At 51.3% G+C, this 142,529-nt stretch overlaps 2 protein-coding genes across 2 annotated transcripts; one reads left to right on the top strand and one right to left on the bottom strand.

Annotated features, from left to right (window-relative positions):
* Positions 1-18,865: 18,865 nt before the first annotated feature.
* Positions 18,866-96,101, top strand: ZNF710 (zinc finger protein 710). The gene is made up of 7 exons (XM_038767610.1): positions 18,866-18,888; positions 41,603-41,794; positions 77,917-78,252; positions 78,304-79,350; positions 83,867-84,058; positions 87,358-87,532; positions 94,291-96,101. Exons 3-7 carry the CDS (start codon positions 77,944-77,946, stop codon positions 94,461-94,463), a joined length of 1,896 nt encoding a protein of 631 aa, XP_038623538.1. The 5' UTR covers positions 18,866-18,888; positions 41,603-41,794; positions 77,917-77,943; the 3' UTR covers positions 94,464-96,101.
* A 2,513-nt stretch (positions 96,102-98,614) lies between these two features.
* On the bottom strand, positions 98,615-116,416 carry IDH2 (isocitrate dehydrogenase (NADP(+)) 2). Its single transcript, XM_038767380.1, has 11 exons — positions 116,241-116,416; positions 107,741-107,832; positions 106,529-106,694; positions 105,664-105,824; positions 105,428-105,571; positions 105,009-105,145; positions 104,634-104,785; positions 102,338-102,450; positions 101,972-102,069; positions 99,372-99,464; positions 98,615-99,061 (listed from the first exon to the last, which is right to left on the bottom strand). The coding sequence occupies exons 1-11, from the start codon at positions 116,377-116,379 to the stop codon at positions 98,974-98,976; spliced, it is 1,383 nt and encodes a 460-aa protein (XP_038623308.1). The 5' UTR covers positions 116,380-116,416; the 3' UTR covers positions 98,615-98,973.
* Positions 116,417-142,529: the final 26,113 nt, after the last annotated feature.

A 142,529-nucleotide genomic window follows, 5' to 3' on the forward strand; every position in this document is an offset into this window, starting at 1 on the left:
GTCTGCTGTGTGACCTTGGGCAAGTCACTTCATTTCTCTGTGCCTCAGTTCTTTAATCTGCAAAATGGGGATTAAGATTGTGAGCCCCATAAGGGTCAGGGAATGTGTCCAACATGATTAGCTTGGATCTACCCCAGAGCTTAGAACAGTGTCTGGCACATAGAAAACGCTTAACAAATGTCATTTTAAAAAAGGGTGCCTAGCTGGCTAGCCTTCACTAGTCAAATGCCGTTGGCACCTTGTGCCTTTACCTACTCAACTGAAAGGACCAGGCCCCCTGACTGAAGGGTCTCTCCTCACGCTTCACTTGGGCCACATGCGAACACTAACAGAAGCTGAAAGTTCTGTAGGGGTCCCTCTCTGACAAACATTATTGTTAGTACTGCTAACACTTCTCAGCAATTACATTGTGCAAAGCACTGTTCTAAGCCCCAGGAGTGCCAAGAAAATCACATTCAGTCCTGCTCCCCTTGTCTCCAGGGGACTCAAATGCCAAGTGGGGGAGGGCAGACATGGATGCAACACAATAAAATACAAAAACAACAGAAGCAAGCTTAAATTCACTAATTGAAATTCACTCATTCATTCAGTCATATTTATTGAGTGCTTACTGTGTGCAGAAATCATTCAGTGGTATTTATTGAGCACCCACCGTGTACAGAGCACTGTACTAAGCCCTTGGGAGAGTTTCGTACTCTTTCAAGGGGTTAATAGTCACACAGTTGGTAGTCACATTCCCTGCCCACAAGGAGATTTTAGAGTCCAGAGGGAGACAGACATTAAAATAAATTATGGGTATGCACATAATTGCTGTGGGGTTGAGGGTGAAGTGAATATCAAGTCTTAGAGGATAAAGACTCAAGAGCATAGAAGAGAGAGGTAGGAGGGGAAAAGTAGAGGTAGTAGGGTAGTAGGAGAAATTAAATACAGCTTAATTGGAAAGGCTTCTTGGAGGAGATAAGATTTTAATAAGGCTTTGAAAGTGGAGAGAGTGGTGGTCTGCCATATATGAAGAGAAAGGGAACGCTGGGCCAGAGGGAGGATGTGAGTGAGGGGTCAGCGGCAAGATAGATGAGACCAAGGTACAGTAAGAAGGTTGGTGTTAGAGGTGCGAAGTGCGCGGACTGGGTTGTAGTGGGAAATCAGTGTGGTAAGATAGGATGGGGAGAGCCAAATATAGAGAGCTCTAAAACCGGATGGTGAGGAGTTTCTATTTGATGCGGAGGTGGATGAGCGACCACTGGAGCTTCTTGAGGAATGGGGAGATGTGGACTTGCAGCAGCGTGAAGTACGGACAGGAATGGCGAGAGACGGGAGGCAGGGAGGTCAGGGAAGAGGCCGATGCAGTAGTCAAGGCAGAGTAGGATGAGTGCTTGGATCAGCACAGTTGCAATTTGGATGGAGATGAAGCGGGGATTTTAGTGATATTGTGAAGGTAAAACTAACAAGATTTGGTGACAGATTGAATATGTGGGCTGAATGAGAGAGATGAGTCGAGTATAATGTCGAGGTTATGGGTTTGTGAGATAGGGAGGGAAGTGGCGTTGTCAACAGTGATGGCAGAGACTGGGGAGCACAGGGTTTGGGTGGAAAGATGAGCTCTGTTTTGAGCATGTTTGGTTTGAGGTGTCAGCAAGGACATTCAAATAGAGAAGTCCTGAAGGCAGGAGGAAATACAAGACTGCAAAGAAGGAGGAAGGTCAGGTCTGGAAAGGGAGATTTGGGAATCATATGTGTAAAATTATTTACTATTCAAAATAAAAATGTGTAGCTTAGCCAAACCTGGGAGGGGAGGTTTGGGAACAACAGTCTTTGGTTACAAACCACCTCAACCATCCCAGCATTCTCAACAGTGGGCACACAGAGTTGGTGCCCTCTATGCCCAGGAGGCTCTCAACCCCCAGAAGCTCCCAGGATCCCGGTGGTATGAGGGCTTCAGATTCGGGTTTGGTGCTTTTTTTAACGGTATCTTTAAGTACTTACTATGTGCCAGGCACTGTACTAAGCCCTGGGGTCGACACAAGTTAATTAGGTTGGACACAGTCCATGTCCCAGATGGGGTTCACAGTCTTAATTCCCATTTTACACATGAGGCAACTGTGGCACAGAGAAGTTAAGTGACTCACCCAAGGTCACGCAGCAGACACACGCTGTTCCTGGCTTCCCTGGAATAAGGAGTGTCTCTGTTTGTTTTTTATGGTATTTGTTAAGCGCTTACTATGTGCCAGGCACTGTACTAAGCACTGTGTCGATACAAGCTAATTAGGTTAGATGCAGTCCATGGCCCACATGGGGCTCACAGTTCTAATCCCTGTTTTGCAGATGAGGTAACTGAGGCACAGGGAAGAAAAGAAACCCACCCGAGGTCACCTGGCAGACAAGTGTGGAGGCAGGATTAGAACCCAGGACCTTCTGACTCCTAGGCCTGTGCTCCATCTACTAGGCCACTCCGTTTCTCAAGAGTTGATTGACAGCAAGACAGCTCAGTGTCCAGCTGACTGTGGGCAGGGAATGTGTTTGTTATATTGTCATACCCTGCTCTCTCAAGTGCTTAATACAGTGCTCTGCACACAGAAAGCACTCAATAAATATGATTGATTGATTGATATTTCCACAAATAATGCAATTGTATCGATCCTCTGCCACTGCTGCCGCTGAAGTCGTAATTCGTCTCCAGGTTGTGCTGGGCCAAGGCCGCCATAGCCTTCCAGTAGGTGACACAGGGGTCCTGGGGATGGGGCCCACTTCCCTGTGAAAGGGTGACCTTCAGCTGGGCTGAGTGGTCCCCTTTCCCCAAGGTCACAGACGGCAAGGGTCCCAGCCCAGCCAGCCTCTTGCTACTTTCTGCCGGTCCCCCTATAACCAGCTCCCTTTTGCACTAGGCCCCTTCCTGTTGGTCTTCCCAAAGCCACTCCCACTGTTTTCCTCAGGCAGAACATGAGCAGATTCCCCTCCCCTAATGCCAAGAGCCTGTTTTAATAACGGCCTGTTAATCCCCCTGAGCAGGGTTAGAAAGGGGAGCACCCTGAATGATTAAAATGCCACGGGGCTCAGCTGGGCTCCCCCCCGCCCCCACTCCCAGGATGCAGCATCATCCTCAGAAAAGCAGCAATGGAACAGTCGGAGTTTAAGGAAAGAAGAGCTTCCTTTTTTCTCTAGGGATGCTGGGAAGATGTACTGCAATTGTGGTGTTTGCTAAACTACAGTCGTCTGGACCGTAAGCTCATTGTGGGCAGGGAATATATCTGTTTATTGCTGTGTTGCTTTCTCCCAAGCACTTAGTACAGTGCTCTGTGCACATTAAGTGCTTAATAAATAATAATAATGGCATTTATTAAACACTTACTATGTGCAAAGCACTGTTCTAAGCACTGGGGAAGTCACAAGGTGATCAGGTTGTCCCACGGGGGGCTCACAGTCTTAATCCCCATTTTTCAGATGAGGTAACTGAGGCACAGAGAAGTTAAGTGACTTGCCCAAAGTCACACAGCTGACAGTTGGTGGAGCCAGGATTTGAACCCATGACCTCTGACTCCAAAGCCCAGTCTCTTTCCACTGAGCCATGCTGCTTCTCTTGAATGAATAAGCACTTTCCAGGTGCCGATTATTGTGCTAAATGCTGGGGTAGCCACAAGATGATTTGACTGGACCCAGTCATTATTATTAGATTATTATTAGCAGTCTCACTGTGGGGCAGTGACAGAGACTTGGGGAAATTTGGGGAAAAAATTTCTGGGATTCTGCTTCTGACACAAAGTACCACCTGAGGTGTTTCTTAGGGCTGAACTGGCAGCGGAAAACTTCCTACCCAACATGGGCAGGGAGGATCTCAGTGACTAACCGAGGCTGCCCCCCTGGCCACTGCTTGGGCAGAGAGCAGTGGCACTATGCAGGGATTGTGTTTACCAACTCTGTCATATTGTACTCCCCGACATGCTCAGTATGGTGCTCTGCACACTGTAAAAGCTCAAGTCAGAGCGAGGGTGCAGTGTGGCTCAGTGGAAAGAGCCCGGGCTTGGGATTCAGAGGTCATGGGTTCTAGTCCCGACTTCGCTGCTTGTCAGCTGTGTCACTTTGGGCAAGTCACTTCACTTCTCTGGGCCTCAGTTACCTCCTCTGTAAAATGGGGATGAAGACTGTGAGCCCCACTTGGGACAACCTGATTACTTTGTATCTACCCCAGCGTTTAGGACCGTGCTTGGCACACAGTAAGCACTTAACAAATACCAACATTAATACAATTATTATTAATAATAAATACCATCGATTGATTAATTACTTGATATGCGACAGCCATTATGGCCACAAATGGGTTTGCTTCGTAAAATCACTTCAGGTATTGTGCAATCTGTCCGCCAACTCGCTATGGCATGTGCCACTCTGGCAGAAATATGACTGGGAGGGACAGTAGAGCATGAGTTGGACTGTGCAAACCACCTTCACTCTCATCAATTCCTTCACTGAGGCTTGTCCGTCATTATGATGGGGAACTGTACCCAATAATGTTAACTACGACAATGACAATAAGTTAGAAACTTAGAGCAGCGTGGTCTAGTGAATAGAGTGTAGGCCTGGAAGTCAGAAGGACCTGGGTTCTAATCCTGACTCCACCACTTGTCTTCAGTGTGGCCTTGGGCAAGTCACTTCACTTCTCTGTGCCTTCTTTCACTCATGTGCAAAATGGGGATTCAATCCCTTTTCTGCCTCCTACTTAGACTGCAAGCCCCATGGGGGGACTTGATTAGCTCTATCTTCCCCAGAGCTTAGCACAATTCTTGGCACACAGTTAGTGATTAACAAATAACGTAATTACTGTAGCTCCTCCAGGTAATGTCATGTAATAGCTAAAGGTAGAAGGGAGGAAGACAAGGAGCAAGAGAAGGAGGAAGATGATGAGGAGGACGAGTAGAATGATAAGCAGGGGAAGGAGAGGGGAAGGAGAAGAAGAAGTAATAGTATTTATTGAGCCTCCATTGAGTGCAACACACTGTACTAAGCACTTCGTAAATACGTCCGATCGGTAAAAGAGGCCATGGGAGAGTGTCCAGAGAGTTTTTCTTCTTGAACGGGACAAAGCCTCCGTCAGAAGACTTTCATCCAATCTAGTTCTGGGTCCTCTTGCTTATTAATAAAGAAGACAACGCTAATGATGTCAGTGGCAGGTATTTCTTCCGATCCAACTCTTTTTCCACCTCCAACGGTAACCACCCCTACCACGAGCCGGCCGCTGGCTGCTGGATCGCGGGTCTTGATGAAATTACGGGAGGGGACTCATGGCCAGCACAAGCCAAGGGTTGCTGGGTGAACTTGGGCAAGTCACTCCACTTTCCTGTGCCTCAGTTACTGCATGTGTAAAATGGGGATTAAGACTGTGAGCCCCATATGGGACGTGGACTGTGTCCAACCTGATTATCTTCTATTTACCCCAGTGCTTACTACAGTGCCCGGCACATAGTAAGAACTAAACAATACCATTTTTAAAAAGGGCATTTTGGTGGGCGCACGGGGATTCCTTTTGGGAAAAGGGAAGGTAGTGGAAATCTTGGAGCGCCTCCCTTCTGTCCAGAGAACCAGAGGTTCTCCTCCCTCCCTGGAGAAAATACAACTGGAGGTCAGGGTCAGAGCCCCCTTTTTCCTCTCCTCCTCCCCATCCCCATCCCCCCCCGCCCTACCTCCTTCCCCTCCCCACAGCACCTGTATATATGTTTGTACGGATTTATTAGTCTATTTATTTTACTTGTACATATTTACTATTCTATTTATTTTGTTAATGATGTGGATCTAGCTTTACTTCTATTTATTCTGATGACTTGTCACCTGTCCACATGTTCTGTTTTGTTGTCTGTCTCCCCTTTCTAGACTGTGAGCCCGTTGTTGGGTAGGGACCGTCTCTTTATGTGGCCGATTTTTACTTCCCAAGTGCTTAGTACAGTGCTCTGCACACAGTAAGCACTCAATAAATACGACTGAATGAATGAATGAATGTGAGTCTCCCAATCAGAGCATGGTTCCCTCTGTAGCCAGAGAGGAAGCCCCTGAGGCAGAAAGAGCCTGGAGGGGAAAGGGAGATGTTCTAACATCTCCCAACAATCACTCTTCCCCTCTTCAAAGCCCTACTGAAGGCTCACCTCCTCCAAGAGGCCTTCCCAGACCAAGCCCTCCTTTTCCTCAGCTCCCTCTCCCTTCCAGTCACCTCGACTCGCTCTCTTTGCTCTTCCTCCCTCTTCCCACCCCACAGCACTTATGTATATATGTATTTATCTGTAATTCTATTTATAATAATAATGATGGCATTTATTAAGTGCTTACCATGTGAAAAACGCTGCTCTAAGCACTGGGAAGGTTACAAGGTGATCAGGTTGTCCCACGGGGGGGCTCACAGTCTTAATCCCCATTTTACAGATGAGGTTACTGAGGCACAGAGAAGTTAAGTGACTTGCCCAAAGTCACACAGCTGACAATTGGCAGAGCCGGGATTTAAACCCATGACCTCTGACCCCAAAGCCGTGCTCTTTTCCACTGAGCTACGCTGCTTCTCATTCTTCTCTTTATTTATATTGATTTCTGTTTACTTGTTTTGATGTGTATATCTCTTTAATTCTATTTACTTACATTGATGCTTGTTTACTTGTTTTGATGTCTGTCTTCCCCTTCTAGGCTCTAAGCCTGGTGTGGGCAGGGATTGTCTCTATTAATTGCTGAATTGTACTTTCCAAGTGCTTAGCACACGGTAAATGCTCAATAAATACAATTGAATGAATGAATGAATAACAGCTTGTGGCCGGTAGGGCCTTCTAAGGGCTGTTGGTTCGTTCATTCATTCATTCATTCAATCCTATTTATTGAGCACTTACTGTGTGCAGAGCACTGTATTAAGTACTTGGGAAGTACAAATTGGCCACATATAGAGACGATCCCTACCCAACAATGGGCTCACAGTCTAGAAGGGGGAGACAGACTTTTAGACTGTGAGCCCACTGTTGGGTAGGGACTCTCTACATATGTTGCCAAATTGTACTTCCCAAGCGCTTAGTACAGTGCTCTGCACATAGTAAGCGCTCAATAAATACGATTGATGATGACAGACAACAGGACAAAACAAGTTGGTTTGGGGCAGCTTCCAACTTTGGCCCAGTAATAATAATAATAATATATGCTAAGTGCTTACTATGTGTCAAACACTGTTCTAAGCACTGGAGAAAATACTGGAGAAAATACAAATACAAAATCAGGTCAGACACAGTCCCTGTCCCACGCAGGGCTCACATTCCAAGTAAGGTAGAGTGCAGGGATTGAATCCTCATTTTACAGATGAGGAAACTGAGGGACAGAGAAGCTAAGTGGCTTGTCCAAGGTCACACAAAAGACAACTGGTGGAGCCAGGATTGGAATCCAGGCACTCTGACTTCCATTCATTCATTCATTCATTCATTCATTCAATCGTATTTATTGAGCACTTACTGTGTGCAGAGCACTGTACTAAGCGCTTGGGAAGTACAAGTTGGCAACACAAAGAGACAGTCCCTACCCAACAACAGGCCCACAGTCTAGAAGGGGGAGACAGACAACAAAACAAAACATATGGACAGGTGTCAAGTCGTCAGAACAAATAGAATTAGAGCTAAATGCACATCATTAACAAAATAAATAGAATAGTAAATATGTACAAGTAAAACAAATAGAGTAATAAATCTGTACAAACATATATACAGGTGCTGTGGGGAAGGGTTCTGATGGTTTTGACACCTGTCTACATATTTTGTTTTGTTGTCTGTCTCCCCCTTCTAGACTGTGAGCCCGTTGTTGGGTAGGGACCGTCTCTATATGTTGCCGACTTGTACTTCCCAAGCGCTTAGTACAGTGCTAGGCCTGTGCACTTTCCACTATCCATGCTGCTCTTCCTTTCCCCCACACCACCCCCTCCCCCGGCCATAGGTGGAGAGGGGAGCGGACAGGGAGAGCAGGGTTTAAGGAAAAGGGAAAAGAGGAAAGGTGAGCAAGAAGAGAAAACATCAGAGACTCTTTTTTCTCTCCTCCCCCACCCATTCTTCAGCTCCCCTTACAAAGATGCTTAGGGTCTGGCAGGCATCCTGGGATTGGGGATTTCCCTTTAATTCCTCTTAATCAATGCCAGTGGGGGACTATGCACAGCATGATTTAGATAAACCATAAGAGAGATGGTAGAAGAACTTGAGGGCAGCCCTAGAGCCAGTCAGGCGGAAAAGAAACCACAGTCCCTAGGGAGAAAATGGGAATAATTCAGAGGGGAAAGGTGTTTTCTTCTCTTTTCAAAATTTCTGGACCAAAAGGCAGTTTTGGGGACGCCAGGGAAAGAAACCTGGAAGAGAGTGGGACAGACCGCAGATGAGAAGAGTGGAGGGAAGTGAAGTGGTGAGGCCTAGTGGATAGAGCACAGGCTGGGGGGGTCAGATGGATCTGTGTTCTAATCCCCACTCTGCCACTTCTGTGGCCTTTAGCAAGTCACTTCACTTCTCTATGCTTCATTTCCCTCCTCTTGTAAAATGGGGGATTAATGCTACGAGCCTCATGTGGGACAACGAATGTGTCCAATCTGATTAGCTTGTATCTACCCCAGCACTTAATACAGTGCCTGGCACATAGTAAGCAGTGTGGCTCAGTGGAAAGAACACAGGCTTTGAAGTCAGAGGTCATGGGTTCAAATCCCGGTTCCACCAACTGTCAGCTGTGTGACTTTGGGCAAGTCACTTAACTTCTTTGTGCCTCAGTTACCTCATCTGCAAAATGGGGATTAAAACTGTGAGGCCCCCCCTCCCCCGTGGGACAACCTGATCACCTTGTAACCTCCCCAGCACTTAGAGCAGTGCTTTGCCCATAGTAAGCGCTTAACAAATACCATTATTATTATTATTATTATTATTATTATCATCATTATAGTAAGTGCTTAATAAATACTATACACTAATAAATAGTAAATTAAAAAAATGTAGGTGTAAGCTGCCTTGATGGATGAGAGGGGGATGTGCACGCGTGTGTGTGTGGGTGTGTTTGGCCAAAACAGTTTGCCCTTTGTCTAAGAAGAAGAGGAGGAGCCCAGCAACGCACGTTTCAGGAGGAACAGGGGAGTCAGCTGGAAACTGATGACTCAATAATCTTGGGAGGAGACTAGCAAAAGACTTGGAAACTGTGACCTGTAATGGTCTCTCCTAGATCCTAATCCTCCTTGATCTGTTAGCCTCCTTAGACCTCATGGACACTCCCTGCTGCTGGTCACCAAGTCAGTTCTCTCCAGGTTCTCCCCACCTCTGGCCGTTCTCTCTTTCCCAAGGCAAGAAGCCAGTTCCTCTTCCATCTCTTACTCCCTAACTGGGGGGGTGTCCCTCGAGGCTCTGTTGTGGTTCCCCTGACCATCTGACTTGACCCTCATTCTTTCAAAATGCTCCACTGTGACTTCAGCTACCTCCTCAGTGCAGATCAATCCATCCATCAATTGATCGATAAATGTCACATATTGAGCGCTTACTGTGTGTGGAGCGCTTGGGAAAGTACAATACCCCAGAGTTGGTAAACATGTTCTGTGCCCACATCGAACAGCATGGTCTAGTGGCTAGAGCACGGGCCTGGGAGTCAGAAGGACCTGGGTTCTAATCCTGGCTCTGCCACATAATAATAATAATAATAATAATAATAATAATAATAATAGCATTTATTAAGTTCTTATTATGTGCAAAGCACTGTTCTAAGTGCTGGGGAGGTTGCAAGGTGATCAAGTCATCCCACAGGAGGCTCACAATCTTAATCCCCCATTTTACAGATGAGGTAACTGAGGCACAGAGAAGTGAAGTGACTTGCCCAAAGTCACACAGCTGACAAATGGCAGAGCCAGGATTTGAACCCATGACCTCTGATTCCAAAGCCCGGGCTCTTTCCACTGAGCCTCGATGTCTGCTGTGTGACCTTGGACAAGTCACTTCACTTCTCCATGTCTCAGTTCCCTCATCTGCAAAATGTGGATTAAGACTTTGAGCCCCATGTGGAATATGGACTGTGTCCAACCTGATTAGCTTGTATCTAACCCATTGCTTAGCACAGTGCCTGGCACACAGTTAGCTCTTAACTGCCATTAAAAAAAAACTGGAAAACAAATGAGCTTATAGTCTAGAGGGGGAAACAGACATTAGTATAAATAAATAATTTAAAATTATGTGCATAGATTCGGTGGGCGGAGGGTGGAGTGAATACCAAATGCCCAAAGGGTGAAGATTGTACTTCCCAAGCACTTAGTAAAGTGCTTTGCACACAGTAAGCACTCAATAAATACGATTGAATGAATGAATCCAAATGTACAAATGATGCAGAAGGGAGAGGGAGTAGATGATTCAATCAATCAGTCGATCAGTAGTGCTGTGCAGATGACTCCCAGGTCTTTCGCATTTACCCTGACCTCTCTCACATTTCCTCTTTTCTAAAGGACATCTCCTTATGGATGCCCCTCTGGCACCTTATGGTCAACATGTATAAATTAAGCGCCTCATCTTCTCTCCCTGATCCTCTCCTCCACCTAACTTTCCCATCCTGGTTAACCATGCCACTATCCTCCTTGTCCCTGAAGTCCACAATCTTGGCATTAGCCTTGACTCCTGTATCTGTTTCATGTCTGACTTTTCATCAGTCACTAAATCATGATGGTATTTCTCCACCACATCACCCAGATCTGGCCCAAAGTCTTCATCAAAATGGCCATGATCCCAGTCCAGATAATAATTGTAATAATGGTATTTGTTAAGCACTTACCATGTGCAAAGCACTGTTCTAAGCACTTGGGGGATACAAGGTAATCAGATTGTCCCACGTGGGGCTCACAGTCTTAATCCCCATTTTACAGATGAGGGAACTGAGGCCCAGAGAAGTTAAGTGGCTTGCCCAAGGTCACACAACTGACAAGGGGCAGAGCCAGAATTCGAACCCATGACCTCTAACTTCCAAGCCTGTGCTGTTTCCACTGAGCCATGTTGCTTCTCCAATAATAATAACAATAATATTTATTAAATGCTTACTATATGTCATTTAACTTCTCTCGGCCTCAGTCCACTCATCTGCAAAACCTGTTCTCTCTCCTACTTGGACTGTGAGTCCCATGTGGGGCCTGATGATCTTGTATCTATCCCAGCACTTAGTACAGTGTTTGGCACATAGCAAGTGCTTAACAAATACCACAATTATTATTAATATTGCTATTATTATCTTTGTTATTATATAATTGATTAATCAGTGGTATTTATTGAGTACTTACTTTAAGCAGAGCACTGTATGTGAGCACCATGCTCTGCACACAGTAAGTGCTCAATAAATACAATCGAATGAATGAACGAATGAACAGGAACTGTGTCCAAAATTATTGTCTTGTATCTACCCCGTCACTTAATACAGTGCTTAACACAGAGTAAGCACTTAACACATACCACAATTATTATTATCATCATCATTATCATTCATTATCATTATCATTGTTATTATAATGGTTATGGTTATTGGGAAACTACAGTACAGTAGGGTTGGTAGACACAATTCCTGCCCACAAGGAGCTTACAGACTATAAAAGGAGTTTAAAGTCACTACTATTACTACCATAGAAACAGTGTACCTTTGAGAGAAGCAGCGTGGATTAGTGGAAAGAACCCGGGCTTGGGAGTCAGAGGACGTGGGTTCTAATCCTGACTCTGCCACTTGCCTGCTGTATGACCTTGGGCAAGTCACATAATAATAATAATGGCATTTATTAAGCACTTACTATGTGCAAAGCACTGTTCTATGCACTGGGGAGGATACAAGGTAATCAGGTTGTCCCACGGGGGGCTCACAGTCTTAACCCCCATTTTACAGATGAGGGAACTGAGGCACAGAGAAGTGAAGTGACTTGCCCAAAGTCACACAGCTGACAATTGGTGGAGCCGGGATTTGAACCTATGACGTCTGACTCCAAAGCCCGGGCTCTTTCCACTAAGCCAAGCTGCTTCTCACTTAAGCCACTTAACTTCTCTGTGCCTCAGTTCCCTCCTCTGTACAATGGGAATTAAGATTGTGAGCCCTAGTGTGCTTCTAGACTGTGAGCCCGTTGTTGGGTAGGGACCGTCTCTACATGTTGCAGATTTCTACTTCCCAAGTGCTTAGTACAGTGCTCTACACACAGTAAGCACACAATAAATACAATTGAATGAATGAATGTGGGACAACCTGATTACCTTGTATCTCACCCAGTGTTTAGAACAGTGACTGGCACATAGTAAGCGCTTACCAAATACCACCATTATTACTATTATTATTAATCCTGGCTCCTCCACTTGTCTGCTGAATGACCTTAGGCAAGTCACTTAACTTCTCTGTGCTTCAGTTCCCTCATCTGTAAAATGGGGAGTAAGACTGTGGGCCCCACGTGGGACAACCTGATTAACCTGTATCTACCCCAGCACTTAGAACAGTGCTTGGCACATAGTAAGTGCTTAACAAATACCATAATTATTATTATTATTACTACCACCAGAGGGGATGAGGGCAGATGAGGGAGGTTGGCCTAGAAGAAAAAAGCATGAGTGTGGGAATTGGGAAGCTTGGGTTCTAGTCCCTGCTCTGCTATCGGTCCTCTGAGTGACCATGAGGACCTCTGGGCCTCAAGTCCCTCATCTGTAAAATGGAAATATTATGAGTTAAAATGAAATCATTGATGTGAATACGCTTTGGGTAAATGACAGTGATACTGAGAATGGGTAAGTGAGAAGCAGTGTGCCCTGAGTGGATAGAGCATGGGCCTAGGAGTCAAAAGGCTTCCTGATCTCATCCCAGCTCCACCACTTGTCTGCTGTGTGACCTTGGGCAAGTCACTTCCCTTCTCTGGGTCTCAGTTAACTCATCTGTAAAATGGGGATGAAGACTGTGAGCCCCTTGTGGGACATGGACTGGATCAAACAAAAACTCCTCGCTATTGGCTTCAAAGCTCTCCATCACCTTGCTCCTTCTTACCTCTCTTCTCTCCTTCCACATTCCAGCCCGCGCTCTCCAGTCCTCTGGTGCTAACCTTCTCACTGTGCCTCAATCTCGCCCATCCCGCCGTCGACCCCTGGCCCACGTCCTACCTCTGGCCTGGAATGCCCTCCCTCCTCAAATCCACCAAACAATCACTTTTCCTCCCTTCAAAGCCCTACTGAAGGCTCACCTCCTCCCAAGAGGCTTTCCCAGACTAAGCCCCCCTTCTGCTCCCCCTCCCTTCTGCATCACCTTGACTGGCAGTTTATCAATTTATATTGATGCCTGTTTATTCGTTTTGGTGCGTATATACCTATAATTCTATTTATTTATACTGACGCCTGTTTACTTGTTTTGATGACTCTCCCCCCTTCTAGACTGTAAGCCCAGTGTGGGAAGGGATTGTCTCTCTTTTTTCCTGAACTGTACTTTCCAAGTGCTTAGTACAGTGCTCTGCACACAGTAAATGTTCAATAAATAAGATTGAATGAATGGGTCCAACTTGATTAGCTTGTATCTATCCCAGTGCCTTAGAACAGTGCCTGGCATATAGTCAACACTTAACAAATACCATTAAATATATAAATTCAAAGGGCTTTCCCAGCTATCCTAATAATAATAATAATAATAATGGTATTTTTCAAGTGTTGACTATGAGCCAGGCACTGTACCAAGCGATAGGGTAGATCTGAGCCAATGAGGGGCTTGCATGCCTGCTGGTTTCTAACTTTGGCCCTGCTGCTGCTTTCTGTCCCTCACCCCCTGTCCCCACTCTCCCGGCCCACAGGTGGCCACATCTGAGTGCCCACTTCTCTTCCCATCAGCAATAGAAAGGAGGAGAAACCAGGACTATAGTGCTCTGCACACAGTAAGCGCTCAATAAATACGATGCCTGATTGATTGATTAGGGTGTGTGGAGACAAGGAAGGGGGAGGAGAACTCTACTGATTCAGGATTGGTGGTCCCAGAAGGGTAAATGAAGAGATCAGGAAGCCATATGCCAGGCTAGCAGCTGCAGGGCCAGAACTTAAATAGCTAAAAATTGGATTTTCACTGTAAAAACATGAAGACAAGTATGGGAGAGAATGCTACGTTCCAGTCACCAACTGAATAGTTGGCAGTGACTTGCTGCTGGTTTGGGCATAGGAGCTGCCCTCTTCCCAATGCCGTTAGCTGACAGTTGCTTTAGAAGTGGTTTGGAATAATAATCAGTGAATCAATCAATGGGGTTTTTTGAGCACTGACTGTGTGCAGGCCACTGTACTGAGATCCATCACTTGCCCGCTTTGTGACCTCGGGAAAGTCACTTAACTTCTCTGTGCTTTAGTTACTTCATCTGTAAATTGGAGATTAAGACGATGGGACAGACTGGTGTCCAACCTGATTAGCCTGTACCTAACCCAGAGCTTAATACAGTGCCTGGCACATAGTAAGTACTTAACAAATTCCGCAATTGCTATTATTATTGTTATTGCAGTAGAGTTGGTAGATTTGATCCCTGCTCACGAGGAGGTTACAGTTTAATTGTGGTGTTAAAGCTCTTACTGTATGCTTGACACATAATTCAGGATCCAAGATAATCAGGTTAAGTGGCAGTTCCTGACCCACCTGTGGCTCACAGTCCAAGCAGGAGGGAGAATGAGTATTGAATCCCCATTTGGCAGATGAGGAAATTGAAGCACAGAGAAAGGAAGTGACTGCCCAAGGTCACACAGCAGGAAAGTGGCAGAGTTAGGATTAGACACAGGTCTTCTTACTCCCAAGCTTGGGCTCTTTCCACTAGACCAGACTTCTTGACAGCCTTATTAAAATCCCTTCTCCTCTAAGAGGCCTTCCCCAACTAAGCCCTCATTTCCCCTACTTCCTCTCCCTCTCCCTCTGCATTGCCCTTGTGCTTGGATCTGTGCCCTTCAATAATAATAATAATAATGATAATAATAATAATAATATTTGTTAAGCGCTTACTATGTGCAAAGCACTGTTCTAAGAGCTTGGGAGGTTACAAGGTAATCAGGTTGTTCCACAGGGGGCTCACAGTTTGAATCCCCATTTTACAGATGAGGTAACTGAGGCACAGAGAAGTGACTTGCCCAAAGTCATGCAGCTGGCAGTCGGAGGAGCAGGATTTGAACCCATGACCTCTGACTCCAAAGCCCGTGCTCTTTCCACTGAGCCACGCTGCTTCCTTTAATCACTTGATATTCACCCCACCCTCAGCCTCATGGAACTTATGTCCACATCCATAATTTATTTTAAATGTGTCTCCCCTTCCCCTCCCTTGTGGGCAGGGAATATGTCTATTCACTGTTGTGCTGAACTTTCCCAAGTGCTTGGCACAGTGGTTTGCACACAATAAGCTCTCAATAAATACTATTGATTGGTTGATTGATTATTGAGAGGACAGAGTACAGGGGCAAGAGCGTTGGGATATTTTGGAATTGACAAGCCACGTGACACTGTCCCGCCCTGCTCTCTCCCACAAACCCAGCAGCATGACTCTACCGGAAAGAGCCCGGGCCTGGGAGTCAGAGGACCTGGGTTGGAATCCCGGATCGGCCACTTGCTTGCTGTGTGACCTCAGGCAAGTCACTTCACTTGTCTGTGCGCCTCAGTTTCATCAACTGTAAAATGGGGATTCAATTCCTGTTCTCCCTCCCTCTTACACTGGGAGCCCCATGTGGGACAGGGCCTCTGTCTGACTGGATTATCACAGATCTACTCCAGCGCTTAACTTAGCACAGGGCTTGACATACAGTAAGCAATTAATAAATACTCTCAAACCCTTCCTGGCAAGAAAATTGTGGACTTGGGATGACCACTCCCCACAAGCCCTCTCTGCTCTCAGGGCAAGAGAACAAACCACTCATAGGGGTAGGCAAAAGTGGTGGTGGAACACCCCCAGAGGAGACTGTAGCTTACCCTGAAAGAGCAGAGACAATGCGTGAGAGGGAAGGGGAGTTGTTAAGTACTTACTATATTGCTGGCACTAGGGACTAGAGGAGATGCAAAATGATCAGGTTGGACTCAGTCCATTTCCCACATGGGGCTCACAGTCTTAATCCCTATTTTACAGATGAGATTAATGAGGCCTGAGGAAGTGAGGCAAATTGTCCAAGGTCACACGCCAGACAAGTGGCAAAACCAAGATCAGAGCCCGGGTCCTCTGACTCCCAGGCCAGTGGTCTTTCCACTAGGCCATGCTGCTTCTTGTTATGTATTTACTATGTGCCAATCAATCAATCAATCACATTTATTGAGCACTTACTGTGTGTGAAGCACTGTACTGAGTGTTTGGGAGAGGACACTGTAACAGAGCCGGTAGACGTGTGCCCTGTCCACAACAAGTTTACAGTCTAGAGGGGACCACCATACGAAGCGCTGGGGTAGATGCAAGATAATCAGGTTGGATACAGTCCCTGTCTCTCATGGGGCTCACAGTCTAAGTCTGACTTCTAAAAATAATAATTGTGCTCTTCGTTAAGGGCTTGCTATTCATTCATTCATTTATTCAATCATATTTATTGAGTGCTTACTGTGTGCAAAGCACTGTACCAAATGCTTGGAAAGTAGAATTCAGCAACAGATAGAGATAATCCTTACCCAATGGGCTCACAGTCTAGAAAGGGGAAACAGACCACAAAACAAGACAGGTAGACAGGTATCAATAGCATCAAAATAGAGAAAAAGAATTTTATATATATATATATATATAATCATAGACTGTGAGCCCACTGTTGGGTAGGGACTGTCTCTATACGTTGCCAACTTGTAATTCCCAAGTGCTTAGTACAGTGCTCTGCACACAGTAAGTGCTCAATAAATACAATTGATTGATTGATTGATCATTAATAAAATAAACAGAATAATAAATATGGACAAATAGACACAAGTGTTGTGGGGTGGGGAAGGGGGTAGGGGCAAGGGGGAGGGGAGGAAGAGCAGAGGAAAAGGGGGGCTCAGTCTGGGAAGACCTCCAATAGTATCTGTTAAGCGCTTACTTTGTGCCAAGCCCTGTTCTAAGCACTGGGGTAGATACAAAATAATCAGGTTGGTCCCATGTGGGGCTCACAGTCTTAATCCCTATTTTACAGATGAGGTAATGGAGGCCCAGAGAAGTGAAGTAACTTGCCCAAAGTCACACAGCTGGCAAGTGGCGGAGGTGGGATTAGAACCCACGATCTGACTCCCGAGCCTGTGCTCCTTCCATTAAGCCATGTTGCTTCCACAACGTGTTCTAAGCAAGTTAATCAGTTTAGATTCAGTGCCTGTCCCACATGGGGCTCACAGTCTGAGACGCCTGTTTGAAAGTTTAGGGTCTTCTCTCCCTCCCAGAGGTCTCTATGACCCAGGGGTAACCTCTCATCATCCACAGTCAAGGGGTTTTTGAAGAGCAGCCCAGACCCTTGGACTCTTGAGTCTTTTGGAGGCTGTGAGGTCGGAGGTGTCAGCCCCCACCTCCCCGCCAGCCAAGGCCCATCTCAGGGCCCTGAGCTTAAAGGATGGATCCATCTGCTGTCAGATGGGACAGTGGAGGAGGGCGAGTTGGGGAGCAGAGCCTGAGGGGAGCCAGGCCCCCTCCTCTGATGGGCATCCCGGCCCCACGTTCCTCCCGTCCCATGCCGGACGAACGAGACAGCAGCACACCCTGGACAGGCTGTTTCAGGGACTAATTAGGGCCTGCTCCACTCTCTCAAGTGTATTTTTAAAGCACCATGTGTTTTTTGCTGCTTGGTGTATTTTCACTCCAAGCCAAAACACCCTGCACAGTCTCCACTTCCCCGTCTGTGCCGGGCCTGAGGGTTCTTCATTTCCCCCTGAATCCCCTTTTCAGAAGGAGCACTGAATCACACACACCCCAGCCACACACACATACACAGACACACACACACTGCCACCAAAGTACAGATTCCCTTTGGAGAGGGACCTCTCATCTCCCTCCCTCCGAAGGACCCCAGAGACTCTGCTCCTCTCCTCTCCAGGCCACCTCTTCTGCTCCCCCTCAGTATGGACAGGGTGCAGGAGGCTGCTGCTCTTGGGTCCCCCTCCCCCCAACCCTTCTCCACTTCGGGCTCCTTCTAGAAAACCCTCCTCTCCCTCCCCCTGCTTTGTTCCCCTTTTCTGTTCTGATGTTTAAAAAAAAAAAAGAAGAAAAGAAAGAAGAAAAAAAGGCGTGACTTGATTTTCAAATGAAACTCCCACAGCAAACAAAACCCTTTTAAAGAAAAGGGGGAAGAGAAGGGAAAAAACAGAGGGGCAGAGGCAGAGAGAAAGAGGGAGAGAGAGAGACACAGAGAGAGAGAAAGAATAGTCCCTTCAGGCTTTCAATTAGAGTAGGAGAGTTGAACAGAGAGAAAGAAAGGAAAAATCCTGGGTGGGAGACGAAAGAAAACTTGGTCTGGCAGAGAAGGGGGGGGGGGTGCTGGGTAGAGGGGGGAAGGAAGTGAGAAAACAAAAGAGAGATAAAAAAAGGAGCTGCTTTTCTGTCTCTCTCTTCCTCTCTTTCTCTCCGGGTTAGGAGGAGCTGTTTTGCATCTCTTCACGTCAGCTCTGCCTCATTCCCTTCTTCCTTCCTGCTGTAGAGAGACAGACAGAGAGAGGGAAGGAGAGAGAGGGAGGGGGGGAAGTGGAAAGAGAGGGGGAGGAGGGAATCGGAGGAAAAAGAAAGGGAGAGACGGAGGGGGAAAGAGAAAGGGAGAGAGGGAGGGGGGGAAAGAAGGAGGGAGAGAGATAAAGGGAGAGAGGGAAGGGGCAGGCAGCTGGGAGATTGGAGCTGGTGGTGAGAGCAGCAGCAGCAGCAGCAGCAACAGAGGGGCGGGAGGGCATAACCGGGGGATCGGCCCCCTGCCACCCCCCAGCCCCTTCCTGAACGGCAGCTCCTGGATCCCTCGGGTGAGTTGTTCAACCTGGGGGCGGAGGAGGGAGATGGGGAGGAGAGGGGGGCTGCGGGGCTGGGGAGGGGGGCTGCGGGGGAGCGGAGGGAAAGCGGGCGGCTCGGCCCGCCCCCGGCTCGGGGAGCAGCACCGCGCCGGAGCCCGGATCCGGGGCTGCAAACATGTCGCCGAGACACAGACACAGACACACACACACACACACACACACACACAGAGAGAGAGAAAGAGAGAGGGAGAGAGGGAGAAGGAGAGATGGCGTCGGGAAGGGAGGAGAGAGGGAGGGAGAGGGGGAAGGGAAGGAGGAGGAGGAGGACGGAGAGAAGAGGCAGCCCCCCGCAGCCCCCCGCACGTGGGCGGCCCGCACACTTGGCTCCGGCTATCGATCCGGGGCTGGAAGTTTGTGTCCCTTCTCCCCCCGTTTCCCGTGCCTGGTCACAAACTTTATTCTCCGTGTGTGTGCGTGTTTGCGTGTCTTCTCCCTCTTCCTCCTCCTCCTCCTCAGCGCTGCCGCTGGCCGCGGTGAGAGTTGGCGCTGAGCCGGGGGAGGAGGGGCTGTCGCCGGGGGGCCGAGGGGAGGACCCGCCCCCCCCCCCAGCCTAGTGCCCGCCGGGAGATCGGGGGGCCCCGTCGCCCCCGTTTGCCCGGTTGGGTTCCGGGCAGAGGGCACTGACCTGTTGCAAAGGTCCCCCGGGCTCAGCAGGGCGGGGAGGGGGGATTTAGACCGGGCCAGGGGGGCTTCGACCCATCGGACAGGTAGGGCACAGGGGACAGTGTTTTAGGCCGAGACAGGGGGGCTTCAACAGTGCCCATCGGACAGGTAGGGCACAGGGGGCAGTGTATTAGACAGGGCCAGGCGGGCTCCACCTTGTCCATAGGGCAGGTGGGGAACAGGGGGCAGTGTTTTAGACCGGGCCAGGGGGGCTCCACGGTGCCCATCGGACAGGTGAGGCACGGTGCTTGGGGAGGTTTTAGACCAGATAGGCCCCGGGGGTGGGGGGCGATGGACTGTGGTCCTGGGGGGCTTGAGGGTGGACGGGGGGAGAAGCTCTGAAAGCCTGCACTTGCCTGTTGAAACTCCCGACTCGTTATCGAGTGTGTGTGTGTGTGTGTTTGTGTGTGTGTGTGTTTTTCAATTTGCCTTTTAAGATGACTTTTATGGTGGCTGGAAGAGTGCTTCCCCGTAGTCAGATGAGTAGTTTGGGAAGATTTAAGAGGCTTCGTTGGTTTTAACTAATGCAGCGGACCAGTAATTAATTTAAATACATCTGTAAAGTCCTGAAATGGCAAGGCTCGCCAAGGGGATGTGTGGGTGGGGGGTGGGCCGGACCGTGGAAAGAGATGGTGAGTCGGGGGTCCTGAGGGGCCGTTCTCGGGGCGCCGTGGGGCGGGGAGTACCCAGACGCGCCGTTATTTGCGTTTAAAATGAAAATTCCTCTCCGGAGGGGAATGAATGCCCTCCCAGGCCCCGGCCGGCTGGATTGATGAAATCGCAGCCTCCCCTGACCAGTGGCCGGGGAAAGGTTGCTCTCTGCTTTCGGAGACCTTCGCCCGGCCCCAGTCCCTGTGTGCTTTAAATAAATAAAAGTGAAGTTTATGATGTGGCCCACAGACACGTTTTCCGGAGCCATGGGGACTCCTTGCCATTAGAAACTTGAGGAAAGGTGGGGAAAGAGCCTTAGCCACAGGCCGGGGATAATATCCTGGTAATTATCCTCGTCAGAGCCCTTGGGCTCATTCAGTCTGGCTATCACCGACTTGACCTACTCTTTACTTTGCTCATTCCAAATAAATGTCCACTATTTCTGAGTGCCTCCTCTGTCTTCCACCTCCTCCTCCCACTTATACTTCTCCTCCTCTCCTCCTTTCCCCCTTCCTCCTCTTTCTCTTCCTCCTTTTCCTCCTCCCCCTCCTCCTTCTCTCTCCTCCTCTTCCTCCTCTTTCTCCACGCCTCTTCTTTTTCTTCCTCATTTTCCTCCCCCTTCCTCTTCTTCTTCCTCCTTTTTCTCCTCCACCTTCTCCCTCTGCTCTTCCTCCTCCTCTTATCCTCCTCCCCCTCTTCCTCCCTCTTCATTCTCTTCCTCCTTCCCTTCCTCCTCCTCTTGCTCCTCCTTCTCCCCTGCTTCCTTGTCTTCCTTCTCCTCCCCCACCCCTTCTCATCCTTCTCCCCTCTTCCTCCTTCTTCCTCCCCTCCATCCAACCCACTGCTTTTGATCCACCCTTGCCTTGGGAAGCCACTTACAAAATCTGTTCCAGGCTCCTATTTAGAAGAAGGTTAGTAACTGACTTTGGAGAGCGGGCTATTCTAAGACCGAGGGGCCGGAAGACATACTGTCATCTTTGGACGGTGCGGGGAGGGAACTAGGCTCTGGGAGTTGGGCTCTAGGTTGGCCGCCTCCTCCTCGACTCTGAGAGGAGGCCCGATTTTGCCTCTCCCTCCCACTTCAGGCACAGAGGAGGACTGCTGGAAAAGACCCCAGGGACCTCTAAGGAGAGTTTTGTACAATTTCATTTGGATTCTTTACACTTTTCTGATACTTTACACTGTTTCTGATATCGGTAATTTATTTTAATGTCGGCCTCCTCCATCGACTGGAAGCTCCTTCTGGGCAGGGATCGCCTCTACCAACTCTATTGTACTGTAATAATAATACTAATTATGATATTTGTTAAGCGCTTACTATTTGCCAAACACTGTTCTAAGCACTGGGGTGGATACAAGGTTATTGCTAAGGTTGTCCGACATGGGGCTCACAGTCTTAATCCCTGGTTTACAGATGAGGTAACTGAGGCACAGAGAAGTTAAGTAACTCGCCCAAAGTCACACAGCTGACAATTGGCAGAGCCGGGATCAGAACCCACGACCTCTGGCTCCCAGGCCCGTGCTCTTTCCAGTAGGCCACACTGCTTCTCTGTACTCTTCCCAAGCACTTGGTACAACACTGTGCACACAGTAAGCGCTCAATAAATACCTGATTGATCGATTGGAAATGGTACAGGGTGGGAGAGGGTACTGGGACTTGGGATCCCAGTTTGGGGGCCGGAAGTTGCCCTGGGGATGCTGGGATATTTGGGATATCTGGGAATCATACCCTCCCTCACTCTGGGCAAAGGCAATGTGGCATGTGGCCGCTTCACCGTCAACCCTTGCTCTTCTCTCTAAGAAGCCACGGGGAGTTTGTCCTGCCTAGGGATGGGCCAGCAGAAGAAGGGGAGCCCTAAGCAAAAGTGTCTCCACTGTCCCCCAGAAGGGTCCTTAGACAGGTGCTACTTCTACCCCTTAACTCACGGGGTGGCCATGGATACAAGGAGCAGATGATATTCTGTGAAGGAGGACAAAAAGGAAGTTTTATCAAGAGTCAAGGATCAGGAGCAATCAATCAATTAATGGTATTTGCGCATAGCACTATACTAAGCACTTGGGAGAGGTCAGTACAATAGAGTTGCTACACATGTTCCCAGGATCAGGATCAACAGGACTGAGTGTCTACTGTGTGCTAAGCACTGTCTTAAATGCCTGCTATGTGCAAAGCACTGAACTGAGCTCCTACTGTGTGTGGAGCACTGTACTGAGCCCCTACTCAGTGGCAAGCACTGTCATAAATGGCTCATGTGTGCAAGTACTGTACTGAGTGCCTACTATATGCAGAACACTGCACTTCCTAAACTCCTGTGTGCAGAGCATTCTACTACTACTACTGCTAATAATAATAATAAATATGGTATTTTTAACCACCCACTATGTGCCAAGCACTGTACAGAGAGCCCTTGGGAGAGTATAACGTCATCAGGTCCCACATGGGGCTCACAGTCTAAATAGGAGGGAGCACAAGATTTAATCCCCATTTTACAGATGAGGGAACTGAGGTGCGGAAAAGTGAAGTGACTTGTCCAAGTTCACACAGCAATGAAGTGTGACAGAGCCGGGATTTAGAACCCAGGTCCTTCTGACTCGGAGGCCCGTGTTCCCACTCAATGCCAGGCACTGTCCTAAATGGCTTGTATGTGCAAGAAGTGAACTGAGTGCCTGCTGTATGCAGAACAGTACACTTCCTAAACTCCTGTGTGCAGAGCAGTGTACTGAGCCCTTACTATCTAGCATAGCTAGGGGTGAAAGCACAGCACCAGGAGTACGGAAGACCCCGCTTCTTTCATTCATTCATTCATTCATTCATTCATTCATTCAATCAATCAATCGTATTTATTGAGTGCTTACTGTGTGCAGAGCACTGTACTAAGAGCTTGGGAAGTACAAGTCAGCAACATATAGAGACGGTCCCTACCCAGCAACGGGCTCACAGTCTAGAAGGGGGAGACAGACAAGGAAACAAAACAGGTGTCAAGTCGTCAGAACAGAGTTAAAGCTAAGTGCACATCATTAACAAAATAAATAGACTAGTAAATATGTACAAGTAAAATAAATAAAGTAATAAGTCTGTACAAACATATATACAGGTGTTGTGGGGAGGGGAAGGAGATAGGGTGGGGGGGGATGGGGAGGAGGAGAGGAAAAATGGGGCTCAGTCTGGGAAGGCCTCTTGGAGCAGGTGAGCTCTCAGTAGGGCTTTGAAGGGAGGAAGAGAGCTAGCTTGGTGGATGTGTGGAGGGAGGGCATTCCAGGCCAGAGGGAGGACGTGGGCTGGGGGTCGACGGTGGGACAGGGCTTCGGAGTGGTCTCTCTGGTAGAGCAGGAGCTAAAGAAGGTTTGGATTTGTAGTATGACAATTCTGTCCTGAAGTAGTGATCCCGTACCCCTCCCAAACACAACTGCTCCTCTGGAAGCTCCTCAAGGACAGGGATTGTGTCTCACCAACTCCATGGAATTGTACTCTCCCGAGGGCTCCCAGTACAGTGGCCTGCACGCAGTAAGTGATCAATAAATACCACTGATCGATTAACCACTCCTACTCTGCTGCCACTACTCTTTTCCTGTTGCCCCTCCTCTGGGGAGGGAAATGAGGTATTTTTTTGGTTCTTGGTTTTTGCTTTTCCCCCACTTCTCGCAAGAAAGTTGAAAAGGCTCCACCCCAGCCCTTATTAGTCTACTTTGAGTGTCCTACTCAGTGTTGATTTCTCAGTTGAGGGAGGGCACTGGTTGTTCTCTGCTATGGAGTAGGAATAGTAGGAAGAGAAGTTTATTTAGCTCCTCTTTTTTTAATGGTATTTGTTTAGTACTTACTATGTGCCAGGCATTGTAGGAAGCACTGGGGTAGATACAAGTTAAATAGTTTGGACACAGTCTCTGTCCCACATGGTGCTCACGGTCTTAATCCCCATTTTACAGATAAGGAAACTGAGGCACAGAGAAGTGAAGTGACTTGCCCAAGGTCACACAGCAAACAAGTGACAGAGCCAGGATTAGAACCCACATCCTTCTGACTCCCAGGCCTGTGCTGTATTCCACTAGGCCACATTCCGTCTCTTCTGGGCAAAACATTGGGAAAAAAATTTGCGGGTGAAATTTAACCATGGGTCTAGCAGCTATTCTGTTCGGCAGTCAATCAATCAGTGGTATTTATTGAGCACTTACTGTGCGCAGCACACTGTACTAAGCGTTTGAGAGAGTACAATAGAACAATATACCAGACACATTTCCTGCCCACAATGAGCTTATAGTCTAGAGGCTGTAGGAGTCTAGAGGCATATAGGCATAGACCGCACCTGTGCTCCTCATCAGCCATTTTGAAAAGCAGGACCCCCATTGTCTACTGGGGGTCCGGGAGTGAGTGGATGCCACCAAGATGGCGCAAGCCCTCTCCCCTACTGCAAAAGAAAAAAAAAAATCCAAGCCCCTGTCTGGACACTTCCTTTGGGCCAGACACCGAACTGTGCATGGGGGGAACATTCAGAAGAAGATGAGACTTTCCTTGAGGAACTGAGAACCTAAACGAGAAGCAGCCTGGCCTAGGGGGAAGAACATGGCCCTTGGGGTCAGAAGACCTGGGTTCTAGCCCCAGCTCTGCCTCTCGCCCGCTGTGTGGCCTTGGGCGAATCTCTCTATTTCAATCAGTTGCATTTATTGAGTGCTTACTGGATGCCGAGCTCTTTCCTAAGTGCCTGGGAGAGTGCAGTATGACTGAGTCGGAAAACACATTCCCTACCCACAAGGAGCTTAACTTCTCTTTGACCTCAGTTTCCTCATCCTTAAAATTGGGATTAAAAATCTTTTCACCCTCCCTCTTAGACTGAACTTCAAGTAGGACAGGAACTAACCCAGTGTTCTGCATATAATAAGCACTTAATGGATCAATCAGTTGTATTTATTGAACGTTTACTCTGTGCAGAGCATTGTACTAAGCATTTGGGAGCGTACAATATGACAGAATTATGGTATCTAGATCCTTGGGCCCATGAATTGAACCAAATAAAGCAATTACAAATAAACAAGCAGGTAAAGGTGGGAGGACTGAAGTGGCTGATGGGATAGCAGGACACCGAGGAAGGGAGATTGGGTAGTGACTCAATTTTAAGCAAGGTTCCAGATGGACAAGAATATCCAACTCTATGTGAGGGACTACTGTCGGCCCATCTCCAAAGGAGTCTTTTATACTTGATCCCTGCCTTGAGCCCCCAAAAAGACTGTGACTTGGCAATTGGGGGGGGGTCAGTCAGTCAATCAATCATATTTATCGAGCGCTTACTGTGTACAGAGCACCGTATAAGCGCTTGGGAGAGTACAAAAGAACAGAGTTGGTGGACAAGTTCCCTGCCCATAAGGAACTTACATTAATTTAAGGGAAACGTTTTGGGAAGCAGGAGGGAGATTTCATGTAATACCTTTTCAGCAGAGAAAACAGGGATGTGGTTGGGAGTTTTACCTTCTTGAAGCAGGAGAAAATCAGCTGGGTCATAGTGTCCTGATGATGATGATGATGGTATTTGTTAAGTGCTTACTATGTGCAGAGCACTGTTCTAAGCACTGGGGAAGTTACAAGGTGATCAGGTTGTTCCATGTGGGGCTCACAGTCTTAATCCCCATTTTGCAGATGAGGTAACTGAGGCACAGAGAAGTTAAGTGACTTGCCCAAAGTCACAAAACTGACAGTTGGCGGAGCCGGGATTTGAACCCATGACCTCTGACTCCAAAGCCCGGGCTCTTTCCACTGAGCCACGCTGCTTCATGAATCCTAGAATGCCGGAAGAGGTAAGAGGCAGCGTGCTCTAGCAGAAAGGACTTAGGGAACAGTGTGGCCTAACGGATAGAGCACAGGCTTGTGAGTTGGGAGACCTGGGTTCTAATTCTGACTCTGGTTCTTGTCTGCTTTGTGTGACCTCGGGCAAATACCAAATCTCCCCATCCCATCCCCAACCCCATCCCTTCTCCCTGCCTCCCCAGCCTCCCCCTTCCCATCCCCACTCCATCCCCCCCCTTCCCCCGAGGCCTGCCCCACTCTCATCTCCATCCATTGCCCCCCACCCTCCCGCAATCTCCAGACACTCCTCTCCTGTCTCCCCGCTCCCCACACCCTTCTTCTCCCCCCCACCCCACCGTCTCCTAATCCCCCATCAGTTTCCTCCTGCCTCTCCCCCACACCCGCCACGAGTCCCAATGTGAGTCCCTGTGTGGAAACACATGCGGTAGGTAAGGACAGACACAGGCTTCCAGACCCCCTGCTGTCCCCAGACACAATGAGGAGGATTAAGGATGGAGTTTCAGTCTTACCTTTGAAGTGCCCCTGCTTTTATCAGTCTGTGTCTGAACCTGAACATTATTTATCCGGAGCTTTCATTATTGCCGCTGCTGGCCTCGTACAGAGCATGAGAAGGCGAGAGCAGGCCGGTGCCTGGGACCCAGGCCGGATTCTCTTTTAGAGGGGAGAGAACTTTCGTTGGTCGGTGGTCCTTTGTACTTTGGTTGGCAGACCTACCATTTTTCCCCGAATGGGGAGGGGAGAACTTTTCTCATCTTCCCGGCCTGAATCTGAATCTTGGAGAGGAGGGGGTTCATGGGTGGAAATCTCCCTATAATTAAACTGGGAGGTGCCATTATGGAATTGTCTTCTTTTTTTAAGACACTGAAATTTGCCCCAGTGAAACCAGCTGCGTTTTATCCTGTACAGTGTTGAATTCTCCCTCCTACAGAAAAGCTTGAACCAAGGAAGAGGAACCCCCTGAATGTGCATAATACATACGTGGCTCTAATTTATGGGGTCTGGCTTTAGCCTGGGGAGGAATCTGGTATCTTTAAGAGACGGAGTCTCCATGAATCACCCGCTCTCTAAAAGTGCCATATTTATTTTCTAGTCAGCAGCGTCATTTCTGAAGACAGCGGGAGGCCTTTGGTGATCCAAAGCTGTCCCTACAGGCAGAGCCTCAGAATTAAGGCACAGCTGATGCCCTAAGAACTGGTCCTGAGAGTCAGAGGGCCTGGGTTCTGAGCCCACTCAGTGACTTGCCTGCTGTGTGACCCTGGGTAAGTCAATTCTCTGCTCTGGGTCTCAGTTACCTCATCTGTAAAATGAGGATTAAGGCTGTGAGCCCAATGTGGGAAAGGGACTGTCTCCAACCCAATTATCTTGTATCTATCCCACTGCTTAGTACAGTGCCTGACACATAGTAAGCAGGAAACAAATACCATTGGAAAAAAGTTAGAGCCAATTTTCTCAGAGGAACACTGATGTCTATGTCAGAGTGGTTTCTGAGCCAAGTTTGGATATCCTGTTTCTTATCAAAATTACCCAGAATTGGGTACTCCATCAATTATAAGTGAGCAATATAGGTTTATTAATGTATTGGAGAAGCAGCGTGGCTCAGTGGAAAGAGCCCGGGCTTTGGAGTCAGAGGTCATGGGTTCAAATCCTGGCTCTGCCAATTGTCAGCTGTGTGACTTTGGGCAGGTCACTTCACTTCTCTGTGCCTCAGTTACCTCATCTGTAAAATGGGGATTAAGACTGTTGTCTCCCACGTGGGACAACTTGATCACCTTGTAACCTCTCCAGCACTTAGAACAGTGCTTTGCACATAGTAAGCGCTTAATAAATGCTATCATTATTATTATTATTATTATTATTTAAGAAGCAGTGTGGCCTAAAGGACAGAGCAGAGGATTGGAAGTCAGGATAACTGGATTCTAATCCCGGCCCTACCACTTACCTGCTGCTTGACCATGAGCAATCACTTAACTTCGCTGTACCTCAGTTTCTTCATCTGAGAAAGGAGGATTAAATGCCCATCTTCCCTCTCCGTTAGACTGGGAACCCCACATGGGGCAGGGACTCTAACCCATCAATCAATCTATCATTCAGTGGTATTTATTGAGCATTTCCTTTGAGCTGAGTACTAGGTATTTGAGAGGGAACAATACAGTAGAGTTGGCAGTCACATTTCCTGCCTGTATTTCCCCCAGCGCTTGGGACATAGTAAGTGAATAATAATAAATAATAATTGTGGTATTTGTTAAGCACTTTGTGCCAGGCACTGTACTAAGTGCTGGTCAGGGGAATACAAGCAAATGGGGTTGGACACAGTCCTTGTCCCACACTTGGCTCAAAGTCTTAACCCCCATTTTACAGATGAGGTAACTGAGGCACAGAGAAGTGAAATCACTTGCCCAAGGTCCCACAGCTGACAAGTGGCAGAGCCGGGATTGGAACCCATGCTTAACAAATAGCTTTATTATTCTTATTTAAATTGCGTCAGAGAGGATCCACAGCAAGACTAACTGACTTTTACTTCCATCAGAAATGAAGTGGTCAAGTCAAAGATTCCCTGGGAACCTGCCTCTCAGTCAAGTAACCTGTTCTCGCCTGCCCCCTCCCCCATCACCCCCACCCCCTTCCTTTCAGTCACTCATTCATTCATTCAATCGTATTTATTGAGCGCCTACTACGTGCAGAGCACTGTACTAAGCGTTTAGAAAGAACAATTCCGCAACAGAGACAATCCCTGCCCACAGCGGGCAGTTTCCTCCCCTTTTGGCCTCCATCTCAACTTTTTAAATTCCTTCCCTATTTGCCCAGCTTCCACGCACTGCCTTTCCGATCCCCCTCTCCCCCACGCCGACCCCCACAATTCCCAAGCCCCAGAGCTAGTGCCACAGAGGAGGCCAGTGCTCTGAAATTGAAACCGACCTGTTGTGAAACTGAAACAGGGATGACGATTAGGAAACATTCGCCCTGGCCCATCGTCTTCACCTGGAGACGTCTCAGGGCGGGAACTGTTGGAATTAGGACTCGGATTGCCGGAGGGTGCCAGGAGGGGCTGTTCCATTCCTCTGGCAGCCTCAGCCCTGCATAGAGCTATCACTGTCAATCCACCGGACTGGCAGCTCCTCAAGGGCAAGGTTAGCATCTGCCAATAATAATAATAATAATGGCATTTATTAAGCGCTTACTATGTGCAAAGCACTGTTCTAAGCGCTGGGGAGGTTACAAGGTGATCAGGTTGTCCCACGTGGGGCTCACAGTCTTAATCCCCATTTTACAGATGAGGGAAATGCCAACTCCACTGTCCTCTCGGAAAGACTCTCTGCTTTGCACACAGTAGGCTGTCAATATATAATGATAATAATTATGGTACTTGTTAAGCACTTACTATATGCTAGGCACTATCCTAAGTGCTGAGGTGGATACAAGCAAATCGGGTTAGACACAGTCCCTGTCCCATGTGGAGCTCACAGTCTCAATCCTCATTTTACAGATGAGGGAACTGAGGCACAGAGAAGTGACGTGACTTCCCCAAGGTCACACAGCAGACAAGTGGTGGAGCCGGGATTAGGACCCACGATCTTTTGATTCCACTACACCACTTCTTCTCTAACCACTGAGCATCGACTGGTGGCTTCTCAGAGATGCGTAGCACAGACGCCCTCCTCTTGCCCCCAACTTTCCATCAGACATTTGGTCATCTTTGGCCTGAGATTTTCCAATATGAGGGAGAGCCCTGCTGCTCACGTAGTTGTTAAGGAGATTGAGGAAACTTTGGCCTCTTTAACTTCTTCCTCCTCCCCTTTTCTTGGGGCCTGTGATTGACAAGGGGCAGACAAGGCCTCTGGAGGTTTTCCACCATGGGACCCCAGCATGGCTCAGGTGCTAACCTTCTCCTTTGCCTCTGTTATCCCCCATTGTAGCCCCCACTAAACCGTGAGTTCCTTGAGGTCAGGGACTGTGCCTACCAACTCTATTGTGTTGTCATTCATTCATTCAGTCATATTTATTGAGTGCTTACTATGTGCAAAGCACTGTGCTAAGCACTTGGGAGAGTACAGTACAAGAGTAAACAGACACACTGTCCTCTCCCAAGCTCTTAGTACCGTGCTTTGCACACAGCTAGCGCTCACTAAATACTTATACCTTGGGCAAGCTACTTAACTTCTCTGTGCCTCAGTTACCTCATCTGTAAAATGGGAATTACAACTGTGAGCCTGATTACCTTGTAACCGATCTGATTATTTTGTATCTACCCCTGTACTTAACAGAGTGCTTGAGACAGGATAAGGGCTTAAAAATGCCTTTGTTATTATTATCATTATTATTATTATTCCATGATTTTCACCTCTGTATAGCTTGGGTGTAAGAGTTCATTCTAGACTGTCACCTTAGTGCTCCAATTCCATCCTGGGGTTCAACTTCCTTTTTTTGTTTGCTTCTTATTTCATAACATATTTTTAAGAATGGAAAGAAAAGGAGAGAGCTGAACAGAGAGAGGTGGAGAGAAAGGTGGAAGGTATAAATGGCATTTTGTCCCATGTTCAAGCCCACCTACCTCTCCTCTGCTCCCCTACCCCTGATTAGAGGGATGGGACAAGATGCCTGAACCCACCAGGCAGTGGGCAGTGCATGGATTGCTTTTTTGTTTTGTTTTTTTTATGACAATTGTTAAGCGCTCAGTATGCGCCGGGCACTGTACTAAGCACTGGGGTAGACACAAGTTTATCAGGTTGGACCCGGTCCACGTCCCACATGGGGCTCATGGTCTCAATCCCCATTTTACAGATGAGGTAACTGAGGCCCAGAGAAGTCGAGTGACTTGCCCAAGGTCACACAGCAGACAAGTGGTGGAGCCAGGATTAGAATCCAGGTTGCTTGGGTTGGCTCTTCCCAGTGGTCAGCCCCCAGGACTCCCAGCCAGAAGGACCAGCCCAGGGGCCCTGGGCTCTTCTGGAGGAGGAGGTTGAGAGGCCTCTGGGTTTGGTGGCTAACACCCAGCTTCTCCCCATTTCTGCGTTGACTTGACAGGGTGCGGGAGATGTAAAAGTGGCCACAGGCCGGCATGTTCCCAGAATCCTCTGGGGTGCCCATGGCCCTCAGCATGTGTGCCCAGAGTCCCCAGGCCAGTGGCTTCCTGTGCCAGAGCTGCAGGACCCGACCTAGGTTATCTAGAAGAGGGGGAGGGGCAGAAATCGGGATAGAATTACCAAAGGAAGATCCGCTCCTTCACTGTTCTAAATTTATCTTTCCCCTCTCTCTCTCTCTTTCTCTCTCTCTCCCTCCCCTCTTTAGTGTCTCCCATTATATCTCTCCCAATAGTCCAAAGCTGCCTCTCTCGCTGTTCCTGCAGTCTCTAGAAAAGTGTCTCTTACCTCTTCCTTTACCCTCAGACTGACGTTTACCACCGGGGCTGCTGCTTCCTTCCTTTCCGGACCCAGGCAGGCGGAGTCTTATCTTTCTTTTCCAGCTCCAGCCCCCTTCTCCCATCTTTTCTTTTTTCCCTCGCTTCCCTCCCATCCTCTGTTTTTCTTCCATTTGGTTGTTGTTTCCCCCGGTTCCTGACAGCTTCCCTCCCGGGAAGAGCCGGGAACCTGGGATCATGGGCTCAGTAGCCCTTCCTGGGGCTATTCAGAGGTGGGGGGGACGGGGGTGGGTCAGCACAGGGACCGCTTTCCCCTCAGAAGGCTCAGTGTCCCAGCCACTGCATGGAGTAGGAGTGTGTATATCTTTAAAATTATTTTCTATCAACCCCAGAGATTCGAGAACCGTTCACTTTATCTGAACTCGACGTCTGATGGTTCTGGAAATAGAGGCCCATGTTGGGAGAGGGTGTTGGGATGCGATTCCCTGGGGGTAGTCTTTGTTTAAAATTTAATATGCTCCTCTCTCCGGCTCAAAGGCCCAAAGACGGAGGCTAGGCGATCTGCTGCTGGCTGGCATTTAGACACTTCATCTGTCTGGTTTCTGAACTATTATCTTCCCTTCAACATCCCGTTTCCCCTCTTCTCCGCCCTCCCCCTCCCAACACTTTTCCCTCCAGTCCTTCCAACGCTTTGTGTCTGCTAATAATAATAATAATCATAATGATGATGGCATTTATTAAGCGCTTACTATGTACAAAGCACTGTTCTAAGTGCTGGGGAGGTTACAAGGTGATCTGGTTGTCTCACGGGGGGGCTCACAGTCTTCATCCCCATTTTACAGATGAGGTCACTGAGGCCCAGAGAAGTGAAGTGACTTGCCCAAAGTCACACAGCTGACAACTGGCGGAGCCGGGATTTGAACCCATGACCTCTGACTCCAAAGCCCGGGCTCTTTCCACTGAGCCACGCTGCTTCTGCTTCACTAATGACTAGATGGCACCTGTTCGGGCTGCCCCGTGCCCCAAGCAACCCCGGGGAGGTGCGACTCCCAAAAACACGTCACCCTGGTTTCCCAAGCACTGTCTGAAGCCAAGGGGGTTGGGCCCCCTCTGGAGCTGATGTGACCTGTGGCTTGTCTCTTCCTCTCCCAGAATGCCCCAAGGGAGATTTTAGAAAGAGGTTGAACCGGCCCTGGGCCCCCCCGAGCTGAGTTATGGCAATCGGGGCGGAGGGGCCTCCTCGTTAGGTGCAGTTCCAAGTCAGGGAGGTCGTGATGGGGAAGTGGTCTCTCAGAGCTTCTGGCCAGGGTCCATTGGGCCCATGGTCACCGTTTGACCCAGCCCCAGTGGATGTCTAGGGCTCTGGGAACATCTGCTCATCCCAGGAAAATCTTAACCGCAGAGTCCCGGGTTTCGGTGCCAGCTCTTCCGACTCAGAGTCAGGCTCAGGCTGAGTCAATGCCGCTTCTCCGTCCCGGCCAGGAGCCAGGCCGGGGCCACCAGCGGACCGAGGCCCTCTTTTCTCTGGATAGAATCCCCTATCGAGTCCCCAAGCATCTGTCCTGGGACTGCAGACCCTAAAACCCACAGTCCCTCCTTCACTTGCCTCCCCACCCCCAATTTCCGGGGAATGTCCATTAGCCAATGCACAATAGGGTTGCTTATGACTCTTCTCAGCTGCTGTCTCCACCCGAGTCTGTGCTACTGCTGTATCCATGACATAAACCTCTTTCTGAGAAGTATTTTGCTACAATACAATGCGGTACAGTATAAGAGTTGGTAGACATGTTCCCTGCTCTCAATGAGCTTGCAGTCCAGAGGGGGAGACAGATATTAGTATAAATAAATAATTTATAATATATTATTTGTCAATATGTGAATGTGTTGTGGGGCTGAGGGTGGGACAAATACCAAATGTTCAAAGGTCACAGATTCAAATGCACAAATGATGCAGAAGGGAGAGGGAGCCAGGAAAAAGAGGGCATAATTGGGGAAGGCCTCTTGGAGGAGATGTGACCTCCTTCGAAAGTACAAGCAGTGTGGCCCAGTGGACAGAGCATGGGCCTGGGAGTTAGAGGACCTTGGTTCTAACCCCAGTCCTGCCACTTGTCTGTTGTGTGACCTTGGGCAAGTTGCTTAACTTCTCTGTGCCTCAGTTCCCTCACCTGTAAAATGTGGGTTAAGACTGTGAGCCCCATGTAGGACAGGGACTGTGTCCAACCTGATTAGCTTGTATCTGTCCCAGCACTTAGAACAATGCTTGACACATAGTAAGTGCCTAACAAATACCATCATCATCATCAAGAGACAGGAGGCAGGGAGGTCAGCAAGGAGTCTGATACAGTAATCAAGGTGGGATAAGATAAGCGCTTGGTTTAATGTGGTAGCAGTTTGGTTGGAGTGGAAAGGACAGATTTTAGCGATGTTGTGAGGGTTGAACTGGCAGGATTTAGTGATAGTGATAATAGGATACTATTAGCCTTTTTAAGGTCACGTCTCCTCCAAGAGGCCTTCCCCAATTAAGCCCTCTTTTTCCTGGCTCCCTCTCCCTTCTGCGTCATTTGTGCATTTGAATTTGTGACCTTTGAACATTTGGTTTTCGTCCCACCCTCAGCCCCGCAACACTTATTCACAAATTTATAAATGATATTTTATACATTATTTATTTATAGTAACATCTGTTCCCCCCCACCCCCAGACTGCAAGCTTATGAGGGCAGGGAATATGTCTACTAACTGTTGTATTGTATTCTCCAAACTGCTTAGTCCAGTGTTCTGCACAGAGTAAGTGCCTAATAAATACCATTGATTGATTGATTGATACTACTACTAGATTGTGAGCCCCACATGGGGCCGGGACTATGAGGAACATGATTATCTTGTATTCCAGGGTTTAGTATGGTGTCTGACACTTAGTAAGCACTTAAAAAAATCGCAATTACTATTGTTATTGAAGGGAACCGTAATAATGATGGCATTTATTAAGCACTTACTATGTGCAAAGCACTGTTCTAAGCACTGGGGAGGTTACAAAGTGATCCGGTTGTCCCACGGGGGGCTAACAGTCTTAATCCCCATTTTACAGATGAGGGAACTGAGGCCCAGAGAAGTGAAGTGACTTGCCCAAAGCCACACAGCTGACAATTGGCAGAGCCGGGATTTGAACCCATGACCTCTGACTCCAAAGCCCACGCTCTTTCCACTGAGCCACGTTGCTTCTCATGTAGCTTGTCGCAGCATGTAGCAGGTATTGGAGCAAACCATAGCAGTAATTCTTCTGCTTGAATTTCTCTTCATTTCACCCAACTTCCGGCTTCGAAAAGACAAGCAATCAATCAAATTTATTGAGCGGTTACTATGTGCAGAGCACTGTATTAAGCACTCGAGAGAGTACAGTACAATTAGCAGACAGGTTCCATGCCCACAACAGCTTACAGTTTAGAGGGGGAGACAGACATTAATATGAATAAATAAATAGTTTATAATGTATAATTTAAAGATATGTACATAAATTCTGTGGGGTCAAGGATGGGGTGAATATCAAGGGTCCAAACATCACAGATTGAAGTGCATAGATGACAGAAGGGAGATAGAGCTGGAGAAAAGAGGTCTTAATCAGGGAAGGCCTCTTAGAGAAGGTGTGACCTCAGTAATGCTTTGAAAATGGTGAGAGTGGTGGTCTGGCATATTTGGAGGGGCAATGAGTTCCAGGCTAGGGGGATGACTTGGGAAAGGGGTCGGCGGTGAGATAGACGGGATTGGGGCATGGTGAGTAAACTGGGGCTAGAAGAGTGGACTCTGGGCTGGGCTGTAGTAGGAGATTAGTAAGGTGAGGTAAGGTGAGGCAAGCTGACTGATGCTTTAAAGCCAATGGTAAGGAGTTTGTTTCTGTTTGTTGTGAAGGTGGATGGGCAGCCATTTAAGTTTCCTGAGGAGTGGGAAGACATGAACTGAACGTTTTTGTCAATAAATGATTTATTGAGCAGAGTGAAGTATGGATTGGAATGGGGAGAGAAAGGAGGCCAGGAGCTCAGCAAGGAGGCACATGTAGTAGTAGAAGTGGGTTAGGATAAGTGCTTGGATCAGCATGGCAGCAGTTTGAATGCAGAGGAAAGAGCGAATTTTAGCAATGTTGTGAAGGTAGAACCAACAGCATTTGGTGACAGATTGTATATGTGGGTGGAAAGAGAGAGATGAGACGAGGGTAACGCCAAGGTTATGGGCTTGGGAGAGAGGGTAGATAGTGGTGTTGCCTACAGTGACGGGAAAGACAGGGGAGGACAGGGTTCAGGTGAGAAGATATGGAGTCCAGTTTTGGACAGGTTTAATTGGAGATGTCAGCGGGACAGCCAAGTAGATATGTCTTGAAGGCAGGAGGAAATCTGAGATTGCAGGGTAAGAGTGAGATCGGAGCTGGAGATAGAGTTTTGGGAATCATCTGCATAGAGGACCTAGAACTGAGCCTTGAGGGACCCCTACTTTCAGAGGGTGGGAGGCAGAGGAGCCAGCAAAAGAGACTGAGAAGGAGCAGTCAGAGAGATAGGAGGAGAACCAAGAGAGCATAGTGTCAGTGAAGCCAAGGTTGGGTAATGTTTTCAGGAATAGGTGGAGGTCTGCAGCGTCAAAGGCGGCTGAGAGGTCTAGGAGGATTAGGATGGAGTGCAGACCATTAGATTTGGCAAGAAGAAGGTCATTGGTTACCTCAAAGAGGGTTGTTCTGTGGAGTGAAGTGGGCCGAAGCCAGATTGGAGGGGGTCTAGGAGAGAATTGGAGGAGAGGAAGTGGAGACAGCGGGTGTAAACAATTTTCTCAAGAAATTTGGATAGAAATGGTAGGAGGGCAATAACTGGAGGAAATTGTGGGTTCAAGGGAAGGTATTTTTAGGAAAGGGAATACATAAGCATGTTTGAAAGCCGTAGGGAAGAAGCCATTAAAAGTGAATAGTTGAAGATGGCAGTCAAGGAGGGAAGAAGGGAGTTGGCAAGTGTTTTAAAAGAGTTTGAAGGGATGGGGTCCAAAGTACAGGTGGAGGGGTTAGACTTAGAGACGAGGTGAGAGATTTCACCTTGAGTTCCTGCAGTGAACATAGGGAGAATCGAAGAGGTTGGAGGAGAAGGGGGGATTGGAGAGGAGCAGGGGAGATTTTAGGGAGATCGTGCCTGATGGTTTCAAGACCTACTGGAAAGAGCGTGGGCCTGGAAGTCAGGAGACCTGGATTCTAGCCCCGGCTCTGCCACTGGCCTGCTGTGTGACCAGAGGCAACTCACCTTCTCTGTGCCTCCATTTCCTTACCTGTAAAATGGGGATAAAATATCTCTTCTTAGACTGTGAGCCCCATGGGAGACAGGGACTGTGTCTGATCTGATTATCTTATACCTACTGCAGGGCTTGGCATAAAGCTAGCATTTAATGAATACCACCATAATTATGGTGCAAAAGAGATTGAACGAAGTACCCTCTCTGCCCTTGATTTTGCTTCAAGACGATAGCCAAGGGGACGCAGCGAGTGGCTGATTGCAAGGACCACACACTCTCTGCGTTTGCTAGGGGCTCTTCCTGCTACACCCCATCTGATTGTGTAAAGGGATTCTGGAAGCTGGGATGGGGGGAGCCCAAACTTCTAGACTGACACCCCCCAAAAAACAGGAAGGGAAAGCTGATATATGTTAGAAGTCTTCTGGAAGATTGCTTTAGGTTACAGCTAGAAACAGGCAGTAATGAGCCTCCTCTCCCCTACTAGCAGGGCTTACTTGGGAACGCCACTGTCTCTTCTTGTGACGTCTTTTCCATAAGGATCTTTACGGATCCCTGTAGTTGCTGAAGAAACCATGACTGGACCCCCTCTGTGGAAGGGTATTGAATAATGTTGTTGGTATTCGTTAAGCACGTGCAGTTCTAAGTGCTGGGATAGATACAAGTTAATCAGGTTGGACCTGATCCTTGTCCCACATAGGGCTCACGGTTTTAATCCCCACTTTACAGATGAGATAGCTGAGGCACAGAGAAGTGAGGTGACTTGCCCAAGGTCACACAGCAGACAAGTTGCACAGCTGGGATTAGAACCCAGCTCCTTCTGACTCTCAGGCCTGTGCTCTATCCATCTATCTATGATGCTTCCCCACTCATCCCTGAGGGGGGCTGCTTTCTGAGCCAATGCCCAATCACCAAAAGAGGCCTCACCTGTAGAAGGCTCCCTTCTTTCTCAGTTATTCACCAGCCTGGCTCCTCATGGGTTCATGTCGGCGGACTTTCTCACTCCAGCCCCCAACTATCAAGCAAGCACCAAAGAGAAGCAGCCTGGCTCAGTGGGAAAGAGCACGGGCTTTGGAGTCAGAGGTCATGGGTTCAAATCCCGGCTCTGCCAGTTGTCAGCTATGTGACTTTGGGCAAGTCACTTAACTTCTCTGTGCCTCAGTTCCCTCATCTGTAAAATGGGGATTAAGACTGTGAGTCCCCTGTGGGACAACCTGATCACTTTTGTATTTTAGAATTTTTTGTAGACAGCTGTCTACATGTTTTGTTTTGTTGTCTGTCTCCCCCTCTAGACTGTGCCTCATTCTCACCTGTCTTGCCGTCAACCCCCAGCCCACGTCCTCCCCCTGGCCGTGGAGTGCCTTCCCTCTGCACATCCGCCACGCTAGCTCTCTTCCTCCCTTCAAAGCCCTACTGAGAGCTCACCTACTCCAGGCGGCCTCCCCAGACTGAGCCCCCTCCTTCCTCTCCCCCTCGTCCCCCTCCCCATCCCCCCGCCTTACCTCCTTCCCCTCCCCACAGCACCTGTATATACGTATATATGTTTGTACATATTTATTACTCTATTTATTTATTTTACTTGTACATATTTATTCTATTTATTTTATTTGGTTTTTATGTTTTGTTTTGTTGTCTGTCTCCCCCTTCTAGACTGTGAGCCTGCTGTTGGGTAGGAACCGTCTCTATATGTTGCCAACTTGTACTTCCCAAGCGCTTAGTAAAGTGCTCTGCACACAGTAAGCGCTCAATAAATATGATTGAATGAATAAGCGGTGGAGCAGGGATTAGAGCCCAGGTCCTCTGACTCCCAGGCCTGTGCTCTTTCCACTAGGCCATGCTGCTTCTCAGTGGATTTTCTTTACTGAAGTCAACCATGCTGACTGGAACTGACTCCAGTCACAAGGAAATGAGCTGGCGCATTTTTTTTAAGGTAATTGTTAGGCACTTACTATGTGCCAGGCACTGTTCTAAGTGCTGGGGTGGATACAAGCTAATCAGATTGGACACAGTCCATGTCCCACATGGAGCTCACACTCCTAATCCCCTTTTTACAGAGAGAGAGAGTCCAAGCCTGCCTCCAGAAGGGAAAGATTTTAGCAATTGTCTTTTTCTGGGTGGGCTGAAATCCGGAAAAGTACCCGGTGTGGATCTATTCATGACATGACCACAGGGGAGCTATTTTGGGAACTGTAGCTGTAGCAGTGTTTTGGGGGAAGCTGGGAATTCCTGGGTTTATTTCTGGAGCCGATCTAAGATTCCGCTGTATGATTATCACTGCTGTTGAAACCTTTCGACCAAGTAAATCCTGTAGATCTGTTCATTAAGCTTCTTGTGGGTGGAGATCTGTCTACTACTCTGTTGTACTCTCCCAAGTGCTTAGTATAGTGCTCTGCACACTGCAAGCACTCAATAAATACCCCTGAATGATAGATAAGCAAAGAGAGCATGTGAATACACTAGTTGGGGAGCTTACAGATTCAAGAAGAATCACTAATTCCAGGGGAAGGGGTGGGCATTAGGCATGACCTCTACATGCAGCTGCTGCAGGACCTGGTAGTATAATAAAGGGTATGAATAAAGGGTAGTAATAGTAGTGATAGTAGCAGTAGTAGTACGGTAGTAGTCCTGGAGTAATAATAGTATGAGTAGTATAGTAATAGTTATAGCAGTAGTAGAAGTTATAGTAGTAGTAATAATAAGAGTAATAGAGTAGTAACAATAATAGTAATGGAGTATTAGTAGTAGTTGAAGAAGTAGTAGTAGCAGTAATCTTAGTAGTTGAAGTAATAGTAGTAGAAGTAGTGTAGCAGTAGTAATAGAAGTAGTAGTAGTATAGTAGTAGCTGTAGTAGTAGTACAGTGCCTGGCACACAGTAAATGCTTAACAAATGCCATAATTATTAATTATTAGTAGTAGCAAAGATAGTAGTAATAGTAATAGTAGTATAGTAGAAAAGGGAGTAGTAGTAGTAATAGTAATATAGTAGAAGTAGTAGTAGTAGTAGCAGTGGTAATGCTTCCCATGCCTCTCAGGGTGGGGGCTAGATCTCAGAGACACGAGATGGTGAGCGCAATCTCCCAGAGCATTTAGAAGGTGCCCTGGCATGGAGCCCTGAGAGCATCCCAGTAATAGCTGTAATGAGCAGTTGGCACTTGGAACCTTGGGGTTAAAACTGGAGGCCATCCTGAAGAAGTAACCAGCTCGCCACAGTCCTTGGCTCTCATTTTTCTTTCCCTGCTTCACCCCTTGGAAGCCCTTACCCAAGTTTGCCACCTAGCTGGAAATGGAAAGTTGGGCCTTGTGTTTGTGTTTGTGTATGTGTGTATATATACACATGCGCTGTATTAGTCCCTTAATGAGTACTCACAATTTTTCTTGCACATGACCTTTTAGCTCATTTGGCCTTGAGGTCTAGGCTCAGTCCTTCCTTCGGGGGCCACTGAGACTACCGTATGTTGGGGAGAAATGTGTGTGGGACATACAATGACCATATTGTGTGGAGGGGTGTGGGGCAGCGAGCTTCAGTCTCATTTTGCCAACTGATCTCTTCTCTGGCCACCATCCCCACCAGAACATCCTGGCACTGAAAGGGGAGCCTGAAGGGAGCCCCTTCTTCCTTCACCTTTAGTTGGTCAGCTGGTCAGTCATTCGGATTTATTGAGCGCTACAGTGTGCAGAGCACTATACTAAGTGCTTGGGAGAGTACAGTAGAACAATATAACAGACATATTTCCCTGCCCACAATGAGCTTACAGCCTAGAAGGGAAGACAGACATAAATAAATAAATTGCAGCTATGAACCTAAGTGCTATGGGGCAGGGAGCGGGGATGAATAAAGGGAGCAAGTCTGGGCAATGCAGAAGGAAGAAGAAGAAAAGGAAAAAGGAAATGTCTGTCTCCCGCCCTAGACTGTAAGATCATTATGGGCAGGGAGCATGCCTACCAACTCTGTAGTAAGGAATCAGGCCTGGAAGAGTCTTGCTAAGCCTCCTGCTCAGCTGGTTTTGAGTTCCTCAGTCTGCCCAGTTTACCTGGTCCTTCCCTTCTATCCCCAAGATGGCGCAGCCCCGGTGATGATTGTCCCTGGTTCTGGAGCAGGCCTAGTGGACTGGGGAAACCCATCCCCTTTGAGGGGGCGGCCTGGATTCCTCAAGGCCAGACAGGAGATGAGTTGGTTCTGGTTTGAACTATCCGTTCTGATGACTTAAGCTGGGAATGCAGATTTTTTATTAGCTCACCCGATGCCACGCTCTGTTCCCTGCCAACTCTCTTGTGTCTCTCTCTCCTGGTGGCACCTTGCTCCGCTGACAGTTCATGTTGGCTGGGAAACCCACGAAAGAAAGGCGCGGGTCATGGCCCACAACCTTGGTTACCTCTCTCCAGAAGAGCGAGCGCCCTGCCCCTTTAGTCCGGGCCTCTCAGGATTGAACCCCTACCTTGGGGAGAGTGTGGGTGACCTTGGGTCAGAGGCCACCTAAGGGCTGAGGGAGGAGAGGGAATCCTCCCTGAAGTGTGCTCTTTCCCAGGGGGTCCGAATTGCCTTTCAGAATGACAGGAAAGGACTCCAAACTGCTTGCTTCCTCCTCCTGCTAACCCCTCTATTTTTAAACTAATAAAGCACCAGACCTGTCCGTCTGTCTCGCTCCCTGTCTGTTTCCATTTCTCTCTCCCCCATCCCCATTTCCTCCCCCATTCTCCTTCTCTCCTCCACCCCCTTTTCTCGCCCTCTCCCTTTTATCTCCGAGTAACAAAAACGCACTTCACGTGTTCACATTTTTCCACCCACACATTTAGCGCGGTCTCTGTTCTCCTCTGTTCGATTTAAAACACGCTGTGGGTTGGTGGCTGCCGATTGGTCCTCCGTTTCCCCCGGAGTGGTGCTTTTCATTGAATCCTGTCCTGCCTGGCTCCTGCCTCTGTACGCTCTCACAGACGTCTTTTCCCGCTGTCTAGGACTTTCCCCGGGCCACTAGCCTGGTTAGGCTAGAAGGGGGGAGCCACACGTTGGCTGGCGGAACTCACGGGGGCCAAAACGTGAGGTGGCACAACCGACCGCTCAGCCCCAGGCCAAGGCTGGAGCTGCAGGAGAGGGTCAGGCTGCAGCCCACCTGGCCGGACAGATTTCTGGAGCTCCGATGGCAATCGGTGAGTCAAAACTCCCTCACCCCGCCTCCTGGAGCTGTCTGGGGGCAAGGTGGTTTAGGAGGGGAAAAGATGCATGGTCTCGCTGGGAATCCTTTTTTTCATAAATGGTTGGGGAGGGTTGCAGCGAAGGGGTGGCCTCGTTAACTTCCAGTGGTTCTCTAGCCACTAGCTGACCCCGACTAGCCAGACTCTGGCAGTGCTGGCAATACTGGCCAGGCCCCACTCTCCAAACTCTGAGAACACAACTCCATCTGCTCCTCTCCCTCCCAATGGCTACTACTGACACCTGTCCACATGTTTTGTTTTGTTGTCTGTCTCCCCCTTCTAGACTGTGAACCCATTGTTGGGTAGGGACCGTCTCTGTATGTTGCCAAGTGCTTAGTACAGTGCTCTGCACACAGTAAGCGCTCAATAAATACGATTGAATGAATGAATGAATGTAAGTAAGACCCTTGGCCAGAGGGGAGGGCAGGCCCCCGATGGGAAATTGGGGAGCACATGTCACCCTGTACGCTCCAAGTGCTCCAGGTGCACGACTGGTCTTTCCCCTCCTTTCCTCCAGCTTTTCTCATCCATGCCACTCACTCCCCATAACTCTGTCCCACTCCCACCCTGATTTCCGCTTCTTGGTACAGTGCTATGCACACAATAAGCGCTCAATAGATACCATTGATTGATTGATCCCACTACGTGTGATACCCTCCCGTGCCCCTGCCTCTTCTTCCCCTTCCACCCCATCTGATCCTGCCCCCCAACTGCCTTCTGAACCTGACCCACCCTCCGCCCTCCTTCCCAGTAAACCCCTTCAAGCACTTTCTTTCCCATCCCCCTGGTCCTCCTGCCCTTTTAAAGAAAGCAAAGAACAACAGAAAAAAAATAACCGAGGAAGCACTGAAGACCGTCTTTCTAGTGCCCACCTCCTTGCTTGCAAAAAAAGTGTGTGTGTGAGTGCGCGCATACATCTGCATCTATCATCTGATCCGCTTATTACTGGTAGTGTTGCCGCAGGGCATTCCAGCTTGGAATGGAAACCCCTGCTGGCAAGGGACAAGGTTGCCGTTACCTTTGGAAGAGCTTTCTTTGGCCACTTAGTCCCATCTCCATCCACAAGGCCCTTGTTCACCACTCATGGATGGTGCTGGGAATTGGCCTCCCTCCTCAGTTCTTCCTAAAAGGTGGAGGGTCTGGGGCGCTAAAGGTCTGGAGAAATGGCGGGTTTCATCCTCAAAGCCCAGTGAAACAAAGGAAGAGTGGAACGGCCTGCTGGGGAAGAAGGGGCATTTTCTGCCTGGGAAGTCTCCTCAGAAGAGTTTGGCTCCAGAGGAAGGAGCCAGGGGAGGGGCGTGTTGATGATGGGCAGGGAGATGGTGCCAGCCTGGTGGCTGGGTGACTGGGTCTTCTGAGGCCGACCAGGGAGCTGACTCCTGGCCACCACAGAGCGGGCCTGGTGGTTTCTGGGTCTGCCCCTCTTCCCCTGCCTTACCGTGGCGGGGCTTCTTCCAGTGTTTCCAAGGCGTTTCTCCGAGAGCTCAGCGCATTCTCTAGATGGGTTGGTTTTCCCATCAGCTAGTGGCTGGGTGGCACCCAGGAGATCTCTGCTGGTTTAATCTGCCCCCCACTTCCCATGCCTGCCCAGCGGGTTTGCAGCCGGATGTGGCACAGGGTGGGCTCCCTGCTTTCCTTCCTGAACCTGGTGGGGCAGTACAAGGTGGGGCCTTTTCAGGGGTCCTTAAGGAGCTCAGTTCCCCTCAGTGAGACCCAACTGGCATCTCCCTTCTCTCCCTGCGGTCTCTTGGGCATCTGACAAGACTGTTCTCTTCCTGAGCCCCTCCCTCCCTTCTGCATTGCCTTCTGCAGCTTTGGCTAACCAAGGAAACCCCCCATCTCAGGTCTGTCTCTTATGGTATTTGTTAAGGGCTTACTATGTGCCAGGCACTGTGCTAAGCACTGGGATAGATGCAAGCTAATCAGGTTAGACATAGTCAGTGTCCCACATGGGGCTCACAGTCTTAATCCCCATTTTGTGGACGAGGTAACTGAGGCCCAGAGAAGTGAAGTGACTTGCCCAAGGTCACACAGCCGACAAGTGGCCGAGCTAGGATTAGAACCCACGTCCTTCTGATTCTCAGGCCTGGGCTACATCCTAACTCCCATCACTTTCCATTTCTGCTCCTCTGCCCATGCCCCATCACCATTTCCCCCTCATGTACTCTCTGCGTCTCAGGGTTGGGAAGGCCCTCTCTGTCCCCCTTCCTCCTTGCCTTTGCCCATATGCCCCTTCCTGCTTTGCCAGCCCTCTCCCCAACCCTCCAGAGGTTAGCTTCACTCTACTCAGCGCTTGTGTCCCCAGGCCTCTGCTGCCACCCTTCCCTCTGCTTCTCACGCCATCCGTAACCACGAGCTCCCTCCAGCCCTTCAGGGCCCATCTCTCCAAAGCCTGACTCTCCCCAGAAATGCACTCTACAGCCTACACTCTACACTCTACAGGAAGATATTTGTCAAGCAAAATGGTCCTGGTCTAGGCCACCTAACCCAAGACACTCCCTCCCACAGCCCCAGGGCAACTGGAGGATCTGTGTTGCACATGTCCCGTTGGTTGGGGATGGTTTGGAGTTGGGGCTGTATTATAATAATAATAATAATAATAATAACAATAGTAATGATGATAATGATGATGATGACATTGATGATGATAGTAATTGTGGTGTTTGTTAAGTGCTTACTATTTGCCAAGCTCTGTACTAAGCGCTAGGGTAGATTGAAGATAATCAGGTCCCAAATGGGGCACACAATCAAAGTAGGAGGGAGAACAGGATTTAATGCCCATTTTGCAGATGAGGGAACTGAGGCACAGAGAAGTTGAGGTAAGAAAAAAGTAAATAGCAGACACGGGAGCAGTCAGTCATATTTATTAAGCGCTTATTACATGTAGAGCACTAAACTAACTCTTCGGAGAGTACATTATAACAATGAACAGAGACATTCCCTGCCCATAACAAGCTTGCAGTCTAGAGGGAACAGAGCACTCAAACAGCCCATTAATGGTATTTATGGAATGCATACTATGTGCAAAGAACTGTACTAAGTGCTTGGGAGAGTAATAATAATAATGATGGCATTTATTAAGTGCTTACTATGTGCGAAGCACTGTTCTAAGTGCTGGGGAGGTTACAAAGTGATCAGGTTGTCCCACTGGGGGTTCATAGTCTTAATCCCCATTTTACGGATGAGGGAACTGAGGCACAGAGAAGTTAAGTGACTTGCCCAAAGTCACACAGCTGACAAGTGGTGGAGCTGGGATTTGAACCCATGACCTATGACTCCAAAGCCCATTCTCTTTCCACTGAGCCATGCTGCTTCTCCAAGTACAATACAACAATATAATAGAGTACAATATAACAGAGTTGGTAGACATGTTCTCTGCCCACAGCGAGCTTACAGTCTAAGTGGGGGGGAGCTCAGGTATTGAATCCCCATTTGACAGTTGAGGAAACAGACCCAGAGAGCTGAAGTGACTTGCTCAAGGTCACACAGCAGACAACTGCAGAGCTGGGATTAGAAACCAGGCCTTCTGGCTCTCAGGTCCATACTCTTTCAATTAGGCCACACTGCTTCCCTAATGAGAGCTAAACCAATATTTACCATAATTACTACAGCATTCCTAATATTATGTAATCATTTTGTAATTGTTGCTAAAGAAATAGCCACCCCAAGAGACTGATGTGAGGCAGAGTTGGACACAGAGTCTCCAAGGATATGAAGCTTCTTATTGCTGTTGAATTACCTATGGCTTTTGCACACTAAAATAGTACTTGTTGGGTGCCTACTATGTGCTCAGCATTGGACTGGGTGCCCAGTACGTACAGAGTAGGGCAGAGCAGTGTACCGGTTGTTTATCATGTACAGAGACCTGTACTAGGTGCCTTCTGTGTTCTGGAAACTCTAGCTAAGCTTGGATCTTTGGACACCATCCTCTCCTAGTCCCCTTCTTACCTCTCTGCCCGCCCCCCTTTACCTTCTCTTTCTCTGACTCCCACCCCCGAACTGTACAGGTCTCGCAAGGTTGTATTCTGGGTCTCCACCTCTTCTTCTTCAGAGAGCTCATCTGCTCCTGCAGCTTCAAGCCCTACCTCTACGAGGGCGATTCCCAAATTGATCTCAGTAGCCCTTATCCTGGCTTCACTGATTGCAATGTCCTGGAAGTATCTCCTTCTGCTTCCAGCACATTCCAATCAATCAGTTAATCAATTATGGGTATTTATTGAGCACTTACTGTGTGCAGAGCATTGTACAAAGCACTTGGGAGAGCATGGCCAAGTGGATAGAGTATGGGCCTGGGAATCAAAAGGACCTGGGTTCTAATCCCAGCTCTGCCATTGTCTGCTTCATGAACTTGGCAAGTCACTTCACTTCTGGGCATCAGTAGCCTCATCTGTAAAATTCATTCATTCAATTGGATTTAAGGGGATTGAGGCTGTGGGACCCTTGTGGGACAAGGACTGTGTCCAACCTGATTTGTTCCTATCCACCCCAGTGCTTAGAACAGTGCCTGGCGCGTAGTAAGCGCTTAACAAATACCACAATTATTATTATAATGATTACTAGTTGGTGATGATGATAATGGCATTTATTAAGCGCTTACTATGTGCAAAGCACTGTTATAAATGCTGAGGAGGTTACAGCGTGATCAGATTGTCCCACGGGGGGCTCACAGTCTTAATCCCCATTTTCCAGGTGAGGTAACTGAGGCACAGAGAAATTAAGTGACTTGCCCAAAGTCACACAGCTGACAATGGGCAGAGCTGAGATTTGAACCTATGACGTCTGACTCCAAAGCCCGTGTTCCTTCCATTGAGCCTGGAGCTTACAGTCCAGTGGGAGAGACAGATATTAAAATAAATCATGGGTATAATAATAATAATAATAATGGCATTTATTAAGTGCTTACTATGTGCAAAGCACTGTTCTAAGCACGGAGGAGGTTACAAGGTGATCAGGTTGTCCCACGGGGGACTCATAGTCTTAATCCCCATTTTACAGATGAGGTCACTGAGGCCCAGAGAAGTTAAGTGACTTGCCCAAAGTCACACAGCTGACAATGGACAGAGCCAGGATTTGAACCCACAACCTCTGACTCCAAAGCCTGGGCTCTTGCCACTGAGCCACACTGCTTCCCAAGCAGCTAAGTGCTTGAAGTGCTGTGGGGCTGAGGGTGGGCTGAAGGAAGGGCACATATCCAAGTGCAAGGGCGATGCAGAAGGGAGAGGATGTAGAAGAAATGAGGGCTTAGTCAGGGAAGGCCTCTTGGAGGAGATGTGCCTTCAGTAAGACTTTGAAGGTGGGAGAGTCATTGTCTGTGTGCAGAATTCTGACTTGTCCTAGGTTCCGGGTGCTTTCAGGATAAGCCAGGGAATTTATCCTCACCCTGAAGGAGTGTGCAATCTAGTGGTAGAGCCAGGGGTGGTGTGAAGGGACTAGGGACACCAAGTGGGGCTTGGAGCACTGATTTTACTGCCACATCTTGTCCCATGCTTAATCAATCAAGCAATGGTATTTATTGAGTGCTTAATGTGTGCAGAGCACTGTACTAAGCACTTGGGAGAGTGCAGTACAACAGAGTTAATGGACACGTTCCCTGCCACGATGAGCGTATCGATCAATTAATCAATGGTATTTATTGAGTGCTTACTGTATGCAGAGCACTCTATTATGCAGAGCACTGTATTAAGCACTTGGGAGAGAACAATCCAATGCAATACAATATGGATATGTACATAAGTGCTGTGGACTGAGTATGGGTGAATAAAGAGTGCAAATCCAAGTGCAAGGGCAACACAGAAAGGAGAGGGAGAAGAGGAAATGAGAGCTTCGTCAGGGAAGACCCCTTGGAGATGATGTGCTTTTAATAAGGTTGGGAGAGTGATCATCTGTCGGATATAAAGAGGGAGGGCGTTCCAAACGAGAGGCAGAATGTGGATGAGAGGTAGGAGGCTAGATAGTTGAGATCGAGATACAGTGAGTAGGTTGGCATTAGAGGATTGAAGTGTGCGGCTTGGGTTGTAGGAGAGCGGTGAGGTGAGATAGGAGGGGACAAAGTGATGGAGTGCTTCAAAGCCGAAGGTATGGAGTTCCTGTTTGATGTGGAAGTGGATGGGGAACCACTGGAGGTTCTTGAGAAGTGAGGAAACGTGGACTGAATGTTTTTGTAGAAAAGTGATCCGGCAGCAGAATGAAGTATGGACTGGAGTGGGGACAGACCAGAGACAGGGAGGTCAGTCAAGGGGGGAAAGGATAAGTGCCTGGATTAATGTTTGGATGGAGTTTGGTTGGAGAGGAAAGGGTGGATTTTAGCGATGTGGTGAAGGGTGAACTCACAAGATTTGGTGACAGATTGACTATGTGGGTTGAATGAGAGAGATGAGTCAAGGATAACACCAAGGTTATGTGCTTGTGAGACAGAGAGGATATGGTGGTGCCATCTACAGTGATGGGAAAGTCACCAGGAGGACAGGGTTTGGGTGGGAAGATAAGGAGTTCTGTTTTGGACATGTTAAATTTGAGGTGTCGGCAGGACATTCAAGTAGAGATGTCCTGAAGGCAGGAGGAAACACCAGACTGCAGAGGAGAGAGATCTGCAGAAAAGGAGAGATCAGGGCTGGAGATGTAGATTTGGGAATCATCTGCATAGAGATGGTAGTTGAAGCCATGGGAGGGAATAAGTTCTCCCAGAGAATGGGTGTAAATGGAGAATAGACAGGGGACCCAGAACTGAGCCTTGAGGGGACCCCACTGTCAGTGGGTGGGAAGCAGATGAGCCTGCAAAAGAGACTGAGAATGAGCAGCCAGAGAGATAGGAAGCAAATCAAGAGCTGACAGTGTCAGTGAAGCCAAGGTTGAATGTTACCAGGAGAAGGGGATGGTCCACATTGTCTATGGCAGCTGAGTGGTCTAGAAGGATCAGCGGGGAGTCGAGGCCATCAGATTTGGCAAGATGAAGATCATCGGTTACCTTAGGGAGGGCTGTTTCCTTAGCTTGAAGGGGAAAGAGACTATATTGGAGGAGAACTAGGAGAGAACTGGAGGAGAAGAAATGGAGACAGCAAGGGTAAACAACTCCCCCAAGAAGTTGGAGGAGGAATGGGAGGGGGGAGATGAGGGCGATAACTGGAGGGAGCTGTGGGGGTCGAGGGAGGGGTTTTTTTAGGATTGGGGTATGTAAGCATGTTGAAAGCAGTGGGGAAGAAGCAGTTGGAAAGTGAACAGTTGAAGATGGCAGTCAAGGAAGGAAGAAGGGAAGGGGATGAGTGTTTTAATAAGGCATTAAGGGACGGGGTCAAGCACAGGTGAAGGGGGGAGATTTTGAGAGGAAGCACAAGACCTCTTCTTGAGCTACTGCAGGGAATACAGGCACAGGAGTGTAGGGAATATAGGAATATCGGACCACCAAATCAGGTCCCCTGTGGAGATCCCGGCCACCCTATCTGCCCATGAGGGCGATGAGATGTCGAAGAGACAGATGTCTCAGCCTTTCAACCGGAGGAATGGAATTTATTTTCCGCAGTGTTGGAAATTAACTCTCCTTTCCCCCACCACCTCCTTCATCCCTCCCCCACTTCCCAGCTCCCCCATCCCCAGGCTGGAAAAAGGGAGAGAATGAAAAAAAAAAGAAGAAAGGATTTGCATTGTCGCAGTGATTGGCACCGCCAGTGAATGAGGGGTCATTTCTGTGGCTGTTCCCTTTCAAACGTTCTTTTTTTTCCATGTGCACTGGATTCAAGCTGGAAACATTCTTTCTTTTCAAAGCTTCTCTGTCTCTCTCTCCCTCCCCCTCTCCCCACACCACCTACTTCTTTATTTTTCTTCCCTTTTCTTTACTTTCACGGCCCTCTCTTTCTGGTCTTCCCCTCTCTCCCCTGGAGCTCCCTCCCCATCTCTTTTATCTTCCCTCCCCCTTTTCCTCTCTCTTTTCCTCCCCATTCTCTCCATCTTCCATCCTCTTTCCATTCCTCCCTGTCTCTCTCTTCCTCTATCTGCTCCCTCCCCTCTCTCCCTTCTCTCCCCTGTCTCTCTCCCCCCTCACCTCTCTTAGCTCCTCCCTCCCTCACCACTTCCCTCTCCCTCTCTCCTTCCCCTATTCAGTTCCTTTTTCCTTTACCTCATTTTGAAGAGTCCTATTTTCGGGGAGAAGGGTATATTGCCTAAAGAAGTCATTTCAGGCCATAGAATGGGAAAATCTTCATTTCTGCTGCTCATTTTGCTTATGTGTAAAAATTATGCTGCAGATGGACTTTTTCATCTGGGGATAGCGGGGAGGGATGGGGAAGGGGAAGGGGGCAGCGTGCACTTTGCAACTAATCTGGCAGGACCCCTGGGTGCCTGGTGTCACCAGTCAGCGAGGGACCTGGACGAGGACGAGACCCGATGTCTGGTCTGTCCATCCGTCCTCTCTCTGATTTGTCATCACTCTGATGGGTTTACTGACAGCTCGGCTTTCTCCTTGTCCTCAAACATACATGCCCGACCTTGCCAGTGAGATCGGAGGAGAGGACTCTGGTTCCCCCCCTGCTCTGGGGCCCCTGAACCCCCAACTAGGGCAGACCCTGGGGCCCCTCGGATCTGAATAATAATAATTGTGGTATTTATTAAGCAACTTATTATGTGCCAAGCACTGTTCTGAGCACTGGGGTAGATACAGGGTAACCATGTTGTCCCACGTGAGGCTCACAGTCTTAATCACCATTTTACAGATGAGGTAACTGAGGCACAGAGAAGTTAAGTGGCTTACCCAAGGTCACAGAGCAGACAAGTGATGGAGCTGGAATTAGAACCCATGCCCTCTGACTCCCAAGCCCGTGCTCTTTCCACTAAGCAATGCTGCTTTGCTGCAGGGACCCCCATCCAGTTCCAGGACTGCTTCGCTTCCCCGGGAGTTCAGAAGGAATGAAGGGCAGGCTGGCTTTCTGATTTCCCAGTCTTCCAAAGACTAGGCCTGCCCCTCTCCGGGTCCCGCTGCCCCCATATAGGCCTCCAGGCTGCAGTTTTTTTTCCATCCCCTGGAGCTGTAGCCTCAGCCCCAGGTTCAGCCTGGGATTCTGGTCTTATGCTGAATCACCCTGGTTCTCAGCCTAGTTCTCGGCCTACCTCTGGCCAGATGGTCGTGGGCCCTGCTTCTATGATGGTCACCGATCGGGGGCTTGGCTGGCCTTGGATGTCCCAGGTCTGTGAGGTCTGCTCCATGAGGTCAGGGGCTGCAGGGCCCCAGGCCTGAGCCTGCCTTCCCCGAGGGGGTTGGCTTTGGCTTGGGGCAGGGACTGTCTAGCCCTCAGGGTGAGAAAAATGTTTCTGCCCTTGGACCTTCCAGGAGAAGGGCACTGGGTTTGTCAGGGCTAGGCAAGGGTTAGTTAGCCAGAGTCGTTGGTGGCAAAGCGCTAGACCAGGAAGTGGTCTTCAGAGGACAGGAGGGTCACCGTGAGCTGGAGCAGAAGTGGAAAGAGCCCGGCTTGGGAGTCAGGAGATCCGGGTTCTAATCCTGGCTCCACCACTTTGCCTGCTGGGTGACCTAGGGCAAGTCACTGATCTTCTCTGGGCATCAGTAAAATGAAGATGAGGTAGCTGTTCTCCCTCCATCTTAGTCCACAAGCCCCATCGAGCAATCAATCAGTGGCATTTATTGAGCTCTTCTCATGTGCAGAGCACTGTACTAAACGCTTGGGAAAGTACCATACAACAGAGTTGCTAGACATGTTCCCAGCCCACAGCGCCCCAAGTGAGACAGGGATTGGGTCTGACCTGATTGTCTAGAAGCAATTCCAGCACTCAACCCACAGCCAACCCTCATCAAATACAGTGATTTTTGCTAGCTGGGAGATGGTGCCGGGAGGGGGCTGAGATCAACCCTGGCATGAATCCCCCTCTCTCATGGATGGGGAGTCCAGAGAAGGAGAAAGGAGGGATGCAGTGATGCTTTCACACCTCAGAAATCGTCCTGGGGGTGGGGAAACAGCCATTTCCTCTTTCTTACAGTGTCAGGAGGAGGGAAGTGTTGGAGAAGCAGCGTGGCCTAGTGGATAGAGCCCAGGCCTAGAAGCCAGAAGAACCTGGGTTCTAAACCCTGCTCCACTTCTTGTCTGCAAGTCGCTTCATTTCTCTGTGCCTGTAACCTCATCTGTAAAATGGGGATGAAGACTGTGAGCTCCATGTAGGCAATGGACTGTGTCCAACCTGATTAGCTTGTATTTACCTCAGTGCTTAGTACAGTGCCTAACACATAATGACCACTTTAACAAATAACATAAAAAAGGGGGAGGAGAAGTTTCCAGGAAGAGGTTGGAGTGAGTCGGAAAGGGAAAATGTCGACCAATGCCCCCCGCGCCCCCCGCCACCTTCGTGGACAGTCCAGCTTATGAGCCCCCTCAGCGCCTTGGTGATCATGCTTCTGTCTGTCCACTCATGAGTCTTCGATGGTTTTCATTTATTCATTCTTTCACTCTTATTTATTGAGTGCTTATTGTGTGCAGAGCACTGTACTAAGTGCTTGGGAGAATACAATGTACAATAAACCGACACATTCCCTGCCCACGTTTAATCATTCATGTCTGCCTGTTCCATCCCTCTCAACTCAGAAGGACTCATATACTAGGAGGCCTCAACCGCCCACTAGGGTTAGTGCACTGTGTGTGTGTGTGTGTGTGTGTGTGTGTGTGTGTGTGTGTGTGTGTGTGTGCGTGCACCCCCTCACCCCTTTTCCCCCAGGAGGCTATACTAAGCGCTTGGGAAATACGAAACGATGAAACAGTTAAGCAGTGTGGCCTAGTGAAAAGATCACGGGCCTGGGAATCAAAGCGCCAGGACTCTAATTCCAGCTCCATTCATTCATTCATTCCTTCATTCATTCAATCATATTTATTGAGCGCTTACTGTGTGCAGAGCACTAGACTAAGCGCTTGGGAAGTACAAGTCAGCAATATATAGAGATGGTCCCTACCCAACAACAGACGCACAGTCTAGAAGGGGGAGACAGATCACAAAACAAAACATGTAGACGGGTGTCAAAACCATCAGAATAAATAGAATTATAGCTCTATGCACATCATTAACAAAATAAATAGAGTAGTAAATATGTACAAGTAAAATAAATAGAGTAATAAATCTGTACAAATATATACAAGTGCTGTGGGGAGGGGAAGGAGGTAGGGCGGGGGGGATGGGAAGGAGGTAGGGCAGGGGGATGGGGAGGAGGAGAGGAAAAAGGGGGCTCAGTCTGGGAAGGCCTCCTGGAGGAGGTGAGCTCTCAGTAGGGCTTTGAAGGGAGGAAGAGAGCTAGTTTGGTGGATGTGTGGAGGGAGGACATTCCAGGCCAGGGGAAGGACGTGGGCCGGGGGTTGACAGCGGGACAGGTGAGAATGAGGCCCAGTGAGGAAGTTAGCAGCTGAGGAGCGGAGGATGCGGGCTAGGCTGTAGAAGGAGAGACGGGAGGTTAGGTAGGAGGGGGCAAGGTGATGGAGGGCTTTTAAGCCGCGAGTAAGGACATTTTTCTTGATTCATAGGTTAATAGGCAACCGCTGGAGATTTTTGAGAAGGGGATTGACATGCCCAGAGCGTTTCTGTACAAAGATAATCCGGGCAGCAGAGTGAAAGATAGACTGAAGCGGGGAGAGACAGGAGGATGGGAGATTAGAGAGAAGGCTGATGCAGTAATCCAGTCAGGATAGGATGAGAGATTGAACCAGCAAGGTAGCGGTTTGGATGGGGAGGAAAGGGCGGATCTTGGCAATGTTGTGGAGGTGAGACCACTGGCAGGTTTTGGTGATGGACTGGATGTGTAGGGTGAATGAGAGCGCTGAGTCAAGGATGACACCAAGGTTGCGGGCTTGTGAGACGAGAAGGATGGTAGTGCCGTCTACAGTGACGGGAAAGTCAGGGAGAGAACAGGGTTGGGAGGGAAGATAAGGAGCTCAGTCTTGGACATATTGAGTTTTAGATGGCGGGTAGACATCCAGATGGAGATGCCCTGAAGCTCCACCACTTGTTGGCTATGTGGCCTTGGGCAAGTCACAAGTTCCCTGAGCCTCTGTTACCCCATCTGTAAAATGAAGATTAAATCCTCCTTCTTCAGAGCCCCATGTGGGACAGGGACTGTGCCCAACCCAATTAGCTTGTATTTACCCCAGTGCTTAGTACAGAACCTGGCACATAGTAAGGACATAGTGCTTAACAAATACCATAAAAACAATTAAAAACATAAAAAGTGACACGGTCCGTGCCCACGAGAAGCTGACACTCATCCATTTATATCTGCAATCAATCAATCAGTGGTATTATTGAGTGCCTACTGTGTTCAGGTCGCTATTCTAAGCACTTGGGAGAGTACGGTACAAGAGAATTAGCAGACACGTTCCCTGCCCGTAATGAGCTTACAGTCTAGAGGAGAGTCTAGACAGTCTACAGTATTCAGCCTTCCCTATTAAGACGGTAAAGCCCTCCAGGGCAGGGAATGCATCTTTTTCTTCTTTCTATTGTCCAAGTCCTGAGGACAGGACTCTGCACATGGTAGGCATCCAGTTCAGTGCTCTGTCCAACTGCAGGTGCTCACCGTTGCTCATCCCATGGCAGGTGTCTTGTACAGCACTCTGCACGTGGAAGGCATGCAGTGCTCTACACACCATAGGTGCTCAGTACACCCAGGTCTCCTCTAATGCTGGCATTGTGTTAAAGAAAACTAAAGTTGAAATACTTATCGTGCCCAACTCCATGCCACTGCACACATGTGTATTAACTGTTTCTTTCTACACCACTTAGATGATAATCCTGACTCTGCCGCTTGTCTGCTGTGTGACCTTGGGCAAGTCACTTCACTTCTCTAGGCCTCAGTTATCTCATCTGTAAAATGGGGATTAAGACCGTAAGCACTGTGTGGGAAAGGGCCTGTATCCAACCTGATTAGCTTGTATCTACCCCAGTGCCTGGAACTTAGTGAGCACTTAACAAGTACCATAAATCAAAACAAACAACAAACACAACGTGCTGTTGCCAAATAGCGCCTAGAACAGCACTTTGCACATAGTAAGCGCTTAACAAATATCATCATCTTCATCATCATCATCAAACAGGCTTCCATTGCTGGTGGATATTGCCTTATTTTTGAAGAACACTCCAGCTAAAATGTACAATGTAAACTCACTTAATGGCAGAACTTTGTCATTCATTCATTCAATCATATTTATTGAGCGCTTACTGTGTGCAGAGCTAATTCTCTACACAAAGTAGATGCCCAGGACAGTGTCCTGCACACTGTAGGCTCTCATTTCCATGAGCTCAGTACAGTGCTCTGCACATCATAGGCACTCACTTCAGGATTCTGCACACATTAGGTGCTCAGTACCGTACTCTGCACACCATAGGCACTCACTTCAGTGTAGTGCATACTGAAGGTACAGTGCTCTGCACACAATTCACGCATAGTACACCCAATCCTCTTGGAACACAAAGGTTGTGTTGTTGCAAAGTCTTTGTGATAAGAAAAACTTGTGTGTGGTATTCGGCACATCTGATGCCACCGAGTCTGTACAAACAGTTCCCTCCCACGCTGCAATGTGCTGTTTCCAAACAGGCTCACAATATCGGTTGAAAGTTCCCTCGTTTCCTAATAACATTCTGGCCAAAACACAGGTGTGAACCAAACTTAAGTGTACAGTGCTGGATGCCCAAAGTAGGCGCTCAGTACAATGCCCAGCATCCAGGCACCCAGGACAGTGCTCAGGCAACCCAAGATAGTGTGCTGCACAGAGTGAGTTCCCAGTTCAGTGTTCTGCAGGGAGAAGGCAGTTGTTACAGTGCTCTGCACATAGACACCCAGTACAGTGCTTTCTATGGGAAGCAGCGTGGCTTAGTGGAAAGAGCCCAGGCTTGGAAGTCAGAGGTCATGGGTTCAAATCCCGGCTCTGCCACCTGTCAGCTGTGTGACTTTGGGCAGGTCACTTCATTCATTCATTCATTCAGTCGTATTTATTGAGCGCTTACGGTGTGCAGAGCACTGTACTAAGCGCTTGGGAAGTACAAGTCATTCATTCATTCATTCAATCGTATTTAGTGAGCGCTTACTGTGTGCAGAGCACTGTACTAAGCGCTTGGGAAGTACAAGTTAGCAACATATAGAGACGGTCCCTACCCAACAGTGGGCTCACAGTCTAGAAAGGGGAGACAGAGAACAAAACCAAACATATTAACAAAATAAAATAAGTAGAATAAATATGTATAAGTAAAATAAATAAATAAATAGAGTAATAAATATGTACAAACATATATACATATATACAGGTGCTGTGGGGAAGGGAAGGAGGTAAGGCGGGGGGATGGAGAGAGGGAGGAGGGGGAGAGGAAGGAGGGAGCTCAGTCTGGGAAGGCCTCCTGGAGGAGGTGAGCTCTCAGTGGGGTCTTGAAGGGAGGAAGAGAGCTAGCTTGGTGGATGTGGGGAGGGAGGACATTCCAGGCCAGGGGGATGACGTGGGCCAGGGGTCGACGGCGGGACAGGCGAGAACGAGGCACGGTGCGGGGATTAGTGGCAGAGGAGCGGAGGGTGCGGGCTGGGCTGTAGAAGGAGAGAAGGGAGGTGAGGTGGGAGGGGGCAAGGTGATGGAGAGCCTTGAAGACGAGGGTGAGGAGTTTCTGCCTGATGCGTAGGTTGATTAGTAGCCACTGGAGATTTTTGAGGAGGGGAGTAACATGCCCAGAGCGTTTCTGGACAAAGACAATCCGGGCAGCGGCGTGAAGTATGGATTGAAGTGGGGAGAGACAGGAGGATGGGAGATCGGAGAGGAGGCTGATACAGTAATATCCTATCCAGAAGGGATAGGATGACAGCTTGAACGAGCAGGGTAGCAGTTTGGATGGAGAGGAAAGGGCGGATCTTGGCAATGTTGCGGAGGTGAGACCGGCAGGTTTTGGTGATGGCTTGGATGTGAGGGGTGAACGAGAGAGCGGAGTTGAGGATGACACCAGGGTTGCGGGCTTGTGAGACAGGAAGGATGGTAGTGCTGTCAACAGTGATGGGAAAGTCAGGGAGAGGGCAGGGTTTGGGAGGGAAGACAAGGAGTTCAGTCTTGGACATGTTGAGTTTTAGGTGGTGGGCAGACATCCAGATGGAGATGTCCTGAAGGTGGGAGGAGATGTGGGCCTGGAGGGAGGGGGACAGAGCAGGGGCAGAGATGTAGATTTGGGTGTCATCAGCGTAGAGATGATGGTTAAAGCCGTGGGAGCAAATGAGGTCACCAAGGGAGTGAGTGTAGATTGAGAACAGAAGGGAACCAAGAACTGAACCTTGAAGAACCCCCACAGTAAGGGGATGGGAGGGGGAGCCCACTGTTGGGTAGGGACTGTCTCTATATGCTGCCAACTTGTACTTCCCAAGAGCTTAGTACAGTGCTGTGCACACAGTAAGCGCTCAATAAATATGATTGATGATGATGACGATGGATGGGAGGAGGAGCCTGCAAAAGAGACTGAGAATGGACAACCAGAGAGATAAGAAGAGAACCAGGAGAGGACGGAGTCTGTGAAGCCAAGGTTGGATAGCGTGTTGAGGAGAAGGTTGGTGGTCCACAGTGTCGAAGGCAGCTGAGAGGTCGAAGAGGATTAGGATAGTGTATGAGCCATTGGAGTTGGCAAGCAGGAGGTCATTGGTGACCTTTGAGAGGGCAGTTTCCGTAGAATGTAGGGGACGGAAGCCAGATTGGAGGGGGTCAAGGAGAGAGTTGGTGTTGAGGAATTCGAGGCAGCACGTGTAGATGACCCGTTCAAGGAATTTGGAAAGGAATGGTAGGAGGGAGATGGGGCGATAACTAGAAGGTGAGGTGGGGTCAAGAGAGGGTTTTTTTTAGGATGGGAGAGACATGGGTATGTTTGAAGGCAGAGGGGAAGGAACCAGTGGAGGGGAGAAGGGACAGAGCAAGAGATTTCATGAGATGAGAGGGAATGGGGTCAGAAGCACAGGTGGCTGAAGTAGCACTTGAGAGGAGGGAGGAGAGCTCCTCTGGGGATCCTGCTGGGAAGGATGGGAGAGTAGCGGAGAGTGTTGAAAGTTGAAAGCGGGGGGGGGGGGGGGGGGGGGGGGGGGGGGGGGGGGGGGGGGGGGGGCGGCAGGGGGAGTTGGAGAAGGTGGAGAACGGGGGGGGGGGGGGGGGGAGTGACTTTGGGGATCTCAGACCTGATGGATTTAATTTTATTAATGAGGTAGGAGGCCAGATCGTTGAGGGTGAGGGCAGGAGGAGGGGGAGGAACCGGGGGCCTGAGAAGGGAGTTGAATGTATGGAAGAGCTGACAGGGATAATGGGCATGGGTGTCAATAAGGGAGGAGAAATAGTTTTGTCTGGCAGAGGAGAGGGCTGAGTTAAGGCAGGAAAGGATAAACTTGAAGTGAATGAGGTTGGCATGGTGTTTAGACTTTCGCCAGCAGCGTTCGGCAGCTTGAGCATAAGAGCGAAGGAGGCGGACAGTGGCAGTGATCCAGGGCTGTGGGTTAGTGTTCCGAGAGTGGCGAAGGGAAAGGGGAGCGAGCGAGCCGGCAACATACAGAGACGGTCCCTACCCAACAACAGGCTTACAGTCTAGAAGGGACTTCACTTCTCTGAGCCTCAGTTCCCTCATCTGTAAAATGGAGATTAAGATTGTGAGCCCCACCTGGGACAACCTGCTGACCTGCCAGCGCTTAGAACAGTGCTTGGCACATAGTAAGCGCTTAACAAATACCATCATCATTATTATTATTATGGACAATGCTCTGCACACACAAGTAATCACTGTCAATTGAAAAGTAAGTGCTTAACAAATACCAAGGTTATTATTATTATTATTATTAAAAGAGCCTTTTAGAGCCCTGAAGGACTAGATTGTGAGCTCCTTGAGGGCAAGGATCCTATCCACCAATTCTCTGCCCACAGTAAGTGCTCAATAAATACCAGTGATTGATTCGCTCTTTCTGATGGGGGAACAATTTTTTCATGAGGCAAAATTTGTGTATGGCTCTCAACAAACCGTATCGTCACTCACTCATCCACTCAATCAATCCATCAGTAGTGTTTTTTTGAGCACTTACTCCGTGCAGAGCACCGTGTTAAGGGCTTGGGAGAGTACGCTACAGCAGAGTGAGCAGGTTATGTTCCCCGCCTGTAACTTCTCCCCAAAACACTCCCTGCCTCCGTCCTCCTGATGGGGAAGATACCACCTATGGCAGCCTGAAGGAGGATGAAGCGAAAATGCTAACACATCAGCATGTCAAAGGGCAGTCTTTGCATGTGAGTGTTGTGGGCGGAACTAAGAATCCTGGATTGAATACGCAGGCCTCTGGCCTGGAATTCCCTCCATCCTGCTTCTGGCCTGGAAATGCCCTCCCTCTTCATATCCTCTAGGCAATGACTCTCCCCACCTTCAAAGTCTTATTGAAGGCACATCTCCTCCAAGAGGCCTTCCCCAAACAGACCCTCATTTTCTCATCTCCCACTCCCTTCTGTGTCACCGTTGCACTTGGATTTGCTCCCTTTATTCACCACCCCCAGCCCCACTGCGCTTTTATGTACATATCTGTAATTTATTTATTGCTATTAATAAATAATAGACTTCCCCTTCTAGACAGTGAGCCTGTTGTTGGGTAGGGACCATCTCTATATGTTGCCAACTTGTACTTCCCAAGCGCTTATTACAGTGCTCTGCACAAAGTAAGTGCTCAATAAATACGATTGAATGAATGAATAATTTCTGTCTCCCTCTTTAGACTGGAAGCTCGCTGTGGACAGGGGATGTGTCTGTCAACTCTGTTCTTTTGTGCTCTCTCAAGCGCTTAGTAAAATGCTCTACACACAGTAAGCACTCAATAAATATGATTGATTGATTATTGCCTTTCTCAGTCATACCATCCAGGGTGTCCTCTTCAAGCATGAAGGACAGCTGGGCCTAAGGTAGTATTTATCATTCATTCATTCATTCAGTCATATTTATTGAGCGCTTACTGTGTGCAGAACACTGTACTAAGCGCTTGGGAAGTACAAATTGGCAACATATAGAGACGGTCCCTACCCAACAACGGGAGCACAACTGGTTGCTGTGCACTGTACTGAGCACTTGGGAATTATAATAATAATAATAATAATAATAATGGTATCTGTTAAGTGCTTACTATATGCTAAGCACTGTTCTAAGCACGGGGTAGATACAAGGTAACCAGATTGGACACAGTCCCTGTCCCTCATGGGGCTCACAGTCTCAATCCCTATTTTACAGATGAGGTAACTGAGGCCCAGAGAAGTTAAGTGACTTGCCAAAGGTCACACAGCAGACAAGAGGCGGAGCTGGGATTAGAACCCAGGATCTCTGACTCCCAAACCTGTGCTCTTGCCCCTAGGCCATGCTGCTTCTACAAGCAAGGGATATAGTTCCCTGCCCACAAGGAGCTTATCCATTAGCCGGAGACACTGACATGAAAATAACTATAAACAGAGTAATCAAAATACATAATTTAGTGTCTAACTGGCTAAATGAATATATAGTGTGGAGGATGGGTATCAGTTGGTGTATAAGGGCTTGAACTGGGTAAGGGGTTTACAGGACTTGGGATCCTGGGAATTAATAATAATAGTAATAATGATGGTATTTGTTAAGCGGGAGCCAAGCACTGTTGTAAACACAGGGGTAGATACAAGGTAAGCGGTTTGTCCCACTTGGGGCTCACAGTCTTAATCCCCATTTTACAGATGAAGCACAGAGAAGTTAAGTGGCTTGCCCAAGGTCACAGAGCAGACGAGTGGCAGAGGTGGGATTAGAACCCATGTCCTCTGACTCCCAAGCCCGTGCTCTTTCCATTAAACCATGCTGCTTCAGGGAATCAGGAAAGGCAGGGTAGAGGAGATGGGCTTTCAGGAGGGCTGTTGGCTGACAGATTTGGTACTGAGGATGGGAGAAAGAGCCTATAGATGGTACTCAAGCGCTTACTATGTGCCCAGAACTGTACTAAACGCTGGGCTAAAGACAAGATCATTAGGTTGGACACAGTCTTTGTCCCTCATGGGGCTCATAGTCTAAGCGGGACAGAGAACAGGCATTTAATCCCCATTTTACAGATGAGGTAACTGAGGCACAGAGAAGTGAAGTGACTTGCCCAAGATCACACAGCAGACAAGTGGCAGAGCTGGGATTAGAACCCAGGTCCTCTGACTCTCAGGCCAATCAATCATATTTATTGAGTGCTTACTGTGTACTGTACTTAGCACTGTACTAAGCACTCGGGAGAGTACAATATGACAGTAAACTGTATTCTTTCAACTAGGTCAATCTGGAAAGGAACCCTGTTTTATGGTAGAGCAGCAGCGTGGCTCAATGGAAAGAGCACGGGCTGTGGATTCAGAGATCATGAGTTCAAATCCAGGCTCCGCCACTTGTCAGCTGTGTGACCTTGGGCAAGTCACTTCACTTCTCTGTGCCTCAGTTACCTCATCTGTAAAATGGGGATGAAGACTGTGAGCCCCCTGGGGGACAACCTGATCACCTTGTAACCTCCCGAGCACCTAGAACAGTGCTTTGCACACAGTAAGCACTTAATAAATGCCATTATTATTATTATTATTACTGGCTTTGGGATTAGGGGGAAAGGTTAGGGTCAGGTGAGAGTAAGGACTTTTAGAGATGACACATCCCTCTGATGGCAGCAGCTTCCCTGAATACGGGCCAGCAGACCACCGGGGAGGGCTCAGACTCCAGGAGCCTCTTCTCTTCCAACAGCGGGCAGAGGGGCAGAGCCAACCATCGGTTGCCCCCCGGGACTACTACTGCCACTTCCCTACTGGCCCAAAGGCCTGACAGGGAGAGGGAAAGGGAAGGGGCTGAGGATGGGACCGATGAAGAGGCCCGGGTGGGGAGCCAGGGATTTTACCACTTTTTCCCAGAAAACCAGGAATCAATCAGAGCTGGTGAGAGTCCCGCCACTAACGGATTCCACAACCTCCCTGCCCTCCGGAGGCTAGCATTTGCTTAGCTATTGACAGCAATCTGCATAATTCTCACTCTCCATTCCTCTGCTGCCTAAACTAGTGATGTCTTAATTTTCCAAGCTGTCCATCCCCTTTTTTTTAACGTTATTTGTTAATCACTTATTGGGATGCAAGCTTATCAGGTTGGACACAGTCCCTGTCCCACATAATAACAATAATAATAATGGCATTTGTTAAGCACTTACTATGTGTGAAGCACTCATTGGGATGCAAGCTTATCAAGCTGTACACAGTCCCTGTTCCACATAATAATAATAATAATAATGGCATTTGTTAAGTGCTTATTATGTGCGAAGCACTGTTCTAAGTGCTGGGGGTGGGGGCGGATACAAGGTGATCAGGTTGTCCCACGTGGGGCTCCCAGTCTTCATCCCCATTTTACAGATGAGGTAACTGAGGCTCAGAGAAGTTAAGTGACTTGCCCAAGGTCACACAGGAGACACGTGGCCGGTCCGGAATTAGAACCTCTGACCTCTGACTCCCAAGCCTGTGCTTTTTCCACTGAGCCACGCTGCTTCTCATGGGGCTAACAGTCTTATTCCCCATTTTTCAGATGAGGAAACTGAGGCCCAGAGAAGGGAAGTGACTTACCCATGGTCCCACAGCAGACAAATGGTGGAGCCGGGATCAAATCCTAGGTCCTAATTAGAAGCCACGCCACTTCTCAATCACATTGTTTTCCCACTCTCTGAGCGTGGCTCAGTGGAAAGAGCACAGGCTTTGGAGTCAGAGGTCATGGGTTCAAATCCCAGCTCCGCCAACTGTCAGCTGTGTTACTTCGGGCAAGTCACTTAACTTCTCTGTGCCTCAGTTACCTCATCTGTAAAATGGGGATTAAAACTGTGAGCCCCCACGGTGGGACAACGTGATTACCTTGTAACCTCTCCAGCACTTAGAACAGTGCTTTGCACATAGTAAGTGCTTAACAAATACCATCATTATTATTATTATTATTATTACCCTGGGTCCTTCACTTTAAGTGGAGGTACAGAGACAGTGAGCCCCAAATGGGAAGGGAACTGTGTCTGACCTGATGGTCTTGTATCTATCCCAGCAGTAAGTACAGTGCTTGGCACATAGTAAGTGCTAATAGTAAAAAAAAAAAAATACACGAGCCCATAAACATTCTCCCCCATCCCGCGCCTGGCTCTGCCCCACCGCCCTTCCTGCTCTGATTCCAGCAGTGGCACCAGAATGCTTGAAGGAATTTCTATGTGCCTCAGTTTCTTCATCTGTAAAATGGGAATTAAAGCTGTGAGCCCCTTATGGGACATGGGCTGAATCCAACCTGATTAACTTGTATCTACTCCAATGTTTAGTACAGCCCATAATAAACACTTGAGAAATACCAAAAAAACAAACAAAAATAAGTGTGCCAGATGTCCAGATATCAGGCGGTGAATACCCCAACTGTCCGCTCTCCATGCCTATGTCTTCCTCTAGAGATGAGGGTGATAATGGTAGAATATATTAAGAGCTTACTCTTTGCCAAGCACGCGACCCCTGATGCCCCTCCCTCGCCTCCTCCGCACCCCTTACATCGAGACTCTCCGGCCAGCCTCGGCCCCTTCTTTTCTGGGGCCCTGGGCTCCCGGCTTCAGTGCCAGATTCACTATGAATCGGATGGAGTCACCAGGCAATAACTCGGAGTGGTCCCACCCCGGCCGCGTCCAACTCTCTGTTGGCTTAAGGGGCCAATAAGCACCATGTGCAGAACACTGTACTTGGCTCTTGGCAGAGTAAAAGCCGAGGCATGGCGGGTATTCCCTGCCATCCAGGAACTTATGATTTAGAGGGAGGCAAAATCAGACAAGAGTTATCTACAAACAGCACAGGTAAGAGGATGTAACAGGAAGAGCTTCAGGTGTTTCAGTATTAAGCCACAGAGTGAGCAAATGAAAATGTGTTGCTTTCCAAGTGGGGAGGTGGCTTGGCCTGGTGGGAAGAGCACAGGACTGAGTGTCGGGAGATCTGGGTTCTAGTCCCATGCCCACCACTTACTTGCCCATTGTGTGACCTTGTGCAAGTCATCTTGCCGTGCCTTAGTTTCTTCACCTGGAGAACGGTGATTAAAATCTCTTCTCTTGTCTCCATGAGGCCTATGTGGGAGGAGCTGTCTGATTTGATAATTTGCTATCCCAGTTCTTCACACAGTGCTTGGCATATAGTGAGCGAGCACATAATAAGAATTGTCATTATTGCGATTCCTGAGGCTAGGAAATAGAATGAGTTGTAGTAGGTGGTATTTATTATCAATCAATCAATCAATCAATCGTATTGAGCGCTTACTGTGTGCAGAGCACTGTACTAAGCGCTTGGGAAGTACAAGTTGGCAACATATAGAGACAGTCCCTACCCAACAGTGGGCTCACAGTCTAGAAGGGGGAGACAGAGAACAAAACCAAACATACTAGCAAAATAAAATAAATAGAATAGATATGTACAAGTAAAATAAATAAATAAATAAATAGAGTAATAAATATGTACAAACATATATACATATATACAGGTGCTGTGGGGAAGGGAAGGAGGTAAGATGGGGCCCACCTGTACTAAACATTTAGCAAAATACAGCATGGTGAAGTGACTGGTGGGGGAAGAGGGGGAGGTGGTCCTCCCAATGGCAGAGTGAGCAGGGCCCCACCCAGTGCTGCTTATACCCTGCTAGAGGTTACCTCAGCCACGCCCAGCAGTGAGCCTGGACAAATTGTAGTTAATTTTGTGTGTATGTGTGTTGTTTTGTGGAGAGAGAGAGAGCGAGAGAGTGTGTTTCTGTCTGTCTGTCTCTTAGTCCCCCATCCGATCTCCTCTATCAGACTGGAGAACCCCCCTCCTCCCAGTGCAATGGCAGGTCACTTCACTTCTCTGTGCCTCAGTTCCCTCATCTGTAAAATGGGGATTGAGACTGTGAGCCCCACATGGGCCAACCAGATTACCTTGTATCCCCCCCAGCATTTAGAACAGTGCTTTGCACATAGTAAGCGCTTAACAAATACCATCATAATTACATTGAGAACTGGGCTAGATAGACAATAAACAGATCGAATCCAGTTTCCTTGGACATGTGATTCAATAGCCTAAGAAAAATGGAAAATAGGTATTTTATCCCCATTTTACAGATGACGAAATGGAGGCACAGAGAAGTTAAGTGATTTGCCCAAGGTCACTCACCGGTTCACACAGCTGACAAGTGGCAGAGCTGGGATTAGAACCCAGATCCCCTGACTGCCCGTCTTATGCTCTTTCCACTAGACCACCCCTCAGCGCTTAGAACAGTGCTCAGCGCTTAGAACAGTGCTTTCCACATAGTAAGCACTTAACAAATACCATCGTTATTGTTATTATTATTGGTTGCTCATCCTTGGAGCTATCCAAATTCTTCTTGACCCTGCTATGTTTAGCTGCACAACTTCAATCAATTAATCAATCAGTCAGTTGTATTTATTGAGTGCTTATTGTGTGGAGAGTACTGTACTAAGCATTTAGGAGAATATAATGTAACAGTTGGTAGACATAGTAAGCACTTAACAAAAGTCATAAAAATAAAAATACATATATATGTACATATATACATTACTAAATGCTTACTATGTGTCTAGCACTGTTCTAAACGCTGGACTAGATACCAGTTAGTCAGGTTGAATGCAGTTCCTGTCCCTCCTGGTGCTCACAGTCTAAGCAGGAGGGAGAACAGGTATTTAATTCCCATTTTACAGTTGAGGAAACTGAGGTACAGAGAAGTTAAGATGACTAGCTCAAGGTCACACAGCAAGAGACTGGTAGGTTCAGAATTAGAACTCAGGTCCTCTGACTCCCAGGCTCGTGCTCTTTCCACTAGGCCCCACTCCCATTCTCTCTTGGGTCAAGAGCAACAAGAATTCCCAAGTTTCTGCTTTGGGCCTGATGCCTCTTACAATCTTTATGTTCGCTTGTGTTATTCTGTGTTATTATTTAGGCTTTCCCAGCCTGAGCCCCCTTCTTCCTCTCCTCCTCCCCATCCCCCTGGCCCTACCTCCTTCCCCTCCCCACAGCACCTATATATATGTTTGTACAGATCTACTTGTACAAACTTGTACATATTTACTATTCTATTTATTTTGTTAATGATGTGCATTTAACTTTAGTTCTATTTGTTCTGACGACTTGACACCTGTCCACATGTTTTGTTTTGTTCTCTGTCTCCCTCTTCTAGACTTTGAGCCCATTGTTGGGTAGGGATTGTCTCTATATTTTGCCAACTTGTACTTCCCAAGCGCTTAGTCCAGTGCTCTGCACACAGTAAGCGCTTAATAAATACGATTGAATGAATGAATGAATTCTGTGGGTTGGTGCACATCTGGACGGCCCTCTCTTTTGATTTGATCTATGTTGCCTTGCAGATGATAGAAATGTTGCCAGCTGAGAAGCAGTGGAGAGAGCTTGGGCCAGGCAGTCCGGGGACCTGGGTTCGAATCCTAGCTCCATCACCAGCCTGCTGTGTGACCTAGGGGAATTCACTTAATTTCTCTGGGCCTCAGTTTCCTCATCTGTAAAATGGGGATAAGATACCTGCTCTCCCTCCCCCTGAGCCCTCCATGGGGCTGTGTCTGACTGATTATCTCCTATCTTCCCCAGTGCTTAATATAGTCCTCGATATATAGCAAGCGCTTAACAAATTACTACAGTGATTATTAAACACCGCTTTCTTGGCCCACCCTGTCCCTCTGGTAATAGAGCATAACAGATGTTGGGTGGGGATGTTGAATTCCCCAGGTTTCGGGGTCCAGCCCCTTCTTCTTCATCCCCCAGGCCACCTACCCCTTAGGAGATTTTCTGAGGCAGAAAGTGGGAAATCCAGAAGTCACCCCTTCCCTGGAAAAGCTCAAGCTCAGTCTTCATCCCCATGTGCCAAGGTCACACAGCAGACAAGCGAAGGAGCCGGAATGAGAACCCAAGTCCTTCTAACTCCCAGGCTCGTGCTCTAGTCACTAGGCCACACTGCTTCACCTTGTCCCTGAGGAGAGCTCTCAGGGTGAAATCACACCCAATGCCCCTTTCCCCTTCCCTTCCTTGACTTTAGTTTCCAGAGGACCACCGATACCGCTCTACAGCCATGGGGCCGGCTCTCACTCACTTGGAAACTTTGGGGCCGGGGGCATAATCTGCTTTGTGCATTTTCTATAGCGAGTCATTGTGTTTCAGCAGCTTTGTTCGTCCCTGGTTTCTGATCACTCTAGATTCAAAACCGAAATCCAGAAGCCAAGAGGAGGGTGGGGACGGACGGACGGACCGGTGCACAATTACTGCCCCGTCCCAGGAGCTGTTGGGGGGAAGAGGAGAGAAGGACAGGGAGGGAGGAGGTAAGGAGGACAGAGAACGAAGTGGGAGGGAGAGAGTGAGGAAGACAGAGGGAAAGGAGGGAGGGGAGAAAAAGAGAGGGAGAGAGAGGAGGATAGGGAGAGAGGAAGAGAGAGAAAAAAGAGGGGGGATAGGGAGATGGGGGAGGGAGAGAGGAAGGGGGAAGGGGAGAGAGAGACAGAGAACTGAACTGAAAGGAACAGAGCCACAGAGACCCCCCAAGGTAAAGGAAGAGACCCAAACACACACATGAAGCTGGAGGGCAGGCGGGCAGGCTGGGTGGGGAGCGCAGCCATTTCCTCGCAATAAGGGAGTGAGGAACTGAGGTAAGTGAGTCCGGGAACAGTTCCTGAGCCCCTCTGGAGGTGCCCAGGTCAAGAATCGCCCTGACCAGAGAGAGAGGCCCGGGCCCTGCCCTCAGGAAGCTGGCCGTCTGATGGGGGCAGTGGGGTCTGGCAGCCAGGGGCAGACTTGGCTCTCCCACGTCTGGAAGGGCCACTGCCTGTGGACCGAGGCACTGAGACTCCCTGAGAGAGCAGGCCTTCCCGCCCTGTGAAATCTTGGATACAGAAGCACCCCGAGGTAGCAGCCAGGCCTGCCTGACCCCCGCCCCCCCGGGCCTGGCCCCAGGGATGTAGAAATGGCCCTGGGGCAGAGAGACTAAGGCCCCCAGTTCTGCCCCAGGAAAGAGGAAGGATCCCAACAGCACTCTGCCGGGCAGTCAGGGATTGAGTCTCCTGCCTCTCTCCAAATGGGAGGTACCCCCATCCCAGGACTCCACCTTGGTCCCCTTCTGTTCCTCTTCATCTGCCCAGGTGGGAAGAGGGGCTTTCCTCCTCAGGGCTCTTTGTTTGGCATGGGAGTGGGGACTCCTGGGTCCCTCCACTGACTTTGGCTGCAGGGTTGCAGGGCTGGGAGGGAGGGTGGACTGCCCTGTGATGCTGGAGAAAGGAGAAATGGGGTCCAAGGAAATCGACCCTCACCGAGCTCCCTTCCCTCCCTACCCAGGGCCCCAAATCCGAGACAGACCTCTGTGGCTGGGGATGGGAAGGGAACTTGAGGAGAGATGAAAGGGAGGGAGAGCGAGGGAGCACTGAGGACAGACAGGGGGTTTGGAGTACTCAGAGAGATGAGGAGGCAGATGAAAGAGAAAAGAGGAAGATAAGAGAGGGAGAGAGAGAGAGAGAAAGAGAGGGAGAGGGGGAGAGAGGGAGAGGAGAGGCACAGAGCCGAGAGGGGTTGCCAGGGAAACGGAGAATGGGAGAGGGAGAGAGGAGAAATGGAGAGAGAAAGGAGAGAGGATGGAAAATGCTGAGGGCCAGAGGGAGGGGAGGGCGCCGGGGAGGAGAAGTCCAGGGAGCGCTGAGTGAGAGACTTAAGGATTTGCTGACTGAATGCTTGGAAAAGAAGAGAATGGACGAGGCCTTAATTAGGGGGGTGGGAGTCCTGGTTGGGGGTTAAAATGGGCAGTGCCTTGAATTGGTAGAGCACTTATTTTTTCACAACATTTTCACGATTGTCTCCTTTCGTTCTCACAGCATTGTTGGGAGGGAGGTATGTTATCTCCATTTTAGAGACGAAGAAACTGAGGCCTGTTAGGTGTCTGGCCCCAGATCACCCAGTAGTTCAGTGACAGAGGTGGGATTTGAACCTGGGGCTCCAGAACCATTCTGCTTGCCCACGCTGCCTGTATGTATCCTGCCCAGTGTGTTAACTCATGGTCCAAAATTCTGGTCTTTCTTCCTTGGCCAGGCCAGACTTTAGAAGTAGGGTGGCCTAGTGGAAAGCTCATGGGCCTGGGATCCAAGACAATGGGTTCTAACCCCAACTCTGCTACTTTCCTGTTGGGCGACCATGGGCAAGTCACCCAGTTATCTTTGTGCCTCAGTTCCTCCATCTGGAAAATGGAGAGTCATTGCCTGTTCTCCCTCCTTCTTAGGGTGTGAGCCCCATGGAGAGCAGAGTCCCAGTTATCTTGTATCTACCCCAGTGTTTAGTGAAATCTTGGCACATAGTAAGGGCTCAAATATTAATATTGTTGTTATTATTGTTATTATACTATTGATAGTTCTTTGCCTTCTGCTCCTGGTCTTCTCTCCAGCCATCCCAAGCTCCCAGCTTTGGCAACTGCCATGGTCAGAGACTGTGAGTCCCATGAGGGACAGGGACTGAGTCCAACCTGATTAACTTGTATCCACCCTAATGCTTAGAATGGTGCTTGACACAAAGTAAGCATAAATAAACCAGCAGCAGCAGCAGCAGAGAACCCTGGGGACTTGGATTCCTGGGTCCTGGGCCTGTCACTTCGGGGAGGAGGGCTCCACAGCCGGCCACCACCCCGCCCTGATCTTGGGACAGGACAGCAGGATGAGGCATGGTCCATGGCTGCCAATTCTGAAGGAGAAGGAGAAGAGGGATGGGGCGGATTTGGAGATGACCCAACCTGGGCATGTGACCGCGAGGTGCTGATCTGAATAGAAGTTGCCAGGAGCGGTACCGGTGATGGAACCAAAGGGGGAGAGGTGGCCCAACACCTGCCCGGGTTTGAGGGTCCGGGAGTGTGTGTCTGTGTCTGGGGCAGGGATTGGTCCAATTTCTCAATCCATCAGTGGTGTTCATTGAGCACTTCCTGTGTGCAGAGCACTGTACTAAGCGCTTGGGAGAGGATAATACAACAGAGTTGGTAATCAGTCGATCATTTGTATTTATTGAGTGCTTACTGTGTGCACAGCACTGTACTAAGTGCTTGGGAGAGTACAAAATAGCAGAGTTGTAGTCACGTTCCCTGCCCATGAGCTTACAGTCTAGAATAATAATAATGACATTTGTTAAGTGTTTACTATGTGCAGAGCACTGTTCTAAGTGCTGGGGGGGGGGATACAAGGTGACCAAGTTGTCCCACGTGGGGCTCACACTCTTAATCCCCATTTTACAGATGAGGTAACTGAGGCTCAGAGAAGTTAATTGACTTGCCCAAGGTCACACAGCAAACATGTGGCGGAGTCAGAGTTCGAACCCATGACCTCTGACTCCAAAGCCCGTGCTCTTTCCACTGAGCCATGCTGCTTCTCTAGAACATGAGCTTACAATCTAGGGGGGATGCTGGGAAGACTCCCACACTTTTCAGTGCCTTGAGATCCTTGCTTAAAAGTTGTCAGCATCACTCCAACTGACCCAAACCAGTTTGTTGTAAAACGACTGAGGTCTCTGTGACCAGACCGTAGGAGGGATAAGATCCCAGCCTTCTAAAGTTTCAGAAACTTCCGCCTCTCTGTCTTCTCCCGGCCCATTCCACTGGAAAAGCCGGTCGGTTTGGAGACTCAGAGCACCTTCCCTGTGGGCACTGGAGAGGCCTGCCCTGGGCCGCTGAGGTAGAACAGCTCCCTTCCTTCTTGCCCAACCAATGGACATTTGGGATAACAGCCATCCCAATGGGGGCACACGTGTATGCATGTATGCATGGGTTTGCTGGTGTGTGTGTGTGTGTGCGCGCGCGCGTGCGTGCGTGCGTGCGTGTTTTCCCAGGGAGGACGAGACCTGTATCTGGGCTCAGGTCAGTCAGGTGACTGAATAAATGGGGCGGAGAGGGCAGGCCTAGAGATGCCAAGGTGGCCCACCGCCTGGGGTTTGTGGAGAGAGAGGGAACTGTACCTGTCCTGCTCAGGTTCATAGGTAGACCTGTGACCCCTGCTGACCCAAAAAGGCCCCAGAGCTGTCCTGAGTTCTTGGCTTTTTTGTCACTGATCCCAGAACGACCTCTGCCCCCCAGCCCCCTCGGCTGTGATGTCATTTACTCCAACTAGCAGTGGGGACCGGCATCAGCGGGGACCGGCATCAGTGCCGGGAATACACGGGGGTGGAGGGTGGGGTCAGGGGTCTGGGCTGAAAGAGGAGAAGGAGAACGGGAAAGAAGGCCCAACCGTCCTAGCTGTCCCTGTGTCAGAGGGCCGGGGCTCGGGCCGGCGCAGGCTCGGATAGGACAAGAGGCCTGTCCTGTGCCAGGGAGATGGAGTGGCAGGGCCAGGAGGCCTAGGATGGGATGAGAAGGGGCTGAAGAGGCCCCAGGAGTCACCCACTGATTCAGGGTCAGGGTGAATCGGGGAACACCAGGGAGAGAAGAAAGTGGCTCCCTGAGGGCCAGAGAGCTGAGCATGGGCATGTGGCCTGGAAAGATCGGGGAGCGGAGAGCCCAGCAGTAGCTGCCTGGGGGGGCGGATGGGGCCACCAAACAGGGACATTCCCCAGGAGACCACGCGTCCAGGGGTTTGCCGTGAGACGTGGAAGGGATGCGGTTTCTCGAGGTTCCTGGGCCCAACTGCTCTGGTGCGTCAGCGAGGAGTCTGCTTCCCCTTTCTAGCCTCTGAGCCGGGGCCCCTAGGGGGTGGGGGTGGCTCCAGATGGCACAGCATCCCCCCCTGCTCTAGCCAGGAGCAGTGCCCGTGTGAGCGGGTCCTGATCTATTATTCTGTTGGATTCCCCCAAGCGCTTAGTACAGCACTCTGCACACAGTAAGTACTCAATAATTAATACCATTGATTGACTGACAGGGCCTCATAGTGACTTTGGAGCAAGAATAATAATGATAATAATGATGGTTTTTGTTAAGCACTTACTATGTGCCAAGCACTGTTCTAAGCGCTGGGGTACATACAAGGTAATCAGGTTGTCCCACATGGGGCTTATAGTCTTAATCCCCATTTTACAGATGAGGCAACTGAGGCATAGAGAAGTTAAGTGACTTGCCCGGAGTCATACAACTGACAAGAGGCGGAGCCGGGATTAGAACCCATGTCCTCCGACTCCCAAGCCTGTGCTCTTTCCATTAAGCCATGCTGTGGGTGACACACTCATTCATTCATTCATTCAGTCAGTCAGTCATATTTATTGAGCCCTTACTATGTGCAGAGCACTGTACTAAGCGCTTGGGAAGTACAAGTTGGCAACATGTAGAGACGGTCCCTACCCAGCAACGGTCTCACAGTCTAGAAGGGGGACACAGACAACAAAACAAAGCAGAGACACACTCGGGGTGCCAGGATTCCAGCTGGCTTCCATATGACATGATTCCCTTCCAATCAATCAGTTGTACTTATTGAGCGCTTACTGTGTGCAGAGCAGTGTCCTAAGTGCTTAGGAGAGTACAGCAGAGTTGGTAGACACCTTCCACACCTTCCTCCTTGGCCTCAAGGAGCTCCCAGTCTATCAATCAGTCAGTCAATCAGTGGTATTTATTGAGCACTTACTGTGTACAGAGCACTGTACCAAGTGCTTGGGAGACTACAATATAATGGAGTTGGTAGGCACTCTCCCTCCCTGCCCACACCGAATAGAGGAGATAGAAGACATGAATGTTTGAGTGATTTAAATAATAGTGCTTAGAACAGTGCCCAGTGCTTAGAACAGTGCTCTGCACATAGTAAGCGCTTAACAAATGCCATCATTATTATTATTATTAATAGCCAATAATGAGTAAATAATGAGGAATGAAGTAATAAAGATACCAGGGCCTAAAGGGCTTGAGAGTTGCTACGTCTGGGATGGTCCAGGATAATAGTAACTGTAGTATTTGGGAAGCGCTTACTATGCATCAAGCACTGTACTAAGCGCTGGGGTAGATACAAGCTCGTGGGCAGGGAATTTGTCTACCAGGTCTGTTGTAGTGAACTCTCTCTAGTACTCAGTAGTCATTTATTGTGCACCTACTGTGTGCAGAGCACTGTACTAAGCACTTGGGAGAGTACAATATAACAGATACATTCCCTGCCCACAGTGAGCTTACATGAATATCAGTAAATAAAATTACAGATATGGACAAAAGTAGAGAAGCGGCATGGCTCAGTGGAAGGAGCACGGGCTTTGGAGACAGAGGTCATGGGTTCAAATCCGGACTCCGTCATTTGTCAGCTGTGAGACTTTGGGCAAGTCACTTCACTTCTCTGAGCCTCAGTTACCTCATCTGGAAAATGGGGATTAAGACTGTGAGCCCCCCAGTGGGACAAGCTGATCACCTTGTAACTTCCCCAGCACTTAGAACAGTGCTTTGCATATAGTAAGTGCTTAATAAATGCCATTATTATAAAAGTGCTGTGGGGATGGGAGAGGGAATGAGTACACGGTAAGTGCTCAATAAATACCATTGATTGATTGAATGATACAAGATTGTCAGGTCCAGCACAGACCCCGTCCCTCATGGGACTCATGAGGAGCAGCCTCTTGGAGGAGGTGGCTCTGAAGAGAGCGGAGGGCTAGGGTTTGAAGCACCAGGAAGGACGCTGGGAGGGCCTTCTTTCCTCCGGAAAGCAGGGTGGAGTCCGCCCCGCTGTTGGAGGAGTCACTGTAGAAGCCCCTGTGGGCGGCCCAGGCTGAGCCGTCCTGCAGAGGAAGGGCAGCTTGAGGCCCAGTGACTGACCAGGAAGAGAAACTCTTTCTTCCTCTTCCCCGGGCCGGCCTCTCCCAGAGCTTTCTAGCCACAGCTGCTGGCTCACTTCTCTCCTCCCCCAGGAAACTGCTCCCATCCGCCCCGGGAGAAGGCAGAAGTGAAAATGTGGCAGGGAGACAGACTCAAGGGTTTTGTTTCCTGTTTCCCAGGGGACCGAGCACCAAGTTTCTCAAGTTTCCCCAGGGGAGGGGGTTGGGCAGGACAGGGATGGAGAGGGTCCCAGACGGAAGTTGTTTGGAGCTTAGAGGCTGCCCTGGGATCCCCTGTCAAGGGTAGGGGTGGCTACTAGGAGGTATCAGACCCCGCTAGTCCCACATCTCCCCGAACTGGTCTGGGGGTTCTGGCCCACCCAGCAGGACGTGCGGGTCCCAGCCCCACTTCCTACATGTCTGTTTTCTTGTGTGACAAAGCAGGAGCCAGTGGGGCAGATGGCGCATCCTGAGCCGGCGTCGGGGATGGAGCCTCGGGCCGGGCAGACTGTGGGGCTGACCGCAGTCTAGTCCTTCCCCATAGTTCCACCCCCGGACAGCAGAAGGGGCCTCAGGGTGCCAGGCCTGCCGGGACAGGGGAGGAGCACCCGGAAAGAGCCAGGCCGCCCCTCCTCCTACTTGCAGGGGGCTGCAGGGAGGGGGGCACTGCAAGGCCTTCTTCTCCCTGTCACCCATTGAGGGTTAGTAAAGCCCTTTCCCCGCCCCCACCAAGAAGCTCCGAAGGGCTGACTGATCATCCACCTCCCTGGGAAGAGCAGACAGCACATGGGTCCAGCAGGCTGCCGTACCCTGTGGGGGCACAAAGGCAGAAGGGCTCAGCCTGGCATATGGGGAGGAGGCTGGTCTCCCCAGGGCGAAAGGGGCCCACTAGGGACAGGGGGGCTGGGCCTGGGCTCAGGATGAGAATACTGCCTGGCTCCAGGCACCGTGTGGAAGGGCCTTTCTGGGGCCAGGGTGGGTCAGTGCTGACCAGGCCAGCTGGGGCCTCTGGCTGAGCTGTGCTCCAGAGGTTCTCCTGGGTCCCCCCGCCCCCACCCCCCCCACCCCAGGCTCTAATCCACCCTGGGGATCATAGGGGGCCACAGAGCAGAGGTGAAGACAGGCAGGCCCCCAGATATCCTGCTCCCTGCAGGTCCAGGAGCAGAGAAGAAGTTGAGCCCTCTGTGCATGCCACAGTCTCTCCCTGGCCCATTCCCCAAGTGCTTAGTACAGTGCCCTGCACACAGTAATTGCTCAATAAATATGATTGATTGATTGACAGCAGTAGTGGCCCCCACCCCTACCCTCCTAGCTCTCTCCCCATCCTTCTTTCCATCTTCTCTTCCTCCACCTCCCCTCCCCCTTTTCCTCTTCCTTTGTTTCTATGCCTCCACAGCCTCTCTCTCTCTCTCTCTCTCTCTCCCCCTCTCTCTCTCTCTCTCTCTCTCTCTCTTTCCCTCTCTCTCTCTCCCTCCCTCCCTTTCTCCCTTCCTCCAGCTCCCCCTCCTCCCTGCCTCTTCCTCCTATCTTTGTGTGTCTTCTCCTCTGGCCCGGGCCTCACCCCTCAGCCAGAGTCAGGGGCTCCGGGCCCTTTGCCTTGGGAGCTGTTGTCTCTCCAAAATGGAGACAGCAGAGGGCTGATCCCGGGCAGATGTACAGAGGGCTGGGCCTCAGTGGAAGGCCCCAGGCTTCCAGATATCACTCTTCCTCCCGCCTACAGCAGGTTCCCATGCACAATTCTTGGGGAGGTGGGTGAGGAGAGGAAGGGTCCAGGGTGGGTAGCCTGGGTGGGAGACCTGGCTGGGGAGCTCCTGGGCAGGGTATGAACCCTATGCGCCCAAGGATCCAAGTCTCCCCACTGCAGGGCAGGCAGGGTGACTGGTGCCCGTCAGGATTTGACGAGTCCCTTGGGGCCCCTGGATCGGCCCACGTGCTTGTTGGGGGACTCTGAGCCAGAGGAGGTCCCGGCTCCCCCAGCCTCCAGTTACTCTCATGGCTGGATCTGAAATCCAGCCTGTCTCAGCCCATCCCATCCCGTCCCAGCCTATCACGTCACATCCCGTCCTGTCTCGTCGCATCCCATCCTGTCCTGGTGCATCCTATCCCGTCCCAGCTTGTCCCATCCCGTCCTGTCGCACTGCATCCCATTCTTTCCCAGCTCATTCCATCCCAGCCTGTCCCATCCCAGCTGCCAAGAGAGAATTCACCCACAAGAATTGGCACACACACAGGGTGTGTGTGTGTGTGTGTGTGTGTGTGTGTGTGTGTGTGTGTGTGGAGATAATTTGTACAAGAGAGAGAGGGAGAGTGTGTGTGCATGCGTGTGTGTGTGTTGGGAGGGTGTAGAGAGTCTGCACAGAAAAGTGTTTGTGGGTGGTAGAGTGTTTATGAGTAAAGTTTGACTGGAGAGCGAGAGAGAGAGAGAGAGAGAGAGAGAGAGAGAGAGAGTGCGTGTGTGTGTGTGTGTGTGTTGGGAGGGTGTAGAGAGTCTGCACAGAAAAATGTTTGTTGGGGGTAGAGTGTGTATGAGTAGAGTTTGACCTGGGAGAGAGAGCGAGAGAGAGAGAGAGAGAGAGAGAGAGAGAGAGAGAGAGAGAGAGAGAGAGTGTGTGTGTGTGGAAAGTTAGAATTCACATGGAAATGTGTGTGTGTGTGTGTATGTGTGTGTATGAGTGAAGAGAGAATGTACACAGGAAAGCAAGTGTGCAAGTGTTTGCCTGCTGGAGCAGGAAGGACAAATGTAGTTCTCCTAGAGCCGCAGTGCCTGCCGGGCTTGGAATCCCCGCTTCCGGGCCGGGCCGGGCCAGACCACGCCTGGTCCTGCTCCCGGTCCTGGGCTCCGGGAATCCCCTCTGACCCCGATGGCTCCAGCTCTGGTCTCCATTTCTAGGAAGACCGGTCTCTCTGGCCTGCGCTTTAGCGGCCCAAGTGCAGGAAGAGGAAGAGGAGGACCCAGCAGGGAAGGGTGGAGGGGCAGGGGGAGGGAAGGAGCAGTGGAGAAATCTAGGGTTTCTTGAACGAGCTGCCCACTCAACCACCCCTGGGCCACAATCCCCAGTCCCACAGCCTCCCAGGCTCATCGCAAAATGATCACTAGATCGATCGGGATTTGAGCTGTGGAATCGGCGGGGGAAGGAGAAGGCAGCTTTGGGGTGGTTGGGTTAGCTGTGGCCTGTTGGCTCCAGCTTGTGTCAGGTTTCCTGGGGGCTTTGAGGGGCCTGCAGCCCACCGGCCCCACCCGCCCTTGGGGGCTTCCAGCCTCAAGGTAGACAGTGCGGCCCAGGCCCTGCCATTTCAGTGCCTAAGAACAGTGCTTGGCACGTAGTAAGTGCTTAACAAATACTATTATGATTATTATTATTATTATTATTATTATTGTTATTATTGGTTATGGGCCAAAAATGAAATCTGACCTATTTTCTCCTTTTTATATTGTGTTTGCTAAGCACTTACTTTTTTCTTTTAATGATATTTATTAAGTGCGTACTCTCTGTGAAGCACTGCTCTAAGCACTGGGAGGGATACAAGGTGATCAGGTTGTCCCACATAGGGCTCAGTCATAATCCCCATTTTACAGATGAGGTAACTGAGGCACAGAGAAGTTAAGTGGCTTGCCCAACATCACACAGCTGACAAGTGGAAGAGTAGGGATTCGAACCCATGGCCTCTGACTCTCAAGCCCATGCTCTTTCCACTGAGCCACGCTGCTTCTCTTTGTTCCAGAAACTGTACTGAGTGCTGCGATAGATGCAAGTTTATCAGGTTAGACACAGTCCTTGACCCACACGGGGCTCTCAGTCAATCCCCATTTTACAGGTAAAAAAACTGAGGCCCAAAGACATAAAGTGATTTGTCCAGCATCACATGGCAGACAAGCTGCAGAGCCGGGATTAGAACCTAGGTCCTTCTGACTTCCAGGCCTGGGCTCTAGCCACTAGGCCACTCTATTTCCTTGTCTTTTCACCCATCACACTCCTTTTTAGGGGTCTTCCTGTCTGGCCTACAGGGAGAGCGGAGGGGCGGTGGGGGGCAGGGCACCGGTGGGGAGTGGAGCAGGGAATAAGGAAGAGGTGGGGTCCCCAGGGAGGCAGAGCGGGGCTGAGGGGGTGCAGCCTGGCTAGGGGTGGGGTGGGGGAAATCTCTATGTAAGGCAGAATAATAATAAAGATAATGATGGCATTTGTTAAGCACTTACTATGTGCAAAGCACTGTTCTAAGCGCTGGGGAGGATACAAGGTGATCGGGTTGTCCCACGGGGGGCTCACGGAGCCTCCGGGCTGGGAGCATTGGAGGGGGGCAGAGAGGTCCCGGGGTGGGGTCTGACTTCCCCCTCTTGTTCCACAGCCATGCAAGCCTAGCCGGACAGGAGCCATGGAGCGCTTTGCCGACTCGGGGACCCAGACCGACGCCGTGGTGGTCCTGTCCCTCGCCCAGGCTGCCGTGCTGGGCCTGGTCTCTGAAAACGTGCTGTTCGGCGCCACCGTAGGCCCCGGGGCCTTCTACCCGGCGCCGGAGAACCAGGCGGCCGCGGGGACCGAGCCGGAGCCCCCGGGACCCCCGGAACACCAGCGGGGGCCGGAGGAGACGGAGGGACTGGAGGCGGAGGTGGCCCCCGGGAGGCATCCGCGCCGGAAGAAGCGGCCGCCTGTGAGGCTGGTGCCCAAGGTCAAGGGCCAGAGGGCGAGCGGCAGTGAGGAGGGCGATGAGGACGAGGAGGAGGGGGGCGAGGAGGAGGAAGAGGAGGAGGACGAAGTGGTGTCGGAGGCGGTGGCGGCACCTGATGTGGGTGAGGGTGAGGAGGGGCCCCCGGGGGGGCCCGGCCGGGATGCGGGAGGGGAGGGCCCACTGCCGACCAGTGCCGTGAAGATGATCGACTTGAGCGCCTTCGGCCGGAAGCCCCGGCGGCTCCGGCGCCCGGCCCGCCCGCAGCCCGATGGCCCGGCCCACGACCCCGACTTCCCCGACCCACTCCGGGACGGCTATGGTGACGGCGGCGGCTCGGGTGGGGCGGGCGGGGCCGGTGGCCCCGGGTCCCCGGAGGTGGTGAAGAGCGAACCGGGCTTCGTGTGGCAGGGCGGGGCTGGGCCGGGGGCGGGCGGGGCCCCCGCCGAGCGGCATAAGAAGGCCCAGCTGGACCGACTGGACATCAACGTGCAGATCGACGACTCGTACCTGGTGGAGGTCGGCGCCCGGCAGAAGCGCTGGCAGTGCCGCATGTGCGACAAGTCCTACACCTCCAAGTACAACCTGGTGACCCACATCCTGGGCCACAGCGGGGTGAAGCCCCACGCCTGCGCCCGCTGCGGCAAGCTCTTCAAGCAGCCCAGCCACCTGCAGACCCACCTGCTGACCCACCAGGGCACGCGGCCCCACAAGTGCCAGGTGTGCCTCAAGGCCTTCACTCAGACCAGTCACCTCAAGCGGCACATGCTGCTGCACAGCGACGTCAAGCCCTACAGCTGCCGCTTCTGCGGCCGCGGCTTCGCCTACCCCAGCGAGCTCCGGGCCCACGAGGCCAAGCACGAGGCCGGACGTTGCCACGTCTGCGTCGAGTGCGGGCTGGACTTCTCCACCCTTCCCCAGCTCAAGCGCCACCTGGCCACCCACCAGGGCCCCACACTGTACCAGTGCCTGGAGTGCAGCAAGGCCTTCCACTACCGCAGCCAGCTGCAGAACCACATGCTCAAGCACCGGGACGTCCGGCCCTTCGTCTGCACCGAGTGCGGCATGGAGTTCGGCCAGATCCACCACCTCAAGCAGCACTCGCTCACACACAAGGTGAGAACCCGAGGGGCAACCGGCCCCACCGGGAAGCCCCCGAGACCCCTCCCCCAGCCCCCGTCCACTCTTCAGAAGGAATGAAAATAATGATAGTGGTATTTGTTCAGTGCTTGCTACATGCCGGGGGCTGTATCGGTGCAGTGGAAGACACAAGCGTATCGTCCCCGTCCCACATGGGGCTCGCAGTCTCCATTCCCTTTTTTACAGATAATAGTAATAACTATGGCATTTATTAAGCACTTACTATGTGCACCATTCTAAATGCTGGGGAGGTTACAAGGTGATCAGGTTGTCCCACGGGGGGCTCACCTTCTTCATCCCCCTTTTCCAGATGAGGGAACTGAGGCCCAGAGGAGTGAAGTGACTTGCCCAAAGTCACACAGCTGACAGTTGGCGGAGCCGGGATTTGAAATTTTGAACCCCATGACCTCTGACTCCAGAGCCCAGGCTCTAAGGTGAGGTCACTGAGGTGCAGAGAGGTAGAGTGACTTGCCCCAAGATCACACAGCGGACAAGTGGCGGAGCCATGACCTTCTTACTCCCAGGCCCGTGCTCTCTCTACTACACCGTGCTGCTTCTCTTCAGAGCCCCGCTCCTAAGGAAAGACCCACCTCCTTCATGGAGAGTTGGGGAACCTGGTGGGAGAGGAAATGTCCTGACTCGCCCCAGGTGCCTGCAGTTTGCCACCCTCGAGCGATGGTGGTGCGGGGGGTGGCTCTTTCAAGCCTCTGAAATGGGAGGATGACCAGAAAACCGAAGGGAAAGCCGGAATCCAGACATCAAGGGCCCTCACTCTCCCAGGTCCCACAGGATGGCCCGGCCCCAAGTTTTTTGTCGTCAGCTGCAGCAGGAAAGGCTCCCGGGTCAGGGAGCAGTGCGCCCTAGCTTCGTCCCCTCCCATCATGGCCCGGCATCTCCATCAGGCTGGGCCCCCAGGGGTGGTACCTCACGGTGCTCTGAAGTTTGCTCCATCTGGGCCTTGGAAAGACCTCCTGTCTTCCCCCTGTGTACTCCCACTCCCAGTCCTGCCAAAATGCCTGGGCCCCGGTGGATGCCAAGGGGGAAATGAAGGGTCTAAAGCTGAGGGGGCCTAGGGCAGAGCAGAATGGGGCCTGGGCAGTGGGGAGATAAGCAGAACCTATTCAATTCAGTCATGTTTATTGAGTGCTTACCCCGTGCAGAGCATTGGACTGAGCACTTGGGAGAGTACACTATAACAATAAACAGATACATTCCCTGCCAAGTAGGGGCTGGGCCAGCTCATCTCCTCCTCCTCCCCGCAGCCCTCGAGGCCAATCCCAGACCACCCACTTCCTCACGTCCCCCCCCTCACCCCCAACCCCCAGCTCTGTGGAGGCATGGTCCTCAGGCTCTGGAGAAGCACTAAAGAGGGTAGAAGGGATGACACGGCTTGGGGGTCCTGGGGGTTATTCCAGGGAAAAAGCAGGCTAGTGGCCTAGTGAATACAACACGGGCTTGGGAGTCAGAAGGACCTTCTATTCCCGGCTCTGTCACTTGTCTGCTCTGTAACCCTAGGCAAGTCACTTCACTTCTCTGTGCCTCAGTGACCTCATCTGTAAAATGGGGATTAAGACTGTGAGCTCCACATGGGACAGGGACTGTGTCCAACCCGATTACCCTGTATCTCCCCCAGTGCTTAACAAATACCAGAAACAAAACAAAACGAGCTTACAGTTAAGCGGGGCAGACGGACATTAATAGAAATAAATAAATTACTCTTGCCTCCCCTTCAGTGACTGGAGCTGAAACCCAAATCGGGACACTGGTGCCCTTGAGCCACTGCCCAAGCCAGAGCCCTGGATAGAGAGGGGAGCTGGGGGAGGGAGACAGGAAGGGAGAAATAGCAGCATGGCCTAGTGGATAGAGCAGGGTCCTGGGAGTCAGAAGATCATGGGTTCTAATCCCGCTCCACCACCTGTCTGCTGGGTGACCTCGGACAAGTCACTTCTCTGGGCCTCAGTTACCTCATCTGGAAAATGGGGACTGAGATCGGGAGCCCCAGGTGGGACAGGGGCTGTGTCCAACCCGACTTGCTCGTATCCACCCCAGCGCTTATAACAGTGCCTGGGACACCGTAAGTGCTTAACAAATACCACAATTATTATTGTTGTTATTATTATTATTAATAAATAAGGGAAGGGAGGGAGAAAGGGGAAGAGGGGAGGGGCAGAAGTCAATTTCCCCGCTGCTTCCAGCCTGCCAAAGATGGCAAGGCCAAATAATTCGCCAGGGCCCCTCCGGACTCCATCGGGGGCAGGCCGTGTGTCTGGGGAGACAGTCTGTGGTGTCGGCCCCGGCCCAGTCCGGGCAAGGCCAGAGTTCAGAGATCGGAGGCCAGGATTTGTTCCCAGTGACCCCAAGGCCGCCCCAGGCTTCCCGTGGAGGCGCCAATCCTGGGTGCTGGTCCAGACCGCAGGGCCGTGGTTGGAGGGATCCCCGGGACTCCCCCGTGGGGACCAGCAGTCCGCCTGCTTCCACAGCCGGTGGGGAAATGGGCTCTGCTGGCCTCTCCTCACCCCCCTGCCAGCAGCTGAAGGTGAGGGAGCAGATGTGGGGGCTTCTCTCCGGACGCCTCATCTCCAAACAGCCCTAGGCACCCCCAGCCTGGACTCCACTCAGGGGCAGAGCCAAGGACCGGCACTTCTCTATCTCTCTCCCCCAGGAGCAGCATCCGGGGGGAATAATCATCATAATGACGGTACTCGTTAAGCACCTACTGTGTGCCAAACACTGTTCTAAGCGCTGGGGGAGATACAAGTTAATCAGGTTGGTCACCGTCCCTGTCCCATGTGGGGCTCACAGTCTTCATCCCCATTTTACAAATGAGGGAACTGAGGCCCAGAGGAAGTGAAGTGACTTGCCCAAGGTCACACAGCAGACATGTGGCAGAGCCAGGATTAGAACCCAAGTCCTTCTGACTCCCAGGCCTGGGCAGACCATGCTGCAGAGGACCCTCTGGCCACCCTGAGCAGGAAGAACCCCACTCCGGCCCCCTGCCCGTGGCCCCCGGCCGGGGGGAAAGCAGCTTCCTGGTGCCCTGGAAGGGGGTGATGGCCCCCCATTTACCTGCACACCGACTGGGGATCAGTGGGGAGGAGGAGCAGCATGGTGCACGAGAAGTGGCATGGAGCAGCAGCGTGGCTCAGTGGAAAGAGCCCGGGCTTTGGAGTCAGAAGTCATGGGTTCAAATCCCGGCTCTGCCACTTAGCTGTGTGACTTTGGGCAAGTCACTTAACTTCTCTGGGCCTCAGTTCCCTCATCTGTAAAATGGGGATGAAGACTGTGAGCCCCCCATGGGACAACCTCATCACTTTGTACCCCCCCAGCGCTTAGAACAGCATTTTGCACATTGTAAGCGCTTAATAAATGCTATCATTATTATTATTATGGTGTAGTGGAGAGAGCTGGGCTTCGGAGTCAAAAAGAACATGGGTTCTAATCCCGGCTCCACCACTTGTCTGCTGCGTGACCTTGAGCAAGTCACTTTACTTCTGGGCCTCAGTTCCCTCCGTCACAAAATGGGGGTTGAGACTGTGAACCTCACGTGGAACATGGACCATGTCCAACTCGATTTGCTCGTATCCACCCCGGTGCTTAGAACGATGCCTGGCACACAGTGAGTGCTACCACAATCATTAGCAATATTATTATTATTGGGAGGGCCTGGCCGGAGGTCCTCCCCTGGGGAGTCACTCTGAGGTCTTGCCTTCTGGAGGGTCGGGTCCCAGTAGATCAGGCCGTCCAGTCCATCCCTGCCATGGGCCAGAGGGGCCGCCCAGGTGCCCGTTGTTGGGTAGGGACCGTCTTTATATGTTGCCAACTTGTACTTCCCAAGCGCTTAGTACAGTGCTCTGCACACAGTAAGCGCTAAATGAATACGATTGAATGAATGAATGGTCGGGGAGCAAAGAACGACCTCCCCCGGGCCCTCCTGATGCAGGGACTCCTTTCATTTATTCATTCATTTGTATTTATTAAGCACTAACGGTGTGCAGAGCACTGTACTAAGCACTTGGGAAAGTACAATAAGACAATAAAGAGTGACAATCCCTGCCCACAACAATAAAGAGTGAAAATCCCTGCCCACAATGAGCTCACAGTCTAAAGGCGGGGGAGACAGGCATCAGTACAAATAGACATAAATATAAATAAATAAAATTGCATATATATATATATATATATATATATATATATATATATAATGCTATGGGACATGGAGAGGGGGAAGAGCAAAGGTCAGGGCAACGCAGAAGGGAGTGGGAGATGAAGAAAATCGGGGCTTAGGGAAGGCCTCTTCTTGGAGATGTAAGGCTTTGAAGGCAGGGAGAGTCGTCTGGTGGGTTTGAGGAGGGAGGGCGTTTCAGGCCGGAGGTAGGACGTGGGCCAGGGGTCTGCGGCAAGACAAGCAAGACGGGCACACTGAGAAAGTCAGCAGCAGAGGAGCGAAGGGTGTGGGCTGGGTTACTGACTCCTGCTGCCGGGCCTCCCTCAGGGCGTGAAGGAGTTCAAGTGTGAGGTATGTGGCCGGGAGTTCACGCTGCAGGCCAACATGAAGCGGCACAAGCTGATCCACACCAGTGTCCGCCCGTTCCAGTGCCACGTCTGCTTCAAGACCTTCGTGCAGAAGCAGACGCTCAAGACCCACATGATTGTGCACTCCCCGGTGAAGCCGTTCAAATGCAAGGTACCCGATGGCTGGGCCCGGAGCTAGCTGGACGTTCCGAGGGGGGGACACAGCCCTTAGTACAGTGCCTGGCACATAATAAGCACTTAACAGGTCCTATTAAAAGGCAGGAAATTAGCAAGAAAGAGCACAGGCTACTTAGTGTCTAATAATCATATACTAGTCAGTCATATGCTAGTCAGCTCTTTTTTATGGCGTTTATTAAGCGCTTACTATGTGCAAAGCACTGTTCTAAGCGCTGGGGAGGTTACAAGGTGATGAGGTTGTCCCACGGGGGGCTCACAGTCTTCATCCCCATTTTCCAGATGAGGTCACTGAGGCACAGAGAAGTGAAGTGACTTGCCCAAAGTCACACAGCTGAAAAGTGGCGGAACCGCGATTTGAACCCATGACCTCTGACTCCCAAGCCCGGGCTCTTTCCACTGAGCCACACTTCTGAGCTCTTCCCCACAGCTGATTGGTCTTAATTTTTTTCATCTACCCAGCACCTAGGCTAAAGCGCAGTCCCCTTCGAAACTGTAAGCTCATTGTGGGCAGGGACTGTCTGTTATATTGTTATATTATACTCTCCCAAGCATTTAGTACAGTGATCGGCACACAGTAAGCTCTCAGTAAATACGATTGACTGACTCGTGGTCCTGGGAGTCAGGTCTGCCACTTGGGGGCTGGCAGGTACGTGCGGGGCTTTATCCTCGGAGGGAGGATAAAGAGGGTGGCACTGGCCACTCGGAGGGTGGATACGGAGGATGGCACTCTCCGGGGCCGGGAGGGGCCGGGGGGTGCTTTCCAGAGGCCCGGGGCAGGGGAGAACATGGAGAGGGTGGGAGCACAAAGCAGGGTCCGGGTAAGAAGATGCTCACAGGGCCTCTGTAGACTAGACTTGAAGCTTGCTCTGGGGAGGGAATATGTCTGCTAACTCTGGTATATTGTACTCTCCCAAGCTTACTGCAAACAGTAAGTGCTCAATAAATACCATTGATTGATAGACCTACTGGGCACCTGGGGAGGTGGGTCCCACCCCCAAGGTCCCACTCCTCTACCCCGGGGGCCACCTGAGCCAGAAGGGAGGAGAGGAAAGACTGCTGGGGGCGGGCAATAACAATAATAATTATTATAATAATGTACTTGTTCAGCACTTATTTTGTGCCAAGCACCCTTGTAAGCACTGGGGTAGATACAAGTTAATCAGATTGACACAGTCCCCGTCCTGTATGGGGCTCAGGTCTTAATCCCCGTTTTACAGATGAGACACCCAGACATGCAGCGGAGCTGGGATTAGAACTGAGGTCCTCCTGACTTTTTCATTCATTCGTTCATTCAATCGTATTTATTGAGCGCTTATTGTGTGCAGAGCACTGGACTAAGTGCTTGGGAAGTACAAGTTGGCGACATATAGAGACGGTCCCTACCCAGCAACGGGCTCACAGTCTAGAAGGGGGAGACAGACAACAAAACCAAACATGTGGACAGGTGTCAAGTCGTCAGAATAAGTAGAATTAAAGCTAAATGCACACCATTAACAAAATAAATGAAATTGTAAATATGTACAAGTAAAATAAATCTGTACAAACATATATACAGGTGCTGTGGGGACGGGAGGGAGATCGGGCCGGGGGGGATGGGGACTTCCAGGCCCATGCTCTATCCACTAATGACCTCCTGCTTGCCAAATCCAACGGCTCCTACTCTGTCCTAATCCTCCTCGACCTCTCAGCTGCCTTTGACACTGTGGACCACCCCCTTCTCCTCAACACGCTATCTGACCTTGGCTTCACAGACTCCGTCCTCTCCTGGTTCTCCTCTTATCTCTCCGGTCTTTCTTTCTCAGTCTCTTTTGCAGGCTCCTCCTCCCCCTCCCATCCTCTTACTGTGGGGGTTCCCCAAGGTTCAGTGCTTGGTCCCCTTCTGTTCTCAATCTACACGCACTCCCTTGGTGACCTCATTCGCTCCCACGGCTTCAACTATCATCTCTACGCTGATGACACCCAGATCTACATCTCTGCCCCTGCTCTCTCCCCCTCTCTCCAGGCTCGCATCTCCTCCTGCCTTCAGGACATCTCCATCTGGATGTCTGCCCGCCACCTAAAGCTCAACATGTCGAAGACTGAACTCCTTGTCTTCCCTCCCAAACCTTGTCCTCTCCCTGACTTTCCCATCTCTGTTGATGGCACTACCATCCTTCCCGTCTCACAAGCCCGCAACCTTGGTGTCATCCTCGACTCCGCTCTCTCATTCACCCCTCACATCCAAGCCGTCACCAAAACCTGCCGGTCTAAGCTCCGCAACATTTCCAAGATCCGCCGTTTCCTCTCCATCCAAACTGCTGCCCTGGCTCGTTCAAGCTCTCATCCTAGCCCGTCTGGACTACTGCACCAGCCTTCTCTCTGATCTCCCATCCTCATGTCTCTCTCCACTTCAATCCATACTTCATGCTGCTGCCCGGATTATCTTTGTCCAGAAACGCTCTGGGCATATTACTCCCCTCCTCAAAAATCTCCAGTGGCTACCAATCAATCTGCGCATCAGGCAGAAACTCCTCACCCTGGGCTTCAAGGCTGTCCATCACCTCGCCCCCTCCTACCTCACCTCCCTTCTCTCCTTCTACTGCCCAGCCCGCACCCTCCTCTCCTCTGCAGCTAATCTCCTCACTGTACCTCGTTCTCATCTGTCCCGCCATCGACCCCCGGCCCACGTCATCCCCCGGGCCTGGAATGCCCTCCCTCTGCCCATCCGCCAAGCTAGCTCTCTTCCTCCCTTCAAGGCCCTGCTGAGAGCTCACCTCCTCCAGGAGGCCTTCCCAGACTGAGCCCCTTCCTTCCTCTCCCCCTCGTCCCCCTCTCCATCCCCCCATCTTGCCTCCTTCCCTTCCCCACAGCACCTGTATATATGTATATATGTTTGTACATATTTATTACTCTATTTATTTATTTATTTATTTATTTTACTTGTACATATCTATCCTATTTATTTTATTTTGTTAGTATGTTTGGTTTTGTTCTCTGTCTCCCCCTTTTAGACTGTGAGCCCACTGTTGGGTAGGGACTGTCTCTACATGTTGCCAATTTGTACTTCCCAAGCGCTTAGTACAGTGCTCTGCACATAGTAAGCGCTCAATAAATACGATTGATGATGATGATGATCCACTAGGCTATACAGCTTCTCTTCCACCATCAGAAGCTCTTCCTGGGGGCCCGAGGGGCCGGAGAGGTCTGAGCCGGCCGGGTGGCCCAGGAGCCGGCCAGGAGAGGAGGGCTGGGGCCAGTGCCCGGGCTGGAGCGATGGTCTCATTCTTCCCCCAGGTCTGCGGGAAGTCCTTCAATCGCATGTACAACCTTCTGGGCCACATGCACCTGCACGCGGGCAGCAAGCCCTTCAAGTGTCCCTACTGCTCCAGCAAGTTCAACCTCAAGGGCAACCTGAGCCGGCACATGAAGGTCAAACACGGGGTCATGGACATCAGCCTGGACAGCCACGGTAACTATGAGAACAATAATGACAATTATAATCATTACAGGATCGCTTAAACACTCGCTATATGCTGAGCACTGGGGTAGATAGAGGCTAATCAGTCAGACACAGTCCCTGTCCCATATTGCAGTCAGATTTTTTTCTATAGTTTTTGTTAAGTGCTTACTATGTGCCAGGTACTGTTTTAAGCACTAGGGTAGATACAGGATAAACAGGTCAGACACAGTCCCTGTCCCCGGTGATAGTCATTTTTTATGGTTTTCGTAAAGTGCTTACTATGTGCTGGACACCGTTCTAAGCGCTGGGGTAACTGCAAGTTAATCAGGTGGAATGCTGTCTATGTCCCACATGGTGCTCACAGCCTTAATCTCCATTTTTACACATGAGGTAACTCAAGCATGGAGAAGTTAAATGACTCGCCCACGGTCACACCGCAGACTGGTGGCGGAGTCAGGATTAGAACCCAGGTCCTTCTAACTCCCAAGTCTGTGCTCTACTCATTAGGCCATACTGCATCTCCATTTTGGGCAGAACACGTAGGGCTCACAGTTGAAGGGGAAGGGAGAACTGACACTGAATCCCCATTTTCAGATGGAGGCCAGAAAAGTTATGTGGCTTGCCCAAGGTCTCCCAGCAGACAAATGGCGAAAATGGGATTATAACCCAGGCCCAGGCTCTTTCCACTAGGCCACGCTGGTAGGTGACTGAGTTGGGGAATGCCAAGGGGAATGGGGTGGCGGCCTGGGCTCAGCTGCCCCTCTGGGAGCTCCTCGGAGTGGACATTTTCCACCGCGGGGTTTGAGGGGCCCTGGGGGGCATAGAGAAAAGGGCCCCCCTGGAAGAGGCGAGCGGTCCGGGAAGCCCAGCCAGAATTGGAGCCGTCGCTGGGATGGGTGACGAGACGGCCACTGCCACCTGCTCCAAAACTCATCTGGGGTGGGGGGGCGGACATGACCTGTGGCGGAGGTTGCGTCTGAGCGGCCCAGAGTGAGGCTCGAGGCGGCGGGGTCTGCTCACCAACCCTGCTTGCCAGTCCCCAGCGGACAAGTAGGTCAGTGGAGCCCCAGAACCCTGGGGCCAATGAACCTGTTTTATGGTATTTGTTTTGCGCTTACTATGTGCCGGGCACTGTACTAAGCACTAGGATAGATACAGGATCATAGGTTGGATGCAGTCCGTGTCCCACTTGGGGCTCACAGTCGTCATCCCCATTTCACAGATGAGGGAGCTGAGGCACAGAGAAGTGAAGTGACTTGCCCAAGGTCACTCGGCAGACAAGTGCAGAGCTGGGATTACAACCCCAGCCCTCTGATCCCTAGGCCAGGTTTTAACCAGTGTGGCCTAGTGGAAAGAGCACAGGCCTGTGGGTCAGAGGAACTAGGTTCTAATCCCGACTCTGCTGTATGCCTGCTGTTTGGCCTTGGGCAAGTCACTTCGCTTCTTTGTTACCTCATCTGAAAAATGGGGATTGAATCCTACTTAGAGCAGGAGCCACATGTGGGACAGGGACTGTGTCCAACCTGATTAACTTGTGTCTACCCCATTGCTGAGAGTAGTGCTTGGTACATAGTAAGCGCTTAATGTAACGATAATAGTAACAACAACAACTAGGCCACACTGCTTCCCATAGAGCCTTCTCTATGTCAGGCTGGGACAGGGTGAGTAGGACGGGTTTGAGCCCTGGTGAGGGTCTGCCTGCCCTGGAGGGTGGTCCTGGGGGAAGTCGCGCTCGCTGGGGGCAGTGAATTTGTCTGTTTATTGTTATATTGTACTCTCCCAAGTGCTTAGTACAGTGCTCTGCACACAGTAAGCCCTCAATAAATACGATTGAGTGAATGCACGAACGAATGAAAGGAGCCCCCAGCCTGCACACCCCAGACCAGAACCTCCAGACCAGCCAATCCCTGCCATAATAATAATAATAATGATAGCATTTATTTATTCATTCATTTATTCAATCGTATTTATTGAGCACTTACTGTGTGCAGAGCACTGTACTAAGCGCTTGGGAAGTACAACATATAGAGAGGGTCCCTACCCAACAATGGGCTCACAGTCTAGAAGGGGGAGACAGACAACAAAACAAAACATGTGGACAGGTGTCATCAGAATAAATAGAACTAAAGCTAGATGTACATCATTAACAAAATAAATAGAATAGTAAATATGTACAAGTAAAATAAATAGAGTAATAAATCTGTACAAACATATATACAGGTGCTGTGGGGAGGGGAAGAAGGTAGGGTGTGGGGATGGGGAGGGGGAGGGGGAGAGGAAAGAGGGGGCTCAGTCTGGAAAGGCCTCCTGGAGGAGGTGAGCTCTCAGTAGGGCTTTGAAGGGAGGAAGAGAGCTAGCTTGGTGGATGTGCGGAGGGAGGGCATTCCAGGCCAGGGTTGGATGTGGGCCGGGGGTCGACGGCAGGACAGGCGAGAACGAGGCACAGTGAGGAGGTTAGTGGCGGCAGAGGAGTGGAGGGTGTGGGCTGGGCTGTAGAAGGAAAGAAGGGAGGTGAGGTAGGAGGGGGCGAGGTGATGGAGAGCCTTGAAGCCAAGAGTGAGGAGTTTTTGCCTGATGTGTAGCTTGACTGATAGCCACTGGAGATTTTTGAGGAGGGGAGTAACATGCCCACAGTGTTTCTGCACAAAGATGATCCGGGCAGCAGTGTGAAGTATAGACTGAAGTGGGGAGAGACAGGAGGATGAAGTGCTTATTAAGCGCTTACGTGCTTTCACTGTTCTAAGCGCTGGGGAGGTTACAATAATAATAATAATGGCATTTATAAAGTGCTTACTATGTGTAAAGCACTGTTCTAAGTGCTGGGGAAGTTACAAGGTGATCAGATTGTCCCACAGCGGGATCACAGTCTTAATCCCTATTTTCCAGATGAGGTCACTGAGGTGCAGAGAAGTGAAGTGACTTGCCCAAAGTCACACAGCTGACAAGTGGCGGAGCTGGGATTTGAACCCATGACCTCTGACTCCAAAGCCCAGGCGCTTTCCACTGAGCCACGCTGCTTCTCCATCTAGGGAGGCCCTGGAGAGAGTGAGGCCACCCCACTGTGTGTGAGGGGGCAAGGGAGGGCCATGGCCTGTGGTAGGATGACTTGGAAACTCTTCCCGGAGTTCCCCTAGTTTCCAACTTGGGTCGGCAGGGAGGCACCCAGGAGTTCCTGGGAGGAGCGTGCCTCCCTCTGGTGGGCTGGAAGAGCTTCTGACAACCTGAAGAGATTAGATTTGGGGACACGACCCACACTGAGACCAACAGTGGGGTTCGGCCTACTCTGTGTATTTGTGTTGGGCAGGGATGCCGGCTGGCACTCTGAGGTGCCACTTGCCCTTCAAATGACTGCTGGGCGCATTGCTGCATGCAGTTGGGCGGTACAGTAGGGAGCAGCTGCAGGGACAGCACTAGTAGCAACAGTAATAATAATAATGATGGCATTTGTTAAGCGCTTACTATGTGCCAAGCACTGTTCTAAGCGCTGGGGCTCACAGTCTTCATCCCTATTTTCCAGATGAGGGAACTGAAGCCCAGAGAAGTGAAGTGACTTGCCCAAAGTCACCCAGCTGATGGTTGGCGGAGCTCGGATTAGAACCCATGACCTCTGACTCCCAAGCCTGGGCTCTGTCCTCTGAGCCATGCTACAGCACTAGTAGCAGCAGGAGCAGCAGCAGTAGTAGGAAAGCAGCAGAAAAGGCAGTAAAAGTACCAGCAGCATCAGGAGCAGCAGGAGCAAGAGTAGCAGTAGCATGAGAAGCAGCGTGGCTCAGTGGAAAGGAGGGAAGGAGGGAAGGAAGTAGGGCTGGGGTGGGGGGGGGGCGGGCAATGGGGAGGAGAAGAGGAACAGCATGGCTCAATGGAAAGAGCCAGGGCTTTGGAGTCAGAGGTCATGGGTTCAAATCCTGGCCCTGCCACTTGTCAGCTGGGTGACTTTGGGCAAGTCACTTCACTTCTCTGGGCCTCAGTTACTTCATCTGAAAAATGGAGATTAAGACTGTGAGCCCCCTGTGGGGCAACCTGATCACCTTGTAACCTCCCCAGTGCTTAGAACAGTGCCTTGCACATAGTAAGCGCTTAATAAATGCCATCATCATTATTATTATTATTATCAGCAGCAAAAGTAGTAGTAGCAGTAACAGTAGCAGGAGTAGAACCAGCAGCCGCAGCAGCAGGAGTAGTACCATTCATTCAGTCATTCAATCATATTTATTGAGCGCTTACTCTGTGCAGAGCACTGGACTAAGCACTTGGGAAGTACAAGTCAGAAATGTATAGAGAGGGTCCCTACCCAACAACGGGCTCACAGTCTAGAAGGGGGAGACAGACAACAAAACAAAACATGTGGACATGTGTCAAGTCATCAGAACAAATAGAAATAAAGCTAGATGCTCATCATTAACAAAATAAATAGAATAGTAAATATGTACAAGTAAAATAAATAGAGTAATAAATCTGTACAAACATATATACAGGTGCTGTGGGGAGGGGAAGGAGGTAGGGTGGTGGGGGCGATGGGGGAGGAGGAGAGCAACAGCATGGCTCAGTGGAAAGAGCTCGTGCTTTGGAGTCAGAGTTCAAGGGTTCAAATCCCAGCTCCACCAATTATCAGCTATGTGACTTTGGGCAAGTCACTTAACTTCTCTGGGCCTCAGTGACCTCATCTGTAAAATGGGGATTAAGACTGTGAGCCCCCGTGGGACAACCTGATCACCTGTAACCTCCTCAGCGCTTAGAACAGTGCTTTGCACATAGTAAGTGCTTAATAAATGCCATCATTATTATTGTTATTAAAAAGGGGGCTCAGTCTGGGAAGGCTTTCTGAAGGAGGTGAGCTCTAGGTAGAGCTTTGAAGGGAGGAAGAGAGCTACTAGAAGTAGGAGCGGTAGCCAGAGGAGAAGCAGCAGCAGCAGCAATAGCAAGAGTAGCAGGAGTAGCAGCGGCAGTAGCAGCAGCAGGAGGCGGCAGTAATAGTAGCAGCAGTAACAGAGTGGCAGTAACAGTAGTAGTAGCAGCAGGAGTTGTACCAGAGAAGCAGTGTGGTTCAGTGGAAAAGAGCCCAGGCTTTGGAGTCCGAGGTCATGGGTTCAAATTCCGGCTCCACCAATTGTCACCTGTGTGACTTTAGGCAAGTTGCTTCACTTCTCTTTGTCTCAGTTCCCTCATCTGTAAAAAATGGGGATGAAGACTGTGAGCCCCCTGTGGGACAACCTGATCACCTTGTAACCTCCCCAGCGCTTAGAAGAGTGCTTTGCACATAATAAGTGCTTAATAAATGCCATTATTATTATTATTATTAGCTATTATTATTATTACCAGCAGCATCAGGAGCAGCAGTAGCAAGAGTAGCAGTCGCGGCAGTAGTGGCATCAGCAGCAATAGTAGTAGAAGCAGTAACAGAGCAGCAGCAAGAGTAGCAGGAGTGGTAGAGAAGCAGCGTGGCTCAGTGGAAAGAGCCCGGGCTTGGGAGTCAGAGGTTGTGGGTTCTAATCCCCGCTCTGCCACTTGTCAGCTGTGTGACTTTGGGCAAGTCACTTCACTTCTCTGGGCCTCAGTTCCCTCATCTGTAAAATGGGGATTAAGACTGTGAGCCCCCCGGGGGACAACCTTGATTAGCTTGTATCTCCCCCAGTGCTTAGAACAGTGCTTGGCATGTAGTAAGCGCTTAACAAGTACCAACATTATTATTATTATTATTATTATTATTATTATTATAACCAGCAGCAGCAGCAGGAGCAGTACCTGCAGTAGGAGCAGTAGCAAGAGTAGCAGGAGCAGTAGGAGTAGTAGCAGCAGGAGCAGGAACAATAGCGGCAGCAGGAACAGTAATAGAGAGGCTGTAACAGTAGTAGTAGTAATAATAATAATAATAATGGCATTTATTAAGCACTTACTATGTGCAAAGCACTCTTCTAAGCGCTGGGGAGGTTACAAGGTGATCAGGTTGTCCCACGGGGGGCTCACAGTCTTAATCCCCATTTTCCAGATGAGGTAACTGAGGCACAGAGAAGTGAAGTGACTTGCCCAAAGTCACCCAGCTGACAATTGGCAGAGACGGGATTTGAACACATGATCCCTGACTCCAAAGCCTGGGCACTTTCCACTGAGCTGCGCTGCTTCTCAGTAGTAGCAGCAGCATGAATAGCAGCAGCAGCAGGAGTAGAAGCAGCAGCAGAACGGACAGCAGGAGCCGGGGTGGCTCCCGGTAGGAGGGATGAGACTCCGTCCTGAGGCTTTGGACCGAGAACACGGGCGGCGGATTCGATGAGGGCACGAGCGGTTTGTGCAGCGCCACGCGTATCCTCCTGGCCCTGCTGGCCGTGTGCCCGTCGGGGCCCAGAGCGCATCAGGCGAGTGGGTGGACAGGGTGAGGTACATTGCCAAGCACCAGAGAGGTCTTCGCCCACGCTAGCCAGAACAGCACCCCAGGGCCAAGCCAAATCCAAGAAAAAAGGCCTGGAATTGCATGTCACACTCTGCCGCCCCATGGGGCCTGCCAGCGGGAGGAGGGAGAGGCCACCCTAGTTTCCCAGCCCACGACCCTGGGAGCTGCAGGTTGGAACAACCCGAGGCTTGTCCGCATGGACCGTTGAGGCTTGGGGCCTCAGGGCCAGGCGGAAGGCCCTGGCCCAACAGGTCTTAGGGTAAAGCTATTTTTCACAGAAACGTGGTGAGCCTTGTGGTCCCAGCGCCGCCTCCCCACCCGCGCCCCTCCGTTCGTCCGTCCGTCCGTCCGTCCCGAACGGATGTGGTGCGGTGCCTTCCAGATCCCATGATGGAGCTGACGGGCGGGGATCCCTCCGAGCTGGATGGTCAGCAGGAGATGGAGGACTACGAGGAGGAGAATGCCTATGGGTACGGCGGGGTGCCCCACGGCGATGAGCAGGCCGCCCTGGCAGACCAGGCCATGAAGGAGATGGCCTACTACAACGTGCTGTAGCCAGGAGCCGCAGCCCAGCTCTCTCTCCCCACCTCGCCAGCCCTCCAGCTCCCCTGGCAGGGAGGGGGCGGAGAAAGGAGACCCTGCTGCTGAGGAAATGAGTCCTCTCCCCTCCGGCCCCAATGCCCCGTCTCCAGCCACAGACCGGGAGTTCCGACTCGTATCGACCAGCCAGCGACGTGGTCCTCGGCCCCAAGTCCAGGGGGAGACACGGGGGTGGGAGGAAGAGCAGTTTGGGGATGGGACCCTCCTGGAGAGAGCAGGGGGAGCCCGGTATCCCAGGGCCACGCCTTTCCACCCGCCTCCACCCTGAGCCTCTCCCCGTCTCCTGTCGGGGCACCTCGTTCATGCCAAACACTGGAGGCTCTGGGCCGCGGGTTTCTCTTCTTCGTGCCATCCAACGGTGTGACAGGCTCATTTCTGCCTGGCTCCCGTATCACCCCCCTCCGAGGGGCAGGACGGGCACAGGAAGAGGGCTCTCTGAGGGCCCAGGGCCCATTCCCGCCACCTCAAGTGCACTACGAGAAGGCCTGGGCCGGGGGCGGCCGCCCTCATCGTGTTCTACCTCCCGGCTCCTCTCCGGACCTCTGCGTCCATTTCCGGGGCACCGGGTCCCCTCAGCCCACGGGCCAGCCTGTGGCAAAGGACGAATGTATTTCCGGCCCATCCAGGCCGACCCAGCCCTCCTGCCCGATCCCTCCCCTCCGCCCTGTTGTCCCTTCTCCATCCTCTCCCCGGGACAGTGACTTCCCAAGAGGCTTTGTTCCCCTGGCCTCAGCCCTGCCTCCCTTCTTCCATCCAGGGAGAAGGGGCAGGGGTCTCCAGAGTCAAAACACAAGGGACCTGCAGCCTCCAGCCGCTGGGAAAGTCATCAGGGACAGGGTCATGGGGGTGGAGCAGGGACTAGGGAGGGTGTGAGGAGCCTGAGGAGGGTTCATCCCGGTGGAGAAAAAAAATGTATTTTCTTATGGACACGGACCCCCACTCTGGAAGACGGAGATCAGCCAGTGTACCTGGCCGGTCGGCCTGCCTGCCACCAGTGAGATGTGGGGCTTAAGGGAAGCCAGGTCTGTACACAAAGTTTGCAGCCAACTGGGGTATTTTGAGAGTAATTTATTTTTTTTTTTCCCCTGACCACTTGCTGATCTGTGGCATTTTCTCTTTCACCAGAAATGGGTTGTTTTATTTTTTCCAAACTCAGTAATTCCTGTGTACCATGTGAGTGTGTGTACGTTCATGCATGTGCAAGGTAGGGATGTAGGCGGGTGGGGGTGTGTGTACATACATGTGGGCATGTGCAGGTAGGGGTGTGTGCAGGAAGAGGGGTTTGTGTGTTTGTACACACGCATGTGCTGGCAGGTGTGTATGCATGTGCAGGTGGATAGAGGTGTCTATGCAGGTAGGTGGGGGGGAGGGTATATGTGTGTGTGTGTGTATGTGTGTGCGTGTGCGTGTGTTTTATTGATTGATTGAGACCCGAACCAGAGCGGGCTGTATCCAAACTCAGGGCTCCGATGGTAACTGTTGCTGTCAGCACTACACTGTGGTGGACCAAAGACAGATGTGCTATCACTACCTAAAGAAAAACCAGGGGGGCGGGGGCGGCTAATGGGGGCATGGGCTGTTTCCATCCAAGGTACCGGACCATGGGGGCAGCAGCAGCCAGCAACTGGCCTTCACATTCGCTTGCCCTCACGCTTCCCCCCCCTCCCCCCCCCCGCCCCGCTGCGGCCACAGGACCTGCCTCGACCCTCTCCCGGCCGGCCCCAGCTTCCTCCTAGAGCCAAGGTCTGGGATTTGCCAAAGCAGGGAGGCTCGAGCGGCCTCAGGCCTGGGGAGGTAGTGGTGGGGGGACGAAGGGAGGACAGGAAGGACAGGAGGCTTGAGAGGAGAGGGCTCAGGGGTCGGTATGATAGAGGGAACCCTCTACTGTGTCTGGTAGAGGGTTCCCCTTATGGCCAGAGGACGAGGACCTGGGAGAGCAGAGGCCAGCGATGGGGCGGGAGCACGGGACAGAGCCCTGGGTGTAAACTGCCCCTCCCCTGCCCTCTGGGAGGGGAGAAAAGGATCAGTAGGTGAAGAGCCGGTGGCCCCGCTGTCCACTGCCACCAAATCACCTCTGAGGCGAGGCCGACCCTGGGGGCTTCCTATGGGCCACCTGAAGTTCCCCCTGGCCCTTCCTCCTCCTCCAAGGAGCTCCGAGGACTTTCCAGATGTTTCCCACCCTTGCCTCCCCCGGGGCATTAAAGGGGTCAGTTCCCCCTACTCCCACCCCAAGATATCCACTGGCCACCATCCTAGTCGCCTCTGCTGGGACCTCGTAAGTCCAGCTCTTGCATGGGACCTTTTCTCTTGCTCAGCCAGTTTCACCCCCACAAACTACCTCTAGCCACTTCGTCTGGTACCAAAAAGATGTGCCGCCCTCCTCCCTGCCCACGGACCAGCCCTGGCGGGGGCCCTTCCCTCAGCCGTTGTCGGGGGACGGTGGTGCCCGCCCCATCGGTGTCCCCCGCCCTCCTCTCTCCCTCATACTTGAAAACGGCTCCCCAAGCCGGCACCTGTCCCTGCAGGGGAGGCCAAGACGGGGCAGCAGCACAATTCCCACCCCGGGGTCAGCCGTGGCCGAGCCAGCCTCCCCCCAGCACTCCCTCTCCAGACATGGAAGCAGCCTCTCCTGGATCTCCCCCATGCCTCCTCCCACCGGCCCTTATGTGAAAAATCCCCTTTTAACTTATTTCCTTCCGGGCCCAGAGCAGCAATTTAGGAATCCCACTTGTGCAAAGCCCTACTGTGTTTTTTATGTTTCTGTTTTAAAGAGAAGTTGTTTACCTAGCAATAACGATCAATAAATGAATATTCTTTTCAGCAGAGTCTGCTGTGGCTGGAAGGGGGACCTGGCTGCTGGGGGGCGGGGGGGGGGGGTCTTGAGCACAGTAGTGGGGGCATCTTAGCAGCTCAGGGGATCTAGGGAAGGGTCTGCCCTCCCAGAATGGGTCCCAAACCCCCAAGTCAAGGGCTGTAAGGGTGTATGTGTTTGTGAGGGGGTGGGGGAAAAGAGAAGAGACAGGCTCTCAGCTGGTGGTCAGGGGCTGCACCCCCTCTCCACAGGACAGTTGTGGGGGGACCCCACTACCTTGCTTGTTCTGCTTTAACCCCTTGAGTGCCCAGTGGATACCAACACTCAAGCGGAAAGAAGCCAGAGGTCCAATACTTTTTTTTTTCCTTTTTAAATAGTACTTATCTGCCAGGCACTGTACTAAGTACTGCGGAAGATACAAGCTAATCAAGTTGGACACAGTTCACATCCCACATGGGGTTCAGTCTTAATCCCCATTTTACAGATAAGGCACAGTGCCTGGCACATATTGAACGCTTCACAAATGCCATTATCATTATGCAGTAACAGGCCCAGAAGTGAAGTAACTTGCCTGAGGTCACGCAGCAGACTAGTTGTGGAGCCCGGATTAGAACCCAGGTCCTCCTGACTCCCAGTCCATTCTCTATCCACTAAGCTACACTGCTTCCCTGAGCCTCCTGACATTCTTAAGCGAAGCACCAACAGGCCAAGATGAGTCTTGGGCGGGGGGGGGGGGGCATTGGGGAAGAAATCCCCCCCCCGCCCCGGGCAACCACAGCCATGGGCAGGGGGGTGGGCCCACTCTTTGCCCAGAGCTATAAATGGGGGCGGGGGGGGGGGGGAGGAGGCTGGCTGGCTTAGTGGTTTGGGCCAGAAGCTGGGATGGAGAGGAAGGGCAGAGCTGAGGGTCTGTGCTGAGAGGACGGAAATTGGGGAGGCGGGGGCTGGCAGGGGGACAGCCAGGTGGGGGACAGAAAGTATGGCCTGGGGCACAGTATCAGGTGGAGGGTCCAGTCTGGGGTCTCAAAGAGTGGCCTGGGCATCTCCATGGAGACACTATCAGCTTCCCAGGAGGGGCAGGGGCAGGCAGGACCTCCAACGGTGGATACTGGCAACCCAGCCCTGACCCCATTTTTTCCACCCTGCTTCCTGCTGGAGACAGCCCTCCAGACCCTCACCGGCTCTTTCCTTTCACCTGCCCCCACCAACCCCCGCCTCCTCATTCATTCATTCAGTCATATTTATTGAGCGCTTACTGTGTCCTCCGGTCCACCCACAAAACACAACACAAAACACAATGGCAGCAGCGGGCAGCCGGCTCGGTGAAGAGATTTTAGTAGCTAAATATGGCACTCTGAGTCCTGACGAAGGCACATAAGTTACAGACGGAGACCCGTGGGTCACATCGTCACCTTTGGCTGAGGTGGGTGGCTGGGGTAGGACACCCTTTTGGAAAACCCTTAAAAAAAACAAAAACAAAAAAAACCAACCCGATTTAGAAAACCCCTGGTTGGCTCTCCGTGCCCGTGGGGGCGGGGTGGGCTGGGAGGGGAGAGGGTTACCGGCTCCGGAGTGAGGGTCTCCACCCTCTGTCCCCACCCCTCCCCGGTCCCCAGTGTGGAGGCTGAAGGGTCCGGCGGCTCCTCCCAGCCCTTAGCTCTTGCCCAGGGCTTTGTCTAAGTTGTTCTTGATGGCATCCAGGAAGTCAGTGGTGTTTATGTAGTGCTCGTTCAGCTTCACGCTGCGGAGAGAATCCACAGTGAGGAGCGGTGGCCTCTGGTGACTTCCGGACCTAGTCACCCCCTCCTCCCAGGGCCACGGGTCCGGCCCCGTCAGAACCGCTCACGGCTGCCACCTGCTCCGGCCTCTCGGATCCCGCTCAGGTGCTGTGCAGGGGGCACTGCCCCCAGCTCCCTGGATCCCGCTTTTGAGGGCTGGGTGTCCCCTGGAGCAGAAGTGGGTCCCGCCCCCCACCCCCTCCCGTCCCGCCCCACTGGGATGGCCAGCCCACCCACAGGCCCCCCGCCAGAAGGGTGGCAGGGACCACTTACTTGCTCAGCCCGTGGATGCAGCCGGCGAGATCCTTGGTCATGGCTCCGCTCTCCACCGTCTGGACACAAACCTTTTCCAGGGACTGGGCAAAGCTGGAGAGGGGCCCGAACGATCGTCAGGTTCCCCGAGGGGGGTACGCCCACCATGTGTCTCTGTCTCTCTGCCAGAGCCGCCCAGTCAACCCAGCAACCCCCTCCTCCCCGCAGGGTCGTTCAACCCAGATCCGCGTCTCCCACAGAGCTCTGCTAAAACAGCCCTCTTCCCCCAGCCCCCTCCGGATATTTAGCTGTTTACTTAGTAGTCATTTCTTCCCTGGGGCCTACTAGTTCTACTTACTGATGGGCAGGAATCGTCTCTACTGCTATATTGTACTTTTCCAAGCGCTTAGTAATGTGCTCTGAACACTGTAAGTGCCCAATAGGTATGACTGACAGTGAATGAATAAATAACAATAAATGGACAAATTCCCTGCCAACGATGAGCTTAAACACTGTGCTAAATACTGGAGCAGACACAAAATAATCAGCTAAGCTCCTTGTGGGTTAGGAAAGTGTCTGTCAACTCTGTTATATTGTACTCTCCCAAATGCTCAAGACAGTGCTCTACCCACAAAAAGTACTCAAAAAACACCACTGGTTGGCTGATCTCATTATTCTCTACCATATATTGCATATTATGCTTTCATTCATTCAATTCATTCAATCATATTTATTGAGCAATTACTGGGAGCAAAGCACTGTAAAAAGTACAATAAAAGTACAAGTTCTCTAGACTGAGCTCATTGTGGGCAGGGACTGTCTCTATTGCTATACTGTACTTTTTCAAGTGCTTAGCAAAGTGCTCTGTAAGCTCTCAGTAGGTACGATTGAATGAATGAATGAGTAACAATAAATGGACACATTCCCTGCCAACGATGAACTTAAACACTGTGCTAAACACTGGAGCAGATAAAAAAATAATCAGGTCAGATACAGTCTCTGTCCCACATGGGGCCCGCAGTCTAAGGGGAAGGAAGAATAGATACTGAATCCCCGTTTTACAGATGAGGAAACCGAGGGAGAATTGTGACTTGCCCCAGGTCACACAGCAAGCATGTGGCAAAGTCAGGATTAGAACCCAGGTCCCGATTCCCAGCCCCGGGCTCTTTCCACTGGGCCTCGATGCTTCTCAACCCAGTAGGCCTGTCATCAACTTGCATCTTGTTTCCCGCAGCAGTCGGTAAGCTCCTCAAGGACAAGGGTCACATCTTAGACGCTCGATTGTGCAGGAACTCACATTTCCCCTAAGCATTCTGCCTACAGTGTGGAGGTGGGACGAAGGAACGTCCTTCCCACCACTTTGACCTGTCTTCACACAGTGCCGGTCATGTGTGTGCACAGAGAGGGTGTGTGTGTGGGGGTGTGTGTCTTTAAGCAACAGAAGACCCAGTGAGTGTGAGTTTTCCTTAATATGCGAATCTTGCAAAAATCCAACCCCCATTTAAGAAGAACCGGGGACACGTCTCCATGTCTCCCAAAAACCTTATAAAGCACCCTGCATCCAGAAGGCGCCCAGTACTGCATCCAGTAGGCGCCAGTACAGCACCCTGCCCTAGCAGGTGCCCAGTCATTCATTCATTCAATCATATTTATTGAGCGCTTACTGTGTGCACAGCACTGTACTAAGCGCTTGGGAAGTACAAGTCGGCAACATATAGAGATGGTCCCTACCCAACAACGGGCTTACAGTCTAGAAGGGGGAGACAGAAAACAAAACAAAACATGTAGACAGATGTCAAAATCTGTAGACAGGTGTCAAAATCAGTCAGGAATGCCTAATCTTTTGACCCTTCTATAAACAGTTCTATAAACAGAGTGTTGGCAGTCGATACCATTTTGATGGGGAGGTCATTCATTCTCATTTACTGAGCATTTACTGTGTGCAGAGCACTGTGCTAAGCACTTGGGAGAGTACACTAGAACAATAAACAGCTGGGCCAGATGAGGGGCCTGGAGATGCTGGAGAGGGGACATGGGAGAGACAAGGAACAAAGCTCTCCCCAAGGGTTTCGCTGCTAGACTGTAAGCTACTTGAGGGAAGGGAATGTGTCAGCCGATAATAATTATGGCATTTGTTAGGCGCTTATTGTGTTCCAGGCACTGTACTAAGCGCTGGACAGGGGGACAAGCAAATTGGATTGGAAACAGTCCCTATCCCACATAGGGTTCACAGTCAATCCCCATTTTCCAGATGAGGGACCTGAGGCACAGAGAAGTGAAGTGACTTGCCCAAAGTCATACAACACACAAGTGGCACAGCCAGGACCGCTGATTTGACTGTATTCTCCCAGGCGTTTAGTAGTGCCCTGCAGAGTGAGCACTCAATATGGGCACGCTGACTGATATACTCTCTTTAAAGTGCAAGCTCCTTGAAGGCAGGGTTCATCTCTACTGCCCCTATGGCACTCTGCCAAGAGTGTAGTACAGTGCTCTGCATGCAGTAGGTGCTCACTCAATATCATCAATTTTGACTGAGCCCCCAAACTACGACGCCCACTTCAGTTCCCCACGTCGTCCGTGTCCCCCAGTCCCACCCCAAACCTGGCCCGGTCCCTGCTTACTTGATTAGGTCCTGATTGCCATCTAGCTTTCCTCGGTGCTCCAGGCCCCTGGTCCAGGCGAAAATGCTGGCGATGGGGTTGGTACTGGTGGGCCGGCCCTGGGGGGCGGGGGGAGATGAGGATGGAATGGGAACCCCAGAGTGGAATCCAAGGGAGACGGGGCTGCCGCTCGCCCCCACCAAAGCTGCAGCAGGCCAGCCCCCAGGTCAGGATGGAGATATCCCTCCGGGGATTTCCCGCCCGGGCCTCGCCCTCCCACGGTTACTCTGCCCTGGCCCCGAAAGCTCTCAGGAAGCCCCTCATGAGGACAGGAGGCGGGTGGTTTGGCATGCCCACCCTGCTGACCCCAGGCGGGCCGGCCCCCACCTTCTGGTGCTCCCGGTAATGGCGGGTGACGGTGCCATGAGCCGCTTCCGCTTCGATGGTCTTCCCGTCTGGGCACACCAGCACAGAGGTCATGAGCCCGAGGGAGCCAAAGCCTGGGGATCAGAGGCCAGATGTCAGTGTTCTGCCGCGGAGGGCAGAGATGCCTCCCGCCTACCCCAGTGGGCCCCACGGCCTGCCGGACTCCACACCCCCCCAGGCCGCTCCCTCCTCTCTGCCATGAGGGGATCTGGGCTCTGATCCCAGCTCCGACCCCACCAGCCTCCTGTGTAACCTCGGGCAAGTCAATGAATTATAATAATAATAATAATGGTATCTGTTAAGCGCTTACTATGTGCAAAGCACTGTTCTAAGCGCTGGGGGGATACAAGGTGATCAGGCTGTCCCACAGGGGGCTCACAGTCTTCAACTCCATTTTACAGATGAGGGAACTGAGACACAGAGAAGTTAAGTGACTTGCCCAAAGTCACACAGCTGACAAGAGGCAGAGCCGGAATTTGAACCCGTGACCTCTGACTCCAAAGCCCGTACTCTTTCCACTGAGCCATGCTGCTTCTCTATGGTCCTCGTTAAGCACTTACTATGTGTCAAACACTCTTCACAGCGCTTAGAACAGTGCTTTGCACATAGTAAGCGCTTAATAAATGCCATCATTATTACTATTATTATTCTAAGGGCAGGGGTAGATCCAAGTTATTCAAGTTGGACCAGTCCCCATTCCAGATGGGGCTCACAGTCCAAATAAGAGGGAGAACAAGTATTTTTACAGATTTTACATTTAGGTTTTACAGATGAGCACACAGGCCCAGAGAAGTTTAGTGACTTGCCCCAGGTGACACTGCAGACATGTGGCAGACCTGGAGCTACAACTCAGGTCCTCTAACTCCCAGGCCCATGTGCGTTTCATTAGACCATACCTCCATGTGCCTCAGTTTCCTCATCTGTAAAGTGGGAATGTTTAAATATTTTATTCTCCCATCCCCTTAGACTCTGAGTCCCACACGCAACAGGGACTATGTCTGAGCTCACTGTACCGTAACCACCACAGTTCTTGGGCCCACGGTGAGTCCACATCTATTCTTACTAGTGTTACTATTACAACTCTCAGCAGGATACCCAAGCACCTGACGCAATTGAGACGGCAGATGCTCTTTTTGAGCAGAAGTGAGAAACGAGGCAGAAGTGAAAACAGTGCAAACTCCAAACAGAGTAACCTGACAAGGGACAACCATTTTCTCCGCCCTAAGAGGCCAGGACTTCCTCCGAGAGTCCCATATGGAAGGCCTCACAAGCCCCCGCATCCACTCCGAGTCCCCAACCTGACACCCAGGCCTCTCTAGGGTCTGGGCACAGGATTTCTAGACTGCAAGCCTGGTGTGGGCAGGGATTGCTGAATTGAACTTTCCAAGCTCTTACTACAGTGCTCTGCACACAGTAAGCGCTCAGTAAGTACGATTGAATGAATGAATGAATTCCAGAGACCCAATTTAAGTCCTCTTCCGTGCTCTGACTTCCCTGATCTTGTCCCTCGACCCTCCTGCCTACTCCTCCTATCCCCCTAGTGACCTGATGTGACGACCTTTAGCGGCATTCCCATCAGCTGCGAACAGCTGTCCTGCTGCTCCCCTCCTGAGGCCCTGGACTAGTTTTTTCTGTTTTGTTACTTATGGCATTTGTTAAGCGCTCATTAGGTGCCAAGCACTGGGGCAGACACAAGTTTACCAGGTTGAACAGTCTTTGTCAAACAGGGGGCCTCACAATCTAAGTTGGAAGGAGGAGGACTGAATCCACATTTTACAGTTGTGGAAACTGAGGTCCACCCAGATAACAATAATAATAATAATAATGGTATTTTTTAAGTGCTAACTATGTGCCAGGCACTGTACTAAGCGCTGGGGGGGTGGGGGAGGGGAGATACAAGCAAATCAGGTTGTACATAGTCCCTGATCCACATGGGGCTCATAGTCTTAATCCCCATGTTACAGATGAGGTTAGCTGAGGCCCAGAAAAGTGACTTGACCAAGGTCATGCAGCTGACACATGGCAGAGCGAGCCAGGATTAGAACCCAGATCCTCTCACTCCCAGGCCCGAGATCTTCCCACTAGGCCACGCTGCTTCTCAGTGGGCTGTCGGGCACCAGCGCCCTTGGGCTCTAGGCGCAAAGACACCCCTCACAGCAGATGCAGCCATGAAGGCTGCCCACCCCGGGGTCGCCAACTCAGCCCGGCCCTGAGCCCCATGCCCCGCAGGCCCCGCCCCAGTGACTCCTCGTCGTACCCTGGGCCAGGATGTCAGACTGCACGTCCCCATCGTAGTTCTTGCAGGCCCAGACGAAGCCGCCCGAGGACTTGAGCACTTGGGCCACCATGTCGTCGATGAGCCGGTGCTCGTACCAGATCTTGTTCTTGTCGAATTCCGTCTTATAGTGCCTGCGGGGGCCAGGGGAGGCGCTGCGTCCAATGCGAGGCACTGGGGGGCGGGGGGCACCACGAAAGGGGCGACCAAAGTGGGTGGGCCCCCAACCCCCACCCTGAGACGCCTCCCGCCCCCGGGCTGGGACGGGGAGCAGGGAGAGCCAGTAGTCCAGCTGCAAGGACCCGGGTGGCCGGGTCCCTCTACCTTCTCCCATTCCTCCTCCCGCCCCCACATTACTTTTCAAAGATTTCCTGGAAGATGTCCTTGAAGCGGCCGTCGTAGGCCTTGAGGATGGTGTTCTTGGTGCTCATGTACAGGGGCCACTTCTTCTGGATGGCGTACTGGAAGCAGCTGTGCGCAAACCCCGAGATGGACTGCGGGGAGGCGGGGACACGTCCTCAGCCCCGGCCCCCTTGGGAGATGGCCCTAGGCCTCCTCCGGCCCTTCCATCCCTTTGGGTGCCCCCGGGGGAGAAGCTGGAAGCATTCTCTACTGTTGCGAAGCCTCCAGCCAGCCGGGACAGAGAGGGACCCCCGGTCACCCCCAGCCCCAGGTCTTGGGAGGGAGACGGCGCAGAAGACCAGCGGGTTGGGCAGCCAGACGGAGGTGCCACCTTTGCACCCCACCGGGGCCCCTGCAGCGGGCCGGGCACTCACCTCATCTGTGTTGTACATGCCCATGCCCACGCCGCCGCCGGGGAAGTTGTACACCTCCCACTCCTTCACCCCGCTGCCGTCCTTGGGAGTGAACACCATCTTGAAGGAGCCCGACCGGTCCACCACAAAGTCTGTCGCTTTGTACTGTGAAAGCAAGGCGGAGTGTTGGGAGGGGATCCCGGCTGCCCTGCCGTGCCCCCTCACTGCCCCGCCCCCTGCCCCCACAGCGGGCGCACCTGGTCGCCGTGAGCGTGTCTCCCGATGGTGATGGCTCGAGTCCAGCCGGGGACCAGCCGGGGGATGTTCTTGCAGATGATGGGCTCCCGGAAGACCGTCCCCCCGAGGATGTTCCTGATGGTGCCGTTGGGGCTCTTCCACATCTTCTTCAGCTTGAACTCTGCAGCACCCGGGGGTGGAGGTGGGGAGGTCAGGGCTGGGGGTGGTGGGGTCAGCCTCTGGGAGTTGGGGGGGCAACCTCTGGGGTGGGAGCAGAGGAGGGTTCATTCCCCCATTGGGACCCAGCTCAGAGCAGGGTGTCATTCCTCTGCCACCTAAGGGTGGGCAGGACTCTTCCCAAGGCCCACTGGGATCTGACGCATGCTCCTCTACCTGTCCACACATGTGTATGTGTACACACACACACACACACACACACACACACACACACACACACACACACCCTCCCCCCCGCCCCCCCCAAGTGCACACTTTTTTCTTCTTTAAATGGTATTTGCTAAGTGCTCACTTTGTGCCCGGCACTATATACTACGCACTACAGTAGAAACAAGCCAATCAGGTTGGACACGGTCCCTGTTCCACATCAGGCTCAGTCTTAATCCCCATTTTACAGATGAGAAATGGAGGCCCAGAGAAATGAAGTGACTCGCCCTAGGTCATACAGCATGGCAGAGCTGGGATTAGAACCTACGTCCGAGACTCCCAGAGCCACATTAGGCCACACTGCTTCCCTTATACTCTTTCACTTACACACACACGCACACACACACACACACACACACACACACTCTCTCTCTCTCTCGCTCTCTCTTTCTCTCTCTCTCTCTCTCTCTCACTCTCTCCACCCCACCTGTCCCCCCCTACCTTCAACCCGAGCTTCATCAGGAGTGATGGTGGCACACTTGACAGCCACGCTGTACTTCTGAGTGGCCAGCGCCGAGTCGATGGTCACCTGGTCATCCGTCTGGTCCCGGTGCGGAAGCCCCAGGTCAAAGTATTTGAGTTGAACATCCACGTGCGGCAGGATTAGCTGGGGAGAAGCAGAAAAAAGGTGGTTCATGGGGGGACTTGGGGAGGAGGAAAGGAGAGGGCAGGGCAGGGGGCAGAGCAAGCTTAGCAAGGTGATGCCCAGGAGGACAAGGAAAGTCGGGGACACGATGTGGCTGTCACTAGGCTGGTGAGGGAAGGGTTACGGGCTGGGGTAGGGGGGGTCCTAGGGAACTGGGCCAGTAGGAGGCCCAGAGGGTGGCCAGATCAGAGGGCTAGAAAGGGGCAAGATTGGTGGCCAGACACTGGTTGGAGAGGGTCCTCCTTAAATAGGGTGGCTGAGGGTGACCGAATGCCAGGTAGCCCAGGGGAATGGCCCGGTGCCCGATGATGGAGGAAGTGGGAAGGGGCTCAGCCGCCACAGGGCTGTGCGGAGGTGAGAGGGAGGGAGGGAGGGAGGGAGGAAACCCCGCTAGGGCTGGAAGGAGGCGGCCCCAGTGTGAGAAACAAATGGTTCTCTCTCTAGCCGCTGCTGTTTCCGGTTTGATCTACTCTGTATTTCTCGTGGGTCCACCCTCCCCCAATCAATCAATCACTCGTATTTATTGAGCGCTTACTGTATGCAGAGCACTGTACTAAGCGCTTGGGAAGTACATGTTGGCAACATATAGAGACAGTCCCTACTCAACAGTGGGCTCACAGTCTAGAAGACTAGTCTAGTCCCCGTGGGCCTGGGCCAGGGTCTAGATGAGCATCCTTGCTTGGCACAGGACATCAGGCACTATACGCTCTGCAAATGGTCCAGAGAGGGGTCTTCCCCCAGTAGTGAAACCTTCCCCGGTGGCTGCCTCCACCCCACAGGGAGAGAAGGAAGGGCTGGGCTGGCAAATCCCAACACCAGGGAGATAGAGAGAGGGTTCGGCTGCAGGCTGGGTGGGGCAGGAGATGGGACAAGAGAGGGAAAATGATCCCTGTGTGATGCCAACCCCCTCTGAGGGCACTGTGTGTAAGGGAAGGGTCAGGAGGTACGCCCAGCCCTGGCTGAGGCCTGGAGGGGGGGGAGATGGAGATGGGCAGCCCCGAGTCAACCTTCTCCTTGATGAATTGCCAGATGATGCGGGTCATCTCATCTCCATCCATCTCCACCACCGGCTTCGCCACCTTGATCCGTTTATCGGCATCTGAAAGGGAACCACGGCCCAGCTCTCAGATCTGGAGGGGCGGGGGGGGGGGCGGGGTGCTTCCCCGATCGCCCCTCTCCGCCTCCCCCACAGCAGCTCTCCTTCTTGACCCAATCCATCGACAGGTGGTATCTATAAAGGGCTTACTATGTACTGAGCATTTGAGTATGATAATTAGTAGGTATGATCCCTGTCCTCGGGAGCTTCCACTCTCCACGATATTTAGCATCAATCATATTGACCGAGCCGACTCTGGTTACGGCATTCTATCAGTCACTTGGGGAACGGACAGCGGTAAAAGATGTCCTTTTCTGCCCTCTGGGAGTTTACGATCTAATGAGGGGGAAGGGAAACCTAAACTGGCACATCTACCATGGGTAAGTATGAGAGAATGGGCATAAATAACAGGTGCAAGTGGATAAATGAAATGCAAACAATAGTAATCACTGAGGCATCTGTTAAGCGCTTACTACATGCCAGGTACATGCCGATTGGGATGGACACGGACCCTGTCCCTCATGGGACTCACTGTCAATCCCTCTTTTACAGATGAGGTAAGTGACTTGCCCAAGGTCACACAATTAGAACCCACAACCGTCTAACTTCCAGGCCCATGCTCTATCCACTTCTCCACACTGCTTCTCTAATAGACAAATCTGGGAGAGCTGAGACGGCGGAAGGAATCCTTTTCAGGAGGATTTTCAATAGAGAAGGAGGTGGTTGCCGACTTGTACTCCCCAAGTGCTTAGTACAGTGCTCTGCACACAGTAAGCGCTCAATAAATACGACTGAATGAATGAAGGTGGTTGGCTTAGCCCAAGGGGGGGCGGTCCTAAATGAGGAGGGGCAAAAGACGTGAGCAACCGGTCCGAGGCGGAGGGGTCAAGAGTGAGGTTTTGCGCAGGAAGAGCAGACTGAACTGGGGTGTTGCAGGAGAAGAGAACGGATAGGTCAGAGGTAGTTGGTGGCGGAAGTCTTGAAGGTCATGGTCAAGGATGGCTTCGGGGAGGTCACTGGAGGTTTTAGGGGTGAAAAAGGGTAGGCTCCGACCAGGTGACTGGGATCAGGGCAACTCCCCACCTGGGACCAAGGTGTCCCTAGAACTGGGCACCTCTTTAGGTGGCGCCTCTAGGACTGCCGAGTGCCAGACCTGCTGGAGAGCATGCTCTCGATGACAGGGGAACCTGGACCTGGGACCTGGATTCCCGTGGGTTCCACTGGGCGAGGCTGGGTCCAGCCCGAGGCCAGAAACGGAAGGCCGCGGGTCGAGGTGCAAGGAATCAGAGGGGACCCGGCTGGGGACCGGGGAGAAAACTCGGGACAATCTTCAGCGGCAGTGCTGGCTGCCATGTGAAAGGATTGCAGGAAAATCGAGGAAACCTCCGTGACGACACCAGCTGACCACGTCACTTGGGGTAGGGGGTTATTAGCTGCCCAGCCCCCCCCCCCCGTCACGCCCACCACCCCCAACCGGACATTACCACGCCTACCACACCCGAGTCAGACTCTGGAAGATGGGATTCTCTCTCGGTCCCAGGAAATGAACCCAGAAGGCCTGGATCCTAAGCCCCCTGGGAGGGTGGCACAGGAAGGATAGGAGGTGGTCGGCCACCCCATCCAAATCAGTCAGCCCTTATTGGTCACCCAAGCAGAAGAAGGCATCTGTTTTTGGGAAACATTTGCCATCACTTCCCAAGTGATGTAAAAATTATGTAAACCTGAGTGGATCAGGCCCTGGATTTCTGAACTGCTAGTTTAACAACATCTGGATAAGTGCATTAACATCTCTTTAAGTTTAAGCAGTCTGAATGGAAATGCTGCTGCTTTTTTTTTTTTTTACATTTTCTTGAACTTCCCAAGCACTTAGTACAGTGCTCTGCACACAGTAAGCACTCAATAAATACGATTGATTGATTGATTGATTTGGTTTACTGACTGAGGACTCAGGGGACTCCAAGCCCCGCTGACTGTGGGCCAAACTGGCAGGGCCACCTTCTGTCCATTTATTAAGCTAAATGGTCTGGGGCAGGTACTAGACCATCAGAACGGACACGGTCCCTGTTCCATGTTATTTTATAGATAAATCGTATTTACTTATGATGAGCGAAAGTTCAGTGCAACCAAGTTGGGAAACATGTTCCCTAACCACAGTAAGCTTCATCTAGGGAGAGAGGTGAGGCAGAGAAGTTAAGAGATTTGCCTGAGGTAACAGAGCAAACAAGTGGCGGAACCGGGATGAGAACCAGGGGCTTTGGGGCGGGGAATGTTGCTCCTGACTCTCAAGCCCGCACTCTCTCCCCTACAACCTCCTCGGCCGGATTCCAAGCCCTGTCAGAAGTGGGCATGAGCTGGGAGCTCTGGGCACGTTGAAGGACGCTCCAGAGGCTCCCGTCCAGGGACCAGTAAGTGGCTGACGTCCAGAGCAGCGCAAGCGCCTTCTGACCTGCCTGGGGGCCCAGGTCTCTCACGGTCTGGGAAATTCCCAGAGTTAGAAGCAGAGTGGGGTAGCTGGACACAGTACAGGCCCGAGAGTCAGAGGACCTGGGTTCTCATCCCGGCTCTGCTGACTGCTTGCCGGGTGACCTTAGGCAAGTCATTTCATTCCCTTTGCCTCAGTAATCTCATCTTCTAGACTGTGAGCCCGTTGTTGGGTAGGGACTCTCTCTATATGTTGCCAACTTGTACTTCCCAAGCGCTTAGTACAGTGCTCTGCACACAGTAAGCGCGCAATAAATACGAATGAATGAATGAATCTGCAATTTGAGGATTAGGACTGTTAGCTCCTTGTGGGATGAGGATTGGGTCCAACCTGATTAACATATCTACCCCAACATTTAGCACAGTGGCTAACACTTAAATGCCATTAAAAAAAGGCCGGGGGGTGCCTTGGACAAATCGTTTGGCTTAGGAGCAGTGTGGCTTAGTGAATAGAGCCTGGGAGGCAGAAGGACCTGGGTTGTGATCCCGGCTTGGCCACTTTGCTGTGTGACCTTGGGCAAGTCACTTCATTTCTCTGGGCCTCGGCTACCTCTTCTGTAAAATGGGGATTAAGAGTGTGAGCCCCACATGGGACAGGGACTGTGTCCAACCTGATTAATTTGTATCTACCCTAGCTCTTAGAACAGTGCTTGGCACATAGTAAGTGCTTAACAAGTACCATAATAATAATAATTCTTCTTCTCTGGGCCTCAGTTTCCTCATCAGTAAAAGGGAGGTTTAATACCTGTTCTTCCTCTCCTCTAGACAGTGAGCTCAGGTAGGACACACACTGGGCATGACCTGATTAGCTATAGGGACCACAGTGCTTAGCACAATGTTTCGCACCTGGTAAGTGCTTAGACCTCACAACGCTTAGTACAGTGCTCTGCACACAGTAAGCGCTCAATAAATACGATTGATGATGAACTCACTACCCCGTTTCCACCCTGTTCTCACCTTTTGCTCCTCTCCCTGGCTATCAATCACTGTTTACAATTGTATGGTACAAAAATATGAACTTTGATCTCCTCCTCAAAAATCTGGGTGGGGTGATTATGCACCGGACACAACTGTGTGAGAGTGCACGTCAGGACTACCCTCACCTACTCACAGAGCCAAGGGGCCATCACAAAGGGGTCTCCAGCGCCAGCCCTGCCAGTTGGGGAGGTGCCGCCTCAGTTTCCCCATCTGTAAAGATGGGGATAAGGAACTTCTGCCCACTGTCCCCCAGGGATAGCATGCTAGGCACCGTACTAAACACCGGGGTAGACACAAAGTAATCAGGTTGGACACAGTCCCTGTCCCACATGGAGCTCAACGTCTAAGTAGGAGGGAGAACAAGTACTGAATCCCCATTCAACAGAGACGCAGAGTGGCTCAGTGAAAAGAGGCCGGGCTTTTGGTGTCAGAGGTCATGGATTCAAATCCCAGCTCCGCCAATTGTCAGTTGTGTGACTTTGGGCAAGTCACTTCACTTTTCTGTGCCTCAATTACCTCATCTGTAAAATGGGGATTAAGACTGTGAGTCCCCCGTGGGATAACTGATCACCTTGTTACCGCCCCCCCCCAGTGCTTAGAACAGTGCTTTGCACATAGTAAGCGCTTAATAAATGCCATTATTATTATTATTATTATTTTACAGCTGAGGAAACTGAGGCGCAGAAATCTTAAGCGACTCACCCAAGGTCACACAGTGGAAAAACGGTGGAGCCGAGATCAGAACTCAGGTCCCCTGACATCCAGGCCCGTGCTCTTTCCGTTATGCCATGTGGCTTCCTTGACCTCTCAGCCCCCTTTAGCTGGACCCCACGTCCTCCTCCTGGAAACACCGTCTGATCTTGGTTTTATCACAGCAGCTGTCTCCCAGGTTCTCCTCTTTCCTCGCTGGCCGCCCTCTCCGTGTTTCGCTGGCTCCTCTTCCATCCCTCACCCCCAAACCGTGCGTGTCCTTCAAGGCTTTCCCCGGGTTCCCTTTTCTTCTCACTTCCTGCTCGCTCTGACAGGGAGTTCACCTTCTCCCCTGGCATCCGCTCCGCCTCCACGTGAATAACTCCCAGATCTGCCTCGCTAGTCCTGACCTCTTCCTCCTTCTGCAATGCCTCACGTTTCCTCCATTCTGCTGGGCCACTGGTCTCGGCTCAACAGGCAATAACAATAATAACAATGGTATTAGTTAAGCGCTTACTCTGTGTCCAGCACCATTCTAAGCACTGGGTAGATACAAACTAATCAGGTTAGACAAAGTCCCTGTCCCACATGGGGCTCACAGTCTTAATCTCCATTTTACAGATGACGGAACTGAAACCCAGAGAAGCGAAGTGACATGCGCAAGGTCCCACAACTGACCAGGGCCAGAGTCAGGACTAGAATCCAGGTCCTTCTGACTCTCAAGCCACGAGGCCACGCTGCTTCTCTAGGTAGAAAGCTGGACGTTACCCTTGATGTCTCACTCCATTTCAACTTCCACATTCAATTGATCGCTAAATTCACATTTCCAGGATCCACTCTTTCCTCTCCACACAAAAGGTCGCCTTTCCAGGTCAGGCACTCGCCCTGTCCCAGCTCCTCTCCCGGACTCCACTCTCTCCCTTCATCAGTCTCTACTTCACTCTTCCGCTCAGATTCTCTCTCTCAAATATCTTTCTACACATTTGTCATCTCATCTGTAAAATGGGGATTAAGACTGCGAGCCCCACGTGGGACAACCTGATTACCCCGTATCTACCCCAGCGCTTAGAACAGTGCTTGGCACACAAGTAAGCACTTAACGAATACCATCATTATTATTATCTTCACATCAGACAAACGTCCTGGCAATTGGCTTTAGGGCACATCACTAGCTTTTTCCTCCTCAGACTGCAAGCTCATTGTGGGTAGGGAATGTGACTCTTAACTGTTCTATCGTACTCTCCCAAGCATTAACCACGCTCAGTGAATACAATGATTGATTACTACATCCCAGCGTGAGAAGAAGTATGGCCTAGTGGAAAGAACACAGGACTGGGAGCCAGAGGACCTAGGTTCTAATCCTGGCTCTGCCACACCTGTTGTGTGACCTTGGGCAAGTCACTTGACTTCTCTGTGCCTCAATTACCTCGTCTGTAAAATGGAGACTAAGACTGTGAGTCCCATGTGGCACAAGGGCTGTGTCCATCCTGATAAGCTTGTATCTACCCCAGTGCTGAGTTCAGTGCCTGGCACACAGTAAGCACTTAAATACCATTTTTTTAAAAAAAGCTTACAGTCCAGAGGGGGAATATACACATTGACATACTTCATTTGGGCACTACTTCCTCCTATTTGCCAATTATTTTATGCCTATCTCTTCCTTACACGGTGAACTCCTTATGGGCAGTGATCACACCTCCTACCTCTACAGAACTCTCCCAAACGCTTGTTAGTGTTCTGCACATAGTAAGCGCTCAATGAATAACAGCGGGTAGAATATGAGTCCTAAGGCGGGGGCGGGGACTGCGTCCCACCCCAGCAAAAGGGCCTGAAATTGTCTAACAGACACCATGATGATTAATTAGATTTTTGGTTTTCCTCCCAGCAGCCTTTCTCAGGCTGCCCTCCGACCTTCCAGTCCTGCCCACAGACAGAACTCTTCTGGGTGGGTTTTCCCAGCCCGCCGTGGACAGGGTGGCCTCCCGGAGAGCACGGAGCGCTGCCCTTGGCAGAGGAAGGAGGGAGGGTGACCCAAACTTTCCATAAAGAGATCAGCTCAGAGCCCAAGGGGAGTGGGGGGATGGGACTCCAGAGACCGCCAGGCCCAAAAAAAGCAGCGAGCCTGGCACCTGAGAAGGGCTGGGGGCTGGGCCCGACTGGGGAGAAAATAGGCTTCGGCGAGGATAGGGGAAAGGGCAGGGTGTCCCAGGACGCTGGGGAATTCTTCCCAGCGGGGCAGGGTGGGCTCGGGCGGCTGCAGACCCCACGGTCTCCCGTCTCCCGTGCTGCTGGACTAGAAAGGGAAGAAAGTGTGACCTTCACAGCCGCCCCCGGACCCTCCCCGGGCTGGCCGGCTGCCCAGAGGCTGACCGGCCCGCCGCCACTTTCTGGGCCCTCCAGGCCCACATCACATGTCTCGAGGGAGCCAGCTTGGGCAAGAAGAGGGTCCCCGGCCCTGACTGTCATGTAGTCCCGTTTCCTCAGTGCCAGGCTGTGCGGCCCCGGGGTGCGCTATGAGCCCATTGTTGGGTAGGGACCGTCTCTATATGCTGCCGACTTGTACTTCCCAAGTGCTTAGTCCAGTGCTCTGCAAACAGTAAGTGCTCAATAAGTACGATTGAATGAATGAATGAATGCGCCCCCTCCTCCCCCTCACACCTACGGATGAGGGAAAGTTGGGGCGGGGAGGAGAGGATGGGGTAACCCTCTTTGAAATTGGAGAAGCTGGGGAAGAGCAAGTCTTGGACGAAGAGATGATGGCTGTGACTTTAGGAATGTCTACTGGAGGTCTTTGGCTGCCCAACCCCCCTCTCCCTCACACCCCCTCCCCACCAGTCCCGGCTGCCCGCGGGTTAACCATTAACAACCCGGGGACATCCACTCTCCCCCTCCCTCCCTTCCTTCCTCCTCACCTATGTGGAGTCAGAGGTCATGGGTTCAAATTCCGACTCCACCAATTGTCAGCTGTGTGACCTCGGACAAGTCACTTCACTTCTCTGGGCCTCAGTTCCCTCATCTGTAAAATGGGGATTAAGACTGTGAGCCCCACGTGGGCTCCCCCGATCACCTTGTATCCCCCCAGCGCTTAGAACAGTGCTTTGCACAGAGTAAGCGCTTAACAAATACCATCATCATTATTATTATTTTGGGGAACCCAGTCGTCTCGGCAACGCCGCCAAGAATACTAACAACAACGGTGGTATTTTTTAAGCGCTATGTGCCATAGCACTGTTCTAAGCGCTGGGGGAAATACAAGGGAATCAGGTTGTCCCACATGGGGCTCACAGTCTTAATCCCCATTTTGCAGATGAGGTCACTGAGGCCCAGAGAAGTGAAGTGACTTGCCCAAAGTCACCCCCGGTGTACAAGTGGCGGGGCTGGGATTAGAACCCACGACCTCTGACCCCTAAACCCGGGCTCTTTCCACTGAGCCACGCTGCTTCGAGCCCACCCACTTGGAGGGGAGGGCCCAGTCGCCATGGCAACGCCGCTGCGGTCGGGGGTGTCCGGGATCCGGGGGACCCCAAGCACCCTTCCCTCCGGGAGCGGGCGGGGGGCTGGGCACCCTCCGCTCCTCTGCCGCTAATCTCTTCACCGTTAGGCCTCGTTCTCGCCTGTCCCGCCATCGACCCCCGGCCCACGTCCTCCCCCTGGCCCGGAATGCCCTCCCTCCGCACATCCACCAAGCTCGCTCTCTTCCTCCCTTCAAGGCCCTACTTCAAGCTCACCTCCTCCAGGAGGCCTTCCCAGACTGAGCCCCTTCCTTCCTCTCCCCCTCTCCATCCCCCCCGCCTTACCTCCTTCCCTTCCCCACAGCACCTGTATATATGTATATATGTTTGTACATATTTATGACTCTATTTTACTTGACATATCTATTCTATTTATTTTATCTTGTTAGTATGTTTGGCTTTGTTCTCTGTCTCCCCCTTCTAGACTGTGAGCCCGTTGTTGGGTAGGGACCGTCTCTAGATGTTGCCGACTTGTACTTCCCAAGCGCTTAGTCCAGTGCTCTGCACACAGTAAGCGCTCAATAAATCCGACTGATTGATTGATGGATTGGTTGAGAAGGGCAGGGCCGTGACCAGGGCCCACCCCAAGCCTTTTGTCCGCGCCCCTGCCCAACGACCTTCAAGTTCCCTTGGCGCGCGGGGGCCGGGGGCGCTCAGCTCCCCCGCCCTACGAGGGCCCCGCGGCCGCCGCCGAGAGAAGGCTGGAGCGGTCCCCAGCCCAGCCCCGGGCACCGGGCACCGGGCACTCACAGTTTCGCTGCGGCTGCCGCTGCAGGGTGAGGACGGCGGCGGCCGCCTGGGCCGGGACCGGGGCCGGGGGGCTCTTCTTGCCCAGGGCGCGGGCGGACACCCTGCACAGCGACTGCGCGGCCCGCAGGTAGGCGGCCATGGCGGGAGGCGGACGCGGCGGCGGCGGCGGCGGGATCGGACGGCCGGGGCTTCCCGCGCGGGCGGCGGAGGCGGCGGCGGCGGCGCGGAACCAGGGCCCGCGGGCCCGGGGGCGGGGCTGCGCGCGCCCCAAACTCGGGCGCCCATTGGTCGGCGGCCCGGCCGAGGGGGCGGGGCCTCGGCCGGGCGGGGGGGCGGGGCCGCGCGCGCGCCCAGAACTCGGGCGCCCATTGGTCGGCGCCCCGGCCGAGGGGGCGGGGCTGCCACGGGGGCGCGAGGCGCCCGGCTGAGTTGGCACGCGGCGTGGCTACTGGGGCCCTTGTCCTGGGCCCCCAGGGGGTTTGCGTGCCCCCTTCGGATAATAGCAGTAATAATAATAATACACCGTGGGATTTGTTAACCACTTCCTATGTGCCAAGCACCGGACTAAACCCTGAGGTAGATACAAGTTAAGCCGGTCCCCCACGGGGCTCACAGTCTAAGAAGGAAGGAGAAGGGGGGTTGACGCTCCGTTTTACAGATGAAGAAACTAAGGCCCGGAGATATTAAGGGACTCGCCCAAAGTCACGCAGCAATCAAGCGGTGGAGTTCAAGCGCTTAGTACAGTGCTCTGCACATAGTAAGCGCTCAATAAATGCGATTGATGAGTCGGGATTAGGGTGCAGGGCCGCGAACTTTCAGGCCCTGGCTTTTTCCACGGGGCCATTTCCCGATAAGGCCTCGTGGGTTTCCTCTCGGGGAAGGGTGCACTGGGATTTGCACTCTTTATTCACCCCACGGCACTTATGTCCTGTCTTATGCTGTCGAGTCATCTCTGACCCATCACGGACGCATCTCTCCCAGAACGCCCCGCTCTCCGTCTGCAATCGTTCTGGTAGTGGATCCAGAGAGTTTTCTTGGTAAAAATACAGAAGTGGTTTTGCTGCCATCCACGCAGTGAACTAGAGCCTCCACGCTGTCGACCGTCTCCGGTACCGCTGCTGCCCAGCACGGGTGAGTTTTGACTTGTATCAGATTGCTTGCCACTCGCTAGCCATTGGCCAAGCTAGGAGTGAAATGGCTATGCCCTGCTTGACTCTCCCTCCAGTAGCCAAGGCCGGTAGAGTACTGGAAACTCACCAGGTGCGACCCTGAGAGGGGAACGCTTATGTACAGATCAATCAATCGTATTTATTGAGCGCTTACTGTGTGCAGAGCACTGTACTAAGCGCTTGGGAAGTACAAGTTGGCAAAATATAGAGACAGTCCCTACCCAACAGTGGGCTCACAGTCTAGGAGGGGGAGACAGAGAACAAAAACAAACATATTAATAGAATAAATAGAATAGATATGTACAAGTTAAATAAATAAATAGGAGTAATAAGTATGTACAAACATATATACATATATACAGGTGCTGTGGGGAAGGGAAGGAGGTAAGAAGACGGGGGGATGGAGGGGGAATGAGGGGGAGAGGAAGGAGGGGGCTCAGTCTGGGAAGGCCTCCTGAAGGAGGTGAGCTCTCAGTAGGGCCTTGAAGGGAGGAAGAGAGCTAGCTTGGCGGATGTTGGGAGGGAGGACATTCCAGGCCATGGGGATGACGTGGGCCGGGGGTCGACGGCGGAGATCCGTAATTTATTTATTTATAGTAATATCTGTCTCTCCCCCTAGACTCTAAGCTCGTTGTGGGCAGGTAATGGGTCTACCAACTGTATTATAGTGTACATGGGTTTGAATCCCGGCTCTGCCAATCGTCAGCCGTGTGACTTTGGGTAAGTCACTTAACTTCTCTGTTCCTCAGTTCCCTCATCTGTAAAATGGGGATTAAGACCGTGAGCCCCCCGTGGGACAACCTGATCTCTTTGTAATCTCCCCAGCGCTTAGAACAGTGCTTTGCACATAGTAAGCGCTTAATAAATGCCATCATTATTATTATTATCATTTCTGATTGATTGATTGGGACCACCCCTCCCCCTCCCGGGTGTTCCCCTGGGGCCAGAGACCCGGGTCCTGGGGGTGGGGGTCCCCGCAGCCTGACTCTCCCCAGCCCCTCTTGGAATCGCACCTCTAGGGCCGGAAGTCGGGGAGGGTCCTGGCCAGGTGATTTTAATAATAATAAGGATGGCATTTGTTAAGCGCTTACTATGTGCAAAGCCCTGTTCTAAGCACTGAGCACTGTTCTAAGCACTGCCTCTTCTTCAACTCAGGTTCTCCCCTTTCTGAAATAAGCCAGAGTCCTCAAACCACCAGATTTGGGGATTAAGTCCAAAAATTGGAATGGCCCCCAGTTATCTGGTTTATCGAAAAGCAAATAAGCAAAGAGATGAACTGGTAGAGTTGCTGAGGCTGGGACGAAGAACTCATTCCAGGAGGTCTGGCCATAAAGAGCCCAGTAATCCTGGTGCGTCCATGGGGAACACCCATTTCTCTTCGCTGCTCCGGGAACTGGAGAAAAGAGCCCTTTCCTCCATAATAATAATAATGATGGCATTTCTTAAGCGCTTACTATGTGCAAAGCACTGTTCTAAGCGCTGGATGACCCTGCCCCCCCAGGGCGGCTCCACTCTCTTCTCTTCCTCCCCGCCCCCCCCCCCCACAGCCTGCAAGCTCCCTGTGGGCAGGGAATATGTCTGTTTATTGTCTTATTGTCCTCCCCCAGGCCCTTAATACAGTGGTTCTGAACAGAGTAAGCCCTCAATAGATATGATTGACCGAGTGACTCCAGGCTGTAAAGTCCCTGTGGGCAGGGAGCGTGTCTACCGATTCTGTTGTGTTGTACTCCCCCAAGCGCTAAGCACAGTGCTCTGCACACAGCAAGCGCTCAACAAACACGATTGAGAAGCAGCGTGGCTCAATGGAAAGAGCACGGGCTTGGGAGTCAGAGGTCTTGGGTTCAAACCCCGGCTCCGCCAATTGTCAGTTGTGTGACCTTGGGCAAGTCACTTCACTTCTCTGGGCCTCAGTTACCTCATCTGTAAAATGGGGATTAAGACCGTGAGCCCCATCTGGGACAACCTGATCACCTTGTATCCTCCCCAGCGCTTAGGACAGTGATTTGCACATAGTAAGCGCTTAACAAATGCCATTATTATTATTATTATTGTTATTGATTGATTCTCAGGCCTGGAGCTGTCTGGCCCTCCAGCAGGGGCCTGCTGTTCTGCCTCTTCCTGTCTCCAAGCCCAACCCCCATCCCTGCAGGCTCTATTTTCCCTTTCCCCCTCCCCTTCTCTACTGGAATTTGATGCCAGTTGGAGGCTCTCCAGGAGCCCGACCTTCGATAAAGCACCTTCAAAGCGGCGACGGCAGCCATGCCTGCTCCCAGTGGGAGCTACTGCTGGTGATCCTGGTCTGCGGCAGGCCTGCCGTGGACCCAGAGTCACCAGGAACCAGGCAGAGCTGAGGTAACTGAGGCACAGAAAAGTTGGGGGGCAGACGGGGTAATCCAATTCCATCTTGGCTCTCTCAGCAGCACTGAGGACAGTGGTATCTTGAGCGGAGGACCCATTGTTCAGTGGTATCTATTGAGCGTTTGCGGTGTGCAAAACACCGTACTGAGCGCTTGAAGCGCTCAATAAATACGATTGATGATACAGCAGAGAGACGGCAGGGCCTTGTGGATAGAGCACAGGCCGGGGAGTCCGAGGATCTGGGTTCTAATCCTGTCTCCATCACTCGTCTGCTATGTGTGACCTTGAGCAAGACGCTTCATTTTTCTTGGCCTCAGTTCCCTCACCTGTAAAATGGTGATTAAGATGTGAGTCCCAGGTGGGACATGGACTCTGTCCAATCTGATTACCTTGAATCTACCCCAGTGCTTAGAACAGGGCCTGGTACGTAGTAAGCACATAGCAAAAACCACTGGAGGGGGAAAAAAAAAAAGAGTGGGTAGACACGTGTCCTGCCCACAGGGAGTTTATAATCATCATCATCATCATCAATCGTATTTATTGAGCGCTTACTATGTGCAGAGCACTGTACTAAGCGCTTGGGAAGTACAAATTGGCAACATATAAAGACAGTCCCTACCCAACAGTGGGCTCACAGTCTAAAAGGGGGAGACAGAGAACAAAACCAAACATACTAACAAAATAAAATAAATAGAATAGATATGTACAAATAAAATAAATAAATAAATAGAGTAAAAATATGTACAAACATATGTACATATATACAGGTGCTGTGGGGAAGGGAAGGAGGTAAGATGGGGGGGATGGAGAGGGGGACAAGGGGGAGAGGAAGGAAGGGGCTCAGTCTGGGAAGGCCTCCTGGAGGAGGTGAGCTCTCAGCAGGGCCTTGAAGGGAGGAAGAGAGCTAGCTTGGCAGATGGGCAGAGGGAGGGCATTCCAGGCCCGGGGGATGATGTGGGCCGGGGGTCGATGGGGATAATCTAGAGGGGGAGACAGACATTAAATTATGGCTATGCCATGGGACTAAGGCTGGGGTGAATATCACCCCTGGGCTGAATAAGGCTGGGAAGCAGTGAAGCTCAGTGGAAAGAGCACGGGCTTTGGAGTCAGAGGTCGTGTGTTCAAATCCTGGCTCCGCCACTTGTCAGCTGTGTGACTTCACTTCTCTGGGCCTCAGTTCCCTCATCTGTAAAATGGGGATGAAGACTGTGAGCCCCTCGAGGGACAACCTGATTACCTTGTATCTACCCCAGCGCTTAGAACAGTGCTTTGCACATAGTAAGCGCTTAACAAATACCAACATTATTATTATTATTATTATCAACGTGGCTTAGTGAAACGAGCCCGGGCTTGGAAGTCAGAGGTCGTGGGTCCTAATCCCAGCTTCACCACTTGTCAGCTGTGTGACTTTGGGCAAGTCACTTAACTTCTCTGGGCCTCAGTGACCTCATCTGTCAAATGGGGATGAAGTCTGGGAGCCCCACGTGGGATACCCTGATCACCTCGCATTTACCCCAGCGCTTAGAACAGTTCTGGGCACATAGTGAGCGCTTAACAAATGCCATCGTGATTATTATTATTATTATTATTATTATTATTAATGGGTGCAGATCCAAATGCAGCAGTGACACAAAAGGGAGAGGGCCCTTTCTCCCTATTTTACCCAGGTAGGGCACAGAACCCACCTATTCGATTCCTAGGGAAGCAGAGTGCCCTAGTGGATAGAACATGGGCCTGGGAATCAGAACAACCTTGGTTCTAATCCCAGCTCTGCCACCTGTCCGCTGCTTGACCTTGGGCAAGTCACTTCATTTCTCTGGGCCTCAGTTACCTCATCCGTAAAATGGGGTTAAGACCGTGAGCCCCATATGGGACAGGGACTGTGTCCAACATGACTTGCTTATATCCACCCCAGCACTTAGTACGGTGGGTGGCACATAGTAAGCGCTTAATAAATACCATTACAACACAGGCCTGGGAGTCAGAACGACCTGGGATCTAATCCCAGCTCCGCCACTTGTCCACTGTGTGACCTTGGGCAAGTCACTTCACTTCTCTGTGCCTCAGTTACCTCATCTGGAGAATGGGGCTTAAGACTGTGAGCCCCATCTGGGACAGGGACTGCGTCCAACCCGACATGCTTGTATCTGTCCCATGGCTAAGTACAATGCCACCTAGTAAGTGCTTAATAAATACCATAATCATTATTATTATTATTAGCCTAGGTGCCAAACTCCAGGGCTTCTGGGACCCTGTAGGAGAAAGGCAACACTAACAGTAGTGAAGGCAGAAGTTCCACACCCACAGTTTCCTCTCTCTCTTGCTCTCTTTCTCTCTCTTTCTATGGTATTTGTTAAGCACTTGCTGTGTGCCAGCACTGTACTAAGCTCTGGGGTAGGTACAAGCAAATCAGATTGAGCATAGTCCCTGTCCCATATTAGGGCTCACAGTCTTAATCCCCATTTTACAGATGAGGTAACTGAGGACCAGAGAAGTGAATTGATTTGCCCAAGGTCATACAGCAGACAATTGGCAGAGCTGGGATTAGAACCCAGGTCCTTCTTACTCCCGTGATCGCTCGCTCTGATCCCGGTGTCACCTGGTCACTCCTCTTCACTCCTCGTCCCTGCCCCCTCTTCCTCACCCATAAGCTTTAACTGCCCCCTCCCCACCCCGGGGAGCAGCCGGTACCACTGGGTAGGGACCCTGTCTATATGTTGCCAACTTGTACTTCCCAAGCACTTAGTACAGTGCTCTGCACACAGTAAGCGCTCAGTAAATATGATTGAATGAATGAATGAATGAGTTGGCATGAAGTCGCCGACCATGGGCAACTGAACAGGAACCGCAACGGGCAGCTTCCCATTTTCCCCCTAATAACAATAAATGTGGTATTTGTGAAGCCCTTATTTTATTCCAGATGCTGTCCTAAGCTCAGAGGGCCATGCAAGCTAATCAGCTCCCCGTTGTTCATGGGGATCACAGTCTAAGCAACAGGGAGAACAGGTATTGTTCTCTGACACCTGGGAGTCAGAGGACCTGGGTTCTAATCCCGACCCCGCCACTCGTCTGCTGTGTAACCTTCGGCAAGTCACTTTATTTTTCTGGGCCTCAGTTTCCTCAACTGTAAAGTGGGGTTTCAAAACCTGTTCTCCGTCCTATTTAGACTGTGAGCCCCTGCGGGCCAGGGGCTGTATCCCAATGGATTAACTTGTATCTCCCTCAGCACTTAGTACACCTGATTATCTAAATAATAATAATAATTATTATTATTATTGTTATGGTATTTGTTAAGCACTTAACTATGTGCCAGGCACTGTACTGAGCACTAGGGTGGATATAAGCAGATTGGGTTGGACACAGTCCCTGTCCCATGTGGGGCTCCCAATCCCCATTTTACAGACAAGGGAACTGAGAAGCTCAGAGAAGTAAAGTGACTTGCCCAAGGTCACTCAGCAGACAAGTGGCAGAGTCGAGCGTAGAACCCATGACCTCCTGACTCCTAGGCCCGTGCTCTATCCACTATGCCATGCTGCTTCTCATGAATCTATCTTGAATCTAACCCAGTGCTTAGCACATACTAAGTGCTTAACAAATACCACAGTGACTCTTACTAGGTTGCTGGGGCCGGCGGGGGCGGGGGTGCAGGTCACAGAGATGCTACTGGGCCCTGGCAACCTGCCCTGCTTTTCCTTTCTTTTTTTTTTAATGGCATTTGGAGAAGCAGCATAGCCTACTGGATAGAACATGGGCCTGATAGTCAGAAGGACCTGTGTTCTAATCTCAGCTCTGCTCCTTGCCTGCTGTGTGACCTCGGGCAAGTCACTTCACCTCTCTGGGCCTCAGTTTCCTCAACTGCAAAATGAGAATTCAATCCCTGCTCTCCCTACTGGACTGGGAGGCCCTTGTGAGACAGGGACTGTATTCAGCCTGATTACTCTCCCAAGTGCTGAGTACAGTGAGTTGAGCGAGTTGTCTACACCTGCCGTCTCAAGTTCCTCTCCTCCAATGTTCTTCTTGATCCCCTCCAATCTGGCCTCCGTCCCCTTCACTCCCCAGAAACCGCCCTCTCAAAGGTCACCAGTGATCTCCTTCTTGCCAGATCCAGTGGCCTCTACTTCATCCTAATCCTCCTCAACCTCTCAGGTGAAAGATTATCCAACCTCGGCTTCACTGACACTGTCCTCTCCTGGTTTTCCTTCTGTCTCTCCAGCCGCTCATTGTCAGTCACTTTCATGAGCCCCTCCTCTACCTCCCACCTGCTAACAGTGGGATTCCCTCAAGGTTCAGTCCTGGGTCCCCTTGTATTCTCCGTCTACATCCACTCCCTTGGGAAGCTCCCATGGCTTCAACTACCACCTCTATGGGGGTAATTTCCTAATCTACATCTCCGGCCCTGATATGTGTGTGTCTCTCTCTCTCTCTCTCTCTCTCTCTCTCTCTCTCTCTCTCTCTCTCTCTCTCTCTCTCTCTCTCTCTCTCTCTCTCTCTCTCTCTCTCCCTCTCCCTCTCCCTCTCCCTCTCCCTCTCCCTCTCCCTCTCCCTCTCCCTCTCTCCCTCCTGCCTTCAAGACATCTCTACTTGGATGTCCTTCCATCACCTCCAACTTAATATGTCTAAAACAGAACTTATCTTCCCATCTAAAGTCTGTCCTCCCCGTGACTTTCCCATCGCTGTAGAAGGCATCACCATCCTTCTCATCTCATAAGCCCATCACCTTGGCATTATCCTTGACTCCTTTCTCTCATTCAACCCACATATTCAATCCGTCACTAAATCCTGTCAGTTCCACCTTCACAACATTGCTAAAATCCGCCCTTTCCTTTCCATCCAAACTGCTACCACATTAATCCAATCTCTCATCCTGTTCTGCCTTGATTTCTGTTATCAGCCTCCTTGCTGAGCTCCCTGCCTCCTGTCTCTCCTCAATCGAGTCTGTATGTACTTCATTCTGCTGCCCTGATCGTTTTCCTACAAAAACGTTCAGACCATGTTTTTCCACTCCTCAAGAACCAACACATCAAACAGATACTCCTCACCTTTGGCTTTAAATTACTTAATCACCTTGTCCACACCTACCTTACCTCACTATACTCTTACTACAACCCAGCCCAAACACTCCGCTCCTCTAAAGCTAACCATCTCACTGTACCTTGATCTCTTCTCTCTTACTGTCGACCTCTCGCCCACAACCTGCTTCTGGCCTGGAATGCCCTCCCTCCTCATATCTGAAGACAATGACTCTCCCAGCCTTCAAAGCCTTATTGAAGGCCCATCTCCTCCAAGAGAACTTCCCTGACTAAGCTCTCCTTTCTTCTTCTCCCACTCCCTTTTCCGTCACCCTGATTTATCTCCCTCCCAACACTACAGCACTTATGTCCATATCTGTATGGAGAGATATAGATACAGAGAAGCAGCGTGGCTCAGTGGAAAGAGCACGGGCTTTGGAATCAGAGGTCATGGGTTCAAATCCCGGCTCTGCCAATTGTCAGCTGTGTGACTTTGGGCATGTCACTTCTCTGTGCCTCAGTTACCTCAACTGTAAAATGGGGATTAAGACTGTGAGCCCCCGTGGGACAACCTGATCACCTTGTAACCTCTCCAGCGCTCAGAACAGTGCTTTGCACATAGTAAGTGCTTAATAAATGCCATCATCATTGTTATTATCTGGTAATTTATTTCTGTTAACGTCTGTCTCCCCCTCTAGACTGTAATCTCGTGTGGGCAGGGAATGTGTCTGTTATACTGTTATATTGTACTCTCCTAAGCACTTAGTACAGTACGGTACACAGTAAGCGCTCAATAAATACAGTTGACTGGGTGGGTGGCGGCCCCCCATCCCTCTGGCCTAAGCCTGGGTGAGCTTCATCTTCCCGCCCCTTGGGGCCTGGGCTCTGGCCCAGAATTCCTGTCCCCACTGAGGGTAGGGTGGGGCAGGGGGATGGGGGTGTGATGGGGGGGAGTGGGAGGGAGATGGAGCACAGGCCTTGGGAATGTGCGCACAGCGGGAGCCCCCAGTGGAGCCGGTCATGAGCTTGTCGTGGGCAGGGAACGTGTCTGTTAGATTGCTGTGTTGTAATGATGGCATTTATTAAGCGCTTACTATGTGCAAAGCACTGTTCTAAGTGCTGGGATGGTTACAAGGCGATGAGGTTGTCCAGTGGGGGGGGTCACAGTCTTAATCCCCATTTTACAGATGAGGTAACTGAGGCACAGAGAAGTTAAGTGACTTGCCCAAAGTCACACAGCTGACAATTGGTGGAGCTGGGATTTTAACCCATGACCTCTGACTCAAAAGCCCGTGCTCTTTCCACTGAACCATGCTGCTTGTACTCTCCCAATCAATCAATCAGTCGTATTTATTGAGCGCTTACTATGTGCAGAGCACTGTACTAAGCGCTTGGGAAGTACAAATTGGCATCACATAGAGACAGTCCCTACCCAACAGTGGGCTCACAGTCTAAAAGGGGGAGACAGAGAACAGAACCAAACATACCAACAAAATAAAATAAGTAGGATAGAAATGTACAAGTAAAATAAATAAATAAATAGAGTAATAAATATGTACAACCATATATACATATATACAGGTGCTGTGGGGAAGGGAAGGAGGTAAGACGGGGGGATGGAGAGGGGGACGAGGGGGAGAGGAAAGAAGGGGCTCAGTCTGGGAAGGCCTCCTGGAGGAGGTGAGCTCTCAGCAGGGCCTTGAAGGGAGGAAGAGAGCTAGCTTGGCGGATGGGCAGAGGGAGGGCATTCCAGGCCCGGGGGATGACGTGGGCCGGGGGTCGATGGCGGGACAGGCGAGAGCGAGGTACAGTGAGGAGATTAGTGGTGGAGGAGCGGAGGGTGCGGGCTGGGCAGTAGAAGGAGAGAAGGGAGGTGAGGTAGGAGGGGGCGAGGTGATGGAGAGCCTTGAAGCCCAGGGTGAGGAGTTTCTGCTTGATGCGCAGAGTTTCTACTTGATGCGCAGTGCTCAGTACAGTGCTCTGCATGAAGTAAATGCTCAATAAGTACAATCGATGGCTCGATTAAGGCCCCACCAGTCCGACAAGATCAGCCAGACCACTGTCGAGGAGCGGTCCTACTCGCTGGGGAGAGTCCCCGGCCCCCCAGCCCCCCTGTTCAGACGTCTCCTCTCCGCCTCCGAAAGTATCCAAGGGACAACCCAACTCTCTCCTCGACCCCCTCCAGTCTGGCTTCTGTCCCCTACATTCCACCAAAACTGCCCTCTCAAAGGTCACCAATGACCTCCTGCTTGCCAAATCCAACGGCTCCTACTCTATCCTAGTCCTCCTCGACCTCTCAGCTGCCTTTGACACTGTGGACCACCCCCTTCTCCTCAACACGCTATCCAACCTTGGCTTCACCGCCTCTGTCCTCTCCTGGTTCTCCTCTCATCTCTCCGGCTGTTCATTCTCAGTCTCTTTTGCGGGCTCCTCCTCCCCCTCCCATCCCCTTACTGTAGGGGTTCCTCAAGGATCAGTTCTTGGTGCCCTTCTGTTCTCTATCTACACTCATTCCCTTGGTGAACTCATTTGCTCCCACGGCTTCAACTATCATCTCTACGCTGATGACACCCAAATCTACATCTCTGCCCCTGATCTCTCTCCCTCCCTTCAGGCTCGTGTCTCCTCCTGCCTTCAAGACATTTCCATCTGGATGTCTGCTCGCCATCTAAAACTCAATATGTCCAAGACTGAACTCCTTGTCTTCCCTCCCAAACCCTGCCCTCTCCCTGACTTTCCCATCACTGTTGACGGCACTACCATCCTTTCTGTCTCACAAGCCCACAACCTTGGTGTCATCCTCGCCTCTGCTCCCTCGTTCACCCCCCACATCCAATCCGTCACCAAAACCTGCCGGTCTCAGCTCCGCAATATTTCCAAGATCCGCCCTTTCCTCTTCATCCAAAACGTTCAGTCTCTCATCGTATCCCGATTGGATTACTGCATCAGCCACCTCTGTGATCTCCCATCCTCCTGTCTCTCCCCACTTCAGTCTATACTTCACTCTGCTGCCCAGATCATCTTTGTGCAGAAACACTCTGGGCATGTTACTCCCCTCCTCAAAAATCTCCAGTGGCTACCAATCAACCTACGCATCAGGCAAAAACTCCTCACTCTTGGCTTCGAGGCTCTCCATCCCCCCGCCCCCTCCTACCTCACCTCCCTTCTTTCCTTCTCCAGCCCAGCCCGCACCGTCCACCCCTCTGCCACCGATAACCTCCTCACTGGGCCTCGTTCTCGCCCATCCCGCCGTCGAACCCCGGCCCACCTCCTCCCCCTGGCCCGGAATGCCCTCCCTCCGCACATCCGCCAAGCTAGCTCTCTTCCTCCCTTCAAAGCCCTACTGAGAGCTCACCTCCTCCAGGAGGCCTTCCCAGACTGAGCCCCCTCTTTCCTCTCCCCCTCCCCATCCCCCCCCACCCTACCTCCTTCCCCTCCCCACAGCACCTGTATATATGTTTGTACTGATTTATTACTTATTTTTTTACTTGTACATAGTTACTATTCTATTTTATTTTGTTAACATGTTTTGTTTTGTTGTCTGTCTCCCCCTTCTAGACTGTGAGCCCGCTGTTGGGGAGGGACCGTCTCTATATGTTGCCAACTTGTACTTCCCAAGCACTTAGTACAGTGCTCTGCACACAGTAAGCGCTCAATAAATACGATTGAATGAATGAATGAATGAATGACAACTAAACCTGCCTCGAAGGGACTTCCAGCTGTGGCCATGTAGGCCACGGGGACAGCAGGTGCTGAAAGGTCTCCCCCCGCATCACCCCCACTCCAACGAAGGAGTCCGCGGAGGGAGGAGAGAAGCAGTGTGACCTAGTGGATAGACCTGGGAATCAGAAGGACCTGGGTTCCAGAACACCCAGTCTCCCCTTCACCCTGGCTGCCCCCAGGGACACCTTCACACATGTGTCTGGCCCTGCCCCTTTTGGCCACTGGCATGGCCAGTCGGTGCCCAGCTAGAGTGCCAAGTCCTTCACCGGCCACACACCCCCCCCCCGCCAACGTAGAAGTCCATCCAGGCTGGACCCTGCCTTCCCCAACCCCCGTTCCTCTCTCCCTGCCCCCAAGAGCCTGGAGGCCCTCCACTACACCCCAAAGCCCCAAAACACCCCCAAAACCCTTCTCTTCCATTCATTCATTCAATCGTATTTATTGAGCACTTACTGTCTGCAGAGCACTGTACTAAGCACTTGGGAAGTACAAGCTGGCAACATATAGAGTCGGTACCTACCCAGCAACGGGCTCCCAGTCTGCACGTTTCCTATACCCTCCTCCCCTGTGCCTGTCGACTCAGTTGACAATGAGAAGCGCATGGCTTAGCAGAAAGAGCCCGGACCTGGGAATCAGAAGAACCGGCATTCGAATCCTGACTCCACCACATGTCTGCGGTGTGACCCTGGGCAAGTCATTTCACTTCTCTGGGCCTCAATTCCCTCTAAACTGTAAGCTCATCGTGGGCAGGGAATGTATTTGTTTATTGTTGTATTGTACTCTCCCAAGTGCTTAGTATAGTGCTCCGCTCTTAGTATAGCGCTCAATAAATACGATCGGATGAATGAATGAATAAAATGGGGATTCAGTGCCTGTTCTCCCTCCTATTTAGACTGCGAGCCCCGTGTGGGACCTGATTATTTTGTATCTGTCAACCAATTGTATTTATTGAGTGTTTACTCTATGCAGAGCACTGTACTAATCACTTGGGAGAGTACAGTATAACAGACACATTCCCTACCCAAAATGAGCTTACAGTCTAGAGTATACAGAGTATACTTTATATATAGATATATGCATATGTATATAGAGCGTACAGTCTACAGTACCTACCCAGTACTTAGCACATGGTAAGCGCTTAACAAATACCTTCACTCACCTCCCCATACAGTTGCTCACGAAGGTTAAGCAGCGTGGCTTAGTGGAATGAATATGGGCTTGGGAGTCAGAGGTCGTGGGTTCTAATCCCAGCTCTGCCGCTTGACAGTTGTATGACCTTGGGCAAGTCACTTAACTTCTCTGTGCCTCAGTGACCTCATCTGTAAAATTACGATTAAGACTGTGAGCCCCAGGTGGGGCAACCTGATTACCTTGTATCTCCCCCAGCACTTAGAACAGTTCTTGGCACATAGTAAGCGCTTAACAAATACCATCATTATTATTAGTAGTAGTATTATCTGCCCTGTGCCTACTCTATGAACAGAAGTTCCTGGCCAGAGTCCTCGAGTTTTCATTAGCTCGCTTTCTCCCTTACATTTCCCACCTCCTCTCCATTGCTCTTTTTGCTCTTTGCTCCTCTCATGAACCATTCTGACTGTTTCTCTCTGCTATCAATATTGATTCTTATCAGCAGTCTGTCATTCATTCATTCATTCAATCGTATTTATTGAGCACTTACTGTGTGCAGAGCAATGTACTAAGCGCTTGGGAAGTACAAGTCGGCAACATATAGAGATGAGCCCTACCCAACAACAGGCTCACAGTCTAGAAGGGGGAAAAACACGAATGAGGTCCCACCGAGACCTCATTGGCATCTGTCAATGTCTGTCTGTCTTCCCCTTCAGACTTTAAGAACTTTTCACATGTTTCTTCTGCAGAACAGTGCTCTGTTTGCAGTAAGTTCCCTGTAAAGTGCTCTGAACAAAATCGTTCTGAAAGTTCAGAACTCAGCACATGAGAGCTGCCTGCTAAAGTGCTCGGTATACAGCAGGCACCCGGAAAAGTGCTCTACTTAATAATAATAATGTTGGTATTTGTTAAGCACTTACTATGTGCCAAGCACTGTTCTAAGCACTGGGGAGGTTACAAGGTGATCAGGTTGTCCCACGAGGTAACCGAGGCACAGAGAAGTTAAGTGACTTGCCCAAAGTCACAGAGCTGACAAGTGGCAGAATGCTCTGCACCAAGTAGGTAGGTAGTACAGTGCTCTGTGCCAAAGAGTGGCTCAGTACAATGCTGTGAACACAGTCAGGCACCCAAAAGAGTCTCTGCAAACAGTAGACATTCAGTACATCCACGCTAGACATCCAGCGTGGCCTGATGGAAAGAGCCACAGGCCCGAGAGTCAGAGGACCAGGATTCTAATCCCCACTCGGCCACTTGTCTGGTATGTGACCTTGGACAAGTCACTTCACTTCTCTGTGCCGGTTACCTCACCTGTAAAATGGGGGCTAAAACCGTGCCCCATGTGGGACACGGACTATGTCCAACCCAGTTAGCTTGTATCTATGCCAGTGCTTCGTTCAGTGCTTGGCATGTACCAAGTGCTTATAAATACCATGAGAAACATTGTGGCTCAGTGGAAAGACCACGGGCTTCGGAGCCAGAGGTCATGGGTTCAAATTCCGACTTCGCCAATTGTCAGCTGTGTGACTTTGGGCAAGTGACTTAACTTCTCTGTGCCTCGGTTCGCTCATCTATAAAATGGGGATTAAGGCTGTGAGCCCCACGTGGGACAACCAGATCACCTTGTATCCCCCTATCGCTTAGAACAGTGCTTGGCACATAGTAAGTGCTTACCAAAATACCATCGTTATTAAAAAGTAGGCACTTAACCCAGCTCTCAGAAGGCACTCCATTCATTCAGTTGCATTTATTGAGTGCTTACTCTGTGCGAAGTGCTTGGGAGAGGGCGGTAGAACAATGAACAAACCCATTCCCTGCACAAGATGAGCTTACAGTTCAGTCCTGGGAGTCCAGTTCTGTGCTCCGCACTCCGAAGTTGTTCAGCACAATGCCCTGCAGTCAACCGTAATGATCAACATTGCTCTTAAGGCCCAAGCCCCCAGGCCCTTGACGTCTCTCCTGAGCCCTTGCTCTCGTCCCGGAACCATTTCTCCTTCCTGTCGGGCTTGCCGTCTCCTCACCGGCCGCCACGCTGCTTGGAGACTTCACTTCTCTGTGCCTCAGTGCTGTAAAATGGGGATGAAGACTGTGAGCCCCCCATGGGACAACCTGATCACCTTGTAACCCCCCCAGCGCTTAGAACGGTGCTTGGCACAGAGTAAGCGCCTAATAAATGCCATCATTATTATTAAGTTGGCGAAGTGCTAGAAGGGAGGGCTTCCTGGAAGCGGCGGCACCGGAAAGTCGGCGGCCTCTCCGCTCAGAGCCACCAGGAGGCGCGCTCCCCCCACCGCCCGAGGTGAGCTCTCAGTAGGGCTTTGAAGGGAGGAAGAGAGCCAGCTTGGAGGATGTGCGGAGGGAGGGCATTACGGGCCAGGGGGAGGACGGGGGCCGGGGGTCAACGGCGGGACGGGCGAGAACGAGGTACAGTGAGGAGGTTAGCGACAGAGGAGTGGAGGGTGCGGGCTGGGCTGGAGAAGGAGAGAAGGGAGGTGAGGTAGGAGGGGGCGAGGGGATGGAGAACCTTGAAGCCCAGGGTGAGGAGTTTTTGCTTGATGTGTAGGTTGACTGGTAGCCACTGGAGATTTTGGGGGAGGGGAGTAACATGCCCAGAGCGTTTCTGCACAGAGATGATCCGGGCAGCAGTGTGAAGTATAGACTGAAGTGGGAAGAGACAAGAGGGTCAGGCAGAAACTCCTCACCCCCGGCTTCAAGGCTGTCCATCACCTCACCCCCTCCTACCTCACCTCCCTTCTCTCCTTCTACAGCCCAGCCAGCACCCTCCGCTCCTCTGCCACTCATCCCCTCACTGTGCCTCGTTCTCGCCTGTCCCGCCGTCGACCCCCGGCCCATGTCACCCCCCTGGCCTGGAATGCCCTCCTTCTGCCCATCCGCCAAGCTAGCTCTCTTCCTCCCTTCAAGGCCCTACTGAGAGCTCACCCCCTCCATGAGGCCTTCCCAGACTGAGCCCCCTCCTTCCTCTCCCCCTCGACCCCTCTCCATCCCCCCATCTTACCTCCTTCCCTTCCCCACAGCACCTGTATATATGTATATATGTTTGTACATATTTATTACTCTATTTATTTATTTGTACATATCTATTCTACTTATTTTATTTTGTTAATATATTTGGTTTTGTTCTCTGTCTCCCCCTTCTAGACTGTGAGCCCACTGTTGGGTAGGGACTGTCTCTATATGTTGCCGACTTGTACTTCCCAAGCGCTTAGTACAGTGCTCTGCACACAGTAAGCGCTCAATAAATACAATTGATTGATTGATTGATTGATGGGATATTAGAGAGGAGGCTGATGCAGTAATCCAGTCGGGACAGGATGAGAGATTGAACCAGCAGGGTAGCGGTTTGGATGGAGCGGAAAGGGCGGATCTTGGCGATGTTGCGGAGGTGAGACTGGCAGGTTTTGGTGATGTATTGGATGTGAGGGGTGAACGAGAGAGCGGAGTCGAGGATGATAATAATAATAGTGGCATTTGTTAAGTGCTTACTATGTGCAAAGCACTGTTCTAAACGCTGGGGGGGATACAAGGTGATTAAGTTGTCCCACATGGGGCTCACAGTCTTAATCCCCATTTTACAGATGAGGTAACTGAGGCTCAAAGAAGCTAAGTGACTTGCCCAAGGTCACACAACAGACGTGGTAGAGCCGGGATTCGAACCCATGACCTCTGACTCCAAAGCCCATGCTCTTTCCACTGAGCCACGGTGCTTCTCTGACACCAAGGTTGTGGGCTTGTGAGACGGGAAGGGTGGTAGTGCAATCTACAGTGACGGGAAAGTCAGGGAGAGGGCAGGGTTTGGGAGGGAAGATAAGGAGTTCAGTCTTAGTTTTAGACGATGGGCAGACATCCAGATGGAGGCAGGAGGCAGGAGGAGACCTGAGCCTGAAGGGAGGGAGAGAGAGCAGGGATAGAGATGTAGATTTGGGTGTCATCAGCATAGAGATGATAGTTGAAGCCATGGGAGTGAATGAGTTCACCAAGGGAGTGAGTGTAGATAGAGAATGAACGGCCGGAGAGATAAGAGGAGAACCAGGAGAGGACGGAGTCTGTGAGGCCAAGGTTGGATAGTGTGTTGAGGAGTAGGGGGTTATTATTATAATAAGCCCCTGGGGTAGATAGAAGATAATCAGGAACACAGTCCCTGTCCCGTGGGGGCTCCCAGTGTAAGTCGGAGGGAGAAACAGGCACTGAACTCCTATTTTACAGCTGAGAAAACTGAGGTCCCAGAGACATGAAGTGACTTGCCCAAGGTCACACAGCAGACCACTGGCAGAGCCGGAATTAGAACTCAGGTCCTTCTGACTCCCAGGCCTGGGCTCTTCCTACTAGGCCAGACGGCTTCTCATCCCAGTACTTTACCGTGTTGTACCTGAACTCTGCTTGAACAACTCCATTGTCCCACAATTCACAGAGGTAATCGTAATCGTGGTGTTTGTTCAAGCTCTGGGGTAGATACAGGATAATCAGGTCCCACATGGAGCTCCCAGCTTGAGTAGGAGGGAGAACAGGTGTTGAATCCCCACTTTACAGATGAGGAAACTGAGGCACAAAGAACTTAAGCAAGCTGCCCAAGGATATGCCTCAGGCAAGGGACAGAGTCAGGATTAGAACCCAGGTCCCCTGAATCCCAGGCAGCATGGCCTAGTGGCAAGACATGAGCCTGTGAGTCAGAAGGACCTGGGTTCTAATCCCAGCTCTGCCACTTGTCTGTGGTGTGACCTTGGGCAAGTCACTTCACTTTTCTGTGCCTCAGTTTCCTCCTCTGGAAAATGGGGATTAAGAATGTGAGCCCCAAGCAGGGCATGGACCGTGTCCAATCTGATAGCCGTGTATCTTCCCCAGTACTTAGTACAATGCCTGGCACGTAATAAATGCTTAAGGAGTGCCATTAAAATAAATAGGCCACACTACTCCCCATTTTCCAGATGAGGAAATTGAGGCACTGAGAAGTTAAATGACCTGTCCCCAGAGTCAAAGAGGAGACGAGTGGCGGGGCTGGGATTAAAACCCAAGTCTCTTAAATCCAGGCCCTTTTCACTGAGCTGTACCACTTCTCTGATAAAACTAACAGGCCCCAAAATAAATAGACAATCAAGACAGGCAACCAGCGAGGTGTGAGTGAACTGGTGGTGAGCAGGGAATGGGTCTGCTTATTGTTATATTGTACTGTCCCATGTGCGCACAGTAAGCACTCAATAAATGCGACTGCATGAATAAATGAGCAGGCCGAAAAGGTTACGTGGCTTAGTACAGTGCTCCCCACCCAGTAAGTGCTCAATAAATAGAAGTGATCGATGTACCCACTCTGTTAGATTGTCCTCTTCCGAGCCCTGCATACCATAAGCTCTCAAAAAAATGACCGATCGATTGATTGAGGCTGGAGCAGTTGGGAAGCAGTGTGGCTCAGTAGAAAAGATCCCGGGCTTTGGAGTCAGAGGTTGTGGGTTCAAATCCCAGCTCCGCCAGTTGTCAGCTGTGTGACTTTGGGCAAGTCACTTAACTTCTCTGTGCCTCAGTTACCTCGTCTGTAAAATGGGGATGAAGACTGTGAGCCCCGCGTGGGACAACCCGATCACCTTGTAACCTCCCCAGCGCTTAGAACAGTGCTTTGCACATAGTAAGCGCTTAATAAATGCCATCATTATTATTATTATTTGGGTGCAGCCAGAGAGGTCTTCTTGGAGGAGGTGGCTTTGGAGGGGGGGAAGGTTGCATAAGGCTGAGTGGGAAAGTTGCTCCAGGCCAGGCCAGTGAAAGGCAAGAGAGGTTGGGGAGGGAGGTTCGCCTGAGAGGAGCAAAACAAGCAGGCTCACGGTGGAGCAGGAAGCCAGCTCGGGATGAGGGCTCCTGTTTCCTCTCCCCCGCTGCCCTCCCTGTTCCTGGCACTGCCCTCCTCCGCCACCTTCCTTCGCCCGGGCCCCACAATGGCGGCAGCAGCAGCAGCCGCGTGGGCTTGGCTGGTCGTGGGTGGGAGAGCTGGGAGGGGCTGGGTTGGGTCACAACTGGGGCCATGACCCTGTGGGGGGCGGTGGGAAGGGGAAGAGAGGGGCCGGGCAGAGGCAAAGCCTGAGAACGTGTCAACCGCAATGTGGGGCCGCTGCCCGGAAGCTGCCGGCTGGGGTCGGCTGTGCCAAGGAGAGGCCTACCCTGCCCCCGGGCCCGATCGCTCCCACAGCCAACCTCAGCTTCCTGCCCAGCCAGCGTGGACTCCACTCCGCTCCGCTGGTGTGCCCTTAAAGCACCAGGAGGCCTGGCACTGAGGGAGACTTTTCGCCGCACTTGAGAAGCAGCGTGGTCTAGTGGCCAGAGCCCGGGCCTCCGAGTCAGGTGGACCTGGGTTCTCATCCTGCTCCATCACTTGTCTGCTCTGTGGCCTTGGGCAAGTCACTTCACTTCTCTGGGCCTTGGTTATCTCATCTGTAAAATAGCGATGAGGACCGTGAGCCCCCTGTGGGACAGGGACTGCGTCCAACCTGCTTACCTCGTATCTCCCCAGCGCTTAGAACAGCGTCCGGTACATAGAAAGCACTTAACAAATACCATTTTTAAAAAAGCACGTTCTACTGCTTCCGTGGTACGGGGAAGCAGTGGGGCATATTGGCAAGTACATGGGCCTGAGATTTGGGAGACTTGGGTTCGGTCAGTCTGTCAGCCAGTCATCTGTATTGAGCGTTTACTATGTGCCAAGCGCCGTACTAAGCACTTGGGAGAGTAGGGTATAACAATAAACAGACACATTCCCTGCCCTTAGCAAGCTTACAGTCCAGAGCGGGAGATAGATATTAATAGAGATAAATTACAAATAGGTACACGTGCTGTGGGGCTGGGACGGGGGAATGAGTAAAGGGAGCAAGTCAGGGCAGTGTGGAAAGGAGTTGGAGAAGAGGAAAGGAGGGCTTAGTCAGGGAAGGCCTCCTGGAGGAGAGGTGCCTTCAGTAAGGCTTCAAATGGAGGAAGAGTGATTGTCGTTTGGATATGAGGTGGTAGGGTTCTCATCCCAGCTCCACAACTGCCTTCTCTGTGACCTCAAGCAAGTCACTTCACTTCTCTGTGTTTCCGTTCCCTCCTCAGTGAAATGGGGACTCAAAACCTGTTCTCCCTCTCACTTAGATTGAGAGTCCCATGTGGGAAGGGAACTGTGTCTGACCTGATCATCTCTATCCTCCCCAGGCGCATGCTTTAACTACTAGTCCATGCTGCTTCTTAAGAGTACCATTCATTTTAAGTCGAAGTGCAGTCGCCAAAGGATTCCCCCACCTATCAGTCACTCAGTCAGTCGATGATATTTATTGAGCGCTTACTAGGTGCAGAGCTCAATTGATTGAACATCCACTCTGTGCCAAGCACAGTAGTAAGCACTTGGGAGAATACCATGGAATTTAATAGACATGACCCCTGCCCTATACTACAGGTAGGAGGTAGAGGTACAGCGTGGCTCAGTGTAAAGAGCACGGGCTTGGTCATGGGTTCAAGTCCCGGCTCCGCCGCTTGTCAGCTGTGTGACTTGGGGCAAGTCACTTAATGTCTCTGGGCCTCAATTACCTCATCTGTAAAATGGGGATTAAGATTGTGAGCCCCACATGGGACAACCTGATCACCTTGTATCCTCCCCAGCGTTTAGAACAGTGCTTTGCACATAGTAAGCGCTTAACAAATACCAAAATTATTATTATTATTATTATTATTATTATTTTGGAGGGAAGATGAGGAGTTCAGTTTGGGGCAGGTTGAACTTGAGGTGCTCCCTCCTACGTCACCTTGCTGCTCTCCTACCACAAGCTAGCCCGCTAACCTCGCTTCTCTAATGCCAACCTACTCGTTGTACCTCGATCTCGTCTGTTTTGTCGCCGACCCCTCGCCCACATCCTGCCTCTGACGTGGAACTCCTTCCCCCTTTATATACTACAGACCACCCCTCTCCCCACCTTCAGAGCCTTATTAAAATGTCATTTCTTCCAGGAGGCCTCCCTGTCATTTCCCCTACTCCCTCTTCCCTTTGCATTACTCTTTGCACTTGGATCTGTCCCCTTTAAGCACTTTACACCCCCTACCCCCACCCTCATCCCCACAACACTTTCCTACAGATCTGTAATTTATTTTAACATGTGCCTCTTTCCCCCTAGATGTATGCTCCTTGTGAGCAGGGAGTGAGTCTATTTACTCTGTTGCATTGTGCTCTCTCAAGTGCTTAGTTCAGCGTGGGGTACATGGTAATCGCTCCATGAGCATAATTTATTAATTGATTGAGGAAACGCGAGATGGCAGAGGAAAGAGGTCAGGGCTAGTGAAGTAGACTCGGGTGTCATCTGCGTAGAAGTGGTAGCTGAAGCCGTGGGAGTGGATTACTTACACACACACATACACACACACACACACACACACACACACACACGTCCATTACAGCCAAGCTTCTTCTTGGGTAGCCACTTCCTCTCCTTCCCTCCCCCAGCCCTTGTCATCCTGGGACCACCATCCAGTTCTGCCTCTCTCCATCTCAAGGATTGCACGGGTTGGGGGCGGGGGGTGGCGAGGTGGTAGGGGAAGAGCCTGTGGCAGGAACAGCAGGCCGCCGCTCCTCAATGGAGGATTCTGGGAAGGCCACAGCTGTGACCGTCACCGGGGCTGCAGCTGCAACTGTTACCCTCTGAACTGCAAGAAGTCCCCAAATCTGCTTCTCTGGCCCTGGGCCCCTTCGGCTTCGATTTGATTCACTTCATTTCATCCCCTCCTTGTCCTTTATATAGGTTTTGTGTTCTTGTTGCTTGATTTTTTTCCCTGGGGGTCCATCGCCAGCCCCCTTCCCGCTTTTTTCTTAGGCTGTGAGCCCCTGGAGGGCCAGGGACCCTGTCTAATTCCACCCATGTGTTCTTTCCCAGTGCTCAGTACAGTGCTCTGCCCACAGGAAGCAGTTAATAAATACTGTACTGCTACTTAATAAATAATACTTCAGTTGCCCCAAGCTCAGAGAGGCTGTGCTGAGTCAGACGGTGGGGACAGCTGAGGACTCCAGCCTCCCCACTCCCACCACGCGCACGCACACACACACACACACACACACACACACACACACACACACACACACACACACACACACACACACACACCTGGCTCATTATTGCCCCAATCAGGAGGAACAAGATCCCGTGGGAATCCCCCTTCTTCCCCCAGGTGCTCTCCCTGGGGTGGGTTGAAGGGGGGAGGGGAGCAGCCGTGGCCTCTGGGAAAGGCTAAGGCCAGAACAAAGACTCCAGCGGCCCTGGGCTGCTTGTCTTTGTCTTTGGGGAGCTCAGAGCCCATTTCCTGCTGGCTCAGGTTCCTCTGGGCACTGCCAGCTCAACTGCCCCCCTCTTCCAGTCATGACTGCCCCCACCCCCACGAGCCCAGTAAGCAGTGATCTACCTCTTCTTCCCTGAACCCACTGGGAGGGCAGAACTCAGCGTGCCCAGGAGCAGATGTGGGGTCCAGGGGCTGGGGTGAATGGCTTCCTCCCTCCCTCCCTCCGCCCCCCACCCCAAGCTGGCCCAGCTGTTCATTTGCCCCCTTCCGAAGCAGGTGGGCACCATAGGGTCTGGGGCAGGGTGGGCCTAGCAGTCAGGCTGCCAGCCCTGAGGGAACCAACCCCCCCCCCCCCCCCGACGAGGGGTGAGGGATGGGGAGTGGGAAGCAGGGGATGGTTTCCTGGGGAACAGACCTGCCTAGGTGCCTTTGGGGCCAAACGCCCCCCAAACACACTACCCAGGGGCCCCTTGTCCATCGTCCCCCGGCTCATTGCTGATACTCCACCGAGTTGGGCCCCAGGACCTGTGGGAGCCAAGGGCCAGGAAGGGTTGGGGTGTTTTTTAATGTCATCTGTTAAGCACTTAGTATGTGCCAGGCACTGTACTAAACACTGGGGAGATGCAAGCTAATCAGGTTGGACACGGTCCCCATCCCATGTGGGGTTCACCATCTCAATCCCCATTTTACAGATGCGGTCACTGAGGCCCAGAGAAGTGAAATGATTGAGGTCACACAGCAGCCAAGTAACAGAGCTGGGATTAGAACCCAGGTCCTTTTGACTCCCAGGCTCGGGCTCTAGCCACTAGGCCATGCTGCTTCTGTGTTGTACAGTCCTGGAACTTCATCACCAGCTAACTCGTGTCCTGCCCTGGAGGGGGGCAGTAGGTGGGGGCCAGGGGGCTGGAAAGAGAGAACCTGCATTGCTGGGAAGGGAAGGGAGGCAAGGCACTTGTGAGTAGGGAATGTGTCAGTTAGATTGTTTGATTGTTCTCTCCCAAGTGCTTAGTACAGTGCTCTGCATTCATTCATTCATTGCCGTATTTATTGAGCGCTTACTGTGTGCAGAGCACTGTACTAAGCGCTTGAGAAGTACAAGTTGGCAACATATAGGAACGGTCCCTACCCAGCAACGGGCTCACAGTCTAGAAGGAGGAGACAGAGACAAAACAAAACATGTGGACAGGTGTCAAGTCATCAGAATAAATAGAATTAAAGCTAAATGCACATCATTCACAAAATAAATAGAATAGTAAATATGTACAAGTAAAATAAATAGTGTAATACATCTGTACAAACATATACAGGTGCTGTGGGGAGGGGAAGGAGGTAGGGCAGCAGGGATGGGGAGAGGGAGAGGAAAGAGGGGGCTCAGTCTGGGAAGGCCTCCTGGAGGAGGTGAGCTCTCACTAGGGCTTTGAAGGGAGGAAAAGAGCTAGCTTGGTGGATGTGCAGAGGGAGGGCATTCCAGGCCAGGGGGAGGACATGGGCCGGGGGTCGACAGCAGGATGGGTGAGAATGAGGCCCAGTGAGGAGGTTAGCGGCGGCAGAGGAGCGGAGGGTGCGGGCTGGGCTGTAGAAGGAAAGAAGGGAGGTGAGGTAGGAGGGGGCGAGGTGATGGACAGCCTTGAAGCCGAGAGTGAAGAGTTTTTGCTTGATGCGTAGGTTGACAGGCAGCCACTGGAGATTTTTGAGGAGGGGAGTAACGTGCCCAGAGTGTTCACACAGAGCTATTGCTGCCCAGGGACAAGTCCCCAGTCCATGTCCTCAAGCTCAAATGCCTGTCCTGGCCAAGCAGGGCATAGAGCACTTCAGAGCACCCTCACTGCCCCCCTTACCGTCCCCCTCACTGCCACCATGAATGTCACCCTCACCCTCAATTATGGGCTGGGGATGGGCTGGAGGGGGGCTGAAGAGGGGGAGTAGATAACAATAATAATAATAATAATAATGGCATTTGTTAAGCGCTTACTATGTGCAAAGCACTGTTCTAAGCTCTGGGGAGGTAACAAGATGATCAGGTTGTCCCACGGTGGGGCTCACAGTCTTAATCCCCATTTTACAGAGGCCCAGAGAAGTTAAGTGACTTGCCCAAAGTCAAACAACTAACAATTGGCAGAGTTGGGATTTGAACCCATGACCTCTGACGCCAAAGCCCATGATCTTTTCCACTGAAACTGTCGTACTGTTAACAATGGTATTTGTTAAGCGCGTACTATGTGCCAGGCACTGTTCTAAGCCCTGGAGCACTGTTCTACACGCTGGAAAAGTTTAAGGTCCCACAGAGATTTGAACTCGAATCACTGGATTTGGAGTCCAGAGTGCTAACCATTACACCATGGGGCCATTACTAGATGGGGATTGTGTGGGGCTGGGAGGGGGCTGAGGAGCTCCATAACTGTGACTGACTGACTGACTGAATGAATGCTGGCTCATTATTGCCCCAATGAATGAATGAGTGAATGAGCGTAATAATAATAATGATGGTATTTGTTAAGCGCTTACTATGTGCAAAGCACTGTTCTAAGCACTGGGGAGGTTACAAGGTGATCAGGTTGTCCCACGGGGGGCTCACAGTTTTAATCCCCGTTTTACAGATGATGAAACTGAGGCACAGAGAAGTGAAGTGACTTGCCCAAAGTCACACAGCCACTGACAATTGGCGGACCAGGGATTTGAACCCACGACCTCTGACTCCAAAGCCCATGCTCTTCCCACTGAGCCACGCAGTGGGATCAGGGCCAAAGACAAGGCCCAGGTCAGAGTCCACAGCTGACAAACTCAGGAAAGGGGCAGGTGGCTCATTCATTCATTCAATCCTATTTATTGAGCACTTACTGTGTGCAGAGCACTGGACTAAGCAGTTGGGAAGTCCAAATCGGCCACATTTAGAGACGGTCGCTACCCAACAACGGGCTCACAGTCTAGGCTCAGACACTGGGCGGGTTCTCATCCCGGATCTGCCACATGCGACCTATGTGATCTTGAGCAAGTCACTTAGCTTCTCAGTGCCTCACTGCCCTCATCTGTAAAATGGGGATGAAGACCCTGAGCCTCCTTGTGGGATGGGGACCGACTGTGTCCAACCCGATTTGCTTGTACCCACCCCATGGCTTAATACAGAGAAGCAGCGTGGCTCAGTGGAAAGAGCACGGGCTTTGGAGTCAGAGGTCATGGGTTCAAATCCCGGCTCTGCCAAGTGTCAGTTTTGTGACTTTGGGCAAGTCACTTCTCTGTGCCTCAGTGACCTCATCTGTAAAATGGGGATTAAGACCGTGAGCCCCCCGTGGGACAACCTGGTCATCTTGCAACCTCCCCAGCTCTTAGAACAGTGCCTTGCACATAGTAAGCGCTTAATAAATGTCATCATTATTATTATTACAGTGCCTGGCACATAGAAAGCGCTTAATAAATACCATAATTATTATTATTGTTGTTCCAAACAGCAGTCCAGGGCCCTGCTCCAGCCTGGTGTTGACATGGGAACGAGGCCTCAGCTGGACTGCCCCACCCCCACCCACTGGTGGTCAGAGAACCGGAGAGCAGACAAAGGCCTGCCCTGGGGGCCAGCTCTGTCAAAACGGGAGTTACCAAGCGGATCGGTTCCCCTC

The sequence above is a fragment of the Tachyglossus aculeatus genome, chromosome 26 (genome assembly GCF_015852505.1).
Source record: "Tachyglossus aculeatus isolate mTacAcu1 chromosome 26, mTacAcu1.pri, whole genome shotgun sequence".
In the NCBI taxonomy this organism is placed as follows: Eukaryota; Metazoa; Chordata; class Mammalia; order Monotremata; family Tachyglossidae; genus Tachyglossus; species Tachyglossus aculeatus.

What these genes read in the sequence shown, in the direction of transcription:
- IDH2 (XM_038767380.1), bottom strand. Translation starts at nt 116,379, where the DNA reads ATGGCCGCCTACCTGCGGGCCGCGCAGTCGCTGTGCAGGGTGTCCGCC. An exon ending in ATTACCGGGAGCACCAGAAG is followed by an intron (nt 102,070 to 102,337) that starts GTGGGGGCCGGC and finishes CCCGCCCCCCAG; the next exon opens with GGCCGGCCCACCAGTACCAA. An exon ending in GGCAATCAGGACCTAATCAA is followed by an intron (nt 99,465 to 101,971) that starts GTAAGCAGGGAC and finishes GCCCCTCTCCAG; the next exon opens with CTTTGCCCAGTCCCTGGAAA.
- ZNF710 (XM_038767610.1), top strand. Translation starts at nt 77,944, where the DNA reads ATGGAGCGCTTTGCCGACTCGGGGACCCAGACCGACGCCGTGGTGGTC. An exon ending in CCAAGGTCAAGGGCCAGAGG is followed by an intron (nt 78,253 to 78,303) that starts GCGAGCGGCAGT and finishes GGGGGCGAGGAG; the next exon opens with GAGGAAGAGGAGGAGGACGA. An exon ending in CATCAGCCTGGACAGCCACG is followed by an intron (nt 87,533 to 94,290) that starts GTAACTATGAGA and finishes GGTGCCTTCCAG; the next exon opens with ATCCCATGATGGAGCTGACG.